This window comes from Sinohyriopsis cumingii, chromosome 13 (genome assembly GCF_028554795.1).
Source record: "Sinohyriopsis cumingii isolate HCF-2022 chromosome 13, ASM2855479v2, whole genome shotgun sequence".
NCBI lineage: Eukaryota > Metazoa > Mollusca > Bivalvia > Unionida > Unionidae > Sinohyriopsis > Sinohyriopsis cumingii.
In genome coordinates, this window is record NC_142973.1 from 39,020,223 (window position 1) to 39,164,401 (window position 144,179).

The 144,179-nt window shown below is 37.2% G+C and overlaps 3 protein-coding genes and 2 long non-coding RNA genes across 9 annotated transcripts in view; 3 read left to right on the top strand and 2 right to left on the bottom strand.

The window, feature by feature from the left end:
- Positions 1-15,996: 15,996 nt before the first annotated feature.
- On the bottom strand, positions 15,997-108,916 carry LOC149785245 (alpha-1,3-mannosyl-glycoprotein 4-beta-N-acetylglucosaminyltransferase C-like). 3 transcript variants are annotated; one of them, XM_089979097.1, is made up of 5 exons: positions 65,861-66,004; positions 27,549-27,762; positions 26,333-26,403; positions 23,905-23,986; positions 15,997-17,281 (listed from the first exon to the last, which is right to left on the bottom strand). In XM_089979097.1, exons 2-5 carry the CDS (start codon positions 27,565-27,567, stop codon positions 16,131-16,133), a joined length of 1,323 nt encoding a protein of 440 aa, XP_089835223.1. In that variant the 5' UTR covers positions 27,568-27,762; positions 65,861-66,004; the 3' UTR covers positions 15,997-16,130. The 3 variants fall into 3 exon arrangements, with proteins under 3 accessions (XP_089835223.1, XP_089835222.1, XP_089835221.1); XM_089979096.1 differs by lacking the exons at positions 27,549-27,762; positions 65,861-66,004 and adding an exon at positions 108,328-108,916; XM_089979095.1 differs by lacking the exon at positions 27,549-27,762 and having other exon boundaries at positions 65,861-66,099.
- On the top strand, positions 66,152-71,886 carry LOC149785246 (uncharacterized). Its single transcript, XR_016425379.1, has 2 exons — positions 66,152-66,279; positions 68,850-71,886. It is a non-coding gene; the product is annotated as an uncharacterized LOC149785246 (long non-coding RNA).
- A 1,249-nt stretch (positions 108,917-110,165) lies between the features above and the next one.
- Positions 110,166-118,453, top strand: LOC149785247 (uncharacterized). 2 transcript variants are annotated; one of them, XR_016425376.1, is made up of 3 exons: positions 110,166-110,257; positions 113,511-113,659; positions 118,315-118,453. XR_016425376.1 is itself a non-coding variant. In XM_089979093.1 (3 exons), the coding sequence occupies exon 1, from the start codon at positions 111,503-111,505 to the stop codon at positions 113,189-113,191; it is 1,689 nt and encodes a 562-aa protein (XP_089835219.1). In that variant the 5' UTR covers positions 110,264-111,502; the 3' UTR covers positions 113,192-113,213; positions 113,511-113,659; positions 118,315-118,453. The 2 variants fall into 2 exon arrangements, 1 of the variants encoding a protein (XP_089835219.1); XM_089979093.1 differs by lacking the exon at positions 110,166-110,257 and adding an exon at positions 110,264-113,213.
- A 4-nt stretch (positions 118,454-118,457) lies between these two features.
- LOC149785248 (uncharacterized) lies at positions 118,458-123,255 on the bottom strand. Of its 2 annotated transcripts, XR_016425378.1 has the most exons (5): positions 122,759-123,255; positions 121,784-121,940; positions 120,910-121,012; positions 120,298-120,528; positions 118,458-119,920 (listed from the first exon to the last, which is right to left on the bottom strand). It is a non-coding gene; the product is annotated as an uncharacterized LOC149785248 (long non-coding RNA). The 2 variants fall into 2 exon arrangements; XR_016425377.1 differs by lacking the exons at positions 120,910-121,012; positions 122,759-123,255 and having other exon boundaries at positions 121,784-121,798.
- Positions 123,256-138,885: 15,630 nt separating this feature from the next.
- The window catches only part of LOC149785249 (uncharacterized), a 108,613-nt gene continuing 103,319 nt past the window's right edge, over positions 138,886-144,179 (top strand). Inside the window, exon 1 of the mRNA XM_089979098.1 lies at positions 138,886-140,531. Within this exon, the coding sequence (XP_089835224.1) occupies positions 139,093-139,407 (315 nt within the window). The 5' untranslated portion in view covers positions 138,886-139,092 and the 3' untranslated portion in view covers positions 139,408-140,531. The remainder of the gene's footprint in view (positions 140,532-144,179) is intronic.

Below are 144,179 nucleotides of genomic sequence, written 5' to 3' on the forward strand. Positions count from 1 at the left end.
AAATAAAATAAAAATCAATTTGGGTCAAACAGAAATTAACTCAATTTTGGACAAGGTCAAGTTCATCATACAAAGTTACATTACGATAACATGTAATGAAATAAAATAATTAAAAAAATAATTAACAAACATGCAGTTAAATTAAATATACATAACAAATATGTTGAACTGGCGGCTTTCTTGCTCGTAAGTGTTCAGTACATTCATCTATCGGGTATATATTACAAAGTTACGATGAAAAATTACATAAAGAGTCTTTCAGGCAATAAAATTGAATATCTATATCTTTTTGTGCATGAAGCTTTTTCTTTTATTCTTTTCGCTCATAGATTCAAAATGAGGCAGACAATACAATCAAGAAATATATTTAATTGTCAAAAAGTTCCCGAAAACATCTTTAAGGTATAATGAAAAGCAATAATTACATTTCAATTTCTTTAGAAAACAGCAAAAGTTCCTGATTTAAACGTCATGCAAGAGTGTGCGATTGCCGTAAAAATAAACAGTTCCGTCTTATGTCGAACATGGGCAAAAACGCGCAAGGTATTGCAAGGGACATAACCAGCACACAATGCCACAACACCTTGAGTAAGTTAGTTCCCCTGCACTGCATAACGCTGCTCTCCTATACGAACATGGCCTATCAACGTGGACGCACGCACATACATAGAAAATAGCTATTAAACTATTATATGGTTACTTAACAGTTTTGTTAATAAATAACTGCTATACATCACAAGAGTAAGTCAAAAATATAAATTCAAACATTGAAAACCAATGAAGATTGAGAATCACGTGATTAGTGTGATTAGTGACATTTTGTAAGTAACCTCATCCAGTTATTCTCTTCTAAGGACTTTTCCAGTTGCTATTTTACTTTATATATGGTCCAGTCTCAGATTCAACCGGTACCAAGAGTTTTAATCTAAGACTTGTACATATTCAGATTCAACCAGTACCAAGAGTTTTAATCTAAGACTTGTACATATTCAGATTCAACCAGTACCAAGAGTTTTAATCTAAGACTTGTACATATTCAGATTCAACCAGTACCAAGAATTTTAATCTAAGACTTGTACATATTCAGATTCAACCAGTACCAAGAGTTTTAATCTAAGACTTGTACATATTCAGATTCAACCGGTACCAAAAGTTTTAATCTAAGACTTGTACATATTCAGATTCAACCAGTACCAAGAATTTTAATCTAAGACTTGTACATATTCAGATTCAACCAGTACCAAGAATTTTAATCTAAGACTTGTACATATTCAGATTCAACCAGTACCAAGAGTTTTAATCTAAGACTTGTACATATTCAGATTCAACCAGTACCAAGAGTTTTAATCTAAGACTTGTACATATTCAGATTCAACCGGTACCAAGAGTTTTAATCTAAGACTTGTACATATTCAGATTCAACCGGTACCAAGAGTTTTAATCTAAGACTTGTACATATTCAGATTCAACCGGTACCAAGAGTTTTAATCTAAGACTTGTACATATTCAGATTCAACCGGTACCAAGAGTTTTAATCTAAGACTTGTACATATTCAGATTCAACCGGTACCAAGAGTTTTAATCTAAGACTTGTACATATTCAGATTCAACCAGTACCAAGAATTTTAATCTAAGACTTGTACATATTCAGATTCAACCAGTACCAAGAATTTTAATCTAAGACTTGTACATATTCAGATTCAACCAGTACTAAGAGTTTTAAGACTTGTACATATTCGAAGAAATAGAAGAAACAAAATGTGTTGTTTCTTAAAAGGCAAAAGTAAAATTAAGGTACGAATATAACTACTGAAGGAAAATGATCAGACACTTAGAACGGAAAGTCCTCGAAGGAAATAAAATTAAATAGCAATGATAATAATAAACTTATCTGAAAAATATCAGCCTTGAATCAAAATGAAATTTGTTCTAATTGCAACTTTAAAAACAATTACGAAATAACCTGTTCTTCAAACATTTAAACGAGATCTAATGCATTATTTTCCCCAGTGGTGAATAAATAACCAATAACTTGTTTGCGACATAATTTTTGCAGTTGTGGCATTTACCTAATAAAGTGTGCCCATGATAGAAGTTCGAAATAATATTCTTTTTTTTTGTTATCTGAAAATAAGATCTAAAGATTTTAAAATTTGTTGAAAAAGTTATAATACCTAATCAAATTAAATCTTCTTTAGTATGGAAAAAGATCTTTGTAAAAAGATTATAGACGATGAACTTTCATTTATACATAATCATGATTCAATAAATAGTTTGTCGTCAGTGTAATAGTATTTACATAGATTGCGTCAGCTAGTTGGAAAACAGCAAGGATACGCGTGAAACTATGTGACAAATTGTTGGCACACACTTCTTTTTGCAGAGAGCTACATACTAGAAGAAATATTTTTTGTTTTACCTGAAAAGAGCAGCTCAAACAAATCATTCCCTTGCTCACACATTGATTTACTTTTCATTTAGATAGATAAACGATGGCTGGTGAATGAAAATGAAGTTGTGTTCTAGTGTCGACATGTATATATAAATAACCTCTTTTCTAATGAATATTCCACCTTCATAGCACCACAAAAATCAGACAAAAGCTTCTCTGAAGCCTTCATGGATTACAACCAGTTAGGTCGCTTGCTGTCCAATTCTGAAGTTATCTCTGATTCACGTTGCACTATCTTCGCTTAGTTATTGCCTTTGCTCTCTGGCGATTTACTAATTAATTTTGGATATTGTCCCTACGCTGACCAGCATGGCGGATACGTATGCATGTTAAGAGTCTGACAAAATAACTTTAAATAATAGGACACTTAATGTGTTTTGTTGTAATAACTTGTTAAAAACAACCTAATATGTGTATTGACTGTAATTCAACTATGTAAAAGTCTTCGTAAACATCTTTTCAAATTTGTTTTTGGAAAGCGTAAACTTGCCATTGCTCATTGGAGCACTTCCATTGTCAAAATTAAGGTTCGGAGATGCATTGTTTTCGCACTTTGTCAAGCGCTTCAGTGTCGGCGGTGAATAAATAGAATTGCATGTAGTCCGCAGTCCCATAATGCTGTTGTTGTTGTGTTGTTGTGGGGTTTAACGCCATTTTTCAGCACGATAGGCTATACATGGCGGCCAGTATTAATGGTGGAGGAAGAACCCGGAAAACCCCGGAAAGAACCACCGACCCACGAGAAGCTACTGGCAAGCTTTCTCACATGCCCACATTGGCTGAATCTTAGACTCGAACCGCCGCAGACAGAGGTGAGATGGCAGTGATCCGTAACGAAGAGCGCTTTAGACCACTCGGCCACTCGGGGCCCCAACCCATAATGCCTAAATAGAAGTGATCAGTTTTAAAAATTGCCTGAACTTATCAAGGTTGATCTTTGATTCTACAGTTCACGTTGGCATAAATCAACTAAATTAATTATTTAAGTGAATAGATTAGGAAGTATGTCCCTGATGGAACGCCTTTTTTCAATACTTGCAACTTACATGGAATTTTTGTTACCGTTCAGAAAGTTGTCCGCTTCATTTGTGTTTTTGTCGCTATATAATGATTATCACCTTTCTTTACTTGGCAGAAATTTTGTTAAAAGTTGGCAGTTTGATTCACTTTTATGTCGCAAAACAATATCATCGAATATTAATGGTAGTACAATGCTTTTATTGACTGTTCATTAGTAAAGTTCATGAAGAGTGCCTATCATATTGTATGTTCGTAAAGCATTTCCATTTTGTAAGATCATTCAATACATCACTGCTGTGTTATTTACGTTAATATACCGGGATAATAATTGGTTTATGTGCAATAAGCGTAACAACACCTCATAGCGCTATAAACTACCTCATAGCGTCATGGAAAAGAAAGACGTAACGATCAGGGCCTTAAAAAAATTGTTATGCTACACCATGATTTACTGGATATTTTGATGTAAATATTCATTAATAATTCACTGGATTGAAATAATATTATATTTTCTCATACTCTGTTAAAAGCCAATGATAACATTATGACCAGGAAATTTGTAGTTTTCCTTAGACGCTTGAGTAGTCGAGCCGTACGTATGGCGGCTTCCCGTTATCAACCGAGTTCGAATCCTTAAGGTGTAAGGTGTTTTTGTTATTGACCTATATCAGTCTGAATTGGAAAGAAGAATTATGTTACTGTTTACATTTTCAGTGTGAATATTCACAAAACCCAGCAGAACATAACCAGGAAACCGCTGACAACGCTCGGGACCCTGTAAGAAATCTGGTATTTCAGTATGTTATACATATTGCTAGTCAATGGATTTGGGCATAAAATAAAAAGAAACTTTGCTATCGTGGGGTACTAGAAGTTAAGTTTATTTACATCTGCACGGTTTATTTGTTTATCGACGTTGTATAGAAAAACAAATGACTTTTCATTATTCTTCAAATAAATAAAAGCGAAATATCTTAATTTTTTTTTTAAAAATTCGGAAATAAGGCGCTCGCCACTACACACACGACTCACGCATCTCACGTATGTCCGCGCGAGTATGTGTCTTGGCTTGATCAAGGATGTATGTGAGAAAGCTTACCGGTAGCTTTCCATGAGTCAGTGGTTCATACTTCCTCCATCAACTACACTGGAAAAAATGGCATTAAACACCACAAACATAAACTAAATCACATTACCAAATTCATTAGGACCTAATTCACGTAAGAGAAAGGTATAGGTGAATGCATGTTGTTATGAATATTTAATTTAATTTAATTTGTTTGTTAGTTTTTAATATGTTTTATTTTATTTTTATTTTCGTTATATGCTATGGGTAATGGAACATTGTATCTAGTTGCTGACTTTGTTCCAAAATCAGTGACAGTTTTGGTAAACAACGTTAAATTTAATTTATTTTTTTAAATATCTTTCTCAAAGTAAGAATCATTAAGCTGAGTCAAGGTCATGCCTGGAATACGTGATATTTATCATGTGCCAATTGGTAACAAAATTCTATTTTTTCAGAAGAATGAACTTTTGACGCTCATCCGGGAATCTGTTTTGCGTTTTAATTAGTTGTATAGCTGATGTTTTGATAAAATTTGCCAGTTGGGCTTAAAACACTTGACACGTTAAGTTGTATAATGGTGTGACCAGTTCGGGTTGAATGTTATTGTATTCAAGTTACTGAATTCAAGTGATTATTTTCCCTGGAAATACAAAAGTGCTCTGATAATTCTTGGACAAAGACATTCATTGGAATTTATTCTGAATTCAAACCTGGAATAATATTTATGTGATTCAGCAAGAGACTGTTGACACATCTGCGCTTTGTAGGCTATTATAGACGTCATCGCCTTCCATCCTGAATTTCATCGAGATTTGAATTGAGATTCAATTAGAACTTTTCATTGATAGGACTTGTGTTTTAATTCTTGGATTATTTTTGGATTTAATTCGCAATAGCATAAGTTCTTTTTCTCTCATTTTTCACTTTGTATTCTAGAGGAATAAATTATTAGTAAAACTGTAGACAGCTTGTTGTTCTTCACTCTTTTCTGTTGCTTATTTTAAGAGCATAGACTCGTAAAAATATACCGCATGTATTTAATATCAATTAGATAGCTCATGTATACCAACATACATAAGTGAAGACAATTTTATGTTCCACAAAAAGGTCAAACGGCCAGGTCAGTGAAGTCGATTATAAATATACACAATTACTTTTTGTTTGTATATTCAATTCACTATTAGTATATTATGACCGATGGGAAAGTTAATGGTAGTAACATCCAGAAGATTAACATGAATATGGCCCTATTGTCATGGAATCTGTCCAATATGTCAGGGTTTCACACCACTAATGCTTCTTTTCCGTAAGTAAGAAGATTCTCGAAATAAACTCGGAAAGGTTAAGTACCGTTACTGCTGCTGACCAGTGTGTTGCTCAAATGTAAATCATTTCGCATGAAATTGTTGATGGGGGCCATTCTGGAATTTGCGCCTGTGTGATTGATGTGTCTGATTTGAACACTTTGATTTTCATGTGAAAGTAATTGTTAATGAGATTGCTTTTTTATTTTAAACTCGATAGGAGCTGAGGGTAGTAAAAGAAGACGCGGGAGGAAATTCTACCAACTAGGACACATGCATAGTCATCATCATTGGTGGAATGGCCAACAGATCGAGATCTGACTTGGGATATTCACAAACAATTTGGCACACTATTTGTTCTCTTTAACGAATGAAAACGTTAAAGTTTTTCGTATTCTTGTTATCGTCATGTATATGAGGTCTAAAGGCGTAGAGAATGATTCGGTCCCTTCGACACGAGTGTGAGGTGAATTAACAAGATTCTCTCCACCGTTTCTATTATGTTGTCTTCACTTGTCTTGAGTTTCACTTATTTCAGCTTTGGCTGAATATCTACGCCTGACAGATTGATACAATCAAGTAGTATACTGGTTAGTTTGTTTTCGAGCATGAACTTCTTCAATACACAAATCCACACGCCTTGGCGATGGTAGGAGCTTCTTCAAGGGATAGACCCCTCGGTGATCCGAAAATAACTGACATTATCCTCAACAGTCTCGCAAAATGTGTACATCAGACAGACAATATTTGAACGTTTGCTCTTAAAAATCAAACGGGTCTGACGAGTGGGCATGCTACCAAGCGTAAAAAGCTTCTTCTTGTTACGTTTTCATATAATCGGGGTCATAGTAACGAGTTCCAGGCAAATGGGGGATGAAGATGTTTTGATTTGCTTTAATATTAAACAAGTGATGAAAATGGCCTTTACTCATTTCTGTAATTCCAAATATTTTATGAATTTTGCTCAAAGGTAAGACCCATGGAATCTTTAAATTGTACTTGTCTACGTTCATCTCTGCCATAAAATTGTATGGAGTAAAATGTTTATGTAGTATATATGAACGAAATGTACTCGGGGTTTCGATGCCGCGTACAGCGTTGCTGAAGGTGTTTAGCCGTGGTTATTTCAAAAGTTGAGTTTGGGTAAGTGCCTGCAAGGAGAGATCCAATTACCTAGCGTTCTCTGGCTGTGATTTCGAATCATAACAAGGGGTTCTCGTTGTCTTATCACAGTACAACGACTTTTGTCAGGAATCTATAGACTTTACGGGAGTACTCTGAAGCTGCAGAGGTATGTGAAATATAAAATGACATTCTTTCTAGCCTTCCGTTTAATATATGATATAATTGATTTATATCTTGGATGTTTCAGAATTTATTATACATTTTACAGAGAGTCAAATCTCTATCACATACAGCCATGTTATAAGATAGACCATAATCAGTGTCGAGTTAACTAGTTTTATAACTGAACAGACATATTAATTTAATGATACGTTTTATGCATTACAGGACGAATAATGTTCGACTCCTTACAATTAAGTGAGATTATTCTTGTCGAACAAATAAACATGTCCGAACTTGGTCATTATTACAATATCCTCTGTTCGGACGAAATGATTTAATGTGTAACGAAACCAATTCTTCTGCGTTCACGATTAATTTATATTATTGTATTCATACTTAACCGTGTCATTATATTCTGACCAGGATTCGTAGAACTATGTGGGCTTTCGTGCAACCCGTATGCCTCTGTCGATGGTGACGTTGGTTCATTAGCAGTAAGGGACCAAAACTTCGCTATCAACGGGTCTCTACAGCGAATAAGGAGGCTCTCGAGGGACTCTTCGGCAGACTGGGAGGGGCGGACCATGGAAAGCGATGGAATTGGAAATACGTCATGGTGGTTAACTGTACTCCACCAGATACACTCAGGTTGTGAATCATTATTATTCATTATCATTATAGCAGTTAAATTAATAATTCAATATCGCTATTTAGGAGAAAAGTATATATTCCACTGCAGTCGGTTCCATCATTAGTTGGGGAACCAACTTCCTGGTACGTTTCGGCGCTGACCCACAAAACTCTCGCCAAGTGACCAAAATGATTCTTGGTGAATTCCATCCAGTTGTTGGCTTGTCTTTTTATGTCTGCTACATTCTCACTGTCATTAATGGAGTGCTTAAAACATCTGACAAGGCTCTTAATTGGTTGCTAACTCAGTGCTATTATCCTTTCCTCTCCTATTCTGAACCTGTATCTATCTTACATCTTCTTTTTCTTCAGGACCAGATTTTTCGTCTTAGATGGCTTGAATTTCACCCTGGCTCAGTTCCTCAGGTCTCCAAGACCTTCTAACATCCAGCTACCTATTCATGCTGACTTGGATGTAATTATCATATCATCAATGAAAGTCCTAGTAGAAGACTACCAAACTCCACGGGACATAATTGCTCATCTACTTTGCTGAATTCACAAAGAGATCCATTGAAACTGAAAATAGTACCATCGAAAGGGTAGGTCTAGTTATGATAACAGCCTCGAATCTCTGCCGCGCTGTTGTGTTGTCTAATATGGTGAATCGCATTTTTAAGTTATTGAAGTAGTTTTGAAGCATGTCTCTCAACTTCTCTGGTACATGCTATTTCTCTAGGTCAGGTTCACCAATTTGTGTGGAATGCTACCATGTGCACTGACGAGGTCTAATCATAATACTGTCAGATCGCATTTGTTTTCCTCGACTTTCTTGATGATCTATGTTAAGACACCTGAGCGCTCAAAGCAACCGGGTAGTCCTGCTATTCCAACTTTCTAAACTGAAGTATCGAAGGACTTGTTCTCAAGCATGTATTTCATCAGACGCCTGGTAAGGATGGATAGGCAAATCTTCCTTTGCACGTTTAGAAGGGACATTGTCCTGAAATGCTTAACTCCTGACGAATTTGCTTCCTTCGGAATAAAGCATTCCTCTGCAAGCAGCGAACTCTCTGTCAGTTTGCTGCTTTTGCAACTGACCTTTATTAGCTTTCAAGTCCTCTGGTAAGCATTGGACATTTTTGTAAACTTTGTAAGGAACACAGTTTTGCCCTTGCGTCTTTAATAATGTCTTTCACTTTTTCCAGATTTGGTTCTGAGCTGTCAATTGTTACTACTGGTTCTTCTGGGTTTATAAGTCTAGGCAGCTCTCCAATTTCTTTCCCTTTACAAGGATCACCGTCTTTTTATTCAAAATGTTCTTCTACATCATCCAAAAAGTTAAAGTCTCTATGATCTTTTGTCTCCTAGCAGCTTTTGACAAAGCCAAGCGGATTGGCAGTGAAGTGTGCCATACATTCTTCTCCATGCACTCCCTTCTGTTCTTTCTGATGCTATCTGCCCTTCTCATTGTCTTCAGCTTCTCTCGTAGGTTATTTCTAAGGTCTCTCGACCCCTTTTCTCTTCATCCACTGTATTGAAATACCCTCTTGTCAGCCTCCACAACTTCTTTTCTTCTATTCCAGACCGATCTTTTCTACCCATAATGTAGTTAATGACTAACATGACTTCTACCTTTCGATTAACACTTCCTGTCGACTTTACTTCCAATAGTTTGTCTGCATCTTCGTCAAATTGTCTCCATGCTGTCTTTCTTGAACTCATAAGCCATTTCATTCTTCGTTTCTATTGCCTAGCAATCTCGTCTACAGTTGCAGCTTTTTTCTGAGAATTCAGCACCCGTGTTCCGCCTAAATCCACCGAAGCATTCTCACTTTTATCACTGAATTCGTTTTTATCCTCTAGAACTTGGATGTGTTGGACACTATGGCGTGTATCCTGGTCCATCGCTTCCACACTCTCACCTGGTTGCCCTGTGCGTTATACCAGATTCGGGATCAGAGGACAGGCCATCTTGGTACAATGAATTTTAAGCCTCCTCCCCTTCTCGTTTATACATGTTTTGCCACAGTTGCAGACAATATATGTGTCTGTTTTCTGGTTGATTGTCCATTGATCAAGCATGTTTGTATACGTAGTCTGACCGTTTTGTCGATCATCCTCCCATGTTCTCGTACGATAATGGGGAGGGAGTATCTCACAACATATCTATCCATAACGAATCTGTAGGTTTCTCTTTCATAGGACATGTACACTGGTTAGCTATGCGATTATCAACCTCTTCACTGGAGTTTCCTAACTGTCATCAGTCGCTCACTGCTGTCACCAATCTGTTCACTATTGCCAATTACTCGTTCCTCCTAATAGTTACTAAGGTGTCCAGATGTGGCAATACATTAATACAGTTTTGCAATGCAACCGGTTCCGTAATTAGGTGGGGATCCCATTTCCTAAAACGTTTTGGTGCTGACCGTTAACACTCTCCAGGGGTGCGCCGACCAAGCTGATCAGACTCAGCCCGGAACTGATTAGTTTCTCCATTGCACCTCTCTCTTACTCCAAATCTAATGTGATGCTTTCTAGACCTGTTTGCCAACATTGGTGACTTACTTCATGCTGCTTTGTCGTTTAATTCCAATGACTCAAATGGCATGCCAAAAGGTATGTGCTGCAAAGCTACTAAATCCTATTTCCACCGGTAGATTCCAGGACTTTCATCCATTCTGCTGACACTCAATGATGAGTGGTTGATACGTGGTCAATTTCTTCTCATGTGCCTCCTCCATTCTAACTTATCATGGCACTGTCAGGTCCAGAAATATCAATCGTTTGGTATCCCTCGTGGCCACATTACAATAGCTGATCTGTGTATGAATCATTTACTTTGATAACCTTGGTGACATAATTATAAATGGTTAGTGTTTGTTCATACATTATATACATTGGTCATCCATAGTGATGGATCCATATATCAATCATATTTGTTTATATCTTCCATACTTTGATTCTCGTTTGATTACTCGTTGAAGTTATATGTTCTGATTAGTTCTATTTAGGAACGATATAATTGTCTTGTACGTGCTCTGTTTGGCAGAGTGGTCTAAAACGCTTGCCTTTACAGATCACTGACATCTCGCCTCTGTCCGTGATATTGCCCTCCATGTATAACCTGTTATTGACAGGAAATGTCTTTAAACCCACAACAACTACAACAAAACCCTTGTTTAAGTTGTTGAACTCTACGTATCATTCTGTTAAACCCATTATTGGACTTTATGTGCACGAATATGTTATCAGATTCATTCATCGCCCTATTGCATTATAAATAAATTTCTGATTCAAAAAATTGCGTAAAGTGCATTCCCTAAATAAAATCCCAATCCGGCTTCATCATGTTACAACTGTCAATAATCTTGTCTAAGTTCATTTTGAATTAAAGAGATTCGATTCCTTGTTCTGAAACATATTGAAATATATATTGTCATTCGTATCCCGATAAACTGTGTGCAATTACGATACCGTATTGATGACAGTTTATGTAACGATACACCTTCCATTCGTTCCAGATGTTGTCCATGGAATATAAAACCCACTCAGCGAAATCGGAACGAGTATGAAAGCCACGAAATATATGTTCACGTACCCATGTAGTCTCGCAACAGATTCGACAGCGATGAAATAAAGGTTTCTGAGTACAATCTAGGCTAGCGATAAGTAACATGAAAATTAAGAATGTGAATTCAATTTCTTGAAAACTTGTAAAGTAAAAACAATTAACATTGACATGAAGAATTCGTTTCTTTTACCTATTCTATTCATTCAATAATTCGCCTTGTCTGTTGCCATATTTCTGAATATAACACTGATGATTCAACTCAACAACATGACCACAAATACGACATAATTTCTTCACTGCACAAATGTGTGACCGCTTGTTATTTGTACAGGCATGATTTCTACAGGTGGAAAAAGCTATCAATATTAGCAAGCACGTTGTGCTGTTGCAATTGTTTCAAGTGGTGTCATTCGCATCACACATGACTTACGAATGTTTGTCTGCAAGTAAAGCGTCGAATCCTGTTTTGTCCTTCAAAAATAATAGGCTTCAACGCTAAAGAGCCGCGATAACTCTCGCCACAATGAATGTGTTGGTTCAAGTTTTAAATCATTGATCACATTTGTCACAACAATAACTGGATCCAAGAAATCTTGCAATACTGTGGAAATATGGTCCTCCAAACACAAGATATACACGAATGACCCGAGTGTGAACGTCCAAAGTATAAGGAGAGGCGAGCACATCTTTAATTAGTTTTGTATTCAGGAACTCTATACACATCCTCCTATAGAAATCCCGCTTGTTCGAAAAGGATGTATGTTTCTCTTCCTTGATTGGCTGTGCCTGGTGGTTTTCTCTGCATACACTCTACAGTGGTGCGGGCTAGATGCATCTGGTCTTAGTTTTGTTGTATCTGTTCGATATATTGTTTGATACTGGGAAGATGATCCAGCGATAAAACGTTTGGCGTTTTCCGCTGACCGATGAGGCGAAACGTGTGTCACATAAAGGGTAGAGTTTCCATCGGTAATGTTAAACTCCTCATTGGATCGTTGCTTGTGCTGAATGTTGTCCGAGATATTGGAAGTAGTTGATTTCGCAGGTGTACTAAATTCGATTAAAACGGGAAATTTCAAATTGTCAAGAGACATCGACCGTCCCAAACGATCATGATACTGACTCCAGTAAGTCCGTAATGAAGACAGTTGCTTTTTTGCCGAGACCTGGGACTTATGCTCTTTAAATTTAACTGTGTAAGTGTAGGCATTGGTTCTCAATAACAATGCTTCTCGAAGTCACGTTGTGGGTAGCTCGAATATGAAAATAATCTTCAAAGATTACCAAACGACTTTTATCTTGACTCTCTCCGACGTGAACAGGTGGATATTGTTAGATTTGGATCCATTAAGTACTCTTCAAAATTTTAGGGCGAACGTATGCCATCATTTATTTCATAGTATGGCACTCGCTCAAACACATTTTTGCAATAGTGTGATTTTTATTTATTTATCAATTTGTCTTGCTTCTAGTATAGTTTCTATTTACTGACAAGATATGGGTGGCCTTGAAAAATGTCGTTGGTCTTTGAAAAGCACTTATGTACTTGACATCAACTGTAACTGCCTTAAACCTTTTCCACGTCAAAGTCATACTTCTGGTCCTGCTGTACTGGCAGTAGTAACTGCTGATACGGGCGTTTCAACAGTGGCCATCCTTTTAGTCATGGAAGGTTTAGAATTCTTGGATTGTTGAGGTCTTTTATCGTGTGTCTTTGTGAGAATAAACTATGTAAAGAGACAAGGTTATCTTGAATGTGCTTTAGAATATGGACCTATGATCAGGAAGTGCTTGCAAAGAAGAAAAGTGAAAGGGGATGGTACATATTAACCATTTTGGTTAACCGATCCGTTTCATGACCACCCAATTATCTCAGAAACCGATATGCTAGTCGGATGACTGCCAACAGATCTCTGTTTCATTTCTGTTTGTCTTTGTCACCAACAAAACCTAATCCCCGGACGTTTGTGTGTTGTGTGAAAGCACGCCGAATCTTGCGTTTGGAAGCATATAATTGTGTTTGTGTTTATGTTGACACTCTATCCTTATCCCTAAAGTTTTTGCATGGTAGCATACCAGTAACCTTGTGTGTTTAGTATGTAATTGCATCCGTCCTCTTTTACATCCTACACTGTGTTGATTATTAAATGTAGGTACTGGTTAGAAGGTGGATCGATAATGATCAGTTAAACGGCGTATTCGTTAACAACTGTATATCTTAGTAGATGACTAAGTGATGGTCAGTCAAAAGGCGTATTGGATAGTAAATATAGTCTTAACTCTCTTGAGACATGAGCACCATTCTGGGACCACACTTTATAGCCTCCATGTTAAATTCGTCTTGGCCTCAGAGTACCAAGTTCATGTTAAATCTATAAACCTTTTCAACATCAACTTCCCACGTGACTCCAAGGTGCTATTTCAATATCCAAAAGAAACAAAGAAAACAGAATGTTGACCCCGTAGTACTATACTCTTGTTTTAAATATTAACTTTCCCACTGACCCCCAAGAGGCAAATAAATGTTAAACCTATTTACTTGTTAATGTAAGATTCCTCTAGCAGCTCAAATGTCATATTTCTAAAAGAAGGCATAATGTTCATTTCAGTTTAACCCCAAGTGTCTTATTTGACCCTATATTGTCATATCATGCTTCTCTCATCATACAGAACCTATAAAAACAGAATAGGCTTTTCCTTTGGTATCAAAATCTGGTAAACCGTGCAAATGCCCAAATAATAAGTAGGGGTGGTGGAAACGGAAGGGAAGTTCACTCCTAGAATACTTTTCTATAAGGAGGCAGTTCCATGATCTTTTTCAGGCGATTGTTCATTACATACACACAGACAGACACAGGCAATTTATTAAATTTTGTAATTGAACCTGAATCCGTTTTGTTTGCGAATATTTAGAGAATATTTTCATGTCTCGAATATGTTTCAAATACTCTTTGATTGTTATCACTTTGTAGTCGCTATTGAAAGCTACTTCTGTGTCTCAGTATTTTTGATGAGATTTATTTATCTTTTACATCCTTTTACGGAGATTATTTCATCTTCAGTTTGAAGGCCTATACAAGTTTATCCCTCATTCTTCTCCTATATATGTGTCTTGTAATTATAATATATCGATCACCCATTAAAATATTTGTAATTATTACATACCGATCAGAAATTAAACTATTTGTAATTATGATATATCGATCACACATTAAAATGTTTGTAATTATTACATACCGATCAGAAATTAAATTATTTGTAATTATGATATATCAATCACACATTAAAATATTTGTAATTATTACATACCGATCAGAAATTCAACTATTTGTAATTATGATATATCGATCACACATTAAAATGTTTGTAATTATTACATACCGATCAGAAATTAAATTATTTGTAATTATAATATATCGATCACACATTAAAATGTTTGTAATTAGTACATACCGATCAGAAATTCAACTATTTGTAATTATAATATATCGATCACACATTAAAATGTTTGTAATTATTACATACCGATCAGAAATTAAATTATTTGTAATTATGATATATCGTTCACACATTAAAATATTAAAAGTTTGGAGATTTATTCCATCTTTTTGTCATTGATCATATAATACACTTATACATACAGCCTGATTGTGAACTGTTTAGTCATGTCATATACATACAGCCTGATTGTGAACTGTTTAGTCATGTCACATATTGATACATACAGCGTCATTGTGAACTGTTTAGTCATGTCATATACATACAACCTGATTGTGAACTGTTTAGTCATGTCATATACATACAGCCTGATTGTGAACTGTTTAGCACAACTTGACTGTGAACTGTTTGATCATGTGATATACTTAAACACACAACTAGGTTGAAACGTGATCGAATCATGACACGATGCCGATTTCTTACACACCAATGGGGTTCTTGTTCCGTCTTCTTCTTCTCTTTCTTACTGTTATTCGATGTGTTGTTAGTAGTAGTAGTAATAGTATTATTATTGGTGGTGGTGGAGACGGTGGCAGCAACATTAGTATTATTGTCAACATTACTATTATCTACAAACCAAATAATTTTACACATGTAATAGTCAACAGTAAGAGCCCGATGTGGTGGTACTGCACTGAGATGAACTCTTTCAAAGTTCGTGAGTAATTGGGACATTTAATTACTCATCTACATCACAAGAATTTTGCATTACAAACAGATTATGTTAAGAAATCAGATCGCGTCACCAATCACACGATTAGTAATTTGATACGGATTCATATATCTCGCCCTTTCACGGCGGAGAGATAATTAAAATCAATTCTTCAGGTCTTGATTAACCCTTTTGTCCTCCATCCATTCGATGTAATACAGCAACATAAAGATAATAACCAGTACTAAATGTTAAAGCTATCAAAGAACGTATATTATAGTGAGGCAAGACGTGAAATATTCGTCATCATCTTAGTCGACGTCGCTCTCGTCATCATAATCAGCAGCAGCATCGTAACTGTTTTTGACTTGTGTATCATTATCATCACTATCGTCATCGACATCCTCTCAATAGTTACATTAATAAATAGAGTAAAAGAGATTGATTGAAATCGTAATATGTATTCTCTCAGACTGTATTGCGTAAAATAAATGAAAACGAAATATCTATTAAAAAATTAATGTATTATCTGAATAAAATATGTTTTAATACTGCCAATGTAGATAAAAGTATGATGAGATAAAATGTTGATAATATTATCAAATTAAAACATGAACAATCGTGATGAAGTTATAAAAATGCTATTTGGTAAATATGGCAATTTCTTCTATAATAGCCCAAAAAGGTTGTGATTTTGTAACCCGAATCACTATGCACTTTGTCTTGAATTCCCCCATTTTTGAGGAAATATTATTCGCGTCAACTTTTCCGTCAACAAAACGCCCAAGTGTTACGTAGTTAGAGCATTTCGCTGAGGTGCTGTCTATAAAATCTAGAGAAATACAAGCATTTAATTCACCATTATAAATCATATCTGTTGGATATTGTTCTGAACCAGTCTCTACAACAGCTCTATAAATAGATTGGGGATTATCGAATACTATCGTCACTGTATCGTTTACTTTAAGATTATCATGACTCCAAAAATACCCCGGGGACTTCAAATATGGAGTTTCGACTGGAAAATCCGGGTTAGTTTTCATCGTTGTGAACAAACGCGCAGGGGGATTATCTCCCATATACTTCTTTTTATGAAAATCAACAAAGCGATCTTTTAGCGGTTGAATCTTTCCTGGTAATGATGATTCTATTCCTATATGTTGAAAAAGCGTTGGTTTATGAATCCTTCGACTTGTCTGAGCCATTAGAATATTAAAGTAGGCAAAAATATAGTCCACTGGTTGTTCTTGATAAAAAAGCAAAATCAATCGGCTTAGATTTTCCAAATCTCTGGAATGATACAGTTTACCGATGAAACCAAGTTCTGAAAATTCCAGACATATCCATTCATCCTTTTGCTCAGCAATGTACTTTTTAATAGCATTATAGTATCCATCACTCGCCACAACGTCATCCTCCAGCTGCATGTAATATTCAGACAAATTTTTACTGTAGCGCATTAAGTATGCATAATCAACATTCTGTTTTGTGCGCCACTTAACTTTGTCTTGAGAATCACCATACGTAGACTTCAAATTATCTAATTTTGGATAAAATGAAGACGGAGCATTGATAATACATAAAACTCCTCTTTCTATGTAGATATGGAAGCGTTCATACAAATATTTTGCCATCGAAGTTTTCCAGTCTGTATCAAGATCGGCAAGAAATACAACAAACAAGATTTCTCTTAAGTCTTCCTCCGCAGTTTTGTTGAAAATGGACGTCAGGGTTTGGAAGATGTATGTATTGTTCTGTCTTCGTATTGTTGGTATACCTATCGTCAGGAAACCTGCAACAAAACGACAATATATATATATATATATATATATATATATATATATATATATATATATATATATATATATATATATATATATATATATATATATATATATATATATATATATATATATATATATATATATATATATATATATATATATATATATATATATTCATGCTATAAAACGCCAGGTATACTTCAACGTGTGTGTGTGCAAACACACACACACACACACACACACACACACACCACACGCGAGCGTTGTAATAGATCTGTTGTATTTTAGCAGTACAATGATGTGTAGCATGAGTAGTTAGTTCCATGTTGTAAATTAAATTGGTTGTTAATGTCAATGATTACGTACTACTGGAAGAATGAATCTGAATATGATAACGTGATTGGTAATGTACAGAATGTGACTTGTTCAGATTGTGACTTGTACAGATTGTAAAATGTACAGATTGAGACTTTTATGGATTGTGACTTGTCTTGATATGTGTAAGCACTTGTTTATGTTAAATGTCAAGTGTGATTGATGGTATTGAGGGTAGCAACTGTAATGTCATCAATTTCGATCGTTTGCATCATCAAATATTCATAAAATATTTTAGAATCTTACTTCATACAAATTTTCACATCTAGAAATATGTTTATCACACCTTAAAAAAATTTCACTTCCAAATCAGCATCTGAATAGCACCAGTCTTGATGACGTAATGAACTGACACAAGAAAATACGTCTGCAGCCATGATGACCGACGCTAGATCACATGACCAGTTTGACACACTAAATTCGTCCAATTTTACATTTTGACAATTAAATTTAACTTGTTCTATGTAAACATTGTTCTTCTTTTAAGTATATTTTGAACTTTTAATACTGTATTCATTTTTATTGTTGTTGTTGTTGTTGTTGTATGGTTTAACGCCATTTCTCAGCACTAGAGAGGCTATACATGGCGGCCAGTATAACTGGTGGAGGAAGAACCCTGGAAAACCCAGAGAAGAACCACCGACCCACGAGAAGCTACTGGCAGGCTTTCCCACTTACCCACGCTAGCCGAGCCTTGGACTCGAACCCACGCAGACAGAGGTGAGATGGCAGTGATCCGGAACGGTGAGCGCTTTAGACCACTCGGCCACTCGGGGCCCTATTCATTTTTATGCTAGTCAATAAATTTCCAATGTTGTCAGCGTTCTCATGTACTTATTTACTCTTCAGGCATATTTAGCAACCTTGGTAGAACTTTCAAGGCTTTGATGTTTGACCGACAAGAGATAATACAAAATGTTTATATGTTTCCTGCTAAATGCGTATCAAATGGGATGTACCAAAGGACACGTAAACGCTAAATAAATTGTATGACAAACCTCAGTTCGTGTCAGTAGTTTTAGAGTATATGTTCGCCGTGATCCAACCTGTTCGGCATACCATACATGCAACAACTGGTCCGAATTACGTCATATAACTCTTTTCCGAAGAGTATCAAGAGGAGCAAATTCGCAGGTCGGAAAATAGCTTTACGCCAGGCATGTGTAAACTATACAACCCGCGACTTGATTTTATCGCGTATTTACATCCATAGGGTGTGGCCTAAAATTCGTTTATCTGCCGCGCGACGTGGAGAAAGTTGCCCGTGCATGCTGTACACAGTCATAGCGTCTGCAGTTATAGATCTCAACCAAATAAAAAAGTGATGTCTTGAGGCAGTTATAATTTTTTAAAAAATACTCTAAAGAAGCTAACAGTTATAAAACTAAAATTAACTGACGAAGTTTTCTTCATGTATTATCAAATTATAGGCTGAAACAGCATGTGTCACAAAATAATCTCAATCAACTCAGTTTAATCAATTTCAATTCATTACTGTTGATTCCGGCTTAATGCAAATGTAATATTGTGCAATACGAAATATAAGCAGTCATCTACCGCCACAATAACAACAATAACAACTTAACGTTTATTTACAAAATACTTAAACTGAAGGCAATCCATTTTTTGCTGAATGATAAGATCGAGGTTATGAAGGCCAGCATACAGTATAACAGTCTATATATATATATATATATATATATATATATATATATATATATATATATATATATATATATATATATATATATATATATATATATATATATATATATATTACATATAATTATTTAGTCATCTTTCAGTCGCATTTCCTTTAATTATGCATCTTATCATAATTACACAGTTATAAAACAAGATCAGGAACTGAAGCATTTTGTAAGTTATTATCAATACAATTATATAAGTTAACACATATGTAACATACCTGTTCCAATATATATATATATATATATATATATATATATATATATATATATATATATATATATATATATATATATATATATATATATATATATATATATATATGTTACTGCATTTGTATGGGGAAATATGAACGACCTTGGGAGTACGGTATATCCATCCGACAAAACGAGTTCATATTTTCCCATACAAATGCAGTAACCTTTTTATTATATGCTCATTTTCTTATACTACCTAATGCTTAATTATATTAACAACATACGCTACAACAAAAAAAGTAACTGAATGTTTGCCTTATTCCAAACTAAATACACAAGGGCAGATTACTGCACACATAATTCGCCCAGATAAATTTGAACTTAGTCGCGCGCTCGACATAACGTTCGAAAGAACATGGCGTGTCTAGTTAAAATTGAAATTAGGAATCATATTGTGAATGAATGTGCACTGCAACAACTTTTCCATTTGATCCGTAATGAATAGATCTTGGTATTATTTTCGAGTCTACGACATTTTGTGATTATAGACTGGAAATACACATGAAATACATCGGATTGAAGAAGCGAGGGAGAAGCGTGTTTACACATGCAAATGTGTTTCTGTTTCTTTCATTGAATGTTTGAAATCAAAATGTGGGGAAAATATGAAGTTTTTCAATTGCAATTATCAAAAAGACGCTATGAAATTTAATGCTTATTTCATTTTGAGTGCAGTAAGGAGGATGTAATTGTACTTATATGCGAAATTACAGTGCAATTTCAAAATGTGTAATCAAGATTGAGAACCTATGTAATTCGGATTTGCAGAACTAAGAAAGTACATTTTTAGGAAATTCAGGATATAAAACTGTAAGTATTTTTTGCCATACTTATTACCAGCTAAAGAAGACAGTTTATCCCTTGTCACTTGTATGTTTTTGTAAGGACCCTTTCTGGCGTCAACTACATAGCTAACCTAAATCCGAAACCAATTTAATCAAACAAAACGTAAAGCGCCTAATACGCGAGTGTACATGATTTGTTTACAAATCAAAAGTGCTGGCGTCTGCGTCTATTGTTTGTTTACAATAGAAAGTAGTTCCTTCATGCACGTGAATGCAATATGAAGGTGTGCAATATCGTAAAATATTGAACGATTCTGACAATGTAAAGTTAACGTAGAAGAAAATGAGCATATATATATATATATATATATATATATATATATATATATATATATATATATATATATATATATATATATATATATATATATATATATATTGTGGTGCATATTTGATTTAATTTAATTGTTTGTTTGTTAGTTTATTTATTTTTTAAAAATTCCAATACATGCTATTGTAATGTAACATTATTTACTGGATTTTATATTGTCCAGAATAGAGTTCAGTTCTGACTGATATTTGTAAAAAAAAATATTTTAGACGTAAACAGCTAATAATAGAGACATTGTATCTAATGCTGACCTAGTTCCTGATTTTGATTCAGAACCAGTGACAGTTTTTGTTAAATAACTTTTTTATATATATATATATTTTAAATTCTTTCCCAGAGTAAAAAACCATTGATTTCAGCTAAGGCTATATTGGGAGTACGTGATATTAGGCGTGTAAAAAGCTTCTATTTTGTTATAGAAAGATGACTATGTAATCCTCATCAGGGCATCTGTTTTGCGTTGTAGTTAGACTTATTATTAATGTTTTAAGAAAGAATAGTCAATCGTGCCTTAACACTTTAGACATCCATGTGTTTTATGTTGTGTCCAGTTTGTCTTATGTTACGTGTTTTGGCTCGAATAAACAGTAACAAAAGAAAGAGTGACAACAACAAACTTTGAAAAATTTAACAAATAATTTATTTCCCTGGAAAAACACTAAAAGTTGAAAAAATAAGAACTACGCAGTTTTAAGAATCAAATCCAAGAATAATCCAAAAATTAAATTTTAGAAGTCCTAGTAATGAAATGTTATAATGAATTCAATTTCCAGTCCCGACGAAAAATACAAAATGGAAGGCGATGACGTATACTGTAACCTTTATGGTGCTGTATCGTCTATAGTTCTTTGTTGTTTCATAGTCAATAAAATGCCGGTGCTTGAATTTCCGAATAAAATTTGAATAAATGTCTTTGTCCAAGAATTCTGTATGAGCACTCAAATATTTCCAGGAAAAAGAATTAATCTTTTAGAATCCAAATAATTTGAATAAAAATTATAATTCCAAACCGTCACAACAAAACGAACATCTTTACGCCCCAGTGTTTAGAAGCTCAACTGATCTCTCTCTCTCTCTCTCTCTCTCTCTCTCTCTCTCTCTCTCTCTCTCTCTCTCTCTCTCTCTCTCTCTCTCTAACTAAGCATTACTATTACAACTAACTAATGCGCAATTTCGGAAAGCCCAGAACTGCGAAATGGAGGCAAATTACATATATAAAACATCATGTAGCCCCTTGATAAAAACCAATAATTTTACTCCTAGAATAAAATTAAATAAACAGTTCTTTACTTCTCTCACTGATTTCTAAATCAAGGTCGGGAACTAGGTCAACTTTAGGTGTTTACAACTGAAGAGTCAAGGTCAAAGTATTTTCTGAAAAAATATCGAGTTCCTAGTAATCAAAACTACATTATTTTTACATGTAATATAATTAAAAATAAAACGATTTTAAAACATACGAAATATTAAATTAAATCAAATATAAATTAAATCAATTATACGTAACATTTGGGATAAATATTTGATTTTCTTCAAATTATTTGGATTTCAAGTAATTGTTTTCCCTGGAAATACTAATGCTCTAAATTAATTCTTGGGCAAGGACATTTATCAAAATTTATACAGAATTAAAAAAAATGGAATAATATTTTCTGTGATTCAACAAGAGATTGTTGACACTGCAGCACTTCACAGGTTACAACAGATGTCATCATCTTCCATTTTGGATTTCATCGGCATTCGAACTCAGTTTCAATAGGACCTTTTAATAATAGGACTTCTATTTTTTAATTCTTGGATTAATTTTGGATTTGATTCGTAAAATCGTAAGTTTTTTTCTCATTTTTACCTTGTTTTTCTAGAAAAATAAATTATTTGTTAAATTTTACAAAGCTATTTGTCTTCACTCTTTTCTGTTACGTTATATATATGCGATAGAGCTATCGACGTAGTGTGATCCAGTGGGAGGGGGCCACGAATTCAGTGGCTGGTGTGCCCGACTCGTAATCATTGGGTTGATGGTTCGAACCCGGCTTATCCAAGCCGGAGTCTGTGTTGGCATGATGTGTCTTTACCATATTTGCTTCAATAATGATCTTTCATGTCCTGGTGTGCAGAAAAACAACTAGCAACATCTACCTGACATGGACGATCAATTACCCATACATGTGCCGTAATCAATAATCGAACATGAGAACACAATATGCAAAAGAAACGACTGACTGCTGCAAAATTCCAATCCACGTAGACTATAGTGTCAGGAAAGTGAAGATAACATTATCAGAGATAGATTTTCAAAGAAAGATGCATCTGAGAACCATCGTATTACGCGTCTGACCCATTAATCCAATCTCAGCGGCTGATGACTATCCTTTACACGTTGATTCTATGTAAAATGCACATGTGTGTAGTATATTTTACATTCACATCTTCTTGTTGTTTCCTTATATGTCGCCAGTCAGTCGACCACGGAGTAAGTACAATCTGTTATTTGGTTATAGTACTATGGCGCTTGTACTTTTTACTTCTGTGAAACGTCACACGTACTAATACCAGTTTCTAAAAATAGCCATTCGGACGCGGCAAACCAGCATTATGTGTTAGATTTAAGTACACGCGCCATTCTGATTTCTCACAAAGAACAAAAAACGACTAGTTTGGGCCAGATTTAGATCTTTCAGCTTCTAGCTCATGGAATACGACAACAGAATGTAGGGCACATCCTGCAGTTGTAACATGCACATGTATGGGAAAATGAAGACAAGGCATGAAAACTAGACTTTGAAACAAATACAAAATCTTTTCATAAATGAAACGCACTTTCTATGGATAAATGCTTTAGGGTGACAAAATCATTTTCACCGAATTTTAGGCACTAGCTGAAAGCATGCAGGGCCGGCCCAACCATATAGGCGGAAAAGGTAGTTACCAAGGGCGCCAGGCCTTAAGGGCGTCAGATTAGACGGAAGAGAATTTTTTCTGGGGTGGGGTCACCAAAATCATAGTATGGACATGTGAGTCTACACAGCGACCATGTAACATGACAAATGAAAGATTAATAAAGTGCTACTTGACATGGAAAATGATTATAAATGAAAAATATTTAAGGCGCTTACGTTTTCCGAGATTCGGAACTGAATAAACGAGTGATTCTGGATCTGACATTCTAATTAGGAGATCATCGTTGTAGCTTGTCCCCTGGAAACAAAGAGTCAGCCACAATTAAGTTAGTCATTCATGTGATTTTCTTGGTGTTTAACACAAAAAAACCAGTATCGATAAAATTTATGTTGGTATTAGATCTAAGCATTTCTTTTCCGCCGAAGATAAACATGTTAGATTGCAAAATTACAGCATTAATTTCTTTTCTTCTTTTAAATATTGCCTGTGAAAGAACGAGTTCGGTTTCTTTATGTTCCATTCTGTTCCTACATCAAACCTCAACCTTAATCTACATGTATACTAGCTTATAATATGAGACTAACTGCTAAATTCACACACCCAGATCTGCCGTCGCATAATGCCCCGCCAGATCTGGGTCTGTACAGTTTGTGAGGAGTAGTCAGTAGAAGAAACAACATATGCCCTCACTGGCAGGCGCATTATGCTATGACAGATCATGATCTTTGCCTTTTGCACTTTGACTCGACGTATAAGCTAGTACATACGGTATGTCATGGATACGCTTCCAAGCTCAGCTGTGCACTTCAGTTAGTGCTATGCTGATTTTGTTAAATACGCTACATATCGAGGCGTATCAACTTTAATTAAACTTTAATAAGCACAAGAATTCCAAGATTTTAATTTTTTTTAAATGAATTGTAATAGTAAAATGGGCTTATTATACAAATCCATTTTGTTACCCACGCTCGTTCGTCGCACAAATTACAGCCGGGTACCATTTTAATTTGTTGGTGCCTACACTACTGAAATAAACGTTATCACAGGAAATCGCTTCACGAGTGGCGACTCACCCTCACTCTCATGACGTAATAATAAATACTGCCTGAGGGCAGTTCAGAATGGTCACTTGTTTACATCCGGGGTCTTTTTCTAGCCTCCGACAGGTTTGGACATATTTATATCTGTCAAATTATAAACATATTTAAGAACGCCGAAGTGATGGTAGCGACTGCGCAGTGCAAGCGAGAATTATGCCACCATTAATTGTGTATGCTCTTGCATAATCCAATAATGTTAATGAGTTTAAAATATCTAACTGCGATTCTAGGCTACTTATGTAACAGTATACCAATCAAACATTGTCACACGCACACACACACACATACACACACCCTCCTCCAGCACGAAACCCAAAGTTTAAGTCTCTTACTACAGAATTGAGCATTTTGCGCATCGCTTTGCGTGATAAAAGAACCTTCACGACATTCTAAATCTTATTCATCTCCTAACAAGAAAAAATCCCCCCTTGTGTCAACTGAACTTGAGATTTTCAGCTCAAATCTGAATTTCGTGCTCGAATTTGTGGCAATACTGGGGCTGTTTTTCCTTCCTCATTTACCAATATTTGTCCCAAATAGGCTGAAACCATGTCGCTGGTAAGTGGAATTATTCGATTTGATCGTATCGACGAACCGTGTTATGTTTGTGTGTGTGATTTGGATTTTTTAAATTAGATTTAACAATTTTTCAGTCATACCGCTACGATGTATGCAGTGTCGCAGTTTATAGTGATGTCTAGCACTGGGGCATCATGCCGAAGACATGTAGCATGATGTCCCACCCAGTCATGTTATCCTGACATCAGGCCGACCAGTTCTAACACTAACTTCTTAACGCTGAGCGCCAAGCGAGGCAGCTGTTAGTACCATTTTTGTAAGTCTTTGGTATGACTCGGTATGATCGAACCCACGACCTCCCGCATCCGAGGCGGACGCTATAACCACTAAGCCACCGGAGCGGTCAAAACCGTGTTATTAATAACCTCACTAAATTTCGAATAACTTGCAAATAAAATTGAGAAAGTCATGAAAACTAATGGTTTAGCGTCTATGTGATACCGGTTTAATAATAGTAGTAATAATAATAATAATAATAACAGATGTTTCGGGTTGTGACTGAAATTTGAGGAGACTGGAACAAAATATCAAATAAACCTATCTATTCAAACATAAAATCGATGTTTAATTGGTCTGCATCAGGTAAATAACACCCTCGTATGTCACAAGGTGGGATTTTAATTGGTGTATGTCGAGTATCAGGTTGATGTATCAGGTTGATGGAGTCTGATTAAAACCAGATCTCCACTGCCCTACGTAGATCAGGGATAGGAATTTAATAAGACTAGATGCTGATGATAATGCACATTAAAACTTTAGATCCACCGATTGATCTTAATTGGGAGGTGGCCTGATATAGGAGTTTTCTATACTAACAATTTAAAGGATAGATCACATGTTGTTGCTATTGGGGAGTGGTTTTATTTCGGGGTATATGCAATGTATATAATACTCTTTAACAGCGTTTAGTTTCATAAAAATCGATTTTGGATTATCAGATTATTTCGGATTATCAGAAACCCACCTGCTTAATGACACGTGTCTGGACTTCAGAAATGGTTGCATTAGTAACCGCATGGCGATCTCTGGTGACATCTGAAAGAAGAAGTATAGATTTGTTACTTAAGTATGATTCATTTATTACATTTTTACATGAGACATTTAAAGTTAATGTTCTCTTAATATGGTCTTGATAGCTCGGAGTTGCCAAATGATCAACAGCTCTAAAGAGAAATGTCTCCATTTTAAAAACGTGTGTGCGTTGTGTTTTTGTTGTGTGTATGCGTGTGTGTGTTACACGTGGAGTCATAACTATCCCAACGATGTAACCTGGTCACAACGGACATTCTAATCCCCCCCCCCCCCCGACAGGTCACCTGCTCTCCACGTTCACAGACCAGGTGTTCCCTAACAATGGTTTCTCCCTGCTTTAACTGATCAGTGGAGTGTGTTAACAGTGACTGCTCCATTCATGCAAATTAAACTTTTATTTAAAGGAGAAGACCTTATTAAAACTTTAGATAAAGGAATCACATGAACTGATTGTAAATACATTTCCTATCTCGCTTGTGCTCACGGTATTTCAGTCGTAATGTCAATATAATATAAAAGTGCCGATAGGTCAAATTCGAAACCAAGGCAATTTGTATAATGAGGGTTAAAGCAATTCGTTAGCTGTATTGTGTTAAAACTACTCGTATAGTCACATCAGAAGTGAGAGTTGCCTTTTGTGACAGCGTGGCAGGTCTTGTTTGAAAACTTCATACTTTTATATTTGATCAAAAAGATAATCCGATACGAATTCATTTTTTTAAGTTAGTGTCAGTTTTTTTTTTTAAATTATATATTTACAAAGCTTTTCTGTAAAGGATGGCGAAGGTTCGGTTTATGTGTTGGCAACAACACTCACATTAAGTTTGTTTTGATTATTTTCATCAAAGACATCTAATATAATCTGAATCGTTTGATCTATGCAAGCCTAGCAAGTGAATATTCCAGATAGTGCGAACACCTGTCCACATGTCTGATTTGTATAAGTTGGCCGGAAAAAAAACCTCCACAGAACCAGTCCACTATTTCACATATGTAAGTTGTCAATTAGTAGTGACATTGCTATTTTGTAAGGGTGTACAAAACAAAGATCAGTGATCTTCTTCTTTGAATCGTCAGTGATTATTTCAATTGCAAGTGGGATTTAAGGGAGTAGGGGCCCCGGCTAGAAAGTAGTCTAAAGCGCTCGCCTTTACAGATTGCTGTCATCTCACCGCTGTCCGCGTGGGCACGTGAGAAAGCTTGCCAGTAGCTTCCCGTGGGTCGATGGTTCCTACCAGGGTTTTCTCAGGTCCTTCCTTCACCAGTTATACTGGTCGCCTCATATCCATTTTCAAGCGAAGTCACAAAATATGTGCACTTCCACATCAGCCATTTTGATGCCCTTGCCACGCAAACCGGCACCTAAAAACGTTTTTCACACATAATTATGATGGCAAATTTCGCATTTTTCGTACGAAAGGATATAAAATGCATCAATTTCTGTTATACATGACAACCGCTCGAGACCGAATGTGTGACTTTTCCCCTTTTTTCTAAAAATAAAACTTTGAAATTTCAACCACCTGTGTTATTCCTTCATATTCAAATAGATCCATCAATAAACATATGTATACACAAATTGATACACCAACAAGTAAGAACATGCAATGGCTTTCAATTTTCATAGGCTGAAATGAATCATTTGGTTATCGTTCACGCTAAAAAGCTAATCTTTAATACGTGTGTATATAATTTCATATTTCTAAAAGCATTTAAAGAATATTCGGTTTTAACATACGACACAAAGTCATAATCCGTTAGGCACATGCCTCGTTTTAATACACTGAAGACGAATATGAAACATTGTTGAACAGGTCTCGCTTTCATTCAATATCATCCTCCGTCCATCATCACCACTAAAAATACAAAATTGGACAGTACAAATTACAATAGTTTTGTCAGCTGTCTTTGGCAAAAGCAATAGTTTTCGCGAAAAGTATTTGAACAAAAAAAAGCTCAAAAACTGATATTGTCTGGAAATACTCTTAACTGAGGACATCATACAAAATATTTTTAAAAAATCGCATTATTGTCTGTTTGATTATAAACAAATAAAAAACACACGCCCTCCAAATCCCACCCCCTTGCACTTCTATTGTGAAAGCAATATTCGTGAGTAGTGAATAGGGCCACCCTACGGACAATGGGAATTAGCATTAAAAACACCCCTGGGCCACTCTACGGACAATGGAAATTTAACATGGCGAAAAATCGTGGGCCACTCTACGGACAAGGGGAATTTAACATGGCAATAAATCGTGGGCCACTCTACGGACAAGGGGAATTTAACATGGGATTTTTTTTTTTAAAAAAATTTTTTTAAAAAAAAGGGGTAGGCAATTCAAAGACTATCTCTTTTCGAGAAATATGGCTGGCCCTGAAAAGGGCCTTTGGGTTTTCTTCTTCTTCTGCTTCTAATTTCTTCTTTTCCTCCACCAACTTCTTATTTTCTCACCTACACTCTTTTTCTTCTTTTTTTTCTCCTCCTCTTCTTTCTTCTCTTCCTCCTCTTCTTCTTTCTTCCTCTTCTCATTTTCTTCTTCTTTTTCAATTTTTTCATTCCATGCTCTCATCCTTGTCCTTTCTTCTTCATCCTCCTTCTCCTCCTTTATTTCCTTCATTACAGCACTTATCATATCCTTTGCTTTTCTTAAATTATTAATTTCCATTTTTACTCTATGCGGACTATAAGAATAGTGATCTTCAACTAGTCGTACGAGCATTTGTTCTATCATTCCCAAATTGTCAAGGACGTCTTGCAGTGATTGAAATTTATCCAGGTGGTTTGAAGCCATCTTCTATGAAGAATGGTTTGAACGACGAATACTGTGGGTTCTTATACGAAAAGCGCGAACGTGAAGGAAAACATCCCCCTAAAACATAAAATGGATCTTACCTAGATCATGGCCCAACAACGCGCGAACGTGAAGGAAAACATCCCCCTACTTTTTTCATATAATATAACCCTAACTATACTCTTCACATACGCTAAGAAACCCATAATCTACTATTCACACAAACATACCTGAGCTCTTACAAACACATTCACTTACACTATTAATAAAGAGTTAGTGTTTATATTCACACTACTCTACCTACACACATTGGCAAATCGATAGTTATTTCTTTTCTAGAGTATTGGGTAGCCCTGAAAAGGGCTGTTTTGTTTGGAACTTCATGGACACCTGGTTAATGGTGGCACCTTCCAGGCCTGGCGCCACATACGCATCTTATCCCCCAGTTACTTTTTACCTTTTGGGGGGAGAGAGCAGAGGCAGGATATGTCGCTTCAGAATCCCAATTTTCACTCTCTGGGATTCTGAAATTTTTTCTTCTCTCCTTTTCCTCCTCCTCTTCTTTATATCTTCTCTCCTCCTCTTCTTTTTTTCTTCTTTCCTCCTCTCTTATCCTTCCCTCCTCGACAATGGCTTCAGCGGCCAGTTCATTTAATATGCGCCTGGCATATTCCAGATGCACATGAAGTTCCAACAGTTTCTCCAGTCTCGTGTTCATTTTTGGTGTTGATCAATCAACAAGGGTAGCTGGACTGCCGAACGGGTTTCAATTTATACTGAAAGCGCGTACGTGAAGGAAAACATCCCCCTAAAAACATAAAATTCATCTTACCTAGATCATGACCAAAATCAACAACAACGCGCGGACCTAAAAGAAACACTCACTCACTTTTTATTTTACCCATCACTTCAATAGACTATCCACATACGCAAGGCAATCCAATCTAACCCCAAATATACACCTCAAACACCAAAAAACAAACATCATTTTAATCTACTATCCATAAAAAGAGTTAGTGTTTATTTTCACACTACTCTACCTACACACACACACACATTGGCAAATTAATAGTTATTTCTTTTCTAGAGTATTGGGTAGCCCTGAAAAGGGCTGTTTTTTTGTTTTGCTATGGCATTCTTTTTTTAGTTTCTAAGAATGCGATGTCCTCTGAGGATAGACTTTCTGGCGATAGGTCTGCTTCTTCGGAAAGAGAAGAAGAACTCTTTGGTGTCGATACGGCAATCGACAAAGCCTCTGTCAGCTTCAGGTTGCTGCTGCTGCTGTTGTTGCTGTTGTTGCTGCTGTTGCTGCTGTCTCTGAAGTCTGTACTTCTCTGTCCATTCTTCTTTTTCCCTGTTCATTTCTTCTCTGAAGAGCTCTTCTATCAGGTCTTCAGTGATTTTTAACATTCTCACATTCTCTATTTCTTCTGGCTTCGGTATCAGACTGTGTCTGACCCTATGCAAATTCACGTAGGCTTCGTTGAGCTTAGCTAGTTTGGAGCACATCTTCGTAGGAGGATGAGTCGACAATGGATGGTTAGACTGGGAACAAACCGGTTCTTAAAGTTAAAGCGCGGACGTGAAGGAAAACATCCCACACACGGTTTTTTCGAGCCGCAACGTTCATGAGAGGGATAGTAAGAAATGAAAGAGCATCAATCCAACATTCTTATAGCTAAACAAAAGACAAAGGCATTTTTTTCAAAACACAACATTTTTTTATTCAAAAATCACTTAACACTAACTAACAACAACTCTAACAATAATCCAACATGATAACATCTAACAATTTTTTCAAATCACAAACATTTTTTTCTTCAAATACTAACTACTTTAAACAAGGCTGACAACGTTGTGAATGAAATTGTGATTTCCACTGTTGGAAATCATTAGGCCATTGATGGACACTACGTTTCCTAGCTTGAGACAAAAGATAAGCATAATGGTCACAAAACCATCGATCTACTTTCACATCGTTTCTAGCAGAAGAACGAGGATCAAAATGAGTCACTAAATGTTCTAAGGAATAGCCCAGGCTGCGATGATGCAGAAAATACACACAATATTGTCCACACACCAAGGAATCTGTGCCTTGTAATTTCACGTTATTGAATCGGGTGGTTTGAGCATTTCTTCTCATAAAGTCGATGATATCGTCTTCCAAAGGGGGCAATCCGTACGAATCGAAATATTCCACACAGCCTTCTTGAGGAAAGTAGACGGCTACCCAGTGGGTTCCTGGGAGATGACTTTCGTCCGTGTTGATCACGTAAGCTTGATGGTCTTTAGGTTTGCGATGAGGGAGTTCATCTTTAGCACAGACGACGGGATTCCAAGAAGACGTATACGAACTGTGGTTCAAAAGGTAATAAAGTTCCCAGGTATCCATTTGTGTTTGTTTTCTTCTTCACAGGTAATAATAAGTCGTCAATTCGATCCTGACTTTTTGCTTGAAAATGTCTGACGAATAAACGGTTATTCGTTCTGTTTCCTCACTCTGATTCAGGAGAGCTTCGATACGATGGATCTCTTGAGTGGTTAATGCTGGACAAGAATGTTCACGCAAGTCTTTATACCACTGGTGCAACACGTCTTTGTTCGAGATGAGACTCCAAGCTTCGTCCAGATACTCGTCCAATTTTTCTTCTTGACTCAACATCAGGCATTTATCGTGTTGAATTTGACTGGGATGATCGTTTTGACATCCATAGCAATTTTTCTTGATCAATTCCGTTATTTTGTCGACCAAGTGTTTGGCAAAACAGGAGACTAAATGGGCTTCTTGTTCTGGCCATCTCGACTTCATCATGACAATTTCTTCGTCTTGGGATTCTCCTTCCACGGTCTCCTTACATTCCATCTCCAAAGTTTCTTCACTAGGTAAAGAGGGACAACAGTCTTCCATGGCTTCTAATAATCTAGAATGACTTCTCTCAAACTGTTGATTTCTATGGTATTATCGAATTCTGCATACAGGATGACGTTCACCGTTACATCAGGGTCTCGGTTTGCAAACTGAATTTCCACACGAATCTGGCCTGATTTTATAGGGTGAAAATGTCCCTCGTCGCTGCCTTGGTCTGGAGTGAAATCGAAAGCCCACAAAGCGTAGCCTCCTGCATAATCTTCGTACGTAATACCGTGACTGGTGTTGGTTCCTAACTGGCCGGTGGCTTCGTACAGGGACAAGTACGATCTCAAGTAATTCTTATTCTCAAAGTCAGGCTCAAAGGGTCGGGTACACAAGGTCTTGCCATCGCGACTGACTTCGATTTTGGACACGCCAAAGTGTTGAAAGTAGAAAGGATTTTTTTCGGCAGCTCCGTTGAAGGCTGTATTCTCGACCATACCAACGATCAAACGTTTGGGTAACTGTCCTTGAAACAGATGATCTTCGATCATGGATCGCTGTCCCTTGGGAATGGTGAAGGTTTTCACTTCCACGCGTCGTATGGGATACTTGGCGGTCGTTCTACTCAACGTCTGACTGATGTCGTTTCCCACTTTAGGTAACACTTCCACACGGCGTACGTAGAGTCTGGCTTCTAGGATTTTGGTTTTGTACTCGTCAGCATTACCCAATAAATGGAAAGCGGTACTGCTCCGATTCAGTCTCAGGCGAACATTCACTCCGTTTAGCAAATATTTCTCTTGCAACCACATGTCCAAATGCAAACGGTCCATCAGTTCTAAACTCTGTCCATCTTTGATTCTGTCTCTTCGTTCTATAAATCCCGCATTGTTTTTTTTGGCTGATGGATCAGTATCGAATGTTTCAAACTCGCCTGTTTCGTCAGCTTCCCATACTACACAGGAATTGAGATGAGTGTTCTTGGCATCTATTCCGTACGTCAAGAGATTTTCCAGGTAGGCACGATAAGGGTAAGTATCCATGCTGCTACTGACCAGTTTGTTATTCAAGTACAAGTCCACTCCACTGAACAAGGAATGCATGAAATTGTTGACGGGAGCTACTGCTTCAGTGTCTATAGGACCTCCAGTCTTATCTAGAATTTTGACTTTCAGGTACAAGTAACTGCTATTCAGATCGATGTAATCTTCGGGTTGTCCTTTGATGTCAAACTCGATGGGAGCAGAATCGGCCAATGAGGAGACGGGGTGAAATTCCACCCATTGGGATTCTTGCATGGTCATCATGGTGGGGGGCATGGCAAACAGATCCAGTTCCGTCTTGGAACAGGCGCAAGATTCTCGGTGCATCATTTTTTGTCTCTTTTCTCAATAATCGAAAACGTCTAAGTCTCGTACGGTTCTTCTTTTCTTGGCCTTTCTCGCTTGAAGTCTGGTGAAGGGGTGTTTTCTTCTTCGTCTCTTTCTGCCTTGTCCTTGCTGAATGCTTGACTCGGTATCGTGCAGGGCATTTATAGGTGTGTCTCGTCGGCCCAAAATGTCTTTACCCGTTTGCAGCAAGACATTTTTGCCTGCCCTCATGAAGGCTTCTTTAGGGTTTTGTTTGTCGATGATGACATTTTGGAGAAATTCTTTGCCTTGCGTCAGTGCCGCATCTTTCAAGGCGTGCAATCCGCGTGTCACCATCGGTTTCAACACCGGGGCCACCGAACGAAAGGCCGATTTTAACATGTCTCCTAAACCGTGTCCTCGCTGTCGAGCCACCCCTCGGTACACTGGATACATGACTTACTTACGAATCGTGAGAGAACCGTTTTCGAAAATGGAGTTTCACCGTGACTTTTCCTTTGGTGAATGGAATATTTTGTCCCAAATCTCCTTTTATAGTAATGTTGACCGTGTCCAAATACGACTTGCTGACCGGCAAATAGTGAGGATGGACAAATTCGCGGTGGACGTGGTAAGTGTTTCCACCTTCCTCGTCAGCGTTTGCGGCAGAATCCACTTTGAAAGGAATGACACGCAGTAACGGTACGGAGGTGTGTCCCACCACGTTGTATTCCACCAGATCGGAGTACACGAACATCAAATTTAGTCCTTGGTTCAGTTCTACCGGGGTACGAAAATACTTGGCAAAAGTATCGTTGTCAGAAATGACTAGTAATTCGCCTTTTTGTTGTTCTACTTTCTTCTTCATCTCCATGTCCCCGCCCAACATGTCAAACAATTCAGGACAAAATAAGAAAGACATGATTTTGGGCCCCTCAGGAAATTTTATCAGGAAGCGACGAGCTGTTTTGTGGTACTCCAGGGTGACACTTTTTTTGACACTTTCCAAAGCTTTCAGAAACACACCATTAAACCTGGTGGCTATGGTGCTGACCAAATGTTGACCACTAAAATAATAGCCTGGGGGAATGAACAAGTGATAGGTGGTCCACTTTGGATTTTGTGTGTTACGGGTTTTCTTGTCATATTTGCCATGGGTATCCAAGTACTGTTGCATTTGTTCGTCATGAACTTCCACATCAAATTTATTTTGATTGGGAAGGACATTGAGGACTTGGGTCGGGTGAATCATTTCTACTAAAGCCACTTCCCAATGGGCTTCGTGATCTAAGGGGATGGCTTGAGGTAATTTGGCCGTGTAACAGCACAACGTGTTGTTGGGAAACACCTCCATGGAACTGTCACTGGGTAAGGTTAAGTAAAATTGGTTTTGGTGACTCATAATTCCAGAGTTCTGTGGCTGTCCGAGGGAATATTAGTGGATGTCAGAGGTGTGTCTCCGCCCAAAATGGGGTTCTGATTGTGGTTGGACTGGTGACTGGCACTGGCACTGGACACAACGTTCCCGTTCGAGGAGAATTTCAGGGAGGGATTGGGAAGTAGGTAACCGATGCAACTGCTCAATAAAATGGTCCACAATTGTTTGTCTCCTTGTTGCAAACTCAAATTGGCGATGGCTGCCCCGATGACACAATACACCACGAAGATTTGGCAGAAAAAGACGATTTGCGTTTTAGGCACACGTTCTCCACACCACACCCACAAGGGTTGTTTTTGTAAATCTTGCACAGAAGAACTAGGGGAAGAAGGACTGGTCGACGTAGCTGCGTCTGCTGCTGTGTGAAAGGGCATGATGGTCACTTCTTCTTTTTATAGTCGATGACTTGCGAAGCGTCGATCCAAGAATCGAAACTGGGTGGATATCCTTTCCAACGTACTTTGACTTCTTTGACACGTCGTTTGCCCACTTTACGGGTTCTGCGTTCCAGAATGCTTTCGATGTCGTACACGTCGTCTTCTTTTTTGGTGACACGTTGTAACTCGGGCAAATAAAACGTTCCTTTGAGTACTTCTCCGTTCATGTCTTCCAATTTATAGACGGCAGGATGACGGCCATGCACTCGTCCAGTGACGCGAAACAATTCGGTCGTCCAGTTAGGTAAGTAACCTTTGTCGAAAGTGCGTTTGGTTTTGCCAATGCGCACCCAATCTCCTACGGTCAACTCTCCACTTTTCTTGGGGACAGCCCTCGTCGGGGACGTACCAAACAGGCGCTCAAACACCAGCACTTCGTTCTCGGGAGTCACGTCTTGCGGGGCACGTCCGATGCTTCGATGGTAAGATTGGTTGTACGCTTGCACCAGGTGAGGTAAGATGTCGATGTACTTCAGAGTGTGGTGATGCGTAAAATATTTCCACATACGTTCTTTCAAAGTGCGTTGAAAACGTTCCACGATGCTGGCTTTGGTTTCGGGATTCTCGGTGGTAAAAAAATGAATGTCACGTTTCTTTAATTCTTTTTGGAAAGCTTGGTTCAGAAATTCGGTGCCTTTGTCCGTTTGCCATCGAAGAGGGTGACGGCCGCTTTGTTTCAATACCCGTTGCAGGGCTCGCACTAACTCGCTGCTGGATTTGGAAGTCAAAGGCACGACCCAGGCAAATTTGGAAAAGACGTCGATGACACAAAACAAATATTTGTAGCCACGATTGTAGCTGGCTAAATGAGAGACATCGGCTAAATCGGCTTGCCATTGATGATCGATGCCTTCCACTCGGGTGCGACTTCTGGCAAACTTGCGTCGAATGGGTTTGTGTAAAGTGTAGGTAGCTTGTTCTTGTAACCATCGTTGCACTTGAGGTAAACGGAGACTTTTCAGTCGCGTTTTGGCAGCACGATACAATTTTTGAACTCCTGCGTAACCTGCAGGATGGGAGGGATCGTAGTAAATGCTGGCTAAGACTTTTTCCATTTTTTATTTTGTGTTGGTGTGTTAATAAGGCACCCACTCTTGGAAGAGGCTACTCTTTTTCTCTTGGGGTATTTTCTTGGATTGCAAGGCTTTGCGTGTGCGGCCAGCAATAGGTGTCGAAGAGGAGGATGTCTGAGCGGGGGATATCGGTTCTTGTTTCACTTCTGTCTTCACTTCTGTCTTCACTTTCTTTTTCTCTTGTGAGGAAGAAGGGGTCGCCATCATCTTTTTAATCCATCCAATTCTGGAGGTAGGTGGTGTTGTTAACTTGCGTACTTTTTCTGGTGGAGTTTGAAACCCTTCTTCTTCTTCTTCTTTTCCTTTTTCTGTCTTGGTCACGGGTACTGGTGGTACTGGTACTGGTACTGGTACTGGTGATGGTGCTGGACTTTTCATCAAGGTCTTAAAATCTTTCAGAGTGGGTAAAGCTGTTTCGTCTAAAGCTTTCTGGTGAAAGAGTTGCAGTCTTTGCAAGAGTTGACCGTACTTTTGCGATTTTTCTGTTTCGGACAAATCTTGGCGATCCAGCAAGGATTGCAATTCGTGTTGCAACTGGGACATTTCGCTCAAATTGGGATTGGGAGGTAAATGCGGGGTGCGTTGTTCTTGCCACCGATGGTATTCCATCCATCGTTTGTAAGGCACTAAAGCTAGTTTTCGTCCTTCCATGGGGTTGTCAGGGGTGAATTCTGAGATCTTGGGACTTCCGAAGGCCTTTTTATCTTGCTCCCATCAGTCCTCCCAACATGGTTCCCAAGACTCCTTTCAGTATGGGGCCTAACAAGAGAGGTAAAATGCCTCCACGTTGGACCAACATCTTCTTTTTTTGACGAATGGGAATTTTCTTTTGAACCATTTTCCGAAGAACGTGACGATGTTTGCCTAAGCATTGTTTCTGGTGTTTGGACAATGGGATCGTGCCTTTCAAAACGTTCAAACAACATTCGCACACGGTATCGATGACCTCTTTGGAGGCCGTTTGAATGAGTTTTTTTCGTAGGGGTGGAGAAGCTTTGGACAGGACAGATAACAGGTCCCCATGTTTGGCTAAACGTGGTGGTAGTCCTTTTCTTTTCTTTCCTTGGGGTTTTCTGGAGGGTGACATCTTTGAGTCTTTAGGAGCACCTAAAAACACTGATACCCTACTCGGTCACAGGCCTTTTTTATACTGGAACGCGTCGCCACTGATTGTCTTTACGTTTTATCAGTTTGAGGACAGGCATGACACGTCGTGCAGGGGTACGTAACGGACTAAATCGAGCCAGTTCTTGCTTGGACAAATCCAGTAAACTTTGTAACATGCCCGATCTTTCTTGAACTTTGATTTTGGGAGAAGGTACTTTGTGAGCAGCAGCCACTGCCGCTAAATGGGAAGGTCCTGCCACTGGGGAAGTTCTTTTGGGGGTCATCAACGGAGAAGTTCTTGGTGTAATCAACGTCTCCAAGTACTCTTCAGTTCCTGGTGACATCAACGGAGAAGTGGACAAACGTGAGGCTGCCGGAGACGTTGTGGCAGGTCGTGGCTTGCGAGTGTAAGGTTGCGTCCTGGCCGAAGTGCCTCTCTTGCGACTAGTTTTCTTCTGTGGACTTTTCTTTTTCTGGGGACTTTTTCTCTGTTTCTTTTTCTTGGGGCTTCTTTTCTTTTTCCGGGGTGATGGTGGTGGTGTCTGGTAAGAGGAGGGTCCCGCCACTGGAGAAGTTCTTCTTGGGGACTTGGTCTTTTTCTTTTTCTTCTTGGGGCTTCGTTGGACTTTTGTCTTGGGGATAACTTTGGGGGCATTAGGATCCCATCTTAAGAGTGAGCGAATGATGACCCCTCCTAGAGTACCGCTCCCTCCAGGTTTCAAAATGATTTGTTTTTTGGTTTGAGTGTCGATGCGGGGATCGGCCAGTTGGACCAAAGCGACTTTGTTTCGATCGAAAAAGCGTTGGGTTTGATGAGGAATCTGAATGATTCCTTGGAGTAATTGACGTGCCGTCACCGTGAACCATCGTAAGACTTCTTTGAGACTAGCTTCTAAGACACGGGCTCGTGTTTGTGGATCTTTTTCTCGACTGATGCCATACAAGGCACGAATCAATTTGACGGGAAGATGAGACTGAAGGGACGTCATGTTCACACTGTGTGAGACAGACGAAAAAGGGTCTGAGGTTTTTATAGATTTTTTTCATGGGGAGTGAAATGAAGTCGAGGACGGAGACGTGTACAGGACAGGCCCTCCGTCTTGGCACCAGTGGTGAAACAAGTGGGTACGAAATCGCAAATCCTCGGGGGTCGTAGGTTTCAAATCGACGAGTAAATAGGCGTGTGGAGTTTGAGTGGCATCGTCGTACGCCTGAGTTAGCCAAGGCGTTCCTAACTGTTTGGCTAAGACTTGCACTTGCGATTTATCTCGAGGGCTTTTAAACAAGACCACGTAATGCGCATTGAGACTGATGGTGCGATGGGCTTTACTTTGTTGAAACAAATTTTGGGTGATGTAAACGACACTGGCATTACGGTGATGCCCTTTGCGCGTGAACCACAATTTAATTTCTTCTTCGTCTTCTCCTAACATGTCGTCGAAAATGACCAAATGGGTTAGACGGGAGTCAGAGACGATGCCATCGTCTTCTTTAGGAATGCCTTCCACAAACACGATGGAATCGCCTTGACTTTCTCGCAAGAGGTTGTACGCCGATTGCCACTCTTTGTAACACCACACGATCCGTTGAGGGGGCCGATCGATCAAATGATGTTTATGTTCGATCAAACGTTTGACGAATTCGGTTTTGCCTGAACCGCTAGGTCCAGCAATGAGCATGTTAAAGGGATGGCGAAGATACAAAGCCTCCCAACTGGCACGATCTAAGTGTTCGTCGATGACTTTGACAGTAGAGGAAGAGGGAGCAGAGACAGCAGAGGTAGCCATGGTATGAGAAATGTCACTTGTGACACGAAAAAACAAACAAGACAAGAGTTTATATACTTTTTCAGAACACGTTTATTGAATGTTTTTTTTCAAATATGAACACGAAAGACAAAAATACATACAACCCAAATAGTGATGTACAGGAATATAAAACACAGCAAAGCGATCAAAGTGGAATATAAACAAGTGTCTGTACAACATGTTTTGGTTAACCAAGATGTCCTAGGGACAGTGTGTAATGTTCTTACAGTCTCTACATGAGGTATTGTCACACAAGTGTCCTCCCGGAATGACCTTTCAGGCATGTCCATGACAGTCCTGTCCTGAAGCGAGTGGTTGTTCTCGGTGACGGGTTCTTCTGGCACCGTCACTAACACGGGTTGAAAAGTAACTTTTTTCCTTGAACAACTCTTGTGCATACTGGGCCACTTCTTGGGTCCAAGCCTCAAAACCCCCCTTTTTCCAATCACGAACATCTGTCCAATGAGGGTGTAAGTCACAAGCTACACACACATCGTCATACACGTCTTGGGTCGCTAAAAGTTGACGAATCTTTTTTTCCTGTTGAGGTCGAGAAGTATCCAGATGAAACCGCAAGGCTTTGAGCAAAAGGAGTTTTTCGTGACCATTTAAGGCCATGGAGGTGGTAAGTACTGATCGTAAAGAGTCCACAAAGAATCGGCTGGTAAACGAAATCCCAGAAAACAAGTCACTAAGACACACACCACTTGTCGTCCCAAATTGAACGGATACAATTCTTGTAATAATCGATGGTAATGATCCACGGTTTGAATATGGTCATTGAGTTCCTTCCACGGAATCTGTTGAATGATATGTGACATAATCCGTGGCATGGCAACTTGATTTTATAGTGTCTTTGTTTCGGAAGCAATAAAGGTAATTTCTAACCAAACACGTTCGTTCTCCAGTAGGGAATTTAAATGTTACACACTGTAACTGAAACGTCAGAGTTTGTCTAGATGTTTCGTCTTTTTCTAAGCAGATTCCATGTAACAAATGTTGGTAATCCTTTAACTCGTCTTCCTCAATACGTTGCAGTAAGTGAATCTCCAAGTAACCAAAATTACGAACGTCTAGCCCATCATCATTCATATACTGAAAGTATTCAACAAGGTCTGACCAGTGAAAAAATTTCTGACGAATCAGTCCTCTTATACCATTCAGGTACCAGTGGTTAAAGATCTGGTGACGTAACGGATGCAATTGTTCTTTACGTTTCACTTGTATTTTCACCAGCTCTCGGTAAATCCTTTCTCTCAACTCCTCAGGCAAGCCCAAAATGTACTCTTGTAAAGTATCCATAATTATATACACTGTTTTTGGAATCGTTGGGTGGCGACCAATATCCTCGTTTAACTTTGTGTCTAATGTAATATCCACTCATAATCAGTCTTCTTGTACTTTGGAACATAGCATAATTTAAAAACGGACGAATCACTTTGAGTTTGCGTTTCACTTGTATTTTGATCAGTTCTCGGTAAATGCGTTCTCTCAACTCCACAGGCAAAGCACGAATGTTCTCTAGCAAAGTATCCATGAATAGGTCATACTAATTCCTCTTTGGTCTGACACAAGAAATGTACTCTTTGCACAAACATGGTTTCACTTCAGTGTCGAATTTAAATCGTTGAGTCACTAATCTACACATTACAATTCGTTCAGAAGTTTCCTCTTTCACCAAGTTGACATTGTGTTCAAGATGTTGGTAATTCGTTAACTCTTCCTCTGGAATTCGATGCAGTACGTTTACAATGATGTAACTACAATCGTCCATACCAAACCAATCCTCTTTAAAACTAGAGGATCGTTGATCAATGTCTGTCCGATGGAACACTTTCAATTGAATCAATCCTTGTATAGCCTTCAGGTACCAGTGGTTCAAACACCGGTGACGTAACGGATGCAATTGTTCTTTACGTTTCACTTGTATTTTGACCAGTTCTCGATAAATGCGTTCTCTCAACTCCACAGGCAAAGCACGAATGTTCTCTTGTAAAGTATCCATGAACAGATTATTATGGTAAGAAGTTACTTCAATGTCTCGGTCCCACTAAGGGTAAGTAATGACAATTCGGTGACCATCGAGCATGTTCAACGTAGGCCGAATCTTGCGGTTCCCAGTGGTGAAGTGACACACCGCAACTGAAGCACTTGACTTTATCTCCTTCGCCCAAGTAGAAAAATCCGGCTCTGGTTAATTCTTCGGGGGTCGGTCCTCCCAGATACTTTGGCCATTTTCCTTTGAACGATTGAAGACGATTTTCAAAGTCGCAGTATTCCGACAAACGCACAGGGAACGAATATTCGTCTTTCACAGGTTCGTTTCGATGAGGGTTGAGTGACATGGGTAGGAGTTTGCTCAGGGCTGGATGACATCCGTAGGGGGGTAGACGTGAAGGTGAACATTCCCCTTTAAAACGAAACCCAGTAAAATGTCCAAGAGGACGAGCGGCATCACTTTCGCATCCCACAGGTTTGACACGCACAGCATCACTTTCCATGATAGGGGTAGGGGCACAAAAGTTCCCATGATGCTTTACGGCATCGCTCAGGTCACAAGGTACAGCATCGTACCCATCGCAAGGCTCACAATCGCATTCCACTTCCGAAGCCTCACACTTGAATTGTGCCCTTCTAAACAACTTGTTCTGTGTTTCTCTGAAAGTATTCATCTTGTTCGCTCGGTCTTGGTAGTCACAATGAACTATCGATCTTGACCATAGCCCCCTTTTTATACTAGTCGCAATGCAGTCTCCAGCTTGTACATCTTTCCTTTTTTACGTTTTTTATGTCTTGTTTCGGAAGGTACCGTCTCTAAGGTACCGTCAACATTGTACCGTAGTGTGATGGGTGGAAAGGCCATAGAAAGGTAAGGGCAGTGCGGAGACCATCGAGTATGTTCCAGAATAGCTGAATCTTTATAGATACATAGATCCATTCGTAACTTCAGTCCGCAAGCAAAACACTGTACCTCGTATCCCAATCCTGACTCAGGTCCCAAGTAGACAAATCCTGTTCTAGCTAAAACATGCGAAGAAGGTAATCCTTCCCTATCCGTAGGCCATTTCTGAAACGTGTCAAATCGACGGGCACAATCACAATAGTCAGGTAAGAAGACTGGAAAATGGTAGGGTTTGAACTTGGAGTTCTCATCGGGTTTCTCACTCGATTCTTGCTGTGGCGAAGTCATCTTTCTCGTAACTATCCTCTTACAACCAATGTTTTATACCAACGTGTCCATACGGTAAGGTGAAATGATTGGGAAGTCGCACTCGCTTCTGGTATACAATTTGATAGACTTTTTCCAAGGGTCGACTGACGATGTGGTGAGTGGGTAAACGTACAATCTTGTTCGGTTGATAGGTGGTCACTTTAAAGTTTCCATCCTCTCCCGATTGCAAGGCTTCTTTCAATACCCCAAAGTTGACCACTCGACTGGTACGATAATTCAGAGTCAGTCCTTTCACTTTGCACGTCGTGTGCACTTCTCCTTGTTTGTCCCGGTATTCGTAGCCGTAATTTTTGGGACCGCCACTGACGAAACTTAGAATCTTGTCGTCGGGATGCTCGTCTGTCCAGGCTCCTAAACGGTCTCCTTCGATGTCAGGGTGATGTTGAATCGGGTGATGGATGTAAATGCAACTGTCCGTGTCAAAGTACAGGACGCGTTCTTCTAACAGTTCTAAAGCTTCGTACAATTTTAAGCGAGCATGGGCTGTCACGTAAGCCGCAATGATGACATTTCCAAAAGGGTCGTCTTGTACAAAGTCCAGATCTTCTTCGTAATTGACCAAGATCAAATTCTCTCGAACAACGTCCACGTGTTTCATGTATTTGGTTTTGTCGTGAATCATCTGGAAGTAGCGGGAAGGTTCTGTCAAATATTCCGTCTTGGGTAAACACGGTCGTTGTGCCATTTTACCCCACAAGCAATTTAACATCACTTTGGCAAACGATCGCCTGCCTTCGTTTTTCTCGATGTGGTCTAAGGTGATGCCTTCTTGTTCGTAGTATTTCTCTTTGAATTGTATTTGGTCTTCGGGAGTGTGACACCAGGAAGGATAGCCGCTGGCTTCTTGCTTCAGTTTCAAAAAGGCATCCACGTAGTCAGCGAAAATGCCTTTCTGACTGGGATCACCCTTGCGGTATTGTTGTGTCTTGGGAAAGTGGCAAATTTCGTACACTTCTAACAGTTGGTATCCCATGTCCAGAGCTTTGAACAATTCTACGCTGACCCAGGTTCCCGTCAAGGCCCGTTCTTCCTGGCTGTGATGACAAGGCTGGTCTTGGTTGCACGTTTCGGCACAAGTACGACACAAGGGAAACATCAGTTTGCCTTGACAATGGTGAGGTAAGACGGGATGGTATAGGTTCGTGGGAGGCAAAACTTTGCACTTGATCAAGCCTTCGTATTGTCGAATGTTTTTCAGGTCGATGTGTTCCGTGAACAATTGTGGGTGCCCTACAGGAAAGCGACAATATTTGCACACGTAGGGATACAGCGAACACACGTCCAAGTATTTGATTTCTTCTCCTTTCTCTTCGTCGGCTTGGTACAGCAAACAGGTGGCATTGGTCCTTCCTCCGTACAAACTATCCCTCGGGTTCAGTGGGTCCATGAACTGGTAACTTTCCACGAGGCGTTTAAACTCGGGATCGGTTTTCAAACGGTGATCGTACTCGTGTTCCCACATTTCCACCACTTGGTATCCTTGCTGTTCTAACTTTAGGCGTCGCTGACAAGTGTCCTGGTACAAGTCTTCCATGGTTCGTTGCAAAAACTGATTTTTAGTGCCACGGTCAGGGTAACAGACGGGACATCCGTGAAATAAGCAACCGTTAAACTCGTACACGATCTTGGGGTTTTCTAAGTCCCAACCATCGACCGAATACGTTCCGATGGTCTTTTCGCCTCCTCCGTTGCGTGCATGCTGAATCCATTTGTCTTCCTTGTCGCACAAGTAATGTAACCAACGTAGGGCTTTGACCGAGTATTGACGCTTGACATAGTGGGTCGTTTGAGGACTGATGACAGCCACGGTGTTTTCAGGCATGAATCGTTGGCGGTACACTAAGGAACACGCTTTGGCAATGGTGCAAGCTTCTTTCAAAGGATCGACCCCTCCGTGTTCCATGAACAGTTCTCGAAATTTTCCACAGCAACGCCGTAAAATGTCCACGTCGGAACGACAATACTTTAGCATTTCTTCCTGAAAGTCGAAAGGGTCCGAGGCGTGAATCTGGTACCAAGCGTAGAAAGCTTCTCGTTGTTCGGTACGCATGTTGTCGGGGTCGTAATAGTGAACCTCTGGTAAATGGGGTAGAACGGCATGTTGATTGGCTTCCGTATTGAAAAAGTGTGGAAAGTACCCTTTAGCCATTTCTGTCATTCCAAACGTTTTAGGCATTCGACTCAAAGGCATGGCCAAGTAACTCATCGAATCTTTAAACTGCACTTGTCCCACTTGCATGAAAATGATTTTGGCTCCGTTCAAAGTGACTTTAGGACGTTCGGTGCCTTGTTCCGTATAGTATCTGAGAAGAAACTGTCCATCGTATCCGGAGAAATTGTGAGCCATCACCGTGGCATGACGATGACAATCTCCGTAACGTTCGATGTCCTCTTGGCTCCACGTCTTGTCGACGGGGTCTAAGACCCATTGGGCAAAATCGGCTAACGTGTTCGGTCCCCGAAAGATTTTTTCACGCCCTCCGGGAATCTTGCTGCAGTGAGGGCAATGACTGAAGATAGGTTCTTGAATGCACTTCTCGCACGCTCGATGAGCCACGCAGAAATTAGGAATGTGAATGCCGGTCTCTTGCATGCATTCGAAATCGAAAAAGATGAAATTGCCTTTCTTCTTGTGACCGTCCTCTTTCTCTGGTGGGGGTTGGTATTTTTGCACGTAACATTGGTGTTCCAAGTCCACGATGTGGTGACAAATGTGACATTTTTTCTTTCCTCGACATACGTGTGCCTTGGCAGCATTGGTACATATGACTTGTTCACACGTAGGGCACAATCTCAGGAGTTGACAAGCACATTTCTTCTGTGAACCTTGCGTTTTCAGATGTTGTTGGTAACAGGTAGGGCTGACAAACGTGCGCAGACAAGTTGAACAAGGCACTGGTTCTTCGCTCGGACAGGGTGAAGAGGCCAAACATCCTGAGCATTTCGATCCACAATGCTTGTGTTGCTCTCGATTATTATAACCATGGTCACATTTCTCACAGTAATATCTGTATCTCAGGAATCCAGTGATACTGGTAATGGTATCGAAATGTTCATCGTGATGATAAAGGTGAATGTATTTTCCGTCCTTAAAGTCTTGGCCTCGAAACAACAGAGGTCCGCGCACTTCTTGAGGGTGCACTTTCAAGGTGTATCGTGGAGCTAGGGCATCTTGCAATTTTTGCATCTCGGAAATGCCACAGGGTGTGTCTTTGGGTAGTCCGGCTTGTTGTAACAGGAGTTCTGCTTCGTTTCGTTGTTTGGCTCGGTCGGAACGTTGAATAGTGTCCCAGGTTCTTTTCCATTCTACCGTGTCGTTCTTGTTGGCATAGGTTCGTCCCACCACGATGGCACGAGCTAAACACATCTGGTCATGAGGGTTGTTAATTCGGACGAGACTCGTTTTGGTGTTGCGAAGGTCGTCCACCAATAACATCTTTTTGCGTCCTGTCCCTTGAGGAGGAGAGACGTGGGTCATGTCCAGTGTGGCTTTACCATCGGTGATGTCAAACTGATCATTAGATTGTTGTACGTGTTGAATCTTGTCCATGACTTTGGAAGCAGTCAATTCTGCAGGGGTGCTAAACTCGATCCAAACAGGGGATTTCAAACCGTCGTGTTGTATGGAAAGTCTCAAGCGATCGTCTTCTTTGGGTTGACATTGTCGCTTGAGTGCAGTAAGCAAAGAATCCCACACCTCGGTGATGAACACTTCTGCTTTCTCTAACGGCACTTCAGCCTTGAAATCTTTAAACTTCACCGTGTATTTGTAAGCCGTGGTTCTAAATTTTCTAGAGGAGCGCTTTTCCGTCTCTCGAATGGAATAGTACTTTTCAGGGTTGACTAAGGGTGGTGAACTTGGTTTAGAGGGTTGGGATTCTGGTTCACTCATGTCCTCTTCAAAATCACTGGCATGAATTTGTGCCAAGATTTCAGCCCTGGTTCGAGGCGAGAGATCACGTTTCTGCCTCTTACTTTCTTCTTCTTTTTTCTTCTCGAATGAATGGGATCGTTTCATCTTGAAAGCAAAAAGTCAAATGACTCAAGTTCAAACACCATAAACTACTTTATAGTCATGGCAGACCAGCGTATATAAAAGGCTGTGTGTCTTGTCCTTTCACTATTCATTTCACTCTCAAGCCGAGCACAACGATGGAAGAGACTAACCAGATGGAACGTTTCGTCAGAGCTTTGCGAGGGGTCATTAGAAAATTCTCTTCAGACCAGCCTACGGACTACTCTCCTTCCTTTCGAGATAAAAGTCAAGATACTTGCTATATCTGTCAGAAGAAAGGGCATTGGTCTTCAGAGTGTCCAGACCGTCAAAAAACAGGAGCTAAAAAAGACAAAAGTCAAGATACCTGTTATTATTGTCAAGAAAAAGGACACTGGTCTCCAGATTGCCCAAAAAAGAAACAAGAAGAAAAGAGGAATTATTCAGAAGAAGAGAGGGATTCTTCAGAGGAAGAGAGGGATTCTTCTGAGGAAGAAAGAAGACAGGTGAAGAAAAAGAAACAGGAGAAAAAAAGAAGAAGGGAAGAAAGCGAGGAGGAAGAAGAAGAGGAGGAAAAGAGTGTGACGGTGAAGAAATTCAAAAAACAGAGACACTAAACAAGGAGAAAGAAGAAATCAATGAACTTTTTATTAAAGTGTTGTGTTGTGAATTGTGAATTGGATTGTAAAAAATGGAGAAAAGAATAAATGAATGATATAAGGTAAGAGTCTTTGAGTTTTGATTTTAAAATAAGAAGCTACACTCACGCACTCATACACAGACACGTACTATAAGGGTAACATGGGTGAGTTTTTTTTTTTTTGAGTTATTGGCAAATTGAAATTGTATTTCTTTTCGAGAAATGTGGGTGGCCCTGAAAAGGGCCTTTTTCTTCATGGTAAAGGGGTGAGTTTAAGCAATCAACTTTAACTGCCTTAAGCCTTTGCCACGGCCAAGGCCTACTTCTGGACTGCGTAATGTTGATGATGATGATTGGGTTGAAATCACTAAGGGTGGTACGGTAGGCTTAGTCACAGGGTTGACGTGTTTAGCTCGGGAAGGTCGTATTCTCTTCGGTCGTGATAAAGAAGTCTGATACATTTGTTTCAGACTTCTTAACTCCGCTAAAATGTCCAACAGTACCGTGACCGTTTGATTTTCACCCTCTTGTTTCTTTGCTGCTACTTCTTCTTGCTGTTGTTTTTTTCTTACCTCTTCTTCTTGTTGCTGTTGCTGTAGGAGAAAAGCCTGTTCCGCTTCCTTTTGTCGTTGTATAAATTTCTCCAATTCTTCTTTCTGTCTCTGTCTAAAATTCTCCACTTGCGGTAATGAAGAAGGTAACGAAGGTTCCGGAACAAATTCTTGCGAGGAGAGAAAATCCACAAAATCCCAATTCACCTCTTCTGAAAGTAAGTCCGGGTTCCCTTGGGCGGTCTCCCCTGCTGGTGCACCCCACTGGATCGTTTTCTGAGTTTCCGTCATGTTGAATCACTGTCGCATAGATTGACTGCACACAAGCGCTAGCGAATCTATATTGACTACGTGACGTCACAGACTGCTCTCTTCGGATTGGATGCGGGCTGACTGAATTCTGTAACGCATGTTCGGATTGGTGAATGAACTCAATCCGTTTCAATCCTTTCTGTCCCTATAAATAAGCGCCGTTCACTGCATTGATTCACCTATTCTCGGAGCCTCAACATGTGGACCGACGTTGAATCTTCAACCCTTGTGTCAACAATGATGTTCAGGACGGACATGCTCATGTATGTCCGATCCAAGTGGACCGTTGTCCACAGGACCAACAGCAGCCTGTGGATAAGAAGAGTCTACATAGAGAGACAAGGTTGCCTCAAGAGGACTCTGATGTATGGCCCTGCTGTAAGACGAAGTTTGAGGAAAAGAAGATGTCGCAAATGCCCTTTATGCTAAGGGCATATTAACATAAACCAAAGGCCCTTTTCAGGGCCAGCCATATTTCTCGAAAAGAGATAGTCTTTGAATTGCCTACCCCTTTTTTTTAAAAAAATTTTTTTTAAAAAAAAAATCCCATGTTAAATTCCCCTTGTCTGTAGAGTGGCCCACGATTTATTGCCATGTTAAATTCCCCTTGTCCGTAGAGTGGCCCACGATTTTTCGCCATGTTAAATTTCCATTGTCCGTAGAGTGGCCCAGGGGTGTTTTTAATGCTAATTCCCATTGTCCGTAGGGTGGCCCTATTCACTACTTTCGTGATTGCGGTTTAACTTCACTATTCCGTCTTTTGATATAAGCCAGGGAACTTCCTGCTTTATTTTGTCGTTCGTGCTTTATGGGAGCTTAATTTTAAGTACAAACTATCATTTCGATGAAATAAATATCCTTATCAACATTAAATTAGAGTTTTATCTTGAATTTACGTGATGAGTATTGTTGATAAAGGATTGTTAAGGAATCAAAATGGCTGCGCAAGGTGCACGGTCGTTGCATTGTTGAGATTTGTGTACACGATCATGATCTTTGTAAAAACAACCCACAGCATATCGTGCCCTGAAAAATGGTACTAAACAAAGCCAGGACTAATTCTTTGTTACACTCAGGTTACAATACGCAACATACGAGGAAAATCTTAATATCTCATTTTGCATGCGTGTACATCAGCCATGGACGATATATTGTTCTTTCACACAGTAAATGCAGTTTAACTCTTAATTGTCAGCATTATTACATTATTACAGTCATTACTTCAATGGAATAAAATCATGTTGAAACTTAATTACATATATATTGGTATATTTGGGAAGACAGGTTGTACACTATTAAATACAGAACACAAACTAATCTTGAAAATACTTTACAATGATGAATCTACGATGCATTTCTCTTCCTTAAAAAATTTATATAAAAAATAATTAAAAAATATAAAAACAGAAATATGGAAGAGCAATATAGTGTGTGTGTGTGTGTGTGTGTGATTTGGATTTTTTTAACGTAGCTTTAACAATGTTTCAGTCATATCGCTACGATGTCTGCAGTGTGTCAGTTTATAGTGATGTCTAGCACAGGGACATCATGCCGCAGACATGTAGCATAATGTCCCACCCAGTCAAGTTATCCTGACACCAGGCCGACCAGTCCTAACACTAACCTCTTAATGCTGAGCGCCAAGCAAGGCAGCTGTTTCTGTACCATTTTTTATAAGTCTTTGGTATGACTTGACCGGAGATCGAACCCACGACCTCCCGCATCCGAGGCAGACGCTCTAACCACTAGGCCACCGGAGCGGTTGGAACAGCAATAAACACATCGGGTAAAGTTGGTCTGAAATTAACGAAATTTTGATAAAATAATATCATTCATACGAGATATATTCCATTACAAGACCAAGTTTAGAAAACATTAATTTTTTAAATAGACCGCTCCGGTGGCCTAGTGGTTAGAGCGTCCGCTACGTTTCAAATGACCAATCTTTACTCAAAAACCGTTGACGAATAGTTAGGTCTGAATAATTCATGGTTATCACAGTCAGTCCCGGCTGTCAAGTGGCTAAATAAAACGGTCACAGTGAGACTGAAAGATCAATATATTGTAGTACGGACATTTGATAGGATTCTACTGTTTTCATTTTTTCTAGTCTTGTAAATAGCCATATTGGATTGAATTCCACATTTCAAGAAATGTTCTGCTCCTGCAGTCCAAATCAATACAAGCAGAATCTTGAGAGCATTCTCACCCAATGGCCTTATGGACATTAATAATTTGGTATATAGCTCTACCTGAAGACACTACAAATGATTACGAACTATTAAAAACAAGAGTCATTCAGCACTATGGACCCGATGAGAGAACCAAATGGCAACGAACTGCACCTCTCTTCCAAACTGCACAAGGGTCAGCAAATGTGACTGCACCAGACGTGGAGAGAGAGAGAGAGAGAGAGAGAGAGACAGAGAGAGAGCTAGCTAGCTCCCTGGAAGAGGATTCAGTGGGACCTACAAAGGGCCCATGACGTGGGTCAGGCCAGTTAGAACTCTTGAGGGTGAATAGCTGAAAAACTATTAGCATCTGCAAGACATCGAGGAAAAAGTCTACAAAGTGAAGTGGTAAGACTATTCGAAAACATCATGGGAACCAGTAGAAAATTTACGAGACCTTTTTGTTCGTGATTTTCATGTCAACAGAACTCTAAAAGGAAAAGTGCGAAAATCTAACAAACGGTCATAAAATGGCCAGATTCATATGGAAAATATGGACTGGTTCAAGGCTTCAAATAAACAGTGTAAACTTAACTGTTCCGATGTCATATAATGCTGGACGTTTTCTCTGCACTATCTTCTGACTTTCCTAAAACCTTGCTTTTCTGAACACACCATAATATGACACTGGAAGATTTGTACAACTGTGATTGAAATCTTTACTATTTTAATTCAGTCTCTTCTAAAGACCGAATATGTCTAAAGAAACTATTTGCATACGTGCCGTATTAACTCTAGAAAGCACCCGAAACTCTGTTGCTAATAAAAGTGCCATTTACACTGAGCAACGTTTATATTAGTTGATTGAAAGCTTGAACTTTTGAATTAAACTTTATTTTCTTGCATGGGTATAGTAAACAGTTACTGCAAATTAACACTGAACTTACGAAGATTTATGTGCATTTCGGGATTCTTTATAACACTGAACATTATCTGATTCATGTTTTGATTATCTTCAGAGCAATGAAACTTTTATCAGTTTATTCATTTTAACTTAAGAAAGAATATTTTTTTCTATATTTAGAAACCATTCTGCTCACCATAAAAGTAGTATTTTACATCATTGATATATAACCATGTGGTAGAAATTCTAGGTTTGTAGTGAGGTTGTGTATATGATATTACTTATTTTGTAATCATATTTCTTTAAAAAATATGGGGACCAAATTTAGAAACGAAGAAAAAATGTAGTAGGGACATTTGATATGATTCAACTGTTTTCTAATTATCTAATCTTGTAAATAGCCATACTGGATAGAATCCACATTTCAAGAAATGTTCTGCTTCTGCAATCAAAAACAATACAAGCAGAATATTTACAGCACACTGACCCCATGACCTTATGGACATTAATCGTTTGGTTTAACAGGTCTAGCTCTATGGTCTATGTAAGTGAGAGCAGGCATTTATGTTTATGCAAATTAATTAAACGATTATTTACAGGACTTACAATTAGTTTTAGATTTTGAAAATGCTGATGATATTAGAGACAAGATAGTAGATTAAATTTCTCTAATTAGCAAGAGTATCTTATATATAGATTTTAAAAGAGATATATATTTTGTACTTGAGCTCTGACAATCTTTGCCAACCCTTACACATAAACTACATTTATTTAACATTAACATTTTGAGGAAGAGGTTGAAAGCGAGTGTAAGTCTGATCAGATATATTATAATCATTTATATGTTTTCAAATCAACTTCTAGACAACTCATTAGTGAGATATCAAATGATTAAATATAGGAAACACAGATCTGTGTACCAGAAACAATCAAGCCAGATATAGAAATATATCAGGATGTCTCCTGTTAAGTCCACCAGAAACTAAAACAGTGGACAATGCACGCCTATATATACTATGGGGTGGGTCTACTTTAACACAATTTTGAACTAAAATCAAATAGTGATAAACAGTAATGATAACAATAGAGAGGGAGATAGGGGTGTCACAAGGTGAAGCCGGGTTGGGACTGGATCAGTGAAGACACCCAAAGCAACTGCGTTAATAAGATGTTTATTTATAAACGCAAATTACATATTAACAAATCTGACACCACTATAAATAAAAAGATACGGAAAATTATAAAGTTCCTAAATTGGAACTATCAACAGCAAGTAACTCAACGAGAAAACGCAAAATTATAAAGTTCCTAAATTGGAACTATCAACAGCAAGTAACTCAACGAGAAAACTCAAACATGAATTTAACGAATGGAATTTTAAACAAACGTGAATTAAGTCCTATCACCAATCAACAAATAAAAGTATATGATCTACATCCCAATATAAACAATGTCTTATTAAGCACCAAGAGATATAGGGATATGTATGAATTTATGACTATATCGCTCATATAACGATATTGAAATGGGAATGCACGAAATCATGAATCTATCGCTCATATAACGATATTGAAATGGGAATGCATGAAATTATGAATCTATCGCTCATATAACGATAATGAAATGGGAATGCATGTAATTTTGCTCAGACAGCAATAGTGGAAATAACAATGACATGGAACACGTAATATATATAACTATCGCGGCGCCCATCTGACGTCCAAGATGTATTTCAGGTTCCAATCGCTCTAGTCAATGGTCAGAGAAGCGCCCACGCATGGTCTGCCCCTCTCAGTCTGTTGAAGGATCTCTCTAGAGCTCTCACATTCAACACAGACCCGATGGTCGCGAAACCTTGGTTCCTCGCCATCGAGAACACCAGTACACTCTTCCGAACCAATGTCACCAGACACAGCGTACACATCACAAGAAACCACACAAAGTCCTGTGACTCCACATCACCAAACCATACATAAGGCAGCTAAAATTGGAATAGTGGGAAACTGCCTGATAGTTGGAAACAAGCCATAGTTATATCGATCCCTAAACCAGGCAAAGACCCTAACAATATAAACTCGTACCAATCCATCTCCCTCGCTAATAACATCTGCAAACTTATGGAAACAATCTTGGCCAATAGATTAAAACACCATCTCGAAAGTAACAACCTACAATCGGAAAATCAATGTGGCTTCCGAAACAAGCGATCCACACTGATCAGCTACTAAGATTAAAAGCGAACAAAAAGCTAGCATTCAACTCAAAAAGGAAATCAGACAGAAACCTTATAGCTGTTTACCTCGATTTAGAAAATTCATTTGTCTGGACTAAAAGATTGATTACCAAACTAAACCACTTCGGGATTACTGGACGAATGTTCAACTGGATTGAAAACTTATTTACAGATCGAAAACTTATTACTAGAGTAGGGAACACACTGTCGGAAGAATACCCTCTTGAAAACGGTACCCCACAAGGGAGAGAACTCAGCCCCACGCTCTTCAGTCTCATGATCAACGACCTTGATAAAAACCTCACCTTCCAAAAAAGTAAACATCTCACAATTCCCCAACGACAGCGGCATCTGGACGAGGTCAGGAAACCCAGCTAGCAATCAAGTATCCACCTATATCCATAAAAGTTTAGACAATACGGGGAGATGTGCAGATAAATGGAGGTTTAAAATCTCACATGAAGAAAGAAAAACGGTCGCAATTATCTTCACTCATAAACGTAACAACTTAATTATCTACCTAAACTCTAATACAAAAGCAAATCATTAACTATGTAAAGGTGGTAAAGCTCCAAGGCATGCATTTTTTTGACGACTACCTTACCTGGAAACATCACATCGAACATCTAATTCAAAACTGCAATAAAGCTATAAACCTCTTAAGAAGTCTCAAAGGAACCATTTGGGGATCCAACCAAAAAACAATGCTAACTCTACATGTATATAGAGCACCTGTAAGCTCGAAACTAGATTATGGTTATCAAGTTTACAATTGAACAAAACAACCCTATATGAAAAAACTGGATGCTATCGAAAGAAAAGCGCTGATTGTCTGGCACCCTACCCTCAATCTCGTTGGACGAACTCCAAGTCCTCACTGGAGAGCTACCTTATAGGCTGAGGCGACAAGAAATGCTCCTCAGATATTCTATTCGGCTAACTAGCCACCCGAAAACGCATCCCACAAAAATTACCATTAGGAAATGCAATAAAATATTTAGTCGCAAACTAGTTCCAAACACACCAGATCGTATACAAATTTTAGAACTAAGAAAAAATCTCAAAATCTTAGATCAACAGGAGGAATACACAAAACCCCTGATCAAGCCCCTTGAAAAAACTCTAAACCAAGGATTAACACCAAAGCCACCGAATATGGAAACAAACTGGAACAAGACTTAAAACTAATAACCACTATTGCAATGAACACATATACCCTGGTTTCGTAAAAATATATGCTGATGGATCCAAAACACCTGAACCACCCATAACAACAGCTGCAGTAGTAATCCCAGAATGTAACATTCAAATGGGAACCAGATTACCAGATCACTGCTCTGTATTCACTACAGAATTCTGAGCTATTGTTAAAACATTAAACTGGATAAAAGATAATAACATCAAAAAATCATTAATCATCAGCGACTCTCTTAGTGTAATTACATCAATAAAAACCCATAACACTAAATCAAGAGAAAATTTCCTTACTAAGACCTACCACTTGCAAAAAGAATTATCCACTAGGAGTCAGATAGTTGAATTTATGTGGGTACCGTCGCATATATGAATCTTAGGTAATAAGCAAGCTGATAAAGTCGCCAAAAGCAAACTAGGAGACCCAAACCCTGCCGCACTTAGGGTAGTCATCTCTGAAGTCCAAAGTTTTATTAGACACTATATCAAACAAAAATGGCAGCAATACTGGAATGCTAGCCCCAAAGGTAGAAAGCTATACTCCACCCTGAAGGAGGTCAACCGGTCCATTAAACCAGCTTAAGTAAACAGCTCGGATCAGAAGATCATTACTCATATTATAACAGGCAAGACAACATTAGCAGGCAGTTTTGGTAAACATCTAGGACCTAAACCTGCAAATATAAACTGCTGCCATTGCCATACCATAGAGGACCTCAATCATATATTCAATAGTTGCACTAAATATCAACTGGCAAAAACTAAATTCCAAAAGGCTCAAAAAGGAATTGGATCCCCTATCACATACTCGCAAATCGTATATAATAACAACCCAAACATAAATATAACATACCAAAACATCTTAAATTTCCTAGATGAAACCGGGCTCAAGAACAAAATATAACACATTACTCTATCAGGCATTAAAAATAAAAAATAAAAAAAGGAAAAAGATATTTTAAAAAATCGCTAAGTACGGGTGTCGTTGATACGTCATAGGAGACCTGTCTGCACAGCAAAGATACCCGCCTCTACATAGGAAAACTACCAAATTGAAATAATAAGTATATTTAATTAAAAAACAAAGCTCACAATAATTCCTCTCAACAAAACGCACCACATATAAACTTTAGCTAAATTAAAAATAAATAAATAATAATAACAAGGGAGGACTTGCAGGGGTCACAACGTGACACCACCAACAGGTGAAGGGGGAGGGAATGCATGTCACTAGGATATGATTGTCGCCTGTGCGCGAACTTGGACCCACCCCACCGGTGGGTTGTACGCTGAGCCGCTTAAATCCCTAACTGTTATAAAATAAAATAAAAATTCTCTACCCCACCTCTCTTCCACTTTCTCACTTAACCTGCTAAGTAATTCCTCTAAATCATACCATACTGACAGCTCTCTATCAAAAGATGACAGCCACCACACTATGGAAATTATCTGATCCCTAAACCTAAAGTTATAAGGTAGTCCGAACACCCAAGACCATCAGGGCCAGCCACAAAATAACAACAAGTATGTTATGTAAGACCCCAAAACATTAGCTTATATAAGGTGACAAACCAGAAATTTAAATAGCACAAATGGTTGTCATCCAAGGTATCACCTCTAATAACAAATAAAAAACAAGTTTCTTTTTTCAAAAGATTCTCAGGAAATTTTTCGGCAATGCTATTTTCAACAAGCCGACCCAGCAAACTTGAACGACCTCTCATCAAAATATACCTGCATGAAATCGATAGCAGTATGATTTATTTTCTCAGAAATTGCGATCATAGCAATCGTTTTGTCTTTAATCCGTTGACAGACGAGACAAAAGTATATGGTTGCTGAAATTTGACCTGGATCTGGCCAGTTGCATTCCTAGTCACGTGACTGCACAACTCTCGCAACCTACATGTCAATGACATAAGAGGTCAAACAGTCACGTGATATCAACAGTACACCATGTCTAGTGTTGCTGTAGGAAAACAGATCGAACGTATAAATGAAAGTCACGTAATTTTTAAGAAAAATGAAAAAAAAAAACTTCTCAAAATATTTATTGTGAAAACAACGACCGAAAGTCTGTAAATGTTGCAGCAATTTGAAGAAAACCAGATACACTATATCAATGTGGTAGTCACGTGACACCAACAAAACCATCGCTCGGTACTTCTTGAAAATGGTTTTCTCCACCCTGCTGCGATACCGACATGTTTCTGGTCGTTGTTCTCAGAATAAATATGTTGAGAACTAAGTGTGCATTATATTCATTTACACACATTAAATGACTTCTATATAGTATGTCCAGATGTTATGTACAACAACTTTGGATATTTGATTATTGTCGATATCACGTGACTATATGACCTCTGATGTCATTGACATGTAGGCTGCGAGATTTGCATAGGCATGTGACTCGGAATGCAAATGGCCAGATCCAGGTAAAATTTCAGCAACGACGTACTTTCGTCTGGTCTGTCAGCGGATTAAAGATATGACGAATGCTATACTCACGATTTTTGAGAAAATAAATCATATTCCTATCGATTTCATGTAGGTAAATTTCGATGTACGGTAGTTCAAGTTTGCTGGGCCAGCTAGTAAGCGGCTATCCCAATGCCGACACCAACTTTTCGATAGGGAATGGAATCAGACCATACAGACCCTTATTTCATCCGTTTGGTTACCATGATCAAAATTTTTATTCTCCGATTTTTATTATGCGTGATACAAACTATGTATGAGTCATTTTGACTTCGCTGATTGGTAATTATTAGTTAATTGTATGTACACTCTGTATACTAAATTCCAATTTTAATAATGAATCATTTTTTAATTTTTTTTACTCAGTTGATTCGAATAATTACACAATTGGCTTACACATTATTGGTACTCTTATTGTCCATTAAAATAACTGGACCAGATTTTGTTAAGTATGGGCTGGCGTTTCAAGGCTCTGTGCGTTTGCGCCTGCAGCCGGGACAAAAATGAACAGTTGAAAAGAAACATAACCATCATTACAAAGTTTTAAAAACAGATTTCGTCGACGTATGAACAAACACTGTAATGGCAACCAATTACATGAAAACTAGTTATTCATGAAGCATACTTTAAACTCAAAGGTATAATACGATTCATACGTTCTGCTCAGTGTATTATGATCAACCGAGAGCATAATTATAGCAGTCATCTCAATCGGAACATTCCTGGCCTTTTCCGTCAATACAAGAAAGAAACTTCTGTTGAAACTCTATTCTGAACTACTTTTGCACACAACAAAATATGGTGGCAGAAGGAGACAAAGTCATAATCGGAATATCGGAAAATTGGAATATTTTCGGCCGTTTCTGTTGCAGTATGTATGATTCACTCAATCATCAAACCCATCAAATTAGTTGTATTCATACAACTACACCCGACGTTGTTTCTCGACTTGAAGGGAATGACTGAGCGATGTTCAGATTGCAATAATCTGAGAATTATCAACAACTTTGAAAAGTACAAATGTAAGTTTAATAACAGCTGGTTTGATGGACAAATGTACGTCCACATGTTGTTTTACACTATCATGCAATCAATTACTTATTGATTATGCAACCCGAGTCGGTCGTAATCCGTTCTTGCCTTGATACAAAACATTTGCGGAAAGCAAAGAATTGACGAATGACATAATTTTGCACCAACAGATAATAACTAAATGGCATTTTGTGAAGGCTTGCACAATTATCAGTTACCATGTTACCCTTATATAGGTAACACAGAATAAAAGCAGCATAGACACCCACGTTTAAAAGACGCAAGTATGGTATACGATGGGGACAACCTGAATTATTATCGATTATACGTATAACCAATTATTCATAACACTTTCTGTTTGATCGACTGACCTGCGTTCTGTTCGATATGTTATTATAAACAGGAAGCGGCAACTGAAAATAACATCGGAACTACATTAGCCACACGTAATGAGCTGTTGAAGTTATATCACCTATGACTAGTTTCGGATTTATGATCCCTAGTTACTTTTGTAAATTGGTGTATCGAACCACGGAAAACTGGAGATCAACTGAAGCTTCATTTCTGCCTTTGAACTTAAAAAATCGCCACAAGCAGCAACATTGGGTATTTTCTATTAAAGAAATCAGAAAGAGATCGATCAACATCCGCAATGTAACAATATTGCGAGTCTCGAAGCACTGAGATGTTGTAACATAAACAGGATCACGTGACTCGGGCAAATGAAGCATAACACATTCGTACAATTTCACGACATCATCAACAAAATAAAACAAAACGGTTGTAATGTTCCATACCCTATAATGTCCCAGTGAAGCTTTGTGTAGAATTTATTAGAGGTGCGCTGTATTTCATGTATACCTCTTTACTGCGATGTTCTTTTCCGGCGGGACATACCATGGTAGTTTCTCACTGTCGGTAGTTTCCGTCAGTAAGGAGCGTACGAGTTTAATAATAGTAACAGAACGATTTTATTTTACATGTTAACATAATTAAAAAATATTCTTATGTTTGTATAAAAGAGTTCTATATGCCACAGATTAATTTTGAATATTACAAAATATAATTATATTTATTATCTCTTAATCGCATGTTTTACTCGTGTCACGTATATGCCATCGTTGTTGCCATATAGGATATTGTGAAAGATATTCAGGCCAAATCAAACTTTTGGAACAATTTTAGATTTAAAAAAGTATAGAAAAACACTATTCGTGTTTTTGTTATTTAATAGCGAATGTTAATGTGCTGAGAACGTGTATTCCTTTGTAAGACCGTAAATCATCCAAAGAAGTTCGGGAGAACATTTGTTTTTTGTCTGAACGGTACGCATTGTCTCAATTCCACTTAATATTTTCACGTTTGTAGAGTATGTATGTTTTATGTTTACTGTCCCTCTCTGATAAATACCATGCCCATGTCATGTATTGACATCACACTCAAAGTTGTCTTGCTTATAATATCAATATTTAGCTGGTAAGTAGTTGGCATCAGTGTCAACATTGTTAACTTTTTATGCTTTTTGCAACAAGCTCTCTAATGTCAGAAGAATGTCTTTCAGAGTTCAGCTAACGTGCAAGCTTAATAATCCCACAAGTTACATCTTTTTTATTACAATCTGTACAACACTGAGCATACACATAACAAATTTGTCTATGATAAAGTACTGACCATTTAATTTTCAGGCTGGCGTGGGGCTGGGATTTTCTTTTGGGCTGAGTTATTTCATTTTCTTCTCTTTCAAGTTATTAGTTCTTTGTCATTTAATATAACGGATATAATATGGTGTTATTTTGCTATAAACCAGAGCAAGATATTTTTCCAGCTACTGAAAGAGTTTTTTTTTTTTGTTGTTGTTGTTGTGGGGTTTAACGCCATTTTTCAGCACGATAGGCTATACATGGCGGCCAGTATTAATGGTGGAGGAAGAACCCGGAAAACCCCGGAAAGAACCACCGACCCACGAGAAGCTACTGGCAGGCTTTCTCACATGCCCACATTGGCTGAATCTTAGACTCGAACCGCCGCAGACAGAGGTGAGATGGCAGTGATCCGTAACGAAGAGCGCTTTAGACCACTCGGCCACTCGGGGCCCCAGCTACTGAAAGAGAGAAATTAAAAATAAAAGTGGCAGGCCTCTACATCAGAACATTAAATTTATAGTCCCTAATATAACTGCGGTATAACTTGGTGCGTATCGCAGTATGTTCAAAAATGTCACGGTATACCGCGGTACAAAAGTTGTGGTACTTAGCTCTAGTAGCTATATATTATATCACACTGGTGCAATCTTGATATAACACGTCGAGTTGTCAGCATCTGAAAATCCGTATCATTGCAAGACAACGATATCGTTTTCCTACTTTTGATATTTGACAGCAAAATTCTGGCTCATTCTTGGCTACATAATTTTTCTGTATGTGATAAAGGCGTATATCCGATCTCAAAGATCAATATTGTATAACAAAAACCATTTCGTTTGCACTTTCTTAATCAGATTTTGCATAAATCAGTTCCTCTAATCCTTTGTAAAACTTGCTCCAGACCATATGTTTCCAGTTGACACCAACCTGAGAGCATGCTCCACGGATCAACTGTGACGTCATACCAAATAATCGATAACAAAACACATATGAATGCCAGTAATGACTGATAGAGACTGACACTAATTATTAAAAAAAAAATTAATTTGCAGCGGAACTTAATATCCGTGCTGGGTCAAAAGGAATCTGCAGTATTAGCTGAATTTACCTTGCCTCTATAAATCTATCGTTACTTTACCGACAGCGCAAGCTTTATAGTTGAGAAGTCCCCACCCTCAGTAAACAAGAAGTTGTTGTTTGGGGTTAAACGCCATTTTCAGTGCATGATTAGCTATACATGGCGGCCAGTATAACTGCTGGAGGAAGAACCCGTGAAAACTTCCGTAAGAACCTCCGACCCAATGGAAGCATATTCGCTAACCAAAGTTCCGATATGATAACCCTATCTACACCTTGGCGAATCGAGCACATATTGATGTGCTTCGGGTCTGTGAATTTCATTGGATGCGCAAAGCCACCGCATCCGTTCAAATTTGAACACTGTTCCCACATGATCGGAAAAGGATAGCACACAACTTGAACGAACTCGTAAATAAGCAATTTTCCACTGCTTTGTACAAATACTCAAATACACCTGTAATGGCTTCTCTCTGGTACGTAGGTACACTTTCGATGTTAAACTTACAAAGTATCCTTTTAAAGTTAATTGCCTCCACCTTTTTCGGCCGATATACAATGTACCGCTGATACACGCTATTGGTTAGTTGGAATCAGGTTACAATTAGTACTTCCAGTTCAGTACCCAACGAATGTAGTTCTAGTCTATTTTTAGAACATTTTTTCCTCTCATTTTGGTGGTGATAGAAGAGCTATATTTGTGCAATTTGTGGTAGGGATTTAAATGTAATTGTTTATTCTTGAGAATATGAGCTCAGCGTGTGGTGTTCCGTGTGTATTTCGGCGACAGTGCACAGTGAGTAATAAGGCCTTGGTGATGATCCGGAAGTGAAATCTGTGTTCTGTTTACATGCTGCTCTGTTGACAGTCCAGCCTCTCAAAAACATGCAGGTCAACCTTTGACAAGAACTTCACCGTGAAGTCATCTTTGAAGGTATTTTGGATTAACATATGATTTGTATTGACCGTCACACAGTGGAAAGGTCAGTATTGAGAAACAAATGTAGAGAACATATAGCAAAATTAATTGTGTTCTATGTCCAGTTGGCATTACGTGCTAAGGGAGGCAACTCGTGCAGTCTAGTAGGCGTGGCTACGACAAAGCACAAACATATCTGCTCGATCAGCCAGGGTGAAGATATGGTAAATTTATCGGAACCTTGGCTGGAGAAAATGCAATGGAAGCTACTGGCAAACGTGTTCACATATATTGGCCGAGCCTGAAACTCGAACTCATGCGGACAGAGGTGAAATGGCAGTGATCGGAAAAGGCATGCGCTTTATGTTTCTGGGCCACCCAGGGCCCCAAAATAACTAGGGATTCATAAAGTGTTTAATGTAGAGCGCTAAGGTTATTATTATTATAACAGTGTTTAAGTTTATGAGCAAGAATTAAGGATCCGAATAAAGTTTACAAGTAAAAAACAAAAGAAATCCATAAACAGTTAAATTTCTTCACAGAATAAACGTACAAGGATGAGTCTTTTTGATCATCAGCAAAATTACAATGGATGACATTAGATATTCTTTCGAGCTCACTTCTTCGCTTTCTTTCTTAACTGTACACAATTTGAAATCAAACTCGCGTGGCATTTTAGTAAGAATAATGCGCTTACAGATCTGGATCAATGCAGTTTGTATTTGGATCCGACTTTTAAGCAAGTACAGACGGTAATTCGCCAAAACCAGACATGTAACATTGCCACGAGAACGGAATTCGATCGTTGATCGTAATTTAACGAGAACTGAAAATGTGATTTTTTTTTCTTGTACTAGTTTGCAAATAGTAATGTTAACAACATTCTGTGACAGCAAAAAGAAGAAGAAACGGATGTCTAAAAAAAACCTGAGGTTCGATATATACGGCGAATAACAGTCCTTTCAAGTGCACTTTATCCAGCAAAGGATCACGTGTGTCAGGGACTGATTAAGATAAACTGACAATGAACAGTGCAAAACTAGTATCTCACTAGCCTGAGCGCCTTCGGCTCTTAATGAGTCTTTTTCAAATACACTTTCCAGTATCCACAACAAGTTAAATAAAGTAGTTGAAACATAAAAAAAAGGTTTAATTTCTGTAGAAACAGCCATGTAAAGTTTTGCAAACATAACCGTTTAACCGTTTTTCTGTTTTATTTGTTTGTCTTGTCTATGTTTTGCATTTGCCTTTGCATATATATATATATATATATATATATATATATATATATATATATATATATATATATATATATGCATGCTCATTAGAACTGCGTACCTGTAGTTCTTAGTGTATTTTTTGAAAATATGAACGCTGCAGTGTTTTCCTTTAAAGGTTTTGATTGAAAAACAACTCCGTTTTTTCAATGTCATCGCGGCTTAATTTTTTGTGGTAATGTACAGACTAATCTGTTAAAAGTTTTTCAGCAGTTTAATTTTGAACGAATCATTCAACTCCCTTCCAACTATCAAACATTTGAATGTATAACACCATATCATCCATCACAGCTTGAAAGACTGACGTAATGAAAAATATTTCAAATGAATAGAAATGATGTATGTATGTATGTATGTATGTATGTATGTATGTATGTATGTATGTATGTATGTATGTATGGAGGATGGATGGATGTATGGATGGATGTGTGTGTGTGTGTGTGTGTGTGTGTGTGTGTGTGTGTGTGCGTGCGTGCGTGCATGCATGGATGGATGGATGGATGGGTGGATGGCTGTATGTATGTATGCATATGAGTTTTCACAGTACCCTACTGTGCACCCGTTGCACAGCTGTTTGATGCTCTATTAATATAAATTAATTATATATCGTCATGAATTGTTGATGTACTACTTTCAGACAAGGGATATCTTACAACATGATCAATAAAGCTTTGATCTGGACCTGCGAACTTTTTACGCCAATAAAAAAATGCTTTTGTATCATATATGTATCTTTCGCGTTGAGGTATATATGACTATCGTCAGAACAATTGGGCCAGTAACGGCTACAGAACACAAATCTCCTTTACGAATATCGTCATATAAATAGGACCAGTATTGGCTGCAGAAGACAAAACTCCTTTACGAACACAAACTCCTTTTTGACTATCATCATATCAATTCTGGACCAGTAAATGGTTCAAGAACACAAATCTCCTTAACTGATAACAGAAATATGTTCTTGTTTATCTTCATTTGCCCTTAGATAATGTCCACCCCACCCCACCCTATTAATGACCGGTGGAGTGAAATTAACACAATGACAAAGTATAGCAAGCCTCAACGTAAGTTGCGTTATTTCTTTTCTTTAAAAATATTTCAGCGAAGGGTGGAAAGAAGATTAAAAAGAAATAGTGTAGTTAAATTATTCGAACAGTAATCGACAAAACTCTTTTGAATGAGAATCTTGAGAATATAAATATCGACAGGGTACAATTTAATAAATTTTATGTCATAAAATAAAATAACCTTTTACAATGTTGCTGTTATTTTCGATAACCTCCCTTCCCCTTGCTCTCTCTGTCTCTCATTTTCTACCCACCATCTATCTATCTCATCTCATCTCCTCATCTCATCCAGTAAAAATGACAACTCTGATGAATAATGCTCATTTCGCGGTTACCTTTCCTTACGAGTCCTAAATGACGTTCATCCCTTTATAAGTCATAAAATTAATGACAAAAGAGTTAGCAGAGAGACAGGTTCCGTGTATTTTCGTTTGCAAGTCAGTGTTTCGTTGGTGCTATTTTAAGAAATAAATTTCGGCGGTAAACACATGAACTTCCGGATTAAACATGATTCATATGACATGTAACCATCGGAATGCCAAAAATCTGTATCCGTGATCATTGCTTTTAACATTCTTTACGAAGTCCATAAACGTAATCATTATTCCAAGTTCATGAAAATCGGTTTTTACAAACAAAACATCGTCTGCAATGATAAATTTACTGAGATACCACTCCTGTGAACAAATTACATTTCAGCGTTGCCGTGATATAGACAACAGAAATAATAGTTCTCCGTTGATTTCAGAATAGTACACACAAGTCTGGCATATTACAAAATATATCTAAAATCGAGTCCAATACAGGATCGTGGCGGGAAAGACGTATTATCTTTTTTGATCCTGTTTTGGTCACTTTAATAAAGTTACATGGAAAATAGCATTTATCCTGATAGCCAAACTCATCTACCGTTTCCCAACCCCCCTCACATTTGCCTAAAATAGACCTTTAATTTAAAAACTTTGAAATCGATGTACGAGGCGCACTGTATTACTAACATCGACGCGAATATGCATACTTGTGCACAAAACCAGATAAGCGATGTAAAATGGCGTGTGATCGATAAAGGAAAAATAATTATTGTTTATTCAGAAATTGTATGTACAGCTTATTATCTTTGTCCTGTAGCAACGATGAGAATGGAGATGAAGACGACGATGATGATGCATAAGATTATGATGAAAGTATCAGTAGTAGCAGTATTTGTTGTAGTGGTGGTAGCAGCAGCAGCAGAAGTAGTAGCAATAATAGTACAGTATAACACATGGTTGTGTTGTTGGTGCAGTCGGACATTGTTGATCTTACGGTTATTAACCGAATTCCTCTCTTATATAATTGGCCAGGATTCGAATGGGTAAAATTCGACGCTTCTAATTAGTGAGAAGAGATAAATAGTAACAATTAAGATGCTTCTTGCTAAGAAAAACATCTTAAGGGAAGTCACGAAAATAAATGTGCCACACTGAGCCAGAAAAGTCTTATTAAAAACGTAAAAGTGTCTTATCAGGATCGGAATGAAATATAACATATTACATGAGAATTTTAGAAGCTAACAAACTTGTTAATACAACTGAAATATATATATATATATATATATATATATATATATATATATATATATATATATATATATATATATATGTGTGTGTGTGTGTGTGTGTGTGTGTGTTTATAAAACAGTAAGACAATCATTTTCTTGTAAGACAAGTTAAAAACTATTCTTCGAAAATACCATGTATTATGTTCTAATAAACACTTTCGGTGTTTATGTCTTCAACTGTCTGGAATGATTATCATCAATGACCTGTATCTCATGTACATAGTAAACATGCAACAACTAAAGAAAAATAAATCTATGTACTATAAACGACTTACATTTCTCATTGTGAACGAGGATCATACACTGAAGTGTTAAACAGATGACAGCCAATAATCCAATGATATGATTGACTCTGTTACAATGCATGGCTGTGGATAACATTCCATCTAGCTGCGGCGCCTGATGTAACAATAAGCTTTCGATTACCTGCGTCTAAATATGAATCGTAGACTGCAATCAAAACACTCCCGAGTGATTGCATCGAACACTCCTCTTACAAAAGTCCTGAATGATTTACAACTAAATGAGAGATGTGTCCGACGATCTGACGAGTTGAACAATACCGTATACTTTACCATGTACTTTCCTGGTCATTTACCTATTGCGTAAGTATTCCGAATGTCCATGTGCCTGGTTACCAACGACCGTTAAGAACTGAGTCTTCGTTGCTGGGATTAGGAGACTTGCGGAACAGGTAATTAGCAATCATGAAAATAAGAAACTCGGTTACCAAAGTAACAGTGTGCACGTTTTATGCATGTACGTATGAACATCGTTTAACGTCATATCCGCAGCAACCTGTATACATTTTGCAGGATTACAGGACTCACGAGTCACGGTACTAATTCAGTTCCCATAGTAAACATATGCAAACCCCATGATATTAAAAATTCAGTAACTTAAAAATTTTGAGTGCTCATGATCAAACCTATATTTATCAGTATAGATGAAACCTGGATGTCAGCTTTTGTGTAGAGGAGAGGAAACTCAAGACTGTTAAAGGACTGAAATTCCATCAATAAAACAATGTCTCTAAAAAAAATTCACTTACAACTAGGATAAGCTCTCAAAAGGTTCTTTTTTCTACAACATAACTTACATTATTAACCAATCATGGTCAGCCTAACCCATATATACTCTATTTTAGGTTCACCCATTTCCAGGCTGGTTCCCATTTTTCCATACCATTAGTACCGTGTGTCCTAGAAGTGGCCTCTCCCCAATAGGCATATAAAACAAAGATTTAAAAAAGGAAAGAAAAAAGGGGGATCCTAAAAATACAGCTAAATGTTGACATAACCTGCATTCTTTCTAAAAGTCGAAGACCTTCTCATAAGGAATATAATAACGGGATGAAAGGTGGCATCCATTTTATCGCATCCTACATCGTGCAGAAACAATACTAAATATACAAATTTGAGAGAGCAACTTAGTTTCGAGTGTTGACGATTCAAAGCTAATTGAGAACAACATTTGCCACAAAACTGTTCGTCAGTGAACAATTTTCTGTACTTTCATGGGGGTGGGGGCAAATTACACATAAAAATCAATGATGACTGCGAAGCTAATCCTCTGTGAAAGTTCGTGGGCTTTCGGGTTCTTGATTAACCTGGGTACATTCTTCGATATATGTTTGATTTGTCACTGTCTTCTTTTGTTTTTATTTCCCTAATTTTATTTAATTTTCGCATGTACCAGGCCGTCACATTTAAAACTAAAAAAATTGACCGGACTGTAGCTCATGCTAGTTCCTGCTAAGATTTTGCCTAGACTTTGCTATAGTTTATAACATTAGCTCATGACAGAAATGTAATATACGGCTAAAACATTGGTATGTACGAAACCTCATTCAAAACCAGCTGTTTAATATGAAGCTCATAGATAAAACTGACAATAGACAAAGGTGTTTAATAGGAAGCTGATCGATAAAACTGACAATAGACAAAGGTGTTTAATAGGAAGCTCATCGAAAAAACTGACAACAGACAAAGGTCGCGCGACAAACATTTTGGTTGAAGAGATTAGTTTAATGTTAAAAATCCTAAGTTAGAAAAAAAATTTAAATCCATTTTAACATAAACTGTATCGAGCAATGAACAACAATAATTTTAAATGGCTTATAAACACCGCAAGGACATATTTGCTGCGGTATTGAATTCAGAGAATAGCATACCTCGACAGTCTACACCATACAGTGCTGACTCAATAATATTTTAATTCATTACCGATGCAGACGTTGCTTTATACTGACGTAAACGTCTCATGAAAATTTAAAATGTGTGTGGGTTTGTTATGCTTGAAATTTCACACCCATCCACCCCCGTTTCTAGAAGTGGATGCTACGACTACCGTATAACCCAAGAACATGGACCTTTCAGCAATAATTTCACAATGACCTGATACTTTGTCACTGAATCGATACGCTCCCTGGCACATGACCAGGAAATGGTCAATACCGGGCCCAACAAATCGGCCATAAGACAATTTCTCTTTGCTAAAGTCGGAACTCTATTTAACACGACAGTTTTTCTTAGCCGGCCTGTGATTGCCTCGATTATTTCAGCTACATAATCACGTAGTCAAGATTAGCGCTACAGTCGCGCTACAGCCTTCTAAATTTTATCTTGTTCGTAGATAAATAAACTGATAATAACCAGAAAAGCCACTTTCTGGAAAGAAACGGTTCTTACAAGATTCTCTTTCTGTATGTCTGCCTCTCTCGCATGCGCTAATATTTCCTGTTATGTTGAGTAGTTAAAAATGCAAGAATGTGTTCTAAAAGGAGCATACAAGAGAACATTACCGCGTTCCAACTGAAATATTTGTACGATATTGCCCGGCCTTAAATTAATGAAAACTTTCATGAAGCAAGTACGCCCCACCCTCCTGTGGCTTTCTGCAAGACACGTGCCTGATTGTTCTGCAGTAATACAGACATCACGTGCATCTCATATTACACCTAGAAGATGTTGGTTTGTGTCTTGAAAAGATAAGCCTGAAATGATTAACACAGGGATGTAAAAGAAGAGTTATAACAGAACTACGTCGATTTACATGCCACATTTATATCCAACAGAATTTAACGTTACGATGATTCTATTTATTTTACTGTATCACTTATCAGGCGAGGAACAGGGTTGAACAGGATGATAAAAACCAAGGAATTTAAGTCTGAAATTAGCGTAGATTTGAGCTTTGCGATATTACATATGCCATTAAGTTCAAATGAACATTTTTCTCACATTTATGTCTTTTCTGTTGCAGAACACGGATGAAAAATATATTTCATCACATGAAAGTGTCTTACATCAATGATGTCAAAATAGCGTTTTGATTGGAGAATCGCCGTCAATCGGAAGATCACTTGACCATTTTTGTCAAGTTGAGAAATAACCACGGATAAAGTTGTAGGAATTATTTTATTATGTCATGTTGCAACACAAAAGGAGGAAAATATACCGATTGTGAATTTGTCTTCTTCCGTAGTCATTATGTGAGATGTGAACCAAAGGAGTTCCGAATATAGTTTGTAATGGCCGCGAATTACGTCAGATGCTCATTCTCGTTTTGATTTTTGTTGTTGTTGTTCTAGTGTTTAACGCCATTTTTCAGCACAAGATAGGCTATACATGGCGGCCAGTATAACCCAGGGAAGAACAACCGACCCACGAGAAGCTACTGGCAGGCTTTCCCACGTACCCAGGCTAGCCGAGCCTTGGATTCGAACACAAGCAGACAGAGGTGAGATGGCAGTGATCCGGAACGGTAAGCGTTTTGATGGAAATGACCGAGGAAGTTCCGATCAATCACTTGCTTTTGCATATTCTTTGATATCTTGTAGTGCTCGTAAGACCGAACCCTGCCCCACCGCGCGACTAATATTTCCCTGCAGATAAAACATACTTCCAACCCCAACTTAAAAAGACCTTCAACCCAAACTTATAAGAGAAAAAAGATTTGTTTTTTTTCTTCTTTTTTTCTTCTTTCTTTGACGTTTTTTATTTGTAAGGGATACAGGGAACTTCTACTTGGGAGAAGCATGTTGCATAGACGTTGCATGGCTAAGTCACAAGGCGCTACGCGAAGTGGACAGGCCTGCGAAATAGTGACAGAAAACCCCACGCAGAGGATATGGACAAACATAACAGAAACATGGGGAAATAGCAACATTTAAAGAAGAACAAGTCTAACAATACTAACTTAACTAACACATAAATACAAGTTATAACTTTTGGAACTTTCAATTACACTTTCAATAAAGAAGAGAGCTACACTCCTCTAAAGGCGAAACATTCAGAAAATATAGGAAAATGCGGAACCTTTATCGGACAAGCCTCTCAGTCAATAAAAGTAGAGAAAAAACGACACATGACCACTCACTCAAAACAATAAGTTTCTTTTATAAAAACAAATATCACACCGTTTTCTCTACCAAATTTAGAAAACTCAGTCTAAATATTTAATGAAATAAATATCCTATGAATGCAAGAGAGGACAACTGGGGAAATTCGACAATAAAGGCCGTCCCAACATATAAACATATAGCACACATACACATAGCATATACATATAGCATACACGGGACTTAGGGATCTCTGGCAAAGATCACCAAACACATAAGGGAAGGAATTTCGACATCGGGGATACAACCCAGTGTCGGATGAACAAGCCTTTAGATAACACTAGGGATTAAATACCCCATCAAAAATTCAATAATATTTTAGATCAAAATTCTACTATAAATAATACAAACATACACACCTTCGCGGGAGACAGGAACACATAACAACCTTTACTTTTGTTTTGGAAATGGAGGGGTGGGGGCCATATGTCTGGTGCCCCCCCCCCCCAAAAAAAAGTAAGACCGCAGAAACTATCATCCTCTATCTTAGTGCAAGGACAAAATCTGTACTCTGTACATTGTTCCCATGATGCGTCGCGCTTATGTGAAGACATCAGCCAATCACTAGAATTCAGAGGAAAGTTTCCCAACCAGCGGTTATGACGATGACGTCACCGTTATATGAATGGCATAAGTGACTAGCAGTTAAGTAGACACAACTGTTATTAGTGACCAGTCTATGATACTGTCTTGCGGATTTAAACAGGGTACCAGAGAAGCTTGCATGATGCCATCAAGCCAGCGTAACCGAGCTTGCATTAGCTTTCATCGATATACAATGGAAAGACAAAGGAATGGCAGGAAGAAGAAGAAAGAAAGAAAAAAAAAACAAACACCAAATGAAACGAATACGAGGATTTCAATAGGGTAATTAATACCGAGAACAAAGCGTGCCAATTCACATCATCATATGTAAATGAAAATACAATGAAAAACGTCGTGAGTTCCGTTATCATGCATATTTAATTTGCAATGTGTGTTGGCCCCTGTCAGTGATAATATGTTTTTATATATATATTGTGGGCCCCGGGTGACCCAGTGGTCTAAAGCGCACGCCTTTACAGATCACTGCCATTTCACCTCTGTCCGCAATAGTTCGAGTATCATGCTCGGCCAGTGTGGGTATGTTAGAAAGCTTGTCTGTAGCTCTCCGTGGTCCGGTGGTTCTTACCGAGGTTTTCCCGGGTTCCTCCTCCACCAGTTATACCGGCCGCCACGAATAGCCTATCATACGATGAAAAATGGTGTTAACCCCCCCCCCCAACAATAATTGGTACTGTGTGATTGATCTTTATCCATTATTGAGGGTAGAGTTGGGCCAACAAATTGTATTCTTTTAGGGTAAACATGTTTACTAGGTTTGCGTTCTTGATACAGTCTTGATTCTGACATTGCCATTTTCTAGAAACAGATTTTATTTATAGTTTGATGGAAACTTCCATTGTAAATAACATAGGTCAGGGGTATTTTGTTTTGTCCTGAGTCAGGTGATAGTCTGTATAGAAATTTGAAGTAAACATAATTATTTATTCCATATCTTAACATCATTATCAGTGGAATCAATTTTAGTTGTGTACAGTTGAGATGATTTAATTTATTTATTTATTTATTTAAATTGTTCATTAGAATTACAAACTTCTTATTGATTTAGGACGAAATTACTATTTTGGAATTATTGCTCATTCACTCAAGGGCATTTTAGAATAGATCATTGTGATACAACAAGACTTTTGGCACATTAGGGTTCGAAATTACTGGCACATTAACACATTCAATTATGGAATTCGTTCTATAATTTTGGACCGTGAAAGAACTTTTAGGACAATCTGAATTTAATTGACAATAATCTAAGTTTTTTTTAAATTCTGACTTTGTATTGATTGGAAATAAATTAGTGAATTTTACAAAACTTGCTTGGTTTTCACTCTTTCCTGCTAACTAGTTTTAAGACCATAGAATCCTAACATTGGGGTCAAGGTGCATCTGCTTGATACAAACAATCCCCAAAGGTAGTGTGTTTATTACTGTATGACATCTGTTACTTCTCTATGCTGATACAGACCAGGCAGGCATAGACTACCATTTTAGACAATTTAGCCTGCATCATACACATACCTTCCCGATTATTTCTAATTATTACATCGTTTAAATTTTGGAGTTAACTAATCTATATGCACTTTAAAATCATTTTCAAATTTACAACACATTAGTCTGTATAAAACTAAATGTTTTACACTGTTGACTCTCTAAATATGGAAACATTTTTATGTATATCTTCCCCTTCTTAACCGCGAGCTATGCCGAATGGACGAAGTTTTGTTTATAACCTCCGCTAGGTATCCATCCATCCATCCATCCCCCCCCCCCCCTTCCAAAACAAACATCCAGTATTACCCAGTATACTAAACTCCTTCCAGATCGAAACTTTAATTTGGACCAAAAAGTTTCTTTCTTCCTTTCTTCAATATCATTTTGTTTATTGTTAGCAAACAGAAACTACTCATTCATAAAAACCGAAACAAATTTATTTTAACTTTGCGCTTACAAAAACCCTCCATTAAACCCAAATTTCATTAAAAAAAACTTGGAAATGTATTTTAGATACTAAATTTCATAAAACGTTAATATTTATCAGACGTATGCAGTATTACCGGTATACCGGTTTGCAGCAGTATTTTGGCCAGTAGTACGATCACGGTACTTTTTCACTTGTACCGATACTTTGTTAGTTTCCATGAGCAAAGAATGTACGTAAATTCCCAAACAATCTTGTTATGAATTTAATGATATTAAGGGGTGTTTTCATTTTTCATGACAAAATATTTTAAAAATTGTTTTTTTTTTCTTTCTAAAAAAGCAGTTCAATCTGTCAGAAATTAATTTTGAAGATTACAAAACTTTACTTTTGCTCCTTTAAATCACATGTTTGGTACGTGCCACGTATGCCAACGTGTTGGTATTGTAAAAGTGTGAAAGCTAGTTGGGCCAAATCTAACTTTTGGACAAATGTTCATATTTTAAGTATATGTATTCCTTTGTAAGACTACGAATCGTCCGAAGATTGTCAAGAGAGCATTGTTTTGTAATTTCTCAGGTTCACTAAATAATTTCTAGTATACACTCATTATTTGACTCAACAAGATCTCTAATGTTGGAACAATGTATTTCACAGGTGTCAGCTACAGTGAAAGCTTACCATTCCACTTTTTTAAACAGTTTTTAGATTACAACTTTTTCAACAACTCACACACACACACACACACACACAGAGAAAAATTCATTTACTATAAGGTACTGACCATTCAATTCTCGACTCTTCTATGTGGGTGTGGGTGTTGGCTGCGATTTGTTTTAGCTGAGATATTTTATTTTCTTTTATCTCAAGATAATTAGTATTATATTGTCCAGATAATATATTGGATATAATATAGTTTATTTTGTCCAGATATTATATTGGATATAATATAGTTTATTTTGTCCAGATAATATATTGGATATAATATAGTTTATTTTGTCCAGATAATATATTGGATATAATATAGTTTATTTTGTTCAGATAATATATTGGATATAATATAGTTTATTTTGTCCAGATAATATATTGGATATAATATAGTTTATTTTGTCCAGATAATATATTGGATATAATATAGTTTATTTTGTCCAGATAATATATTGGATATAATATAGTTTATTTTGTCCTGATAATATATTGGATATAATATATTTTTTTTATTGTAAATCAGCTTAAGATATTTTTCCAGCTATTGACAGACGGAAAATGTCAAGCCCCTGCCCCAGAACATTAAAATGTTGGTCCATGATATAATTGTGGTTTACCATTGTATATACCTCGGTATGTTCAGAAATACCTCTGTATACCGCGGTCAAAATACTTCTTGGTACTCATTTCTAATGTGTATGGTCGAGAAATTGTATGTGGTCATGCATTAATTGAAATACATGTACACATCAGGCACGTAGGACAAGATTATTTACGCTTAGCAAAACAATGTAGTGGGCATATCGACGAGTCAATGAACCGGACGTGCACTATTTATGTTTATGTACTTTTGGGATTTTTAACGTAGCTTTCACAATTTTAGTCATATGCAGTGTGACAGTTTATAGTGATGTCGAGCACTGATCATCATGTCCCACCCAGTCTCATTATCCCGACACCAGGCCGACCAGTGCTAAAAAAGCCTCTCATGCTGAGCGCAAGCAAGGCAGCTGCTAGTACCAATTTTATGTCTTTGGTATGACTCGGCCGAGGTTCGAACCAACGATCTCCCTCGTCTAACCACTTAGGCCACCGGAGCGGTGTTTCCAGTAAAACAATATTCGATACAACAACACACATTTAGGGTTGACGACAGGATAATCCAGAGTTTTCGTACCTTAAAGTATGACCAGCTTTTAAGGTAAATTGTTCATAATTAAATTAGCCTGCTAAAAAGATTAAGCTTATCTCCTCATTATCTAACTGGCATTGATGTTATTCGTTTGTGTAAATGATCTGTATATCATTTTCTGTGGTCTAAAATGGGCTTTGATAACTATGCCTGCGGCATCACTTTTGAGATTAGCTGACTAAGACCGAATCGACAGCATTTGAAAGGAATGTACGTTGTTAGCTAATGTTTTCATTACATATTTTACTGTTACTCTCTCTCTCTCTCTCTCTCTCTCTCACACACACACACACAGATATTCTCTCATAACTGAATTCTCTCTTCCGAGTTGCATAAGCACTTTCTCTATTTCACACTCACGCCCTCACAAATTCTCTCACGGCCTTTCTCAAAAAACCTGAGAAAAAACAACAACATACAAACGTTATCAGGCTTGAATACGTTTTGTGGGTTCTAAAAAATGAAGGCTGGTATTGATGATGATGTGCTTGTACATCAACTCGTGTATGAAAATATATATTTTAACACATCAGCATCTCCTTAGTAAACTGAGCACATATCAGAACCGAAAATTAAATTTAGTTTAAATTAAAAAGTTTTCGTTTTTAGCGGCTTCACTGCAAATGGTCAAACCTATCCCGAAGCCCACCTCAATATAACGGTCTCAGGGTTACAGTGGCCATCCTAATCTCTCCCTGGCAAATTTCCTATATAAATGTCGTGTAGATAACGGTCACCTGTGTGCTGTGGTCAGCGGCCAGGTGTTTATTAAGCAAACAATGGTTTCCCGCTGTCTTTAAGCGAGTCACTGGGGCGTATAGACATGCTAACGTTTGTTTGATGAGGTAGGCATTGTTCAGATAACGGCATAGCACGTGAATCAATGTTTAAAAGTTTCATACCTTGGTTGTATGCACTGTACTTCAGCCACATAGTCAATGTAATTCAAAAGTATCAATACTTCAAACGGGAAAGCGAGGCCGTGTTTATAATTTAGAGGTAGAGGGACGAAGCAGTTCCTTAGATGAATGGTGGGACTCGAAAAGTAGTCGTGTGGTCGCAACAGGAAAACGAGATTCGCCTTTGCGACATGTCTGTTGAAAGCAGAACAAGTTTCGGTTCACGTATTAACAACAATTGCCAAATTAATCTTCTGTACATTCTCCTTTCCACCACAGACCCCTCACATAATCCGACTTTTGCAATCTCAGCAAGTTGAGCAACTGACTAGTCCAGATATTGTGTGAACAGGTGTTAATAGACATCATGTGGCCATTATGATCGAACAAAGAGTCAACCATATGTTTCAGTGATAAGTAAGCTGTCATTTATGTATGAAATTAGCATTTTGTTTATTATTTCGTATGGGTGTGACAAAAAGAAGGTCGTGTTTCCCAATAACTGTAAACGATAGGAAGAAAAATTAAGAATTAATGATGCTTAGTGATATTTTTATCCAACGTTTGGATGATATATGTTTATGTATGATGAATGACTTCAAATTAGCTATGGAATGATAAAGAAACGTTAGAAATCGAAAACCTCGCCTGACAATAGCGGTGTATCCAAGCGTAATCAAAACAAAAGAAGAAAATCGTTTTCTGATACTATATCAAGTCCTAATAGGGTTCCACAAATTGTGAATCATGATGGCCTTTTTTAAAAACTCTCCATCACATTTTCCAGCAAATGCCTAAAGTATTCCTTTATAAAAATCTGTCACGCAATAACAATATATATATATATATATATATATATATATATATATATATATATATATATATATATATATATATATGACCGACGCCCAAGCTGTACCTGTGTATTTGCAATCAAATTGAGAAAACTCCACACGCTCCTATGTCCTCTAAATTTGCATCTCAAGTAAATATGTAAAACAGAATTTTGATATCACAGTATTTTGTCGAAAGAAACAACAGATAACTAAACAAACATGTTGTACAAAAAAAAGATTATCTGGACATACAGTTTGAATGGCAACAAAAGAACAGTCAAAGAAAGTGAGAAGTCAGTGAGATATGTCTAAAAAATCTCTGCAGATTATAAATAAAAAGCATGAAGAACAGACAAAAGAAAAGACAAAGGTGAACAGACAGCTGAGAAATCTAAACAAAACAATTGTCGTATTGCAACTTTAAATCAAACACGGAAAAAACCATAAGCGATATACTTGTTAGAAATATGAGATAATCTGGTATATACCGGGATAGCTGAAACTGAAAATGAAGATCGCAATAATGAGGAGGTACTAACCCCACAGCGATTGTATCTGAACGAGTGCATGAGATCTATCACCAGAAAATAAGTGACCCCACAACGATTGCATTTGAACGAGTGCATTGGATCTATTATTAAAAGTATATCTGACCCCACAAAGATTATATTCGAGTGTATGTGATTTGGATATTTAACGTAGCTTTAACAACGTTTCTGTCATATCGATACGATGTCTGCATTGTGGCAGCTAATAGTGATGTCTAGCACTGGGGCAGCATGTGGCATACATGAAGCATGATGTCCTACCCAGTCACATTATCCTGACACCATACCGACCAATCCTAACACTAACCTCTTGATGCTGAGCGCCTAGCGAGGCAGTTGTTCGTACCATTTTTTGCGTTTTTGGTATGACTCAGCCAAGGTCCTAACCCGCGACCTCCTGCATCCAAGGCGGGCGCTCTAACCACTAAGTCACCGGGGCGGTGACGATTATATTTGAACGGGTCCATAGGATCTATTTGTCAAAAAATGGAATCTCTTTAGATATCCAGCGAATGAAGTGCCGGCCGTTTGTTTCTGAATTCACTCGCTACAAACTGAAACTGTACGACAAGTATCACCTATGCATCTCAAAGAAAAACTGTATGGCATAAATGAAAGTTTTCAAAAGATGTTGCAAACGATGAAACATATTTTGCCAGCTTTCAGATAAACAACGAAAGATAGACATCTGAGAGTTAAACTTGTCGCAGAGAGACTTTTTACATCAATTACAAACTGGTTAACAGGCAAAATGCAGCATTTTGCGTGCATGGACACCATCCGTTTCCTGGGCAAAACCTGGCAGGTTTACAGTTTACATTAATACAGATGCTTATTGCATTTAAGATTCTAATACCCCACTAGAGGATCAACAACAACGCACAAGCAATGTGACCGTGCAGTTGGCCCTCAAAATTTCAGCATGGATCAGAATATGGACAATTCTTTAGTGCAGTGGTTCCCAAACTTTTAAAGTATGATGACCCCTTCTTAACTTAATAAATAGTTCTACTTTTAGACCCCCTTGCAATAACCCAGCAGGCCCACCCCGGAGGTCACTGCCCACAGGTGTAAACTACTGCATTATTGTATAGCAAATATTGAACTAGAAACTGACCCAGTGAACGCTTTAGGGAGTGGATATGACAAATATGAATTTGTTAAGCATGAACCTTTACAATCCGATTCTTGTAAAATTGATTTGTAATGTTTATGGTTTCAGACAAAAACTCTTATTACCTGAGATTTGTTAAATTTATTAATTCTTCTTTCCTTGTTTCATTCGCCGACACTAAACTTAAATACATAAACGAAATCGGTGTCAATGGTTATAAGATAATAGTAAAAAGGACAAACGCAGATGTCTCTAAAAAAATTGTCGAATACTCATGAAAAACGTACCATCCAAGTGTTTCACTTTACATGTTTCACTCCCATTCAAATGTTCAAAAGCAAGAACATTGACATCCTTAAATGATATTATCTTCTATACAGGCGTATCCGATACATTTGAACTGGGAAAAAAAAAAGAAGGAAAGGAAATGGAGGGGAGAAAAATGATAAACATGCGTTATATCAATCTGATAAAAAATATAGTTTACATCTAATTCATCTGGTTTGATCTTGCCCTTTAATTATTTGATAATTTTAATAATTTTTAAATGGGTTATGCCCAAAAGCTGCATATGTATGTATGTATGTATGTATGTATGTATGTATGTATGTGACTTCATAGTGTACAGAAACTACTCAATCCAATCATCCCTACACCCACCCACCATCCACAAACCCACCCCGCCCCGCTCCAACCCAACACCACCCGGACACTAAGTTTTGTTTCTTTATGAATATGAAGTTACAATGAATTACAGTTGCTAAAAACTATCATTTTTAGGTATATTGTCTACTTTGGGGGCTGCTGTGGCTCAGCGATTATAGTGCCAGACACACTATCAGAATGGTACCGGTTTGAGTTTTGTTCTGGACAGAACGGGTCGGCCGAAGTAGTGTTTTGTCAGGGCAAGGCACTTTGCTTCATTTGACCTCCAGGCTGATAGATCTGGTAGAATTCCTGGATGTCAAAGAAACTGTCGCCCAACAAACATTCAACCGCTGCCCAGTCTAATTATTCAGGTAGGTGACAAATTTGACCTAACTGAATGTTTACATGCATTACATAGTACCAAAAAAGAATTTGTCCAAGTGAGTCGGTCACCTGGACTTTTGGGGCTAACTAACATGTACATTTTTAAATATTTAAACCTAGATATATTTCGTTCAAGTTTCACGAAAATTTTACAATATAATTTGATGTATGCCGTCAAAGACCATTTCTTTTCAGGAAGAAAAACAAAGATTTAATAAAAAGCTATGCTATGTAGAGGGCGGGTCATTCTGATCAAATCATAGAGGTCCACCGCCCTGGTACATTATAATCTTTCATCTTTGCATTTCCGTTAAACGTCAAAATAATAAGCATTCTTTTAATCAAGGCATAATGAGTGTCAGACAAACTGACATATTTGGTTTTCGATTAGTTAAGAATAAAACTGATATATGTAAATGACACAAAATTCCAATCAGAACAGTATTTATAGACTAAACTTGCGATAATTCAGTATTCTGCACAAAGTATCTCGACTAAAATGAAACTAACAGGACGCAAGAGGAGCCGAAAGACTAGTAAATTTCAGATTTCACCACAAAACGGAACAGATGCTATTGAAGATTCCGATATCATTTTTAAAGAAGAGACTTTTCTAACAAAACTTTGAACATCTGAGATGTAAACGCTTCTCATGCAAGCTGGCTGGTTTGTATTTAACAATTTAACGTTATAGCGGCTTCATCTAATGTTAGAAACTGTCCGAGAGAGAAACAATCAAAACTAATGCTCACGACTATGTGAAGTAGTACAACATGGAAGCATGGTACGAGGTGTCACGGTGTCTCAATAGGACATGAATACGTCAAGAAGTAATACAATTTTAATCACGAAGTAGAACTGTCCACGGCCGTCAGTTTATGCAGCAGACATGTATGTACTTGCTGAAGATCAATCACTTGACCACAGCCATCAATTTATGTAATAGACTTGTAAATACTTGCTGAAGACCAATCAGCTAAATGCAAATAAAAATCCATGCATACTTTTCTTGACCAAGTAACTGAAGTTGCTGTAGGTCCTATCTATTGCGCTCGATTTTATTTGCCGTATTTTCCATTGCCGTGTTTTCCTTGCTGTGTTTTGGAGAGTCTTCAAAAGAAATGAAAGCTTAAAATATCAGTATTTATTTAACTCAGCAGGTCAATTCAAAATTTGGCCCCAACCTCATTCATCAAATTCATGTCAAATTATGTCAATAAAAAATCAAGTTCTATAATGCATATTAAGTATTTTGTATGGTTCAGATGTTAACGCAGACTTGTTATGAAGTTATTGGAAACCAGAGAGCTATACAAGCAAATACCTTGGATGGCTATAAAAAATAGTTTGGCACAAGCCGGTATCGGAGATTAAACCATAAACCGTTGGGATGGGAAGCGATTTGATCGCCAAATGCACCACTACGCACGCTTATATTCCTAAACGTGGACAGCAATCTAGATATATACAATGAAGAGATAAAATAGGAGAATTATGTAATAAACCTATAAAATGTCCAGTCAAAATTAAGACAGAAAATAAAAACCCCGAAAACGACAGCTAATTACCAAACATTTAATATCAAAATTCACATTCGTCCACAAAATGTGTCGGAGGGACATAAAGAGTGAATCAATAATGAAAATGTAACTTAAATAAAGACACGAGATTTTCATCTTTTGTTTTTTTTGTTAGGAATTTCCGGTGAGTCAATACTAATACTACTACTACTCTACTAGTACTACTACTATCAGTGGCTGCGGCGGCTCTACATTTCACTATACTGGGATTTGATTAGGTCCATTTCAAGTATTCCTTATCAATCTAGCTTTAAAGAAATTCAGTCAATGGTTGCCAGTCTTTCCTGGCATGTAGGTAAGTACCCAGGATTGGAAGTATACCTAAAGTATGACGACGTATTTTATACTCGTCGAATAGTCATGGTCAAACTTTGTATACATCCCTCCTTCTCTGTTTATTCCATTCCATTTTGTTGTTCTGTGTCTAGCGTCAGCCTGCTGGGATATTGATGGTGATTTTTGTTTCAAGAAATATATACGCGTGTGTGTGTGTGGGTGGTGATGGGTGTGAACGTATCTTTTGTTAATATGCATTAGATTTGTTTTTGTGATTTTGAACTACTAGGAGTTCGTGCCTATACATATGTAGATCAAAGCAGACAAAAGTTGACAAGTGTATACAAGAGCCACTTCGCTGAAATCATATAGAAATGGAAACAGTTAAACGCAGGGGTCGCATTGGAATGATTATCGAATGATTAAAACCCAAGAGTTTGCCCTTCATCAACGCATGTCGGTTATGCTTGCTGTTCGATTTATGCTCCTGCTTGACAGTTGTTCACGATCGGGGAGGGATATTCTTGTTGAATTGTGCTAAATTGGCTCATCATAGATCAAAATCTGCTACCCAACCACCCGCTCTACAAAAAACAACACCCAAGAAAAATAATAAAAACGAGCATAGAACTGTCAAAAATACCGAAAAAATTATGTACCCCCCAGAAAAAAAAAGAAAATGGTAAGGTCCACAAAATACCCAAAAATAATGCTCAGCATAAATTAAATTAGAATATGTCAGCAAATCATCAAACGTTTCCTTGGTCAGGATAGTTATATGCCATGGAGTTATCAAGCTGTCATGTTGGGTCGTTTCCATGGTCAAGATAGTTATATGCTAAAGAATTATCAAGCCATCATGTTGGACCGTTTCCATGATCAGGATTGTTATATGCCAAAGAGTTATCAAGCCATCATGTTGGGCCGTTTCCATGGTCATGATAGTTATATGCCATGGAATTATCAAACTGTCATGTTGGGCCGTTTCTGTGATCAGGATTGTTATATGCCAAAGAGTTATCAAGCCATCATGCTGAGCTATTTCCTTTGTTAGGATGGCTGTTATATGCCAAGGAGTTTTCAAGCCCTCATGCTGAGGCGTTTCGATGGTCAGGATAGAGGTCATATGCCAAGAAACGTCATGCCGAGGCGTTTCATTGGTCAGGATAGTATTATTTCACGACTATAATTAGATTTCTCCGACTCTATCAAATGAACACAGGAATCTGATAATAGGCATAATAGCTTCACTGCCAAGAGCTCCTGGATTTTACAGTACGCACCTTGCTCAGCGATTGTCCGAAATTATTAGGCTACTGTCATTTACCTGTGATATCAGATATATATATATATATATAATTTGGGCCAGAGAACTATTAATTAGAATTTTGGGGACAAATGCTTGTTAAATCGCTATACTGCAATGAACTCTAATGTCTGTGTCGGGAAAGGAAGTGATTCTTAATTAAGCCTTTGTTTATTTAGCAGCCAGACAGACTGTTAGGGACAGGTTAACTTCCGATCTTATATTATTTGTTTGGGAAAGAAGAAGTCAGGTTGACCACATTTTGAAGCCTAGTAAAAAAAAAGGCGGTAAATATATTTAATCCTGATTGGTTACGCTAAATAATGGGCGTGATTCCCACACCAAAATTTCTTGGGGTCAAATTGCCCTCATCGAAAGAAATCTAGCCAGCCTGCAATTTTCCTGCAAGAGTGAAAATATAAGGGACTCCGAGACTGAATTTGGAAGAAATTATCTCGTAACTCATTAGTCAATGGGACCGGATGTCTGGAAAGTCAACGGACACAATTTTGGCGGTAGAAGTGAACAAAGCTTGAAAGCGCAAGGTATCGGAGTCAATTTCATGTAATTTGTTGATACCAATATAATGATCTGCTTGAATTTAATTGTTTATATTTGGATGAATTTATTTGTTTAAATTCGTAGAATAATATTCTTCATATGCGTATAACTGTGTTGAGTTCAGATATCTGAATTCGTGCAATGATCTTCTTTATATAAGTTGGCGAATCGTTTGCATTTGTCGTCTTGTTTATATAGGAACTGAGTATTCTAAGAATTGAATGCATTACTTTAGTTGATATAAGTTTCGAGAATCCGTTGAATTCGCCGATCTTAGAAGATTTCATGCATGTTAAAGAATTGAATGTGTGTAGTATTCGCTGGAAATAACGTAGTTAATTATATAATGAATTTCATTCATTCATTTGTGTAATTCAGACGTGAACAGAACCGTTTTGTCTCGTGTAATGTTAATTGGAATCAGTAATGAAATAGCCATTAGGAAGTACATTAATCTTGTGAAACTAGGTTTGTTTATGGTATGCCATGTTTAGCTTGACCAGACAGCCTTGGGTCTGTTGAATTCCGATAGAACGATATCTGACATAACGAGAGGGGAGTAATGATCTGTTCCCAGTAGGACAATTGAAAAAATATTTAGGTCGCTTCTCTGTTTATTTTGTAAGAGGAAATAGCTCCACGGACGTATCCACTGAAATATCCACGGACGTATCCACGGAAGTATCCAGGTACCTACTTATCCAAGTATCTACTTATGTATCCACCTAATCACACAAAGTTTGAGGGCCGAAAAGAGGCGAGACAGTAGGGAGGTCGGAAAAGGGAAAAAAGCGGAAGGACCTGGAGGAACCACCTTAGTGAAGTTGGAGTAGACTGGAATAAGCAGGTTATGAAGTTGTACAAGGCAATGACTTCGATCGTTCACTCGATTATATGATGAACTAATTCTATCATTTAAAACAGATCGGCGTTTTATATATACAAATTTGTATTGAAAGTCGGTGAAAGATTTATTTCAAAAAGAAGTGTATCTTCCTAATGTAATGTATTATCCCGGTTGTTTTATGTAATTGATTAAATTCTTTTGTTTTCCATGTGTCATTCTGTTCTATATATCTGCTCAGATCTCTATTAATTCCATCTATAATTTCACACTTTATTTTAAAATTTACTCGATCCGGGCAACAATACAGAGGGCGATCACCCTCTAGAAAACGATAGCCAAATAAAGCGGACACCTTGTAAGAAGGTACAATCTCATAATACCATGCCACCAGTAGAAACCGCTACACACACACACACACACACACACACACACACATATAAAGAAGACTACAGTCAAAGCCTAAAATATAGGACTCGCTTCCTGCACACATTCGATCTGCGGATTCAGTTCAATCCTTTAAACAAATGCTCATGCAGCATTTCAACAGAACGATTTATATTTACAATGTCGTTACATTTATTAAGGGACGTTAAGTACCATAAGATTCTTATCAGACAAATGTTCACTTCTGAAACAGCTTGTCGCTTTGTATAATTGTCCCGATAATAAAAATGAGTATTAAAAAAATAACTCAACTTTACAGTCCATAACGTCATTACGTGTTATATAATATATGCTCTTGTCATTTGTAGTACAAGGATTTGGATACATTTTCAGCTGACTGACTGGTTGACTGTTTGGTGGAATATTTGACCATTGGTTGACTGGCCAGTGATTGAGGTGGCAGGGTCCAGTTTCGTAAATTGGCCCCTGGCAAATTTATTAACTTAAGGCTATGGTGTGACTTTTTCAGCTATTATTGTTTAGTATTTATAGATATGGATATATTTGTGAACTAGGTGTTTTGGGCTTGTGTTGTTCTTGAAATTGATGTCAGGCATGTACACCTTTCATAGTTACTCTGCAGTATGTTGATAGTGAAATACCAATACTTGGCTAGGAAGAAGAGCTAGCCTCCCATAGCAGTAGACACGTGGGTTCAAGGCAACTAGAGTATCTCAAAAACGGCTTGGATGACAACTATTCTGAATTGCATCAAACTATTTAGTAGACAATGTTTTTCAAACTTTTCATCCAGGGAAAGGGCTTGCTTTTGCACTGTGAGCACCACATGCTGTCAAAAATGGCATTTGGATGTGAAAAATGCATGTATAAAATAGGGGTTGGGGTGCATAAACCTCTTCTGCTGTGAACTGCCATTGACTTCTCTGGTCAAGTGAATACTATTCTTATGCTTTGTTTTAATATAGGTATCTAAAAATATGGACCTTTTTGACCTCACTTGTGTATTTGATTTTTTATGATTTTGTATACTAGGTCGCTGATTGCGGCATTAAATTTGTACATAAAAACTGGACCCTGCCCCCTGAATGGTGGTTAATTGACTGGTAGCAAGTGTTGTGCTTGGAGAGTGAGTGAGTAATATGCTGCATCTCCATATATGCACCGGATTGTAGATGTCGTTTAGCCGTGGGCTAATTTGGTTTCTGTTATGGTCACACTGGATAGTTTCATATTTTGACCAACCCCCTAATTTTTAAGGTGGAAGGCATGAACCTAATTATCACAAGCCTGGCATTTTTAAATTCACACATAAGCTAAATCTGTAATGTGGTTTAGATTTACTTTGAGTTAGGCTTGGAAATGAGTTGGCTTGTTGGTGACTGCCTGTCACAGTTAGAATAGCATTGGAGATCAAATGCGTAACTTGGGCTACAAATGAGCAGCCGACTTGGATTACGTATTTACGTTTGTCTGCTACAGAGGTAAATATCTAAAAATCTAGATGGTTGAGAGGTGAAGAAAAGTATGGTAATTTTTTATAGTACTAGTGAACTTTGTTCATACATAAGGCACATACTGATTCTTTTAGCTGCCTTATCACAGGAAAATATTCAAAATAGCTATTTCCTGTCAAAAATGAATGCAAAATTTAGGGGTTGGTGGCAGTGTTGGTTCACTATAAAAACCACCAGTTGCTTCAGGAATGAACCTGATTGTTGCAGTCAAAATCTCACATGTATGCCTTCTACAAAAATCATTAGTTTTTTTTTATTTGTTGTTGTTGTAGGGTTTAACGCCATTTTTCAGCACACGATAGGCTATACATGGCGGCCAGTATTAATGGTGGAGGAAGAACCCGGGAAAACCCAGGGGCCCCTAGTGGCCGATTGGTCTAAAGTGATCTCCGTTACGGGTCACTGCCATCTCACCTATGTCTGCGTGGGTTCGAGTCTCAGATTCAGCCAATGTGGGTATGTGAGAAAGCTTGCCATTGCTTCTTGTGGGTCGGTGGTTCTTTCCGGGGTTTTCCCGGGTTCTTCCTCCACCATTAATACTGGCCGCCATGTATAGCCTATCGTGTGCTAAAAAATGGCGTTAAACCCTACAACAACAACAACAACAACATTATCAGGTTCGTGCATATTATGTTGATTGTCCAACATCTGGATCTTTTATGCGCACGAACTGAACATAATTTTTTCCCATTAAACCATTCGTATATAAACATCATATTTTGGTTACCATCATTAGTGTCCTTCGTTATAATCTGACTCCATCCCAGTTATCTTGTTACAATTATATTATTTTAAAATAACACGCTTTCAAAAAATGTGCTCAGACATGCATGCCTTTTTCAATACACACACACAAGCATGTGTGCATGTGTACACAAAATGAAAATGCATGTTGAGGGACAGAAGCAGACAAAGCTGTCCATAAATAACAATATTGATGAATTAGGTTTTATTCATGCGTATGTATGTAGCACATTTTTTAAAATTACTTGGTACATTAGAAAATGACAACACAAAAACCTTTTCTATAGTTGTACTGCCATATGGGTCCCACATTTAATATAGGTATAATAAATTGTGGCAGTGTATCTATCGTTCTTGTATCATGGTGGAAGGTGAAATGTACCGTTCATGTGTTATCAACGTATACCTTCATCAGGAAATTTGTATAAATCGATTTGATTATACTCCTGAAAATATTTTAATGCATCAATAATTGTAAGCAATGTGCTATAATCCTACACTAATCATCACAACCCCACCCCTCCATTAAAGGTAATGGATGATGAATTGGTTCGATGAAGAAAGAGATGGAAGATGGATTGAGTTGGCAATATTATGTATACATTAAAGATGATAATAAACCCATGCATGGCAGGTCAGAAATAAGATGGATTGCTCATAATATTTCGTTTAATTATTGTTTTTTTTGTCTGCTTGACAAGCAAAGTAATTCTACGCGTAAGCCCCTAGCGTGCCAAAGCGACCAATGATTTATCACTTAGTGGAAATATGCCACTTGATCCATTTGCAAATACAGCGTTCAGACATTAATAACAGGCAGTGTTGTTATGGAAATTTTAAAGTATGTTATCGCAATGTCTTTGTTTCTTCCTTCCCCTCCTCCACCCCACCGCACCCAGTCAATGCAAATTGCACGATTTGTGTAATTAGCTTTAGTGTTCAAAGGAACTGGCTAGACATTAACGCAACAACAATTTTATATTTCAAATTGTCTTTGACTACTTAACTTGATGTGTGTTTTGTAAGAATCGGAGAGCAGATTAAAGCCGTCAATGGGTTATTTCTTTGCTTGTCATATCAACTGTAAACATAAGACAAAAAAATTAAACAATGTTGGACATGAAGCAATGACTTAAGAAATAAAAAATACTGCATTAAATGAATAATAGCCATTCAGCTTAACGTCGCGAATCATATCCGCGTCTGTAGCAATTGTGCATGACGGATAAACAGTCTACTCATTAGACTGATCATATCATAAACAGATACTAAGCAGAAAATGTAAAACAGTTCAAGGAAAACTAGATGTTGCAGACGTGGTCTGTTTACCTGTGACACGCGACGGCACCTGTAACTGCTCCGCCCTGTATAGAAAATAGACTCTTCTACAAGTCCATGAGCAACGTGGCGGATTAATATACATACACCACTCTTTTTCAGCATGTATCGACGAATGAGTGGGTTGGTGCTGCTCTATAAGTCGATACGAACAGTGTTAGTCATTTGTGCGCGAAACGAATTAGGTAATTTTAATAATATTTGGTGACACTCATATGATATTCACAGAACTACAGACGCAAATATTATTGGCGACTCTGAGGTAACTATTCGCCCTACGTACTAAAAAGCGAGCGCCGGCTGCCGTTGACTAAACTAGCTTTCAAGATAACGCGTTTCAGTGTATCTTATTTTTACATAATGCATTCTTTAAAATATTAATCGGAAGTTTGCATGAATGGAGAACCGGTACAGAGCTGATTGTTGAAAAACGGAAAATGCAGCAAAGCTGCATGTCAAAATTTGTACTCTTTCACATGCATATAAATAAAATAAAAATTTATATTTGTAACAACATTTGAATGTTTATAGTTTTAACGGCTATCATGTGCTATTTTGTTCACAAAAGTCATATATAAAACTTCCACACACACACACTTTCTCAAATATGGGTCAAATATAAAAGGAGACTGAAAATACAAGTAAAAAATTAAAGTGTACGCTTAATAGGATCTCATTAAAAATCGCTTTGTCAAAAGACGCTGAATATGTCCATATTTACGCCAAAGGTAAAGCCACCTCATCACAATGACGTGTTACAGTTACGGCTATCATGTTTACTCGTGTGAATGAGATCGTTTCGTGTTAGCAATGTAACCGTTGACAAAACATAACCGTCCGCTTAACCTCTAAAGGAAGCGGATGGCAAAAAATGACGTAACGTTGTGTCCCGAACAAAAGAGACGTCATGTCCGTCCGCGTGGGTTCGAGTCTTGTGTATGTGCGCAATCTTGCCAGTACCTTTCCTTGTATATTCGCTAGCCGAGGTTCCGATAACCCTATATGCACCTTGGCATATCGAGCATATATTTGTGAGCTTCGGGTCTGTGAATTTGATTGGATGCAACGGTAAGCCACCGCATCCCATCGAAATTAAGTTGTTCAAATTTGATCATTGTTCCTAGGTCAGAGGTGCACAACCCATTTCGGCCAAGGTCCAGATTGCCGTTTCGAAGACCACTCGAGGGCCGCAAACACTAATTTCTTTAATATAATTACTGTTCACGGGCCAGATTTCTGTGTTGTTTAAATCTGCCCTGAGTTCTGGACAGAACACGCGGGCAACGGGTTGTGTATCCCTGTCCTAGGTGATCTAGACAAGGGGAGCACACAACTTGAATGGAATGATAAATAAGCACTTTTCCAGCGCCGGTCTGTGTTTGCACAAATACCTTTCACTCAAATAGACATGTAATGGCTTTCATCTGGTACATAGTCATACTTTCGATGTTAAACATACAAAGTATCCTTTTTAGGTCAACTGCCACAACCGTTTTCGACCAATGTACAGCATCACGCTTTTGGTTAGTTGGCATTACATACTAAGGGAGGCAACACATGAAATCCAATAGATGTCGCTAGGACAAAGCACCGATATAGCTGTCCGATCGGCCAGGTGTAGATAGGATTATCGGATTCTTGGCTAGCGAAGATGCTTCCCTTGGGTCGGCAGTTCTTCTCATGATTTTCCCGGGTTCTTCCTCCACCCATGTATAGCCTTGTAAATGGTCTCAGCAAAATAGTTCTCACACAAGATCCAGTCACCACATTTAAATCATCAGGGTCGTGTATTGAAAAACTAGCCATCATAGATGTACGTGATTTCTACAATCTGATTAAAATCAGATTTCCGCTGTCCTACGTAAAGCTCTCAAATGACCGCTTAGGGTCATGTTCTGGTGACATTTGAATTAGCTAATGGAAATGCAGCTTTTAAAAAATCTGAAAGTAACTCAGATCGTTCGGTACACATTCATGCTCTTCATTCCCACTGCTAAGCCTCCAGACGCGAGGATATAAGACGTCATTTAATTGGTTTATAAAATTAGCGATTATGGTAACAACATACGTTACCAGAACATGACCCCAAAGCGGTCGCTGTCGGACCTTCATGTATAACAGTGGAGCTCTCATTTTTTTTTATTATCAGATTGGTGATCTCTACTAGTATGGGGGGGATTCGAAAGCTTTATGCCGAATTAAACCCCTTGTGCAAATTGCCAGGTAAAACAACGATTTCTAAATATGTTTTGTGTGCTATGCAGTTCTACAATACCTAACGTTTGAGATGACCCAAGGGACTGGCGCGAGGGCCAAGCAGATGACTATATACTAGGGGAGAAAATAGTTGTACTACGACTCTCTTTGCAAAGGAGTGAATGCCAACTAATTTCCAAACATCCGAACTGAATATTGAAAGTGAAAATTAGGAAATCACTTTCAATTGCTTGCTTGAAAATTTTCGGGAACTTTTTTCTTACAGTGCTGTCATCGAAGACATATTTTCATGTACAACTGATGTTTAAGGAAATTTATGTTCAGCTCTGTTGGATATGAACGTTTAAATTTGATCTTTGCCTTAATATTGAGAACATTAACTTACATAATTAATAGAGCATTATAGAAAGAAGTCAGCTTGTTTTCCGAAATACACTTAGTCTTGCGGAAGTTTCATGATACATACATACATATTTTCTGACTAAATGTTGAGGGCGCTATCTTTCCTGTCAATATCCTTAACGAAACTAACTGTCATTAGGCACAACGTGACGGTTCTAGCATGAAAATGGGTTACAGTCACGTTTAAGAGAAATCATTGGTGTTCCGGTGATCGTGGAAATACTATTTTTTTTTTTTTTTTTTTTTTTTTTTGTAACGGTGACAGCTTTATTTAAAGCATCTCGTCTTAACAGTCAAACCAATATGCCAGATTTTGGGAAAGCCTCGTTTTGGAGTATCAAAGAAAACTCGTTTTTTTTTGTTTTTTTTTTTAAACCCGATTCCTGTTGGGTGGAGATCTCACAGAGTTATGCGAAAAATCTGGTTGAACACAAATATACTTACAAGCCATGCAATACTCGGAATATCGCTCGACCTTTTCGGCCTTGGCGTGAAATAACTTCGGAAGTTGTTGTAGGTATACAGATCAATATGACGGTTTTGGTAATTTTCCTCTGGCGGAGTACCACACATATGTTAAAACAGCAAAGATATTCTGATTGTGATTTTGTGTCCATTCGCCAACTATATTGTTCTATGTGGCGTAGTTTCGTTTTTTTTTTTTTAAATTGAATTTTCCTCAGACTGATTTCTGAAAGTTCTTTATGCAGGCACAGTCCAGGAAGGACGAAGTTGGGTGGGACCAAATAATTTCATTTTTCTGGTTCCACAGATGTAAGTATGGGGTCTGATAAAGATAAAATGTTCAAAGGTCGCTAGCGTTAATAGATCATATCAAAATTTAGAGGGTTTGCTTGGCTGTGCCATTCGTTGTAGGATTTGATCAGCAACTAAATGTTAAATATTGGGCACATACCGTCAAGACCTGGTGCGTATTACAGTTTATAATAGAAATGTGTATGTATGTATGTATGTATGTATGTATGTATGTATGTATGTATGTATATGTGAGTGCGTGCATACGTGCGTACGTGTGCGTGTGTGTGTGCGTGTGGTTTGAAATTTTAACGTAGCTTTAAACAAATTTCAGTCATATCGTTACGGTGTTTGCAGTGTGGCAGTTTATAGTGATGTCTTATAGCAAAAGGGGCGTCATGCCGTGCGGACATGTAGCATCATGTCCAACCCAGACACATTATCCTGATATCAGGCCGACCAGTCCTAACACTAACCTCTTTTTTATGACTCGGCGGAGTTCGAGCCCGCGACCTCCCGCATCCGAGGGGGGACGCTCTAATCACTTAGGTCACCAGAGCGGTCATGTATGTATGTATGTATGTATGTATGTATGTATGTATAAACAAGAAACAAGAAACAAGAAAAAAATCTTGCAAATTAAATGTGAATACGAAAACCAAATTAAAGATTATGGAAACTAGCTTTTAAATTTAGAATACATACCAGGCATTCTTCATTCAGCAATGTGAGACTACTAAATGAAAGAACGAAAACTAAATTAAGCTTATGCGTCCTTAACATATTGTGAAAAGTCTTATAATAATTATTTCGAATATTGACATTATCACTGATAAGTAAAACGTATTACAAACGCCCTAAATCATATTGAAAAATTAAGTTGTATATGTATATAAGGTAATAAAAATGACTTTGAAAATCTCAGGAGATTGTCGAATTGTCCGCATATGATTTGTTCTAGCGCTGGTTTTATCTGCGACATATTTGAATGTGGGATCTAGAGGGACCCTTTGTCTGTCTGACTCTCACATCTGTATCGTTGATCTTTTATTTCGGAGACCAACTTCTTTATCGAAAATCTCAAGTCTTGTCTTTTTTCTTATCTTTTAAAATCAATATAGATTTTTAACTCCAATTTTACCAGCATCTTCGCTCAGAATTGAACTAATTAACTGATTAAACATTTGAGACCTTTCTAAACTCGAGGAGAATACAAGCTCATTGTATTCAAATACAAAGTGTCATTCACTAACACTAGACTGGAGATGGGATGCATTTTTATATTGTCCATACATATCTCCTACTTTATTTTGGTAAGACGCTGTAGTTATTTCACGACCGTGGTAAATTAATTACCTTAGGATGTTTTATTGTGTTTACTGCCAAGCGAATACGAGCATCTTTAGCGGCCCACATTTGTAATTCCTTACACTAAGATGTACCGACACCTCATAAATTATCCTTATGTATTATTACATTGTGGAAAAATTACCGCGTTAGAGTGAAGGGCGGTTCTTCTGCAACGTTAAGTTTTATGTTGTCATAATGGTATTTTTAGTTGTAACGGAATCCGAATACCAGTGCACCAATATTTTTGGGCTGGTGCAACGGTGTTCATATACAGGTGCCGCGCAGTTTTTGTAGCTGTACCGTTGCAACAAGAAATACAATTGTAACGGTACATTTTATGTTCGCAACGACAACAATTACCCTTGAATGTAGAGAATTTAGTATATATATATATATATATATATATATATATATATATATATATATATATATATATATATATATATATGTGTGTGTGTGTGTGTGTGTGTGTGTGTGTGTGTGTGTGTCGCTTTATCACAGCAACGTTGTAGCGCATCTTCTTAATTGCTTGTGTTTACATTCGCTTCTTTCGTAATTCTTGTGTACATCATGTTTATAGTTGCATCTTTATTCATAACGGAATATTTATCAAGGCAATCTTTTTGTTTGTGCTTGAAATATACCAAGTAATTTGAGCCCTTTTTAATTTTTAATTAGAATCTTTGTAGCTAGAGTAAGTTTTTGTTCTAACTGTTGCATACGTAATTATCGTGCGTATGTTGCACACTGAAAGGTCTCCATAAACAGTTATTCGACAGTTGCATAGATATTACCAAGCGGAATGCGTATATAGAAACAAGTTCGAGCCACTTACACAGGTTTGTAAAGACGTTATTGTAGAATGCAAAGAAAAACAGCCCTGTTTAATAATTCTTGCCTAGAACATCAAAATGTCAGGAAAATTACATATTTCTATTACGTTCAAAGAGTTGAAAGAAAGGCTCAACTATTTCGGTCTTCATTGTTACAAATGTCCAAATATGTATTGCAGCAACTGTTGATCTTCGCAGTACGTAATTGCGTAATTGTTTTCCATAGTATCAATATTGACCTTTACAACACTGGCCCTGTGCATTTAACCTAGACCATACATGAAATATCTTTGTTGTTGTCTCTGTGTTGTTATTGAGAGAGAGAGAGAGAGAGAGAGCATTCGATTTTACCCACCAGTCTTTGATAGAGAAAATACAATATGTTGCACTTAAAGAGTTTTCTAGTTTATTCCAGTTAAAATGCCAATATTAATATTTCAAGTAATTTTTGTTTCATATTATCTGTGCTACGTTTCACTGTCGGACTCTAGCCCAACATACCTATCCGACCTCACCCATGTGTACACACCAGCATGATACTTACGCTCCTCTTCTGACAATCGTATATTCATTATTCCCACTATGAAAACAAAGTCATATGGACAGCGTTCTTTTGTATACCAGGGTCCAGCAACGTGGAATGAATTGCCCACTGAACTTAGACACAAAGACACAGTGATCCAATTCAAGAGTGCTCTCAAAACTCATTTATTTCGACTGCAAGAACAAACTTAAAGACTGAATAATGTTTCCTACCTTAAATATTCTCAGCATGTTTTTTAATGTTTTCTAATTTCATGGTGGTTGTTTTTGTAATCATAGCATTATATGTTTTTTTATCTTATAGGTGTTGTCTAATGTTGTAAAGCGCTAAGAGCTTCTAAAGATTAGGCGCTATACAAAGTCCTCATTGTTATTATTATTATTATTATTATTATTATATTGGATAAATATAAACTCTTAGGTTTTGGATTAATACTGTATTTGACTCTCTTTACGTTGTGTTTTCTACGTGAAAAAGCTATAATGGTACTAGATCTTGGACTTTTATTCCAACGTATTAGAAACTGTAAAAACAGATTGATGTTGACATACGTACTACCTCACACTTGTACAGATTTAAAAGGTCAAACAGAACGTGTTTTCTTCGAAAGACGTTGTCACGAACAACAGATAAGAAAGGCACCAAAATACTATGATCGTCCATATTTTTTATCAGGATGAGACACTCCACATTTTCCCAGGCACGAACTCATTTATCATCTCCTTCCCGTCATTCCATCCAATTACATTTCTATTATATTCTGAAGCGGGGGGGGGGGGGGGGGGGGGGCGGTCCGCAAAGAGCAATTTGTCGAAAAGAGGGCAGGGGTTGCATGCAACATCTCAATAAATATGTATAAATATTTTCCAAACAGATAGAACTGGTGGCGAATGAATTGGGTATTCGTTGAGATTAAGGAGGTTAATTTTAAACAAAAGAACCTACATGCGTATGCAACTAGTATCTGCGTCTCCGTATTTGGCATTTTAAAATCTATCTTAAACGAAACTTCTAATGGGTTAGTGGTACGCGTGACCGTGCTTAAGGATGTTTGAAAGAAAATTTAGAACACATATTGAATCAGCTTGTCACCAATAACTTTAAAATTTAGATAACCGCGACGAATAAGAAATGGTGCATTGCGTCGCATTTAACTGCTCTTTATCACGACTGTTGCGCCCTTTTGCACCAGGCTGTAAAGATACGCTGGGAAAAAGGCAAGTGTCTTGGACAGATTAAGTAGCGAATCATGAAACCTAATCTACACATAAGCAAACATTCTAAATTTAATGGAGAAAAATAAACGCATATTACTGAAGGACTTTGGAAATATAAAACTGTTGTTACGTTTTTAGGCTCTTACAAAAGTAACAAGAAAAGAGTGAAAACAACAAGCTTTGTAAAATTTAACAAATAATTTATTTCCCTAGAAAAAAGGTAAAAATAAAAAAAGAACTTAAGGTTGTAAGAATCAAATCCAAATATAATCCAAGAATTAAAAAAATTCAAGTTCAAGTAATAAAAGTCATAATGAAACTGAGTTTGAATCCCGATGAAAAATGGAAAATGGAAGGCGATCAGCTTTGTACTGATGTTTCAACAGTTCTTTGTTGAATCACAGAAAAAAAATATTCCAGTCTTTGAATTCTGTGTAAAGTTCAATAACTGTCCTTGTCCAAGAGATAATTTAGAGCGCTAGTATTTCCAAGGAAAAGAATCACTTTTCTATAAAATAAAATAAAATAATTACCCCAAAACTGGTCACAACATAAAACACTTTGACTTCTCAAGTGTTAAGGTAAGAATAACTATTATTTCTCAAAATATCAAAAATCGAGCTACAACGCAAAACAGATGTCCGGATGTGAGTCAGTCCTCTGGGAAAACTAGAGTTTGTAACAATTGCTACATGTTATTTATCACTTACTCCAAGTATGGCCTCGATTTCATTTTATCAATCTTACTCTGAGAAAGAATTTAAAAAAAAGAAAGTTGTTTAATACAATTCTCACTGATTTCTGACTCAAGGTCAGCATTAGATACAATGTCTCTATAAAGTTGTTTACGTCAAGAACAAAAAAGCCAGTCAGAACTAAACTGTATTTCAGAAAATAAAGTTACATTACAATAGCAAGTAATGGAAATTTTTAAAAAAAAACTAACAAACAAACAAATAAATTAAATAAAATATACATAACACTGGTAAACCTACAGGATTAAACCATATGTCTTAAACACTGGCCCGCCAAGCCGTATCCTGTGGCCCTCAAAATGATTGGCGTCACAAGGTTTCATGAGATAACAAATGTGGTGCGGTCCTTGGGCCATCGATAATGCCCTCGTGAGGCCCTGGGGGTGGTTTGAAATTGAGAACCCTGGATTAAACCATGAGGAAGGGGCCATTTCAAATGCACAAGTCAACTTAAACAGCGGCTTCTGATTGATTGTATAGTGTGAGCGGAAAATGGGTACGACCAGGCGCATGTGTGCAAAATTGAAACATTGCTAAAAGCATATTAATAAAATAATTCTAATTAGAAGAAAGATTGGATGCGTATAACATAAATATTTCATATATTCGCAAAAGGAAATTGATATCCTTAGCATTTGAAAGGTTCCATTTTATATTTTGTTTGGTAAGATCAATCGTACATGTACTTATATTAAACCAAGGGAGCACTGGATTGAATTCATTGCTTGCCAAAGTGACACAACACCAGTTTGGAACTGTAGTGGTGCACATTTATGTCGCTATTTTGTCGCAGCACATTCTGTCGTGATCAGCGTGACACGTAACCATTAAGACTGACATATGGGCTAGGCTCGCAATAAGTTTGTAGCTTGCGATGATTAATCTCTATTATTTCTAGACATGAGAGCTTTAATTAGAGTCTATTCGGAGAAAGGTGTGACAGATGGTAGAGAGCGATGTTAACGTACGGTCATGTAGCGAAACATGACAAAGTTGAGACAAGCCGGAGACAAATTTTGGGAAATCTTGGCCCATTTGAAATAAGTGTCATAAAATGATATTCCAAAATAGTTATTCATAAAGGCGGACTAGAGATAATTATTTTAGCTTTGATGTGCGTGTTAAACCTTTGGCGGTTAGAGAAAATTAATCCTCACTGGCAAACTAAACGAGGTGTTTGTGTTTCAACGATGAAATTAAATGGTCCAAGTAATTTCTTTTGCGAAATCCGGCTGTCAGAGTTTTTTCTGCCAAAAGGGAAGTCTGAGGGACTCCGAGGAATTAACAAGTAATTTTTCTCGTTAAATAAATTGTCAAAGGACGTAGGTCTGGAAGAATTTGAGAGACCATGAACCAGAGAGAGAAAATACATTCGCTATCCAGTACTCCGTTTGAAGTGATACATACCTAATCATCTATAGATAACACAGGGTAGGATGCAAAAATAACCGGATCGTTTCTTGCCTAACTAAACTGCAATTCTCTCACGAAAAGGCTTTACCCGTGACAATGACAATGTTTTATGAGACAGATTTGGTTCCTATCCCAAACTGCACAAGTGCTATACAGCACCCATTATCTACTATCCTACATGCCTTTTGGAGCGACCATTTTAACATCCAATACCATACACTATATCTTCCAACACGCCATTTGGAATTACCCAACAGCAGTTATATTCTATTCAGTACCGAGATCTGAACTATCAAATACCCAACATTTACTATCCAACACAATATTTATAGCGACCAATACCCAGTCAACTATTATACAATACCCAGTTATTCACTCTCCAGCTCTCAACATTTTTACTATATATGACCCAGTTATATACTATCTAACAATTCGTTTCGATTGACCAATATACAGTTATCTACTAGCCAACACCAGAAGCTAAATCATCAGCACGCCATGTGGAGTGACCCCCCCCCCCCCAACATGCCATGTGGAGTAAACAATATTCAGTTATCTACAATATAAAACCCAGTTATGTATTTTCCAACACCCCACATATACATTTAAATATACAATTTGGAGTGACCAATTATACATCAGCCAATTTGCTTTGCTTTCACTCAGTTTGCACATATGCTATCATTTTATATGTAGTCCAGTATGTTATGTAAAGGCAAAACCTGATCAAGGTAAGTATTATAGAAACGTAATGTTGGACCACTCGATCAATTTACTTTGTAAATATATCAATTCCTCTAAAATTATTTACTTTTGTACCCAATGTACGGAATGTACCTACATCAAAGCATGCAACATCTGCTGTTATGGTAGATATTTTAGCTTCAAAGAATAGAGAACAAAAAATTTAAACAAACAGCTGCCAGATCTGATGTTTTCTATGTGAAATACAAGGTCGGTCTGGTGAAATTGCTTACGTCAAGTTACCTTCCTTTTCTTGTCTCTAAATATCGAGTAACGTCGACTCATTTTTCAAGTTAGTTCACAGGCATGTAGATGTGACAGGAGCGCCATTTTCAGAAATGTATATTTTTTATATATAACAAAATGGATTTTAAAATTATTCCCAACGTGAAAAAGAAAAACGTGCATGGATGAAATTTTAAACACCCACATACTAGAAATGGCAGAGATATATAATTTCTGATATTTTGACTACTTTCAGGTAGACTTGTTTCATTTTTATGTTAACTTTGTGTGTTCTTTTGACTGCCATCTGAAGTCTTGCAAGGTAACATCACACAAAGATGTTATATATTTCAAGAAGTAAATATTCTAGTTATTATTTTATTGTTTTCATTAAGTGTCACTACACGGCAATACCTATTGCAAAATGGGTTTGGCATATCGCAACACCGTTTTGGGCGTATCGTTGAACCACTAGGTTTAACGTTACATTTTCCCCTGTCGCCTTAAAAGCACATAATGTTAAAGCTGTGGAGGTCTCTAACATTACGTTGACCCTTGTCACCAGACAGGCCCATAATGTTAAATCTACTGACGATGTAAACATTACGTTGACCCTTGTCACCAGACAGGCCCATAATGTTAAACCTATTGACGATGTAAATATTACGTTGACCCTTGTCACCAGACAGGCCCATAATGTTAAATCTACTGACGATGTAAACATTACGTTGACCCTTGTCACCAGACAGGCCCATAATGTTAAACCTATTGACGATGTAAACATTACGTTGACCCTTGTCACCAGACAGGCCCATAATGTTAAACCTATTGACGATGTAAACATTACGTTGACCCTTGTCACCAGACAGGCCCATAATGTTAAATCTATTGACGATGTAAACATTACGTTGACCCTTGTCACCAGACAGGCCCATAATGTTAAATCTATTGAAGATGTAAACATTACGTTGACCCTTGTCACCAGACAGGCCCATAATGTTAAACCTATTGACGATGTGAACATTACGTTGACCCTTGTCACCAGACAGGTCCATAATGTTAAATCTATTGACGATGTAAACATTACGTTTTCCTTTATCGCCATATAAACCAATAATATTAAACATTGGACGTTTTTAATATTACATTTCTCGTTAGGTCCGAGACAAGCATTCCGATGATAAATTCCCGTTAGACCCAAAAAAGCGTTATGATATTAATCATATAGACATTTATAACATATACAATTCCCGTTAGACCCCATGTAGATATTCCCATTTTACATTCCCCTTATGCCACATATCAATCCACAATGTTAAATTCTCGTTTGACCCCACAAAACGGCGTAATGATATCATATCCAAGGGTGGGAAATCTACATTACGTGCAACGTTTAAAGCACACACAAAATTTCAGCCAAATATCTGGATTGAAACTAATTTCTCTGAAGATATATGATATTTGAGACAAATTACATAATGTGAACTGCCCACCGTACTTTTGTCCGTTCAAATTAAATGTGCTTGTTAAAACTCTAGCGTCCAATTAGCTGTGCGTGGAGGATTGTTGGACACACTTTTCGCCGTAAAATGGATGTGGTAGAAAATTACTTTTTTAAGGTATTAAGTTTACATAAATAAAGTCCGATTAACATCAAAGTTTAGTATTCCGTAAATTATTGTTGGACACACTCATTTTGAGGAAGGTTTTCAGACACTGACTATGACAATGCATAAATACCCCCAACACTATAATACTAGTCAGAAAATGATCATTCATGAAGCAAAGAACGTTTTTTACATACTCGTGTATAATGCGTAGACCAAGATCTGCCCTTGTATAATGCAACCGTAAGTCATTGGCAGCTGCTTCAATTTACGATTCCATGTCACTAGCTTAGATCTTGACCTGTGAAGGCATTAGGCGAAGACATTTATTGTCAAGGATTTTTGCTGTTGAGTGCACACAGAACTGTTTTAAGCTGATACTTTATTCGGTTGGTTTGCAAACTCGGTTTTTATCCTTCATAAAATCCCAATGATTAGGGTCTTTTTATGAAGTACTGACCGTATTATAAGCGTTAGCAATGCAAATACGATATTATGAGTTGAAACAATTCAACATACTTATATACATTAATTAAGCAAAGAAATTTGAAATTTATTTCCAAACTGTGGTGCTGTTAGCCTAAAAGAGTATTTTTAAACGCATCAACTGAGACGATCTTTTGAAACGGAGATAACAAACAATCGCTAATTACGTCACGTAAAATTTACCTATAAGGGGTGCACGAAAATCGTCCGTGGCGACGAAATAATTATAGGGTGTACATTCCTTGCTGTCTACTGTTCATCAATCATTGGCTGGTGTGTGATTTATCCAAGCTTCTTCTTTTCTCAAGTCAATATTTGACTACCAAAAGCAACTTTTTCCATCTTTGCATTGTCTTTGTCGAATTATTGTTAATTGCTAACAGTACAACCAAGAACATGTTCATTATTACGATCAGACATGTTTGTTGTTCATCATTCGAGTTCGAAGATAACCATGACATCGCTAATTGGTTTCGTTTTCTTAAGTCTCTGACTGATCAAGTAAATTTTGTGCTCTAAACTATCTATGGCACACTTGACAAGAGATGCCACTTTGGTTTGATTGAATAATAGAAGACGTGCTGCAGTTGTTAGATTTCAACAGCTCGCGCTTCTGTACTGCCTCTGCAATTCTTCTCCGTCCAATGTCGGTAGCTCCAGTATGGACAAGACCCCACCAAGTAGTGCGATCCTGTGTGATATTTTCTCAAGACAGTGTGGTGAATTCTGGTTTCACAATCAATGTCAAGAAGACAGGGATGACAAAGCAAATGGTCAAACCTTCGTGGCAGTTGACAAGTTTACCTATCTCGGCAGCACACCGTCACGTGCAGTCCGCGTCAATGATGAAACTAATGCCAATGTTGAAGTGTTTCAGTGATGACTTTAGGGAGTCTTTTAAGCGTTTCTTCTGACCACCCTGATATAATTTTCCCCTCGCTGCCGAAGATACTTTGTGGTATCGTTCTTCTGATATCGTGGTGACGTTGCTTGTCCATATCATTTGTGATATCGTCAGTAGAGTGCGAATCCTTCGAATGCTTGCCAGTGTGAGAACCTCATTGCAAGGGACCATGTTCTTCCATTTTATCCTCATCAGTTTCCTCAAGCAGCCCATGTGAAAATGATTCAGCTTGTTGGCATGACGTCTGTACACCGTCCAGGTTTTGCAAGAATTCAGCAGGATGGGCAATACGATAGCTTTGTAGATCTTAATGTTTGTTTATAGACTGATACTTCTGCTCTCCGTTACACATTTGCACGTAGTCTACCAAAGGCCATACTTGTTTTAGCAATTCTGGCATTAGTTTCATCATCGACGCGGACTGCACGTGACGGTGTGCTGCCGAGATAGGTAAACTTGTCAACTGCCACGAATGGTTTTACCATTTAATTTGTCATCCCTGTCTTCTTGACACTGATTGTGAAACCAGAATTCACCATACTGTGTTCAGTGTCAGTGAACAGCTGTCAGCAAGTAGATCACGAACAGTCACTTCCTGCAATTTCGTCTTTGCCTGAAGTCTCCTCAGATTGAAGAGCTTGCCGTAAGTCTGGTATCTAATGTCGATCCCAGTGTCAGAATCACGGAAGACCCCAGTAACCATGGCAAAGAACATGGTCGTGGCCATCACACAGCCCTGCTTGACTCATTTGGTGACTGGGAATGATGTCGTTAACGACAAGAGTATTACAACTCTCTGAGTTTGCAAAGGAAAGTCCCCTTGATGTTGCAGAAGTCTGCTTCGTAAGAACTGCCGTCTACTGTGCAGTCCTTCTGTGTCCGACGTTTCTCATTGATAGGTCTCTGAATGGCAGCAGTGTTCTCATCAAACCAATGATGGTGTTTACGTGTGGTGACACCAATGGTTTGGGATGCAGTTGAGTACAGAGAATCTCTGAAGGATGCCCAGTTTTCCAACATACATAGATACATACATACATACATACATACACGTGTGTGGGTGATTTGGATTTTTAACGTAGCTTTACAAATGTTTCAGCCATATCTCTACATTGTCTGCAGTGTGGCAGTTTATAGTGATGTCTAGCACTGGGGCATCATGCCGCAGATGCGTATTATGATACATACATACATACATACATACATACATACATACATACATACACGTGTGTGCGTGATTTGGATTTTTAACGTAGCTTTACAAATGTTTCAGTCATATCGCTACGCTGTCTGCAGTGTGGCAGTTTATAGTGATGTCTTGCACTGGGGCATCATGCCGCAGACACGTATTATATGACACACACACACACACGCACACACACACACACACACACACACACATACATACATACATACAATGACGTCAAACAGCACACACAAAATACAAAAATACACCAAAGGAAACAAAAAAAATTGGATGGTGATTAATTTCAATAAAAACGAGATATTTGGCGATTTAAAAATTAGGGGCTTATGCTGCGGTCTGCATAATTTTGCACTGCAACTGTCCGCAACTGTAACGTCCTTTCGGGGATGTGTACAAGATTTAAGGACTAAATTCCTTTTAGAAAAATAACATGAACAGACAGAAATGTATAATTTAGCAATATGTCAAAGTCTGATTAGTTGTAAATAATAATAATAATAATGACTAAGTTAAATACAAACCAATGTCAGGATCGGATAAAATATATGGTGTAGTCCTTTTCTAGTATCTAGTAAACAAACATGACAACATTTTAGGACAAACTTGTGCCAACATACTAAATACATGCACTCATAGTCAGGATTGCAAAGGTAAGTAGTTCTTATGAAAACAAGCATTCCAATGAAGTAAAAAAATTTCAATCAAATGCACTAACCAATTACCATTCATCTTGTATATCAATCACCGTTTCTTCTTCCCGTGAGTAACAAAATAACCCTTTTTATTTTTGAAAATATATGAGGCATTTAACGGACACAGTGCAAATTCGCGTCTTTCTTTCATTTCAGAAAAGAAATGTCGTATGGATACACGCAGTCTATGAAAATGATCTCCCTTAGCGCTCATTATGCAATACATTTTCTCGTCAATGACAGGTCTACCTGGAGAATGATTTCTTCTTACGTGTTAAGATTCTTAATTTTTTTGTTAGATCAAGAATTGTTTAACAAAAGTTATTAACATTTCAACTGCACTGTCGGTTTAATTAACTCCTCTCTCTCTCTCTGACATTTGGATTCTGTGTTCACACGAATACTCGTCTAAGTGCGTGCAGTCCACGTTTGGCTTGCAGACATATAGCTTGCATAACAGTCGTGACGCGTGATGTATCGATAGATCATCAACAGTACTTAGCATAATGGCATATGACTGATTATATATGAAGACTTCACATTCATAGCAACACCTCATCATAGAACTGAACTGACTAATAAATGTGCTGAGATTTATCGCCATATGTACATGATTATGCATTACAACACCAAGAATGTCCCTTTTTCCTGACACAACACGTCAGCAACTCGAAAGTTACGGGCGGTATGTTTCTCAGTATCAAGGAAATGTAAGGTGCATTTGTGAACATCTACAACATCATAAAATAAGTCTAGATTTTTAACATACCCAAATATATATATACAGTATAATTTGTTGGGTTTTGAACGATTTATGTTTTGTATTTCTGTATTTATATAAGAGAGAGAGAGAGAGAGAGAGAGAGAGATACGTGTCCTATCTTTTTTACACAATGTTGTTTACTTGAGAAATTACATAGTCTTGCTTTTCGATCCTGAAGCAGAATCAATCTTGTTATTGTGTTCAATTTTTCTTTTGGGAGGATTTATTTGTTCAAATTATTATTCACTGGTATTAAAAAGTGTTCAATAATATTTTTGGACTGGACCATTAATTTTGGAATTATAGTGAACTGATACAAGAACATTTTTGGATTATATAATTGTGATACATCAAAAGACTATTAGCACATCACCACACTCCAGGTCACTAGCACATTCGAGACTAAATGCACACCAGCACAGACAATATTGGAACTTATTTAGAATAACACTGGAATTCAAATGAAACTTCATACATTTGGACATTTATCAGAACGTTTGGGACTACGTGGGATTAATTCAAAACACTAAGTTCATTTTAAATTTTCGCTTCTTATCTGAGGGAAATAAACTATTTCTTGGATTTTACAAAACGTGTTGGTTTTCAATCTTTCTCTTACATAGTTTAAGACCACAGAGTATTAATAATAAACACACACGTAAACACACACACACACACGTAAACACACACATACACACATACAAATGACAATGATGAGAATGAACCAAGTAACACCTTCTATACGCTTAATTTTGAATGTTTTATGAAGGCACTTGCTAAGACGTTGCAATTCTTCAGCATTCCAGCACACACTCAAGTTTAAAGGGTAATTTATAATTAGTGAGGTCAATTTACATCTGCCCGAAGATATGACGACGGAATGTGAGGACCGTATTTTTGTTTATCCATCCATTCTTACTTCCAGCTAGAGTCATTCATCCCTCCATAAAAAAACATACAGATACGTGCACACTGAGCTGTTTTTTTTTTGTTTCCTTTGGTATACTTTGCGTATGTTGTTTTAAATGTATGTATGTATGTATGTATGTATGTATGTATGTATGTATGCATGTCTGTCTGTGTGTCTGTGTGCGTGTCTGTGTGTATATGTATGTATGTCTGTGTGTGTGTCTGTGTCTGTGTGCGTGTCTGTGTGTGTATCTATGTATGTATGTATGTACACAAAATGTGGATTGCATGCTTTATGGCTATTGAGTTTACTGCTTAACTTCTACATGTAATGCCTCACAACGTTATAGTTTAATTATCCGCCAAGTAATGCCTCACAACGGTATAATGAAGTCATCAGCCCGTAATGCCTCACATCGTTATATTTTAATTATCCGCCAAGTAATGCCTCACAACGGTATAATGAAGTCATCAGCCCGTAATGCCTCACAACGTTATAGTTTAATTATCCGCCAAGTAATGCCTCACAACAGTATAATGAAGTCATCAGCCCCGTAATGCCTCACAACGTTATAGTTTAATTATCCGCCAAGTAATGCCTCACATCAGTATAATGAAGTCATCAGCCCCGTAATGCCTCACAACATTTAATTTTAATTATCCGCCAAGTAATGCCTCACAACAGTATAATGAAGTCATCAGCTCGTAATGCCTCACATCGTTATATTTTAATTATCTGCACTCTAATGTCACACAGCCATGTCTTGATAAGTGTTTTGGTAAGAATCAAAGATAAATTCCTATGTTTCACAATTGTACACCAACGTATGTTTATTCAGAATTTAAATAGAACTCTGACCAGTCTATGTGTGAAACTTTATACAGCTATACATAAGGTTCTTTGTTTTCTGCAGCGGCACGGTTCATCGATGAACGAACACCTAGGCAATTTTCACCGAAAAACGAATACAAATCCAAATGATTTCAACTTAACAATCTTTCATTCAATTTCGTGAAATTTTCACCACAAAATGTCCTTTCTTGTAATGTTGACAATTTTTTTTACAGAAAATGTGTAACTTCATAGAAAATTACAGGGTCATAAAAACGCACAGATATTGGTGCTCCTGCGTTAGGTCGGTAATCAATAGAAAGGGGCACGTTTTTTGGACTGTGAGCCACCCCTCCAGTTTCATACGGGACTTCTGTCGGAAAATGATTTATCCAGTATGTATCTGTATTTCAACGTCATACAGTTACTCAGCGAGTAGATTTTACTACTTTCTTTGTGCAGGTACATACTAGGTTTACATTCATAAACAATTACAACTTTCATCCAGCATTGTGCTTATACGCTGTTAAATCCTTGTATAGAAAATTAAACACGTATTTGAAGTAAAAACAGACTAGTGCCGGTTTTTATTAACAGCTACGCCATCTGACCTTTAAAACAATTCATACTGACACAAGGGAGTAAATCTGACCTTTAAAACAATTCATATTGACACAAGGGAGCAACTGATTGGTCATCTATATATTGCAGACAAACCTTCTTTGCATAACTTACCTTATCTTCATATATATCAGTAAACTCTTCTGACAGTTCAGACACATTAGCAAACCATTCTGATAGCTTAGTCACATTAGCAAACCATTCTGACAGCTTAGGCACATTAGCGAACCACAAGGACAGCTTAGACACATTAGCAAACCATTCTGACATATTAGACACATTAGCGAACCATTGACAGCTTAAACACAATGGCAAACCATTCTGACAATTTAGACACATTAGCAATCCCTTCTGACAGCTTAGACAAATTGTGAAAGCCTTCTGATAGCTGAGACATATTAGCAAAGCCTTCTGACATCTTATATATATGTTCACGTTCGGCTACTATGCACCAGCTACGTACTGAATTGTACAGATGAAACACACTAAAAAAAGCGAAGTATTTTGTTTTAAACAAACTAGAATAAAAATAATTAGTGGGGTTCGTTTACGTTAATAATACGATATGCATTTGCCCCTCTCAATACTTGAAAACAAATAGTTCATTTTTGTTTAGATTAAATGATCCCTATTTTCCAAATCCGTAACAGGAACTCATAGATCTTGCATTCTTGTGCACGACCGCTTCCGTTTAATAAGGAAACTTGCATCTCCTCTACCGACATAAATGCTACGGGGGCGTATCAGTTTCAGTCGACTGGAACATCGCTCGACCACTTTGGTAAAGTCGAGAAATAACATGGTATGAAGTTGCAAGAGTACACAGATTTTATGCATTTGGTGATTCGCCTCAGGCGGAGTGCACCACATATAGGCCCTATTGCAGTTGAAATGCCGACAATGATCCGATTGAGACTTTGTCACCTTCCGTTGTCATATTGAACTACCTGAACAAAAGTTACGAATATAGTTCTCATTGAATGATATTCAAGGTTTCTTTCTTGACTTTGACGGAAAAGGACGAACAGGTCCCAAATGTAGTTTCAACGTGATGATTGGGTAGTCTTTGTTGGAGAGTATTTATAAGTGTTATAGAGCCGTAAAAGAGGCCAGTGTGATAACGGGTGCTAGTGGTTTTTTTTATATCTCTCATCCTTGAACCGCCTTGTTGTAAACAGTGTTCATAATGAAAGGATAGTCCATTGTGCGGTTCTTCCAGCTTTTATTAATCGTGTCTACACAATTTAAACTACTTGTATGTCCACTTGTGTCATCCTGCGCTACTGTAATGTGGGAATAAAGCGAGAATGAAAATAATGTGTGGGAAAATTAGAGCGGTGAACTGAAGTCATAAGATGTTACGATAATCTTATTATATATTTTGAAATTTATGTCTGTGTAGGTCTAATTTATTGATTGAAGTAATTACTGGGTTTTTATGTTTCATAATGCAGTAACCCAATGAATGTAACAAGTCTCTTACACTCCATTCACAGTGAATCTCCCCCCCCCCCTTACGCACGTAAAATGGACCCTTTTTTGAAAGAACAGTAACTTCTAAGTACACGTGTCACTAGCTACCATATGTTACTAGCCAACCTACTTAGCTGGAAAGATATATATATATATATATATATATATATATATATATATATATATATATATATATATATATATATATATATATATATATATATATATGTATGTACATGTATACAAACAATGAATATTAGCAAGGACACACAGTGTATACCACTCTTTTGACACTGTAGCAAGTATATATTTGCATATTGTCATGTTCCATAAAGGTCCTATCTTACCGTCCCTTTTCAAATGTAATGTAACTAATATACATCGTGCCAAGCTAACAACTCCGCTTCCTCGTGCTGGTACTGATTTAAGTAACGTTAAACATTACTCAGTCTGATCTGACTGCATGACAGCTTAAGGGTGGTTATTGTAACATTTCCGCATTGGGACCTCAGTCTAAAGGTCAAATAAATGTTCAATATTTGTGAACAATCGGTGCATGCGTAGCAATATAAAGCATCGAAGAATTTCACACAGAAGTTGTCTTGAAAATAATGTACGGTATTTTCTTCTCTCTTCTAACAGATAAGGTGTATGGAAAATGGAAAGAGAATAGTTACATGAATGAAAGAAAATTGGAGGAGTAGAGAAGGGCAGATAGATGTGCGTGCGTGCGTGTGTGTGAGAGAGAGAGAGAGAGAGAGAGAGAGAGAGAGCAATGTAAGGAAGATGGAAAGAGAATAGTTAACGTATGAAAGAAAATCTGACGATAACAGAACGGCAGATTGTGTGAGAGAGAGAGAGAGAGAGAGTCTATCAGTAAGTCAATTTATACATTAACCCATTCTCTTTCCCTTTCTCCGAAATTGTGTGAGAGAGAGAGAGAGAGAGAGAGAGAGAGAGTAAATAAATACTTACAACTTCGACTGCTCTGGTAGTACAATACAAGCTGTAGAAGAATAGATACAGTGAGCAGTAATCCGACAGCGGCCGGTATCCTCTTCATTTTAATTCGGAATGAACCACGTGTCGTAAGAGATATCGTATTATGTAGGGAAGCAGTGATACTGATTTAGCATTGAACTTTCCTACATTATATTTTCCGCATCACATTTTATCGGCAGAGGACCTTAACCTTGTGACACCTGCTCGTATAATGCATGGCCTGAGAAACGAACGCTTGGTCAGTTTATGTAGGCAAGTCACTAAAATACTTCATACGGAACTGTTAGAACATCGAGTTGTTTACTTACTACGTATTCCGGGAATGCCTGCTTCGTTATGGATGGAATATGAAATACGTAAGTAGTAGGCAGCTTGTTCTTTGGACGAGTGTACAACGCGTAGGTATTGCGCTCGTTTTGCTCTGTAGGCCTAATGGTGTTGATAAAATCACAATCTGAAGTGAAGTTTTTCATTTACGCACTGCTAAAATCCCAGTTATAAATATTTATAACGCTTTATCGCGTCAGAAATAATGTATGAAAATGAAGGGCACTTAATCTCCAGGTTGTGACCCGTTGTCATGTACTAGAAAGTCACGGGATTCGCTAGACGATGCAGCGAAAATAATAAAAAGAAACCTACCACTTTTTGTTTGCCTCTATATTTTTCAGTACGAAACAACATTTTTGTACTTAACTGCAATTCATTACAAAGTAATTTATCTGTCTATCCGCGTGCGTGTGTGTATGCGTGTGTGATTTTGTGTGTGTGCGCGCGCTCGCTTGCGCTCGAGCTTGCAATGCACTATCAAGACGAATATTTTGTGGCCGCTTTGCCAACAGCCTTGAAATTTCTTGATAACGTGTCTGTTAGAGATAAACATATTTGAGAATGAATCTAATTTGTGAATTCACGAGATATTTCGACGCGCTAATAGTGACATGAACTACAATTTTTCGCGGGGTATCATTTTTTGTGGATTTTGTGGTTGCTACAAACAGCGATTAAAAAACCTAATGTCATCGTTTAGTTTTTTTTTCTAATCAAAGAACCTATTCACCATCCAAGTCCCAACGATTAATTTTGCCAACACTTTCCTCCTTGCGTCCGTATTATATTTTGTAACTGATGGATGTTCAAGGAAATATTATGGAAATAAAATATTAACGTAATTGAATTTGCTTGTCCAGTATTATTCTTTCTACAAACTGAGTGTATTATACATTTGTTCATTTGTGTATCTTATAGGTAAGTTTATTTCTGACGTAATAGATCAATCATTCAGTTGGGGGGGGGGGTAGGATTTTTGTTGAAATAAATGTCCAGGTCACGAATAGCTTTTTAAAAAAGATGCGCTGACTTTTGGAAAAATAAAAAAAAATTGCAAATAAAATCTATCCATTCCATTTGTTGAAAGAAAATGATCTTGAAGTAAAATAAACAAAAATATACTGCTTGGAAAGAAAATTCCCCCTCCCCACACACCGAAGAATAAATGGTCAGTCTGGAAAGAAAATTCCCCCTTTCCACACACTGAAGAGTAAATGGTCAGTCCCTTAAAGGCACAATAGTGCAGCTGACGGTGAATTTTCTTGCAAAAATGTTGGGACATTTATGTATATCAACTGATTAAATACTATTTAAAAGGAATTTCTGGGGTAATATGAAGTACGTAGGGGTTCTCGTTATGAAATACGAGCTCTCTGAAATCTTCGTACGTAGGGTAACGAATCTACCGTCTCCATGTTGAAATCCCGCTCGGCAGTGATCGGCAGATCCCGAATGAATAACACACATTATTCCGGTGACCGAAATTTGCATAATTATAGGCCACATTGTAAACACTGAAGATGATGACGTAAAACACAACCACGCTACGAGACCGCCCAAAATGTCAACAACGGTGAGTACGATCTTCTTCTGATCTCGTTCTTTTCTTCTTATCCTTTTCCTTTCTAATTTTAATTTTGAGAGGAAACAATGAAATGTATGTAGAACTACTTTTATAGTTATATTTCAAAGTTTTTGTAGTACGAGAATAATTTAAATCGACGTGCTCTGTACAGTATTGCAAAAACCCACAGGTACTCACTCTATTTCTTGCCCAGTAGAATTCGTACTCCCTTCCATCCCCACCACTCAATTTTATAAATGAAAAGCATCAGGATATTTAAAAATGCTCAAAATTGAGTAATTTCATTAATCAATTTATAAATTCTAACCAGATTGTCACCAGTGGACCCCTAATACCCATCTTTCTGACGTTTCAAACAAAGCGGAAAAGAATTTCTCCAAGTTAATACTTTACATACACAAGGTTTTAATTTTTTTTTTTTTTTTTAAATCTGCGACTAGAATATGGAATCAAGGTTCAAAACTCGGGGCCAGATCATAAAAAAGTACACACACAAACGTACAGTCACTTGTCAGCTGAAGTTTGACCACAGCTTTATTCTTGGACATGTTTATTGGGTATTGTGCACACTGAGTAAATAGACACATAGACTTTGCTTTGGTGCCCATTCGAGGAAAGTAGGGGCCCTTTTTAAATTTTTGATCCCCACCCCACCCAACACTTGACCTGATCCAGCCCAAAAAAACTTCTATCAAATCACAACCTCTCATGTATTAATTTCTGATCCAAAGTTAGCACTATATTCCTATAAGTTTAATAACACTGGTCAACAGTGAAATCATTACTGACTTGAAAAGGCCCTAATCTGTAGTATATAACCGTGAAAAATTTGTATTGGCTCTCGTTTTGAAGATATTCATATACCTCATTTTCTATGTTTCACTGTGTAAATTTCTCCAGTAGGACTGCAGCAACATCCGGAATAATGATGTAACATTGCATAATACCATCATGCTCACATCATCCACAGTTGATTGCATCATTTTCTGATGCAATGCAATACTAATGCCATGCGGCTGCTGAAGTAAGTTGACGTCAGCAGTGTACTATACATGTGTAGGCCTATTATACTAATGCCAGGCGGCTGCTGAAGCTGACGTAAGCAGTGTACTATATAAAGCCCAATCAGATCGGTTCAGCATTTAAAATATTTTAGACGTTGTGCGAGAGAGTTCAAGCTACTGTTACATAAAACTTATTATTTTATCCATTTACGTACAATAAAGAACAGTAATGCCTCGAAAGTGTGTTAATACCGCGGACAATTTTTGCTATATTTGTGGGGAAGTGACATTTGCCAACCAGAAGAAAAGTATCAATTCTCAAGTGAAGAAGGCATATCATCTTTACTTCGGATGCAAGGTTGGTGACCAAGACAAGCCTTGGGCTCCGCATATATGCTGTGCTACATGTACAACACAGCTTTCACAGTGGTTGAATTGCAAAAGGTCATCAATGCCGTTTGCAGTCCCAATGGTGTGGAGAGAGCCAAGCAACCACCTAAATGACTGTTACTTCTGCTTGGTTCCTCCTCTTTCCGGCGGAATAACGAAGCGAAAGAAGTCGAGAATAGTCTACCCAAACATTCCGTCTGCATTGAGACCAGTTCCACATGGTGAGGGACTTCCTATTCCAGAACCTCCAGCAGAATATTCTCTTGATTCATCTGACGAAGACAAAGGTGAGTCGACCTGTTCTTCTCCTGGTCCATCAGCATGCAGTGATCCAGATTTTCACTGTGGTGCATCATCAACCCCACACAGAATAACACAGGAAGAACTAAATGACCTGATTCGTGATTTGGACTTATCAAAGAACAAGGCAGAATTGCTAGGATCAAGACTCCAACAATGGAATCTTCTAGAAGAAGATGTCACAATTACTGCATATCGAAAGCGCCACCAGCAATTGGAGCCTTTCTTCAGAAAGGAAAGTAATCTGATATTCTGTTCCGATATTGAGGGCCTCATGAATGCTTTAAAAATCACTCATGACCCACAAGAATGGAGACTATTTGTGGACTCTTCGAAACTGAGTCTCAAGGCTGTGCTTTTGCACAATGGAAACATTCTTCCATCTATTCCAGTAGCGTATGCTGTCCACATGAAAGAGACATACGATAACTTAAGGCAGCTACTGAATTCCATTGAGTATAACAAGTACAGCTGGCACCTCTGTGGTGATTTGAAGGTAGTTGCCCTTTTAATGGGACTGCAGCAAGGATATACAAAATACATGTGTTTCTTATGCAAGTGGGATAGCCGAGCAAGGGAAATGCACTACATGAGGAAGGAATGGACTCACAGGCAGAATGTAGCCATTGGAGAGAAGAATATCCAACACCCAGCTCTGGTTGAGGCTCAGAAAATCTTGCTACCACCCTTTCACATCAAACTAGGTTTGATGAAGAACTTCGTGAAAGCCATTGACCGGACTTTGCCAGCATTCCGATACCTGCATGAAAAATTCCCTCGACTCAGCGAAGCAAAGATTAAAGAGGGAGTTTTTGTGGGTCCTCAGATTCGAGAGCTTTTCAAAGATGACCGGTTCAACAACTTGCTGGAAGGTGACGCGAAACAAGCATGGAATGCTTTTCGCCTAGTTTCTACAAACTTCCTCGGAAATGTTAGGGCAGAAAACTATAAGGAACTAGTAGAAGACATGTTGATGAAGTATAAAAAACTTGGCTGCAATATGTCTCTAAAGATTCACTTCCTTCATTCCCATTTGGATTTCTTTCCTAGCAACTGTGGTATTGTTAGTGATGAACACGGCGAACGTTTTCATCAAGATATCGCAACAATGGAACAAAGACACCAGGGAAAATGGTCCACTACAATGCTGGCTGACTACTGCTGGACACTCCTCAGAGATGCTCCCGAACAGCTGTACAAGAGACAGGCGAAGAAATCTAAGATGTAGTCAATGACTTGATTTTTTATAGGTAGGCTATTACAGTTGACCTTTTACTATTGGAATGCATTTCGTTATGTAAACATTAATTTCTTGCAGATTACAAAAAAACTAGAGCCAATTTTGCAATTTGACTGTCATATTCGTGTTCAGCACATACAAATTGATAAGAATTGACTAATTTTATTTCAGTAACATGACTTTTGTAAAAATTTGTTGTCCAGTGTAAGTAATCATGAATGTATTAGTTGTCAAATTATGAAATACATTTACATATTAAAATTCATTAGATAGACTTAAATCAGCTCACTTTCAAGCTCAATTCTAGAGCGACCTTTAAGAGGAAGAGGGAGGATGAGGCATGGAACAAGAAGTTGAAAAACCAGATGGGGGAGAGGAGAAAGACACGCTGTGCAGCCTAAAAACTGAGCTGACCAAGCTCTACACATAGTTCAGACAAGGCAGACAAGAATGAGGGTAATTGTTTATTTATTCTTGCAAAACAAGTATTGATAGATATTGAAAAATGTTTGGTACTAAGTAAGTTGGCAAAGACTCTAATATCTATGTCAGTAGTGTTTTGCACAACTTAGAAAACGCATACTTGTATTAAAGGATTAGTTATTTTACCAAACAATGTATGTTTAAACTGCTTTACTTTTTGTTGCTACTCAACACCCCACCCCAATATGATTTGATAAAGAAAGACTATGCACAGATACCATAGAAAATACAGAGGCCACCTCATTTATATGGCCACCTTATATAATACCAAAATGGTAACAGTATTATGGAGACAATCTCACAGAGTACCCCATTGCACGATGAAATACATATAATTGATATGAAACTAAATACAAAAGGTTTTAACATGGGTCACTTAAATGTACAAGGTATAGTGGTAAAAATAGAACAGATTAAGTTAATGTTGTCTTCCAAGGAAAATAGTATGTATGTTTTAGGACTCACTGAAACCAAATTAAATGCTAGCCACAATGATAATCTATTTCACTGTCAAGGCTACAATAAACCATTATGCAGGGACAGAGACAGCGGGGGGGGGGGGGGGGAGAGTCTTGTATACATTACAAGATGAATGCAGAAAGGCGACCTGATTTGGGGTCACATAAAATTGAGAGTATTTGGGTGGAAATTTCTCAAAATAATGCAGAATCATTCCTAGTTGGTTTCATTTATAGGTCACCTTCCTCCAAAGCAATTTGGAATGATAACTCTCTGAAACAAATAGAAAATGTTCATGCACAGGAGAAAGAAACATATATACTCAGCAGTGTAAATAAGGACCTACTCAATACTCATATAAGGAGTAACTGGATGGAATTTTTTTAATCATTAGGCCGAGTCCAGCTGGTAAATGAGCCCACAAGTGTAACAGAAATATCAAGCACTCTTATTGATCACATTTATACCAACCTACCAAACAATGTGGCTTGTGTTAATGTACCAAATGTTGGTCTTAGTGACCACTATCCTACTTTTTTGGCAAGAAAGGTTAAATGCAACATAAATAGGAACAATACACACAAAACTATCACTTACAGATCTTTCCAAAATTGAAGTAAATAACAATTTCAAGATGACCTATATAAAGTGCCATTGAATATTATCCAAAATTTTGATGACATATGTGAAGCTCTAAAAGTGTGGACTGCTTTATGAATGTAGTCTCTAAGCATGCACCACTAAATGTACACTGAGTAAAGTATGAAATCCAACCTAACTGATTTACTACTGAAATTCTAGATACTATGAAGACACAAGACCAATTGAAGGCTATGGGAAACCATGCACAATATCAAGTATGGGGAAATAACATAACAAGTATGATTGAAAAGGCTGAGAAAAAAAAACCTTATTATCAATCAATGCTTGAAAACACAAAGAGCAACACAAACTCCATTTGGAAAGTCTTCAGTGAACTCATTGGGGTAACACACAAAGATCAGACAAATAAAATTCACTCACTTCTGGTAAATGACACAAAAGTCATTGATGACACTGACATTGCAAATATTTTGAGTGATTTTTTTTCACTAGCATTACCGCTAAGTTAAAAGAACCAGTGATAGAAAACAACTATAATGAACTGAAAAATGCCTAAGGTGGGATGTTTCTCTATCCCACAGGTATAAAAAAAACTGCTAAAAAATGTCTCAGTAAACTTGATATCAAGAAAGCTACAGGACTTGATCAGATTGGTCCACCACTCATTAAAACTTCTGCCTCAGCTATTTCAGATAGCATAACATAACATTTATAATCAATTTAAATATTGCAACCTCATCTGTCCCCAAAATATGGAAAACTGCAAAAGTAATGCCTATGCACAAATCTGGTTCTAAGAATATGCTGATAACTACCAGCCAATTTCAGTACAACCAAAACTTGTCAAATTTGATTGAAAAACATGTCCATGACTCGTTCATGTCATATTTAACGAAACAGTTGCTGTTACATCCTATTCAATCAGGCTTTAGACAGAAACATTCATGTGAGACTGACTTGATCTCTCTAACTGACAAATGGCTTCAACCACTTTATCAAAGTTGAATAATAGGATCTCTATTTGTAGATTTCAGGAAAGTTTATGGGTTGGTGTACATGAAATTCTTTTAAGAAACTGAAAATCAACCAATGTGATGAAAGCACAGTTAGATGGTTTACTTCAAAGTTAAGTGAGAGAACACAACATGTTTATATAAATAATGTTCTGTCGGAACCTGGAACAATTAGATATGGAGTACCACAAGGTTCAATTTTAGGTCCATTACTATTGATACTATTTATTAATGGCCTACCACTTTTTACTAAGGGACTCAATTTCATCTACAGATCTCTATGCAGATGACACAACATTGTCAGACATCCAAAACACAAGCACAAACTATAAATTTATTTACAGGATGCCCTAAACAAACTGGACAACTGGTGCACATGCAATGGCATAGTGGTAAATACTGGAAGAACTAAAATATTACTTATCTCAACATGGCAAAAAAGAACAAATCTTGGTAGTGATGAACTATGTCTGACATGGAAGGATACAAATTTGGAAATGGTTTGTCATGATAGACTACTTGGTGTTTTGGTAGATAATAACCTATCATGGACTGATCTTGTCAGTAAAAAAGTTAATTCAAGTTTATGGCTTTTCAGTAGGATAAGGTACAGAAAACTATTTTATAACAGTTACATATAACCCTATTTAGACTACTGTAACACAGTGTGGAGTAATTCAAATGATAAAATCATAGCAAAGCTGGCACATCTTAAAACAAGTGCATTCAGGCTATATCAATCCAGAAAGTAAGCAAGGAAAATTTTAGCTGGTAAGTTAAAATTATTACCTATTAAAGACTGAATCCGGTTGAGAAAAACCAAAGTAATGTACATGATATCCAATAATAGTGCTCCTGAATACTTACAATCACTATTCAAGTATAGGCTACTTGGTAATACTCCACAACTGTGATCCATGTCTACCAAACAGTATAAAATTCTCAAACCAAATAAGGAATTATTCAAAAAATGTTTCCAGTACTCTGGAACTTTGCTCTGGAATAGTATTCCAGTTGACTTTAGAAATGCCAACTCTATTTCCTTCTTCCAAACCAATATATACAGCGGCTTCAGAGATACACTTAAAATAGATAAATTCATTTCTATGGGGGCCTAAAGGTAGATTAGCTAAAATCATTTCATATATAGGTATTAGTGATCTACGCTAGTGGCATACAAACATTCAATACTATTAAGGTCAACTTGCTCTTTTTTCAATTTAATTAATAAACCAACTTAAGTAATACATTTATTAGTTTTATTTTTTAAAAATACAAAATGGGAACAAAAAGTCTATGCAATCTTACTTTGGAGTTCAGCAATTAGACCTGACTGGATTGCACTTTTTCTATATAAAATTAGACATGTAGAGAATTCATATAGCCATTTAAGTCTTGTGAAATAAATACTACACTTTTATTCTTCTGTTTTAAATATGATGCATGCCTTAATGTGTACTTCTAAAGCCCCAAAATATGTTAAGATAATACTATATATGCAATATCATGATAAACATAAGGACTTAATAATCCTAAATTGTTTTATTTATCCAGAATTAAGACTGACATGAAGGCTTGCAGGAAACTTTTTTTTCTTCATATCTGATCTAACATTTTTGGGTAAGAATTTTAATTGCCCAGTCTGCTTGGCATTCAATGTTTCCACCTTTGAACTGGTGATTACTGCAAATGATTTCTGTATAACAAATTTACTCGATTCAATGGCAATTGTGAAATTTCTTTAATTCTTTCAATAGCTTTTATATATTCCTTAAGCGTGTTATTGCCAAAGCTTAAAATTTTTATGTACAAAATGTATATCACAAAAGGTATGAATAACTTGACATGTATGTTGGCTACATTACAGAAAACCTCTTTCTGTATTCAGGATATGTGTAGCACATGCCTATGAATGTACAACTTGCACTTTGTACCAATAAAATCAAAATACTACATCAATTTACAAACAATTAAAACTTTTATAGTTACTCTTACAATACAACATTAACAATGAATTCCATTTCCAAGGTGGACTCTCAAAGATTGATAATTGATGTACATACATGATTGTTGTAAATGTTATTTCTTTGCAACCACTGTGAAAGAATTTTAAAATTGTAAGCCGTCCAAAAACAGACATGCATACATATGCAAATGATAAGGACTTTGTTTTAATTTACAATTGATACTCATTGAGTAGATTCTTTTCATTACCTGATTTCAATGTGGGTACCTCACTGTACTAAACAAATCTAAGCTGCAATCAGCCATTCCTATTTGATCCCAATGTAGGAGTCTCTGACTTCTAGAAATGCTCCCCAAAAACTTTGAGCTGTCCATTTTAACATAAACTGTCAGTTCTAGTTGCGATGGAACTCTCAGTGTTCATGTCAAAATAAAAACCATGTGCAGTTTTGATCCACGTGTATTTCACAGTGGAATTTGCTGATCGAAGATGAATAACGTTTGAATAAGCGCATGCTCCTATTATTTCTTAAAATATATTTTTTTACATTTTAGAAATAGCATATTACAATTGGAATAATTTTTCAGATTTTTCAAGATCTAATCCTTGATGAGGATGTATATACCTTGTCCAGGACGTACAGACGAAATGTTCTTGTCCTCAACGATAAAGTTGACTTGATGAGTGCCAACAGTCATGCTACCTATAGGTAGTTCATACTACAGTAACATGGAAGGTTGGGGTCTGGACAGAGACATGTAATTCCCTCTTGCTGTTTCTGGCAGATACATGACAAATATCCCAATGGACAATACACTGGCTTCATCCCCTCTAGGCTTGCATGAACTTAAACACTTTCTTGCATGTATGAGTTTGTATATAAATGAATACAATTGATTTTATTCATTGTTTTCTTATAAATGCACATAATATTGCATCAAACAATAATGCTTTCAGATTTATTTTTTAACACCAGTCTATTTCTGCCTATAAACAATGTGGGCACGATCATAAATAATCAATATAAAAAGTTTTCAGCAGCTGCAGATACAATATTATACATTATTTTATTTTTAACTACTGATATTTCAGGATATTATATGAAGTGTAACCTGCCATAGCTGACACCTCCATATATCAGACACTGTTTCATATTTTACATAACTAAAATCGAGAGATCTCCTTCACCACACCAAAACTAGAGTTGATGGTGGTTCTTGAGGTGCCAGGTTTCTACAAATTCTCCTGGGATCATCTTCATTTAGTTCTCTTCTCCTCTGCATACCCTGCTTTCCTTCAAGTTGACAGATGAGGGCTTTCTTTATAAGCTTCCTGATGTGGGGATGTTTTCTTTTCCTTGCAAGGGTAGACGGACCATCTGCCACTTTTTTTGTTGTAACATCGATGCCTGTTTTAAAGAAAATTTTATTTTCTTAACATGTGTGACAAGCATCCCCATGCTAACCCATTATAACTTTTTACCCAATATTAGAGCCTCATGATCAGTTCCCAAGAAGGAGTTGTTGAGGGTTTGTTTTAATTCTTATTTGTTCTATCCACAAAATACTATGTGAGACAGCATGCATTTTTGCCCATTCCTTCAGAAAGCAACATGTTTTCATGAACAGGTATTAGCTAGTAATCATCATGATGACAGCATCTACCCCAAACGTCCTGAGGACATTCCATAAACCCTATATATCCTTAATAAAGTGTGTCAGTCCCCTGGGAAAGTGATATACATATCACTGGATCTAATTACTAGACTTGCATTGCTCAAATAAAAATAAATATTCACTAGAATGATAACAATACTAATTACAAGATCTGTATGCATGAAAATATTAAGATTCCTTACCACAAATATAAATGTGTGCCGATTGTTGCAAAATGACTTGTATCTAATACAAAGTTTTCATGACTTGTACATGAGAATAATACTCCATTCGTCTGATCTCCAGGCAGGGATCATAATGCACAATCAATATATAAAATTATTTCTAATGTCCTGTAGTGAAACAAGCTTACACTATCTCCCCTTCTTTGTTTCTCATTACACCTCAGCCACTATGTATATTGTGATCCAAAGTAGCTAGCTCATTCCTAATCCTGTACACAGGAGGGATGTATGAAAATCTCTTGGCACTGTACATCATGATCTGCTTATGAAAAACTTCAAGCTCAGCAGTGCTTCTGCAATTATCAAAAACATGTATCTTGTAACATGTGTTATTTGTAATCTGCTAACAGATTAATATTATTAAATAATCATTACTGTTGGTAATTTTTGCATACATAAAATCTTTACTAAAGTGTTTATTGATAGAGTGTCATGGAATTGTTTATACCTGATGTGCATGTATTATACCTGAAATTACCAAAGACTTGAGAAGGAGAGTCACCATACATGTATCATGTGCACACATCTTATGAATTCTAACTTATTCAGATCTTCAAATGGTAAATATATACAGTATTTTATTATTTAGTTGAGAATAAAAATGTTTAAAGTGGTCTTCACATTTTTCTTTTAAATACCATGCAATTGTTGCAATCCTGAAATGGCATACCTGAAATTTAAGTAATACTCCACTGTTTAGGAACCTTTGGTCCAAGAGCACCTGTGCCAAGGTTTTCAGCACTTTGGCTTTCTTCTTGGGATCATCTTCATCAAGCCAAGGCTTTGTCAGCTCTTCATTCTCCAGGTAAGGTTCATGAAGACATTTATTAATGCCTTGGCCATGTGAGAGGATCTACTCATGTGTATTGGTGATGTGATTTAGGACACTCCTCAAGATACTCTGAAAGAATGCCACAATCAATACCTTTAGCACCTAAAGCTGGTCTCTTTTGTCATGGTGACCCCATATTGATAAGACAACTTGATTTATATCATAAAGTGAAAGCTACATTGTAGAACTGGCTAATAGTTAGCGTAGCAGGATTCAAATTTTCCTCAGTTCATTGTTCCTTCATAATTCCACATTACTATGACATTTCAAATAAATTACTTTTAATAAACTACATACCTAGAAAATTTGGTGATGAATATATATGGATAAAAAAATACATTAAAAGAAATCAGAAGATAAGGATTATGCTCTGTAATTTTGATTTCATACAAAAGTATACAATAGCAAATGTTTACATATATGTTTCAAATAAAAGGACTGAAAACTCACAAAAAATTGTCCATAGCTGCTAGCAGTCTTGCATGAAAAACCAAAACTGGTTCATGTCTTGGGACCACTGTAATAAAGCCATATTATCCATTTGTTTGGCAACCTTGAAAAGTAGGTAGATAAAATAAAGTTAAAAATGCATGAAGAGCAATCATCAAAACAGTAACAGCTTTTCAATTCCAAAAGTTTTATAACAGTAAAGAGTGAAAACCAACAAGTCATTTAATTCCCAAGAATAAAAAATGAAATTTAAAAAGAACTTACAGTATTGTAAATTAAATCCTAAATAAGTTATATCACCAGTCCTAATGAATAAAGTTCTAATGAACTGCCAGTGGTTTCCAAAAACAAACTTCAACTGTTATCTCAGTATTTTGTTTTTAAATTAAATATGTCTTATGTGCATTCATCATGAGCTAAGTGGATAGATGGGAAGAGGGTGTTAGCAAGAACTGCATGTGGGACATAGATACATGTATAAATGGGAAACGGCATAAAGAAAGCATATGAGGCATGTAGACACAATTTCAATATACAATCACTGGTCCTCTAGGTATTTAGTGGGGGAAAACACCCAGTATACCGGAACTTTTTGCATAACCAAAACAATGACAGTTCAAATTATGCCTTTTTCTATGCATCAAGTGACACAATTGAAATACCCAACCCCACTTCTGAGAAAGCGAAATTCAAGTTTTTTTTTTATAACTCAAACTAAGAAAAGCATGAAGTGGGAACTCAACCTGCTGGCAGTTATAATAATGTCCTTTATCAGCATTGCATTTGTTACATCATTGTTTTCATCACAATGACAATTGTAAGACAACCCCCACCCACGCACAAAAAAAATCTGCAAGAAATTTGTCATTTTTACCTTCCTGATTCGATAGCAAATACTTCAGATACTGAAAGTGTCTTCATTCTCTCAGTATGTTGCAAAAGCACTTGGCCAGATGTTGGTGTGAAGCATGAAAATGTACTGGCCATCGGTTCTGTATGCTTGGGTTCATCTTTTGCTATATTCTTTGTAACTTAAAATATGAATTAAATATTCATTTGTATTATAAGTTATGCTTTAAATCTGTTTCTTTGTGCACTGTGTTAAACACTTAGAACTGAAATACTTCATTTAAGCAAGAATACATAATAATAGATCTAAAAAAAATTCACATCAATAAAACTAACTTGACTGCAGCTCAAAACTTTAACTGATAACAATCTGCCAGCCATATATCCTGGTAGCACTACAACATCCTTACCTATCATGACTAGAGATCCTTAGTCAATACAGTGCTTTATAATAGATTTACTAGTAGTTGAAAGATATACAATAAAATCTTATTAGTTGTTCCATCACGTTCACATGATAAGCTTATTAAACTTTTATGCAAGTAATGTACATGTCACATTAACCTAAGGGGGGTGTGTGTGTGTGAGAGAGAGAGAGGGAGGGATAGATATGATATAAATAATGATAACGCTTGTAAATGTATCTAAGTTCCCTCGCCGAATTTTTAAAAAAAAACCTGTCTCACGAAGATAATTGACAGGTGTACAAAATGACCTTTATGAGTAAGCTGTTATAAAAAATAAATAATATATTCCACCCCAACATACAATACACACAATGCAGTAACCGAGTGAAATATTGATCAGCCGATCACATCTATTTTTGGCATATCACAAAGCAAGTCCTTGTGCAAACATTGCATTAATAAAACAGTGTGGTTTCAAACATACAGCAGGAACAAGATATTGAAAAATGGAGAACACTTATACATAGACATCACAGTCACTTGATTCTGGGGAAACTAATGTGTATCACCATATAACACAGACATTGGCTTACCTGTCCAACAACAACTTCGCCATTTCAGTGCCTGATGCCAGTCCTAACTCTTACATCAATGCTCTCCATCGAACAAACTGGTCCCCAAGACGAATGCTTGATAAGTCCAGTTCGGTTTCTCAGACAGTGTTTCGACGTTTCTTCTCGGAAAGCGACAAGCGCGGGCGACCTTTACGTTTTTGACTCTCACGTGTATCCGCCATTTTTGTTTATAGTAGATATTTAAATTACAACCACGTGTCTCATAACCCGCCCACTGGACGAAGATGACGTATACGTTTTTGTGGTCACGTGAGGCTTCCGTAACAGTTCGTGACCTACAAGTTTCAATTAAAGCGGGCCCCCACAAAAATTCATTTTCTCTCGTTTATTTATCAATTGCCCAATTTAATCTTCTCAAACTCTAGGTTATTTTGAATTATTTCAGCTTATAAGTCGACACATTTCACTAGTTACATGATCTGTAACATTCACAAAATTACAAACACTCTGCACTATTGTGCCTTTAAACATCATTGCTAAACATCATTGCTTGCTGTTTTCTCTTCAGTAAGGTACAAGTCATTCAAATCGTGTTGATTTGGTATAATGAGTTCTTCGGCGATAGGTGTCATTTTCGATAATTTGACTACACATACCTTTAACTGGCGATTATTCAATTCATTTCGCTTTTCGTCGACCACTATTCCTTGCAGGATCATTATAACCGTCCCCACTCATCTCCCAGAAATATATCTTACTAAATCATTTGAAGACATGGTCATTTTCACACGAGACCATCCATGAGGTGTGGCCCAGTGTAAACCAGCTTGAATGTCGAGCGCTATGATGTCACACTTGAAAGATCGTGCATTGTAAAAATTCTACTACCTTTGGCACTGGTAAAGATTAGAGACGATGCAAATCTTTTTGTTATCTGAGTTAATTTAGAACTATATCATCTATTTCTACAAAACCAAGATGTGGTCCGGATGCATGTAAGTTACAGAAAAAGTTACTCTTTGCTACCCGGAAACGTATCGGCTGAAAAAGATAAACCTACTCTATTCGGACCATCTTGACTATTTCTTCTGCTGTATTTGTTTGCTTTATACAGATTCGTATTTTGCATAGGGTTTTTCTCACTTGTTATACAGGCTATTTAAAAAGACCTTATATATATTAGGTATTGGTTATAGAAATTTTAATTCCATTTATTTTGGTGTATGATTGATGGGTGTAATTTGGGATTATAAATTATAATGCTTGGTCTTACAACAGATGTGCATCTATCAAAAATCTACTTGTTCCGTTTGGTCAGTTTTATTTCCTTGACTTCATTGGTAAATTCTATATACAAACAGTCGATATTTTTTAATTAAAAGAAAATAAATTTTGTAATTCATTCATTGTAGTTTCGGAAGCTGGTATTGTCTGGTATGGCAAATTTATTTCGTTTTCTCTATCTTCGTAACTGCCTAAGATAGTGTACTTTAGAGTAATGGGTGATGTACAATTCCAAAAATACAATATCAAAGAAATTTCAGTCATAATACATGAAAGTTATATAGAGGTTTGCCAACATGCTCTCCATTGTGCATGTTTCACACGTGAAGAACTTCACCTTACACCTTCACTCTCTCAGAAGAACATAATATCTGTTGAGCGCCCCCTTGCCTTATGATTGACCGAGATGTTACGAATTAAACATGTTCAATCATTCGTACCTTCTCGGTCAATCTGTGTTTTGTAAATAGTCGAAGTGGTCTGAATGGCAGCTGTTGACTTAAACTCCAGGTATGATCCATACCCAGCCAACAATTCAACGTTGCAACGTTGTCATACAAGGTTGTGGGAACGTGATATGGCGAACTTGCTGGAATGTTGTTACAATATGTTACTGATTAACGTCATAAAGGGACATTTAGATAACATTCTGACAACATTTAGAACCTATACTGAGCAAAAGCTGCTTGTGTTTCGGAAACCCGTATATCCCAGTGCTGGCAAGGAAGCCCACAGGTTTAATCAAACGTTGCAAAAATGTCAACATTATCATCTATGTAGGAGGAGTCGGAGATAGCAGGATTTTCGAAAAGGCTGTCATTGTCACCATATTGGATGTCAGATCTGCACGTTTTTTTTTTTATTTTTTATTAACAAACCACCAATCACCACTTATTTGACCATTCTAGAAGGAGTGGCAAAAAGATGCCAAAGGACACGAGTGCACAAAGGACGCAAAATACAAATTTGCGCACTTGGAAGGTAGTGACGCGTAATAACTCCCTCAAATTAAGAAAAAGTCGCACATATAAAAATGTACTTATCACTGTTTATAATTTTTATTTAACTGTTGAAATAAACCGAATAAGAATCTAAAATGATTAAATAATAAGGATAATAAATTAAGAAGAGGAAATTTGGTATGTAAAAGGAAAACAATTCAACGTATATTTACCATCACTTATTTTTATGTTGATTTTATTGATTTTGTTAAGATTAAAAATCATCATCGGTATCCTCCTCAGGAAAGTCAATCCTTGTCTACGTCTGCACAGCTCCTGCAAACTGAAAAATAATTTTAATGCTTGAATAAAGCCGTATATCGTCTCATCAATGCTTACATATGTGGAAGTCAAGCCAACTAGTGTAATGAAACTTTCTTCACTGTACTTGTGTCTCCCTTAATATCGTTAAGCAGGGTTACACTTTTGCACACACTCGTCAATTCAAGTAAGTGGATGGTGATTATCGATTTGCGCAAAAGCAGCGTATGCGTGTTGTTACTTTGCAAATCGACTGTATAGTTGATAACAGATGTTATTCATGTATGCTGTTGTTTATTACTCACAAAAGCCAGATGTACAAAGTTATCACTGAAAAAAGCCAGTATTGAATCGTTTGTCAACATCATCATTATATTAAAAATCATAATATCAAAATTATATAGCTTATTCATTTCTGTTATTATCAAAATTTAATTACCTTTTAATTGGCATTTCCTATTTTGCATCTATTTTATAAGCATGTTTACATCTGTCTAAACAAAACTTTCTTTAAATTTCGGTTGTAATTTATTTCTTCTTATTATACTTGATTTAAAAAAAAAACATATTTTGGTAAAAATGAGAAAGCTTACGTTCATGAGCAATCCCTCCTCCCGTAAAAAACGTTAACTCGGAGCATTTTGTTACGTAAATAGATCCCCATCCTCAATAATTTTCTTTTCAACTCTGCTTCCACCCCACCCCCGTAAACAATGCAATTTGTTTAATAGAAGTCAGATAAAGGTCACAGAAATACACGAAAGTTTTTATTTCATTTTAGGTATAGAATGAACATTTCGCTCGAGAGATCAACCTTTCTTTCTTTAGAAATGGCACCTCCTCGTGGCATGGTGTTTACATGTGAGTGAATGCGTCAACATACATGATACAATTATCAGTCAAAAAAGAATCTCTATATCACAACATAAACATTACTTTCGGCAACCGTTGGTACGTGAGAAAGCCTGCCAGTAGCTTCTTGTGGGTAGGTGGTTCTTCCTGGAGTTTTCCAGGGTTCTTCCTCCACCAATTATACTCGCCACCATGTATAGCCTATCTTGTGCTGAAAAATGGCGTTAAACCCTACAACAACAGCAACAACAACTTTCGGCAACTAAATATGCGAGTTATAGATTAATTAATTAATTAATGTTCTCATCTTAGCGGTTGCAAATAATTTCGGACGCAAATATTATTGTGCCGGTAGAGGAAGAGCAACAAACGTCATGTAATGGTGCCAAAGTTTGTAGAGATAATTTCGCAGTACATTCTGTCATGGTCGGCGTGGCACGCAAACATTAATTTTGACGCATGGACTACACTCAATCTCAATTTATGAGAACGATGGATAGGATCTGGTTTGTTTGGGGCATGAATTGAATTTTAATTCGAGTCCGTTCGATAACGTTTGACACATGGAAGAGGCTAATGTTAACGTAAGGTCAATAGCTGAAAGTAACAAGAGTTAGACAAACCAGAACAAATTTTGGGAAAACTTGGGCCATTTGATACAGTGTGATAAAATGATATTCTCCAGAACAGTTATTAATAATAACGGACTAGAAAGGACTATTCTGACTTCGATGCAACTGAAAACTTTTTGGGCAGTTTCAGAAAATAATCTTGATTGGCTAAGCTAAACGAGTGTGTGTGTGTGTGCCCAGACGGAATTCAAGCGTTTAAGAAATTTCTTCGCGATATTAGTGTATAGGTTTCTAAGGCAAGCCAGAATTTAGCACCGAGAATTAGTAGTGGGTATTTTTCTCGTTAAATTGTCAAAGAAACGTGTGTCGGAATGTCAGGGACACGAAAGGAGAGAGATTCGACTTGATAAATAGGGACGAGTCTCGAATAAAACACAAGGTTACTCTCAGTTGGATAATATATGTTCACTGATGTAAGTTTGGTAATTATTTGCTGAATTTACTCATTTAAAATCCATACCTAAATTTGTCATTGTGTTCAGAAGTAATCGTTGTACGCATTTTGTCTCAAATTTTATATTACTCACACATTCTATTAACGAGTTCGGATTTACTTGCTTTGTATGTAGTATAAATCGTATATCATAAAGATTTCATGCATTTCTTCTGATACGAACAGTGAGTAGCAACTTATCTTAAATGATTTGTATCATGTATGCTGAAAATTAATTTTTCTGTGTCTGGAAATGTGTCAGTGAATCGCTAATTAGCAAAGCAACGTAGTTATTACAAGGAGTAAAATCCATTAATTTGTTTGTGTAATTAAGCTGTGAATTCTTTTGACCGAGAATCGAGCATGCTAGCATTAGGAACGTGTTTCGACGGGCATAGTTCAGCTACTGATTTACAGCCCACAAGGGCGCATTTATACTTTCCAAAGAGGTTTAAATATGTCATGGTTCCAGTACGAAGCGAGTAGCAGCTACAAAATTCACGTTATTAGGTTATTTGTGTATTAGTATCTGGTTTTGAATTGACAATGGCTTAGTTTTGTTGAATTGCGATAGACGATATCAGACGTAAAAGATTGGGAATATTGCTGATCCCAAGGGAAGAAAAAAAAAACGGACAAGTATTTAGATTGGGTATTATATTTTTTATTCGAAGGAAACAATAGCTCCATACTGTACTGCACAGTGGACAGCAAGACGGTTAGCGACCCGAAGAGAGAGAGAGAGATAGAGAGAGATGCTAATATTTATAGAAAAATGAAAGAACATAAACTAATACAAATATTTATTCTGAAAACAACGATCAGAAATTGGAAAAACCAGATTTACCAAGCGGAGAGCACAGGCCAATGCGGTAGTCACGTGATACCAACAAAATACATCGCAAGTTCTGAGAAAATAATCATATTCCTATCGATTTCATGCAGGTATATCTCGAGGAAAGGTCGTTAAAGTTTGCTAGTCCTACTAGTAAGCAGCTACCATATGCCGACACCAAAAGGTGTCGGCGAACTCGAACTTCTCGTTAGGCAGTGGACTCTGACACTACACACCAACATAAACGTCCAAATATAAACAAATGGGGTGGCAAGGTTCAGAGGAAACTCGGACTACGGAGCTGAGTGGCCCGCTCATATTTTGAATGGTCACAGTGATCGTTAATAGTCGTCTGGAAGGCTTGTGACGACAATTAAGATGGAGATCGCTCAGCGATCATGAATGAACTGACAGTCTTGAGTTGTATTATGTTAGTGTTATATTTACTAGCAATAATTAATATTTTATTTAAGACCAATAAAGGCGCCTGTACAACCATACACTTCAAGGAGAGTTATAATCTAGCGGGTAAAGGCTTGTTTCTTCCGGTATGCCAAATATGATTTTGAATGAAGAAAAAGACTTATTTTAGACTTCATTAATTTATTTAGACATTAAAAACTTTGGAGAAAATTCGTTACTGCAGTAGTTTACAAAGTTTTAGGTTTTTAGTTTTTACGCTATAGTTTAACATCTTTTTTTTGTTGTAATTTTTGTTTTCAGTGGTTTGGAAATAAATGTTTATTGTAACAGCAAATCGCTATGAGAAAGAGTGTTTAAATGATAGACTGGGTGTGAGTTAGCGATGTCACAAATATTATCCTTCACTCAAGTTGTTGTTGTTTGTGGGTTCAACGCTATTTCTCAGCGCATGATAGGCTAATATGGAATCAGGTCACAATCAGTAGTTCCAGTTTAGTAGTTCTAGTCTATTCTTAGAACATTTTTCCTCTCTCATTTTGGTGGTGATCGAAGAGTTATATTTATGCATTTTTTTGTAGGGATTTAAAGGTAATTGTATGTTCTTGAGAATACGAGCTCAGGGTGTGGTTTTCCGTGTGTATTTCGGCGACAGTGCACAGTGATCAATAAGGCATTGGTGATGATCGGGAAGTGAAATATGTCCTCTATTTACATGCTGCTCTGTTGACAGTCCAGCCTCTCAAAAAAATGCAGGTCAACCTTTGACAAGAACTTCACCGTGAAGTCATCTTTGAAGGTATTTTAGATTAACATATGATTTGTATTGATTGTCACACAGTGGAAAGGTCAGTATTGAGAAATAAATGTAGAGAACATATAGCAAAATTAATTGTGTTCTATGTCCTGTCAGTGCAGTATTTGAGTAAAGTTTAAATTGGTATTTAAATATTTATTATTAATGATAGAAACATGAAATTTTAATATGTTATGTATATTGACTTTGAAAATATAAGAATAAAATTAAAAATAAAAAAGGTAATTTTTATTTTAAAAATCTAAATGAAATTTATAAAACAATAATAAAAAAAGGTTCCTCCCAAAATGCACACATGTAATACTTTTTTTGGAATGATATTAAATGATATCAGCATGTATATATTCCTACACCATATACAAACTCAAATGTTGGATGTTTGTCAAATTTTGTCAGAGAAAATATCTTTGTAAGTCAAAATGAGACCTTCGTTTAAAATACACGAAGACTAAATTCTACTTTGTATTGGTCATTCAAACTATTAGAGTCCAAGCAGTTAATTTATTTGTTTATGATTGGGTCACTTCCTTAGTAACACATATCTGCTTGTATAGCCTTCAGTAATTGTTTATAAACATAGTTATAAGGTATTTAGTGAGAAGACAGAGATGAAAACTTTATACTAGAACCTACTCAAATTCTCTACTAAATCATTTTAAACTGTCAGAGAATGAAATACAGGTCAAAGGGATAAAATATACATTCCCCATGTATAGTTACCCTTAGATGTTGTTGTTGTGGGGTTTAACGCCATTTTGCAGCACATGATAGGCTATACATGGCGGCCAGTATTAATGGTGGAGGAAGAACCAGAGAAAACCCAAGAAAGAACCACCGACCCACGAGAAGCTACTGGCAAGCTTTCTCACATACCCACATTGGCTGAATCTTAGACTCGAACCGCCGCAGACAGAGGTGAGATGGCAGTGATCCGTAACGAAGAGCGCTTTAGACCACTCGGCCACTCGGGGCCCCACCCTTGGATGTAAGAAAATAGCAAGTTGAACACAAAATGCATTCCGTTTTATTGTACAGTTTGGTTAAGATATTGATTGGTGTAGTGTGGCATTGTGGCCTATATGATGTTATGGGAATTCTAATGATCCATCTTGCTTTATGCGTTATTAATTACTAATAATATTTGTTAACTGACACTCTAATGATTACATAAGAAATATTCAAACAGATTATTTGAATTTAACTTTGTACAACTGATCTTAACATGGTTACGTATCCCACATGAACAAATATCCATATATTTTAGAATGTTTGGGATCAAAAGTTCACATACAGTACATCATATAGGTTGACATTGTACCTATAGTGAATCTGTAAGGCATATTTCTGGCTGTGTGCACTGAAAATATCCCAAAACGTTATTTTCATCATGAATATGCCTATGTATGGTAACATATTTCAGTTTAGTACTTTGACAGAGTGCAGTATTGTAGCATCAGCTGATTGAGCTTAATAATTGGTAACCAACACTCTTACAAATACACTATAAATGTTCAAACAGATCATTTGAATTATTTTTGCACATTTGATCTTAACAAGTACACTGTACATGTCCCACATATGCAAATTTCCATCACTGTTTACAAGTTTTGGGGATCAGAATTTCACATTTAGTTGATATAGGATTTATTGTTACATATAGTTGATCTGTGTGACCACATTTGGCTGTATTAACATGCAATATTTCACTCATGAATAAAATTGCTTATAGTAATATATTTTAATTTATTATATTGTCGCTTTACTTTTCTGTATATTGGAATGTACTAATGTTTGCACCAATGATCAAACCTCACCGCCCCAGCATTGCCTTAAAATTTATGATTTATAGCCTTCCTAATTAGTTAATTAACCTGTACATGGCTAAATATGCTTCTAGAAACCTCATATATTTTTTTAGGATGAATTTATCACTTTAATACATGGCCATTGCTTCACATTTCTGAGTGTCACTCTGTCAAGTTTAATATGTTTTCCCATGCTTGCAACCTTAAAGTTATTTTGAAATCACCATATCTAACACATTTTAACTTCATTTACCTACATCTTACTGTTTTCTATAATTAAGTGAAATTATTATATCTTTTCAGGTCTAGCCAGGTATCTGGAACAAAGTGTTGGATCATCTTGGAAGCTCTCCAGTAGTCCGGTGGTGATAGCAAGGTTTCATACGTACAGTGTACTGCAATAAGTGACCAAGATTATTCTTATCACCACACTGATATATAGCACCTCAAAGACATGGCTTAGGTCTTCATGAGAGAGATTAGCACCATTTTTCAGCAAGTTAGAGCCTCCATCGAAACTGTATTTTCTTATCCCATTGTCTCCTTTTGTAGTTATCGACATCGAAATGGAACGAATTTTTGCTATAAAACATGGTAGTGGTCCCATCAGAACTTTAAATATGAGTGCGCTATTAGTGATTCAAACAACTGCCTAAGTACCTGACACAGTAATGTGGAACATAGCACCTGTCATTGTTTCTTTAGTGTGTATACCTATATCATCTGGAGAGGCATATTGCGGTTTGCTGCAAAAATAACTATGAACTCTGTTGCTTCACTACCCCATGGAAAATGTTATCAGTTATACAGACCCAAACTACCATTTGCTTTAAATACCATTCATTAGTCAACTTTGCCGTCTAAAATTTGTCTAACTGAGTTTTAAAACTTATATGAAAAATTAATTTTTCAATAAAATTTAGTTTATAAAATTTAAATGTTTATTTAAATTTCCATTAAAATTTAATTTATCAATATTTTTTAAATTCAAACATATTTTCAAACAGGCCTTATCTTGTATTACAATTAAGTTTTTACTGCATTGAAAAATTCCTATAGTTAAGGAAGATATAGATAATTTAGTTTTGGTTTCTCAAGAGCACTTGGACCAAAGCTTGCCAGTAGCTTCTCGTGGGTCGATGGTTCTTCCCGGGGTTTTCCCGGGTTCTTCCTCCACCAATAATACTGACCGCCATGCATAGCCTATCGTGTGCTGAAAAATAGCGTTAAACCCCAGACAACAACAACAACAACAACAACAGCACTTGGACCAAAACTTACACCCTATGGAACACCAGCGCTACACACTTTCTGACAGGTGTCACATGTCTTGTTTGCAAGGAAATTCAGAAAGACTTCATGGATAAAGTTGAAATAGGTGTAGCATGCAAATATAAAAGTTTGACTAAAATTGGCCATACAAAATTCGGCCTGTCAGGAATCAGGTCACAATTAGTACTTCCAGTTCTGTACCCACGAATGTAGCTCTAGTCTATTTTTAGAACATTTTTTTCTCTCTCATTTTGGTGGTGATAGAATAGTTATATTTATGCATTTTTTGGTAGGGATTTAAAGGTGCTTGTTTATTCTTGAGAATACGTGCTCAGGGTGTGGTTTTCCATGTGTATTTCGGCGACAGTGCACAGTGAGCAATAATGCATTGGTGATGATCCGGAAGTAAAATATGTGCTCTGTTTATATGCTGCTCTGTTGACAGTCCAGCCTCTCAAAAAATGCAGGTCAACCTTTGACAAGATCTTCACCGTGAAGTCATCTTTGAAGGTAGTTTAGATTAACATATGATTTGTATTGATTGTCACACAGTGGAAAGGTCAGTATTGAGAAATAAATGTAGAGAACATATAGTAAAATTAATTGTGTTCTGTGTTCATATACATGGTGGCCAGTATAAATGGCAGAGGAAGAACCCGGGGAAAACTCCAGCAAGGACCACCGACCCACTGGAAGCTACTGGCTGCTTTCTCACATACCCACATAGGCTCCTTCACTCTTATAAGTCGACAGTATATTAAAATATAATGAGTTGATTTAAATGCAAGTACATTGTTGGTATATAGTTTCATACGCTTTAGTACATTCATCCAAGGCACGTATGAAAGTTCGTTTTCCTTTACAGGTTTGCAATAGTACTATCTGGGACATCTTGATGTTATTGTTGTTTTTGTTGTAGTTGTGGGTTTAACGCCATTTTCAGCACATCACAGGCTATTCATGGTGGCCAGTAATACTGGTGCAGGAAGATCACGGGAAAGCTCCAGTAAGATCCACCTACCCACGGGAAGCTACTGGCCTGGGGCATCATTCAGTTTCAGAAGTTTGATTGAAACTCTGGAAATTAGGGAACAAAACGGAAAGGAACACAGCATAACGTAGATATAGCCTTTTATGTATAATTCAGATCACCCGAGAGTAAGTGGAATGACTCACCGATGATATTTTACTCTGATGATCTAGCATTCTCGGTAGGTACATGAATCATCGTTATGATCACATCTGGTGTATCATTAAATGGAATCTTATCTATCATGTATTCAGTCTACGCTCATCGACTGCCTTCACAAATAATGATTATCTTGATCCTGCTGTGACAGCTGGCAAAATGCGTGAATGGAAAAATGCATTACTCTTCGGTGTATCTCTTGAAAAGGTCACAGGCAAGATAATGGTTTATTAGTGAAAGTCTGCTACACGACTAATCGTCAGAGAGATTTTATTAGTTGCCTGAGAATGATACAGGCTAGCCAATTTAGAATGGCACAAGCGAAGTGCTGCTATTCAGTAGATTTAACAACACATGGACTCTCTTTATTTTTAATTATTATTGAAACTTGACGGTCATTATTTTAGAAACTCACATTGTTAAGGGAGTTATCCTACTTATTTTGCAGTCCTCACCATTCGTTTGCACATTACATACATACATACATACATACATACATACATACATACGGACCGCTCCGGTGGCCTAGTGGTTCGAGCGTCCGCCTCGGATGCAGGAGGTCGTGGGTTGGATCCCCGACCGAGTCATACCAAAGACTTACAAAAATGGTACTAACAGCTGCCTCGCTTGGCGCTCAGTATTAAGAGGTTAGTGTTAGGACTGGTCGGCCTGGTGTCAGGATAATGTGACTGGGTGGGACATCATGCTACATGTCTGCGGCATGATGCCCCAGTGCTAGACATCACTATAAACTGTCACACTGTAGACATCCTAGCGATATGACTGGAAATTGTGAAAACTACGTTAAAAATCCAAATTATACATACATACATACATACATACATACATACATACACCGCTCCGGTGGCCTAGTGGTTAGAGCGTACGCCTCGGATGCGAGAGGTCGTGGGTACTAACAGCTGCCTCGCTTGGCCCTCAGCATTAAGAGGTTAGTCTTTGGACTGGTCGGCCTGGTGTCAGGATAATGTGACTGCGTGAAACATCATGCTACATGTCTGGACATCATTATAAACTGCCACACTGCAGACATCGTATCGATATGACTGAAACATTGTTAAAAGCTACGTTTAAAATCCAAATTACATACATACATACATACATACATACATACATACACACACACACACACACACACACACACACACGGTGTTACTCAGATTGGAAAATAATACATAAGATTACAACGCTTAACAGTAAACATATGTTTAAATCATAAATAATTACAAGCGGTTTAAGTTGAAAAAGGCCCACTTTTTGTCAAAAGGTAAGCGGTTTATTATACAATTCCGCTAAATATGATCTCCATTTTTATGTAGTATAAAAATTGCTTTCGAAACGTAAATAATGGGATTTTTTGTTTCTTTTAAACACAACGTTACCTTATAAGTTTGATATATTGCAATCAGAAAAAGGAGATTTATTATACGGCCCAACATGTTATTTCCAAAAATGATGTCACTTTTTAAAATGGTAATATTTAGTATATACGTGTAACTTCTAAGTTGACTGTTGAATACTTTTCAACTTCTTGTTTAAAAAATGTCCAATTCATAATGGAGGAAATGTATTTTTTCAAAAACCGATTTGTTACAATAATTGTATACATCAAATTAAAGTAAACGGCAATTAAATTTTTTATCTTTGGTACACGTCTTAGCTGAGATTGGACAGATTTTACAGGTTTGGTCATCTATCTGGCACCTTAATTGTATGGACCAAGACTCGTGTTTTCTATAAGGTTTATTTTTTTTTTATGTATCAAATCTTTGAATGCAAATTTTGAATTATTTTTTTTGCCAAAAGCAAATTCTTTTCTCCTGAATTTACTTTCGTTAGATGTTTTCCTTGTTAATATCATTTTTAATAATTTTTTTCTTCCAATGGCCAACCATTTTTTAAATCATTGGGAAATATTCAGTGTAATTATCACTCTAAACCTTTTGATATATTGGTTGTATAACAATCATTGACTATCAGTGAGATGTTTAATACATCTTATTTCTCCTTTTGACCGCCATTTGTTTTAAATAGAAATTGAATTTATTAATATTAGCAAAATTTAGAATTTCTTTTGACAAGTATTCTTCCAGTTATGAAGGCTTCCTTTCCATGATACTAAGGTAAGGATAGCATCTTGGCAAGATTTATTACGAATACATTTTCAGATTTCTAATAGTGTGTGTGTGTGTGTGTGTGTGTGTGCGCGCGCGCGCGAAAGCCTGCATTACGATTCAAACAAACCCCAAATTATTAGGCCACGCCGATCCACTACCATGGGGACTTGCCTCTCCACTTGACCCGATTGGCATCACTTTGAAGCCTTGTTTCTTTGGTTTTGGCTTTACACCCCACCATAACCATGCTCTCTCTCTCTCTCTCTCTCTGAAGAAATCTTCTCTTCATATTCTCGATGTGGAACTTGCCAAATCATAACAACCTATCCCATCACTTCTAGATTTATCCTTCCACTAACTGGAAGTGGTATACAGTGACACCTTCCTTCTTCCTTCCATACTACCGTCAGACATACGAACGTTACACTTTGTTAAGTTTTCGAACACTTTTTTTGCACAATCATACAGCTTTGTGGATGTATACCTCTCAATAAGCATTACAATTTCCACCAATGATAGTTAAATGTAACCTATATTTCACGATTTAGTGGCTTTGATTATTTAAGTTATATAGGCCATATTTGGTGGTAATGATGTCAACACTTTATAAATGCATCAAGCGTGACTTTCACATTAATTTCATTTTTTAAGGCAAAATCTTGCCCCGTTTCACAACTGAATGTTTTAAAAAGAAATCGTGAAAAGGTATAGACTTTTTTCCATGCTTACAAATGAATATTTAAAGCTATAGCCTGCTTTAGAATGTCGAAGGTCTCGTGGTATACAATCAGAACGTTCACTGTCTTTTCCGTAAAGTTAAAAAGTTCTCCGCCATTGAGAACTATATTCTGAATTAACTTTGTTCACAAGGCACAGTATGGTGGCGGAAAGAGACAAAGTCACAATTGGAACAGTTCTGACATTTTCTGTCTTAACAGATGTGGTGTACTCCGTCGGAGGCGAATCAACAAGCGCATGATATTGATGTGTATTCCTAGAATACTACTGAAATTATTTCTCGGCTTGACGAAAATGAAAATGGCACAATGTAAGAAGTAGTATAATAAAAATTACAAATAATACTACCCTGCTACTCCACAAACATGATATTACGTTCTCAGTGGCTTAGTTACTACCAATAACGAAATAAGAAAAGAAAATGGCTCACACAATAGTTAGTACTAAAGAATCCGCCGCTTCTATACAACTGTGCTTACATTTCGAAAGCATAGTTAACAACTGCGACAGAAAATAAATCTTTGATAGGGTGAGCAAACAAAAGGCATTATTTTTATTTTTAAATCGGACAACAAACCAGAACTAATTAGATAGAACTTGGTCAATTTAGACAAACCTACGTGTACTTTCAAGTTTAAACAGTCTTTAAGTTAGATTTTAGATCTGTCCAATGTTGAATCAGCAATTTTTTGTAATGCAATACACTGTACACTACATTACCTCACTAACTATTTCTGACTGATTTAATAGTGATGATGCTTTTCATTACGTTCGTTTAGTAACATAAATATTTGATTATGGTAATGGCTGTTTTGCCTTCGGCAACACAATCATTTGATTACTAAACCTTTCTTGAATGTAATCATTTTGGTAATGTCAATGGGCGCTGATGATGACATTATTATTGTGGTTTGACTTGTTCAATTATTGATATATCTTAGTTTTGACAGCACAAGGCTTTGGCTCTACGGTCTTGATTACAAGGGAATTTGTAAAAATCATGCTGATATAAAGCGACCATTACATTAATTTTGAATCTTTCTTATCATAATGCTTTCATCTTCACTCATTAATTCATATTTCATCTATTCGATGGCACATTTCTATTTTCTTCCGTTGTCTTTCTCAACCTGCTAGACACGTTTTATATATTTACCATTTTGTTCGTTTTAGTATGAAATAGTGCTAAATATCATATATTATTCTCATGATTATATACATGGCATTTGCATTAAAATTTCTGAATATTACTAAATTGCAATAAATACTTGAAACAATAGCAAAACGTGTATATTCAAGAACAGAGAAACATATTACAAAGAAAGCTATCTCTCAATAAACTAGTTAACACATATCGGTTTACAAAAGCTAATGTAGTTTTCAATAAGTTTCCGCCACATCCAACATTGGTAAACAGACTGTATTATTCGACTTGAACAAGAATATTCAGTATTATTCGACTTGAACTCGAATATTCAGTGCTAGTCCAACTTGAACTCGAAGTTAAACTTTGGAAGCAATGTTAGACGAGACAGGTATAGAAGTCACCAAAATAGTATACAGGTTTTAAATCAATTATAAACAAACTTAAAATAAATACTCAGTCCGAATATTGCCACTGAAATTAAACAGATCATATGCAGCACAAGCTGACGCTAAACAAGATTAAGGCTCTCTCTATTTGAATATCGTCATTTTATCGTCTTTATTTGAATATCGTCATATCGTCATATCGTGATTTTATCGTCTCTATTTGAATATCGTTAGATATGATCCATTGAACGCTAGCTCTTACATAGTGTTGCCTGAATGTGTCAGAAACAAACGTTTCTTTTTTTTCTTTTTTTTTTTTGTTGTTGCGTACAATCCATCTTAAATAGTCTGATCAAAGACCTACAGAGAATAAAACATATAATCGAAACAAGTAAGCCTGTTGGTTCGATAAAAACCTCGTAAATATAGAAGACATCAACAAATTTGAAGACGAGCTTGATGCATCTGTAAGTGTGTATAAATCAGCTGAAGGCAGTACATTAAGCCAGACCGAATGACGAAAAAAGTGAAGAACAGGACGTTGGCCTGTTTATAAGTTTTCAATGGCATAGGAAAGTTGCGTTGTATCTCGGAAGGAAAAGAAACATATATTGTGTAGGTATTATCGATTTCTCAAGGCTGGTATCGAGCCTAAGTAATAAATATATCAAGCAAAATTTCATATGCAAGAAATACTTGAAATATTTAAAATCATTTCGAAAAGGCAACAAACAATAAAGATTAAATATACATAACAGTTTAATGGTTTTTTAACACAAATATTTCAAATGACAATTACACATATTTACAAAATGTGACGAAACATTTGAATCTGAACATGTTCAACGATCACCACGACTGCACTGATATTATGTGACATCTTCGAGGCATTCCGAAATTTATGCAAAGCTCTAAGTCCTGCTTATTACTTGGTTGTTCTTGTGTTATCATATGTTATTCAGTTAAAATTACTGAGTAATTATGACATTTTCTTGATGCTTGTGAGCGGGATACGCGGAGTTAAAAATAAGATCCCCAACAGCAAAACCTATATATGGTGAATTTACAGCGCTTGATCTAAGCAAGTGGTTTATGTTTGATGAGTTTTGTTTTCATAACAAGCTCAAGGCAAATACCGTGATCGTATGAAGTTGCACTTAACTGACACTAATTCACTATGTAATAGTGTTGAAACTGATAACCTCTATGGTGACCTGAAGGAAAATGTACATTTTTATGATGACTTGAATGAAAATATAGAGCTTTATGATGACCTGAAGGGAAATGTACAGTTGTATGATGACCTGAAGGATAATATAGAACTTTATGACGACCTGAAGGAAAATGTACTTTTTTATGATGACTTGAAGGAAAATATAGAGCTTTATGATGACCTGAAGGGAAATGTACAGTTGTATGATGACCTGAAGGATAATATAGAAATTTATGACGACCTGTAGGAAAATGTACATTTTTATGATGACTTGAAGGAAAATATAGAGCTTTATGATGACCTGAAGGAAAATGTACAGTTGTATGATGACCTGAAGGATAATATAGAACTTTATGACGACCTGAAGGAAAATGTACATTTTTATGATGACTCGAGAGAAAATATAGAGCTTTATGATGACCTGAAGGAACATGTACAGTTTTATCATGATCTGAAGGAAAATATAGAGCTTTGTGATGACCTGAAGGAAAGTATAGAGCTTTATGATGACCTGAAGGAAAATGTACAGTTTTATGATGACCTGAAGGACAATGTACTGTTTTATATACCAGAAGGAAAATATAGTGTTATGATGACCTGCAGGCAAATATAGTTTTACGACGCAAGTGCTTATAACATGGACAGGAATTTTGACGTTCAACAGGCAAACAATATGTTTCCAGACCTTTTGAATGATAAATTTCACCATTCAGTAAAAGATTTTGTGCGACTGAGATCCAATATATACGCATTTAAAACAGATCACGAAGAAAGGAAAGTTTGCAAAGGAACACGATAGTGCGTGATAAAATAAATCCGAGATTTGGAAAACATGTATAGTGCGTCGTAAATCTGTTGAGATGATATAAACACGAGATGCAATAATGTGGCTTTGTCATGTCGTGTCATGTCATCATGATAAACGATTTCTAGTCGACACTATCAACACCTTGCCTTACGGCTATTTAAGTAATTAGTTTTAAAAGAATTAAATAGTTGAAACCAATTAAATGCAATGGCATACAAACTAGATGCACCATTTGTGAAAGATATGTATTGGACTGGTATTAGTCAGATTAGAAATGTGATTGATATCATCAACAGTTTAATTTTCGTTGGTACTAAAGTCTTTTTTTTCTGAACTCGGGAAGGAGAGATACATTTGGAGAGTTTTAATTTGGTTTTGTGGGTTTAACGCAATTTTTCAGCAAATGGTAGGTTATAAACGACGGCCGGTACATTTGGAGAAGGAAGAACTCGGAAAGTCCATGGGAAAGAATCACTGACCCACGGGAAGGTACTGGCAAGCCTTCTCGAATACCCACGTTGGTAGAGCCGAGGCTTGAACCCACACAAACAGAGAGGTAGGAGGTGAGTGATTTGAAAAGGTGAGCGCCTTAGACTATTCGGTCATCGAGGGCTCTCTACATTCGGAGAGCTAGTAAAATATGCAGGTGTGCTTAGAGTGACTTAACACAATATAATGAGATAATTCCACATTTCATTCTAATATATATATATATATATATATATATATATATATATATATATATATATATATATATATATATATATATATATATATATATATATATATATATATATATAAACGGATACTGCACATGTTTAATAATCACAGCAGTAATTATAAATGACTATTTACAGGCAAATCCATTAAATCATTTTTACAGAATAAAGGTCTGCTGTTAAAGTGTCACTGGAGTGCAGTAAAATAGACTGGATCTGAAGGACTCCATTAATTCAGCAGATGACATGTAACTAGGTAGTTGTTCCAATCACACATTATGCGTGGGAAGAATAAGTATCCGAATGCCTCATGCTCCACTCTTTTCTTATGGAATCGTTTTGATCCCTGGCTCTCCTTTCGTTCCACTTAATTACTTGACCTTCTTGATGTGAAACGAGGGCTTGTTAAATCATGTACAGGAAAGTGGATATATTGGTGTAAAGTCTGTATTCAAGGCTTGCTCATGTGAGCTTTCCGATCATTCTTCCCAGATATCCAGGTGTTCTGTCTTAATACACATATGACTCTTTTTATGCCTGCCTTGATGTCCTTCTGAGAGTGCGGGTCCATAACCGCTGAAGCGTATTCGAGAACTGGCCTTGTCACGGTGATGTGTCTGCTTTGACCGTAATGGTGCAATCCCATGTCGTCTACCGACATCGTTATCGAAGTATCCAGTCCATAATAATAATAATAATAATGACCTTATTTAAAGAGGGTAACACAATTAGCTAAAAACTAATCTACCTTGAGGCCCTCATACAAAGCAATTTATTTATTTAAGCTGCATCTCTGAAGCCACTGGATATATTGGGTTTGGAAGGAGGAAATAGAGTGGGCATTTCTAATCTCAACTGGAATACTATTCCAGAGCAGAGTTCCAGAGTATAGGAAACTTTTTTTTTTAAATAACTCCTTATTTGGTTTGGGAATTTTATACTGTTTGGTAGACATGGATAGCAGGTGGGGAGTATTACCAGGTAGCCTATACTGGAATAGTGATTGGAAATATTCAGGAGCACTATTATCAGATATCCTGTACATTAATTTGGCTTTTCTCAAACAGTTTCGGTCATTAATAGGTAATATTTTTAAGCTACCAGCTAAACTTTCCTTGCTTTCTTTCTGGATTGATATTAGCCCAAATGCTCATTTTTGAAGACGTGTCAGCTTTGCTATGTTTTTATCATTTGAATTACCCCATACTATACTACAGTAGTCCAAATAGGGTTGTATGTAACTGTTATAAAATAGTTTTCTGTGCCTTTCAGGGAGAAAATGTCTTATCCTACTGAGAAGCCATAAACTTGAATTGACTTTGTTACTGATATGTTTGATATGTTCAGTCCATGATAGGTTATTATCTACCAGAATACCAAGTAGTCTATCATGACAGACCATTTGGAGATTTGTATCCTTCCATGTCAGACATAGTTCATCACTATCAAGATTTGTCCTTCTTTGCCGTGTTGAGATAAGTAATATTTTAGTTTTACCAGTATTTACCACCATGCCATTACATGTGCACCAGTTTTCCAGTTTGTTTAGTGCATTCTGTAAAGAAATTTCCAGTTCATGCTTTGTGTTTTGGATGTCTGACAATGTTGTGTCATCTGCATAGAGATCTGTAGATGATATTGAGTCTCTTAGTAAAAGTGGTAGGTCCTTAATAAATAAAATGAATAGTAATGGACCTAGAATTGAGCCTTGTGGTACTCCATATCTAATTGTTTCAGGTTCAGACAGAACGTTATTTATGTAAACATGTTGTGTTCTCTCATTTAAGTAAGAAGTAAACCATCTAATTGTTCTTTCATCACACTGGTAGATTTTCAGTTTCTTCAAAAGGATTTCATGATCAACCATGTCAAAAGCTTTCCTGAAATCTACAAATACAGTTCCTATTATTCTACCTTGGTCAAGTGCTTGAAGCCATTTATCAGTTAGGGAGATCAAGGCAGTCTCACAGGAATGGTTCTGTCTAAAGCCTGATTGATTAGGGTGTAACAGCAAGTGCTTGGTTAAATATGACATGAATGAGTCATGGACATGTTTTTCAATCAATTTTGACAAGTTTGGTAGTATTGAGATTGGTCGGTAGTTATCAGCATCATCCTTAGAACCAGATTTGTGAATAGGCGTTACTTTTGCAGTTTTCCATATTTTGGGGACAGATGAGGTTGCAATACTTAAATTAATTATTTGATTGGTATTATCACTACAAGGTATTTGCTTTAGTCGACTATATCTAATGTATGCCCATGGAGGGAGTATGCAGCCTGAAGGTGATGTTTCCGCTTATTGGACGTAAGCCCATTTTGAGGTCTTTGTCAAAAAGATCGCCATCATGTTGGTTGGTATTTATTATGAATAGCAGAAAATGATCCGCAAAGAGTATGGCAACCGTTGATAGTATACCACATGGATGGCTGTTCATGGAAACCAGAAAGGGCAGTGGGCGAAGGACTGTGCCTCTGTGTACACTTGAAAGAACATCGATTCTTGATGAGAGAGACCCGTCGATGTTGACTCGTTGCTCTTAACTTCATAAAAGTCCGATCTGAGCATCAGACGATCGTGATGAACCTTGTCGAAGGTTTTTGCGAAATTTTCTGGATGATATTCAATTCATTGCTCTTCGCAAGGTTTTAGTTGTTTGTTTTTTTTTTGATAATGACAATACGCTGTAATTTACTCGTGTACTTTTTGCTCAATCCCTGCTGACTGTCTCAGAGAATGCTACGCTTCTCTAGGTACTGTAGTGATGTTGCTGTGGACAATGTGAGTGACACTGGACGACAGTTTGCTTCCCGTCTTGTCATTAGGTGCGTTCCATGCATTTCTTTAGTCTATAGAAATTTTACCAGAATCAAAGGAGTATTAACAAATCCTGTCCAGAAATGGAGCAAGTACATACGTAGCTGCCTTGACAACGAATGCCGGGATGGAGCATGAGCCTTTAAATTAGATGTCAGCTTCTTCATCAACTATTAAAACACCTTTCCGTTCGACGGTCATGATTCATAGGTTACTGGGGCTTTTGTCAGGGAGATGGCTGGTATCATCTCTTGTGAAAATACATTGGAGCTGTTTTTTGAGGATGTCTGCTGTACTTGCATTGTCACTCGTTCGAAGCACAGCTTTATTTCTGTGTTGTCGATTCTTGATCATTGCTTTTAAACAAAAGAGCAGAACTGGTTTGGACTGTTGGTGCAACTGTCTCTTACGAATGCCTCTGTATTTCCTGCCTGCTATTCTGATCTCAAAATGCACTTCATGTTGTAATCTCTTGTATCAGTCTTTACCATTTATCCTTTGTGCGCCCTTACTTTCTTACGTGTTCTTTTGTTTGCAGCGAATTTCCCTATGCATAATTCTGGTAAAGACATGTATAAACATGTCTCACTCTTATTGTCTAAGCTGAAAATCTATCTTCTATAAAATTAATAGACATCAGCCTTGAAACTTTCCCATATAAATTCGACCTTGTT

Coding starts and splice junctions, on each gene's coding strand:
- LOC149785245 (XM_089979095.1), bottom strand. CDS start 65,966: ATGTTATCCACAGCCATGCATTGTAACAGAGTCAATCATATCATTGGA. Junction 26,404..65,860: donor CCTCGTTCACAATGAGAAAT/GTAAGTCGTTTA, acceptor TTCTTCTTTCAG/ATGTCACCAGAGATCGCCAT. Junction 23,987..26,332: donor AGACACGTGTCATTAAGCAG/GTGGGTTTCTGA, acceptor CTTTGTTTCCAG/GGGACAAGCTACAACGATGA.
- LOC149785247 (XM_089979093.1), top strand. CDS start 111,503: ATGCCTCGAAAGTGTGTTAATACCGCGGACAATTTTTGCTATATTTGT.